The sequence below is a fragment of the Ambystoma mexicanum genome, chromosome 6q, assembly GCF_040938575.1.
Source record: "Ambystoma mexicanum isolate Mex_15411 chromosome 6q, UKY_AmexF1_1, whole genome shotgun sequence".
NCBI classification, from domain to species: domain Eukaryota; kingdom Metazoa; phylum Chordata; class Amphibia; order Caudata; family Ambystomatidae; genus Ambystoma; species Ambystoma mexicanum.
Window position 1 is genome coordinate 257,755,813 of NC_090937.1, and position 144,179 is coordinate 257,899,991.

Consider the following 144,179-nt stretch of genomic DNA (forward strand, 5'->3'; position numbering starts at 1 on the left):
TAGCCCCTAAACACTGGAACACCCTACCCATCCACATCAAAAAAGCATCTTCCTTCACGATCTTTAAGAAACAGTTAAAAACCTGGTTATTCAACCAATATTAGCACCCAAAGATAGGACCCCGTCCATCTTATACTGCTGTGAATATTTAGGCTATTGTATAATCTTGTGAATATTCTGTAATTTATATCATGTAATGGAACGAATGTAATGTTTGAATTTTACTAATTGCTAAGCTGTCTTATAACCACGCCGTGACACCTGAGGGTCTGGGCGTGTAACAAATAAAAATAAATAATAAATAAATAAAAAATAAAATAACATACTCTCATTGCAGGTTTAGTAATCGAACAGGAGTTGAATGCTATTGTAATGCAGCTTTGTCTATGTTGTTTAAGATGACTCCATTGATGCAAGAAATAGCTTCCACAGCAGACAGGCAGCGTTGTGTGGAACTTTCAACCCTTAAAAGATCTGTAGATGAAAATCCACACAGTTTACATTTGGTAATGTCAATAGGAAATGTAGTAGCTGTTGCAAGTGGAAATTAACCATTTTCTCAAAATATGCAGGATGATAGTCAAGATTATTAATGACTGTTTTTGATTAATTATCAAAGGAAACTGTTAATGTAGATAGGTATGTGATTCTATTTTTGAACAAAAGTTTTACGGGAGTAGAAAAAGAGGATGGTGCAACACTGGCACCATTCTTAAGATTGCAGTTGAGATTTTTGTTGTCGAGCAGGAGTTTACTAAGAAGATGCTGTTCCTTTTTGGAGCTTTTGTCTCCTTTTTACGCTTATGGCCAAAACCTCAAAGAGGCGACTGCCACTCCCATAAGAATCCAATAGAGGTGAATGTGGAGGGGAGTCCGCCCTTCCCACATCATTAGGATAATGACTAGATGGTACCGGAGAAGAGGCCAGATCAGCTACTGTAGTCTGGTCTGTGAACTTGTCCATGCTAAGCATGGTTTGCAGCCTTGTCACAGGCATGGTAGTTAGCGAAAAAGGTTTCGGATAGCCAGAGAGGTCCCAGGCTCAGGAGCTGATGAAAATGCAGAGAAGGGAAAAAAAACAATAGGTGCTTACCCAAGTTTAAAGCCAAAGCCCAGCAACACACTAAACACACACTCAGTGTGTGCTACAGAATACTCCTTTTCCAAGCCGCCAGCAGATGAATAAGAGGCAGGGCTGGATTCCTAAAGGTCTGCACTAGTTTTCAAAGTGTGTGAGACACCGCACTCCTCACTGTGGCTGGGACGACCCTGCGAGCCTTGCGACCGAGCTCACTAAATTCACTGAAACTCGCTGCTCTGTCGTAGTGAGATCCGAGGAAGGCACCCTACACCAAAGCCTCACTGCGTCAGGCTGCACCAACTAGAACGCCCACTTCCGACTCAGTGGCTCACATGATAGACTGTGTGTATCGGCTGTACCTATGGTGGCTGGCTGCACTTCACTAGGGATCACACACCATGCTAGATTGCCAAAGGGTTTAAATAATGCATACTTAATGTTGTTAGAAGCAAAGTTTCAAATTATATGTGTAATCATTTTTGTGAATATAAAAATGCAAGATAAAAGTTTGAAATGGAAAAATAGGCTAATAAGTGTTTTATGTAAAGTAGCATATGGATTGATACTATGATGTTTTTTTAAAACAGTTCTAAATAAATGTAGAGGTAATATTGCGAAGATTGTATAACTTAGAAGAGAAAATAGGATTCTGCTATCTTTTGCTTTATTGTGTAAAACACTGTGTATTTTAATACTAGGTTACATAAATGGTTCCATGTACATTATTTTGAGCGTGAGGTAGTGTAGAAGCTGATGAGTGTTTACATATGAAACAAGTAAACAGTAGGTTGTAGATACAACAATGTATAGTGCTATTAAAATACAAAATCAAAATAATTTACTGAACAAGTTAGTTTGTTAAATGTAGAAATATGTTCTATGTGCAGTGTGGAGTTTTTAGAAAAGTTGGCTAATCTATTCAGTCATTAAAACATGTATGTTCTTTAATTTTGTATGGTAGGTTTAAGATTATTGTGATTAGTTTCTAAGGTGTGTAGGTGGCCAGAAAAAGAACACACACCAAATTATAAATATAAAAGTTATGAAATATTAATGTAGATATCATTTGTATAAGTTAGAATACATTTTGGTGTAGTATAAAAAAAAGGTTTTTAACAATGTGTAGCAGTATTAGCACTAAACAAAATTATATAATCATTTTAGTTTAAACATGTTTGAAAATATGGCTTGTATAATGTGAAATGTCATTATGAACTTCTTCTGTATGTAGATGGCCAAATAAAGGACACACACAGATTGTATAAGAAGTATGGACATGACATTTGTTAGATTATTATTGAAGTTTTTGCTAAGTATTAATATCTTTATTCACAACAGTTTAGATTGTCTACTTATTATTTGTAATATAGGTATGACTATATTCTAAAAAGATGAATACTCAAAATAATGTTACAGTGTTGGCATGTCTTCATTTATTTATTTATAAAACTGAAGACATGTCTTAGTTTCCTGGTGAAGGCTGCATAAACAAATCTGCAAAATGTAGCATAAAGTAATGTTTGTATAGTTTCATAACATTTGTGCATTGTACTTAAATGCATTTATAAGTGTACAAACTATGGATGTTGAGGCAATTCTTTTTCGAACTTGCTGATGCAAAAACTAGTTTAGAACTGTTGAATAATTAAAATAGCAAAACAGGGATTTTTTTCTCCAATGAGAACATTTTTTCCTCTACAGAATAATAAATGAATGCAACCTGGTAATGGTTTTCTACTCGGAAAACAATCAGTATTCTTTTAGTATCAGTATGAGCAAAAAAAACATAAATAATTTTGTGACACTACATGAAAACTCTGGTGGTGATAGTGTCTGGTATAAATGGCATTTAACATTAATATGAAGTATTTTTTCATTTTTGTTTACAGATCAACGGGGTGATTTAGGCAATAAATGTGCGCTCGTTTACATATTCATGGAACACATTGCGCATGGCTTACCTGAGACCTGTGTTGAATCTGTGCGGGTCCAACACGTCACTGCGACACCACGAGCGCCTTGCGCGATACGGCCAGCAAAGGCGCACACCATCCAGCGCACACACCTAAAAAGGGGGTGGAACACATGGAATGGGGAACAACATGCAAAAATGTGGCCGTTAAGGGGGAAGCACTGCAGTAAAATCCTTGCAACGCCCACACGCGTGCTATCAACACGTATTCATGGAATCAAACAGGGCTCACCAGCGTGCAGCAAAAGACGCGCAAACCCGGAAACACGTACGCCACGCAAAAGCTGACGTAAGCACACCCGCGCACCAAAACCAATGCATAGAAGTGTGCACAAACAACAAACATGCGTATACATCTACGATGAATGTACCATTCCTCGCAGCAATGATTGTGGGACACCGCAGGAGGAGGAGGATAACCAGGCCCTGCATTTCTTTACCCAGGACCAGCCTTTTTGGGATGTCTGATCACCAGTTCTATGGCAGGTTACAAGTTTCCACCTCATATCATCCTAGCCCTGGTTACTGAGTGGGAGGAAGACCTGACATCACCCACCCTTTGCTCCCAAGCACTGAGCCCCTTGGAAAAGGTGCTCAATGTACTGCATTTTTTGTCCACTGGGTCATTTCAGCTGACAACTGCCATAGTTGGGGGTGTCTCACAGCCACGCAGTCCTGCTGCCTACACCAGGTGTTGGCAATCATGACTGCATGCCCCTCTGTCCGCGGGCACATATACATGCCCAGAACACCCGCAGAAAGGCAGGCCATGGTCCAGGACTTTTATGGGGGGCGCACACTTCCCCAAAGTGCTTGGCACCATTGACTGCACCCATGTGGCCATACGTCCACCTAGGGCCACTGAGCACATCTATCGCAATCGCAAGCACTGGCATTCCATCAACGTGCAGGTTGTATGTCATGCCAAGGGAATCATTACCTCTGTCTATGCCAACTATCCAGGGTCCACAAATGATAGTTTCATATTCAGAATGTCACCCCTAAACCGGGAACTGGAAGCTGGGAGGCATGGCAACACATGGCTCATTGGTGTGTACAAATGCCTGTGCACATGCATACATGTCACACACAGACAAATAGACAAACCCAACTAATGACAACCATTATGACCACTCCAGGGGACAGTGCCTACTCTCTCAGCAGCTACATGATAACGCCAATACGTAACTCCACCACACCACGCCAGGTAAGATACAGCGCAGCCCATATTGCAACCAGGGCCATAATGGAGCGCAGTTCGATTGTGCTGATTGGGTGGGGACTTTAGCGAAGTGCTCGGACTATAAAGACTTCAATGTCTGGGTCTTTGGCATTAAGCCTTACGGTAACATTGCTCAGTACCTGCTGAAATGACCATCTGCAGCTATACGATCCGAATTCCAACAGTTTAGATTTAATCTATGGGGTACGAGAGAGGTATTATCTAGACGGAAGCTGATCCCTCAGGAACAAAACTACTGCAGATATTGCATTGACGTTCAGCAAAAAGAAACTCTGCAACATCTGTTAAGTAGACTGTCCATCACTAATGTTGGTGAGAGAAAGATATTATAAGAATATTATCACCTTTCACACTCGTACTTCGAGTGACCACAAATGGCAAATTATGTTTTCAACCTCAAGAGAAAAAGTACAGATCGCCATTGTCCAATATTTAAGAATGGTTTTGCCTGTTGTGGCCGCCCCAAATACATTTTTGTATGGGGTCCCATTGGATTGTGAGAGGTGTTTGGTTATTCTATCTTTTGATATCCTGAATAAATGATCTGGAAGGTCTATGAAATGTAAAGTATTTTGTTTTCATTTGATGTTTTTGTCTTATTTGTGTATCTTTTGTACCCTGGGTATTTTAATCTTCTTGCTTTCTCTCTTGTTTTTCTCTTTTTCTCTTTTTGTGTATGTATTTGTATCATTGTGTATCCTTGTAAATATTTGAAAAGTTGTGTATCAACTAAATCAAATTAAATAAAAATAAAAAAATAATGGAGTGCACATTCGGTGTGCTAAAGTCTTGCTTCTGCTCCCTTGATCACTCCGGTGGACAGCTAGTATATGCACCACCAGTTGTGTGCAGGATCATTGTGGAGGGCGTTCCGGTGGACATGGTGGTGCCCCCAAATACCCAACCACATGCACACCCACTGCGCATGGGAGGGGAAATGGCACGTGGCGAGACTACCCTTACCCAGCTTGTGGCTCCATTTTTCACCTAAAATCCCACCCCTGCGGAGTGCACACAGGCCTGGCACATTCCAGGTGACAGTCGATGATGACAAAGGGACAATCAACTGTCACAACCTTAGCACCCTGAGAATGTGCCCTTGAACATGCTACATTGTGTGAATCCCTAGCTACTTAAACCAACACAATGTCGTGTGACCAAAAGGCACACATTCAAGATGCAGTATGCTACTAACCCCATGCAAAACAGCACATCCAAATACTGGTATGTCACCTAAACCCTCCCAAAACCCATGTCACCCGGCCAACACACCACACCATGGAAGTTAAAAAGTCACAAATAAATGCACAACACATGATACGACTGTCACAAAGTGCGCTCTGACTAATGTAAATAGGTCACAAACATTTCCCCGATACATAAAAATAAAACAACACACATCAACATCAATTTACCAGCATAGCATATCATAAACACAGGACCCAACAGTGAAAATGTCATACAGTGACCAATCTCAATAGCACAAGTGCCTCAATGTGACAAAGCCACCACATGGACCCCGTGCATCTTGAGTGGGTCTCTGCTAGCTAAAGGGGGCAGGGTAAAACATACAGCATGAAGGGTATCAATGATGGAGAAAGGTAAGATAATACATGAAGATGTAACATTAAAAAATACACATTTACCAATATCCAAAGCAAAATGCATGCTAAACATGCACTGGTCAAACAATCATGAATCCCCACAAGGGGTGTATACACAGGTTGGACTTCAGACTGGCCAAAGAGATTATGGAAGCCCAATGCCTCTGTGTAATTTACTGTCACACGCTGCCCTCCGTGCATGCCCATGGAAAGGGGAAGCAGGAGTGGCATATGTGTCTGGACCCCAAGTCACAAACATAAACACGAGACAAGCCTTTATGGGCTGAGCCACAAGACACAGTGGATGCCTATGGATGCCACACAAAGCAACACACTGTTACATGAATGCACAATAGACAAAAAAATTATACAAAATAAAATAAATGGCCATGGTGGACCAGGAGTGAGGGGGACCACCCAAGAGGGAGGAGGCACAGGGTGCACCTCAACACCCACATGCGTGGATGTTGAGAATTAAAAGAAAGAAAACTGTGCGAGCGTCATGTGGACCGCACTGCCTGCTGCTGGAGCTCCATCTGCCTTTCGGGGGGGAGAATGGAAATGGCCACCCTTTCCACGCCCTGAGCCATCATCTCACATGATGCCCCCTGTTGCTGTACTATGGCATACATGGAATTCTCCCACACAGTATTCCCGGGTGGCACACGGCCACCGCATTGCTGGACACCACACCTGTCGGGCCCAAGGATACCTGGCCCTTGCTGCGCTGGCACTGCCTGTGGCTGCAGGAGTGCATTCCTCCCTTGCTGAGCTGCCCCAGAAACAGGAGCAAATCGTGTGGAGCATGACCCTGCATCCGTAACCAGCACAGATGGATGTACCAACACTGACTGGCCCCGTGAGGGGTCTACCCCCCTGCAGGTGTGTCGGAAAGAACAGCATCCAAAGCAGAACCACTCACCTGTGACAGCAATGAGGGTTCCGCACCAGAGGCATAGGGCTCCTCAGAGGTGTACTCAGAGACACCCCTGGCCAGGATGTTCTGGAGCACCAATGGATTTTCATGGCCCACCACACCACAGCCTCCAATGGTGCCTGGTTGGGGCTCTGAATACGTCACCCCCTCCAACATCTTCTCCTACTCCACATCCTCCTCCACTGCATCTAGTGCCTCATCACCTGCAGAAAATCAAAAGAAGACATGTTAACAGCATAGGCCACACACATAGGTATCACAATGTGGATAGCCAACACATGAACCAGCCATGTCACACATGACACAAACTCAGGCAGGCAGTGTCAATGAAATGGAAGGGTAGCCTGAAAGAAGACATGGATGCATGTGAAATGGCAAAATAAGACATGTACTGCATGGTCATGGCACCTGCATCACACACAAGCTTGTGACTGGCATAGTCCTTCCACAAACATGACACATGCCAACACACAGATGGAATGTAGCATAGCCATGCCGAACTGTCAACCAGACCCAGATGGATGCTCAATAATACTGTCCATGAGTCATGTACAATGCATGTCATTTGACATTTCATTGAAATCACTATGATAAAACACACATGTGTCACAGGCTGCAACGACGCTAGGGTGTTGAAATACAGTGAAGGAAGGCACATGGATTCATCAATGGCAGGTCACTTTGACATCACACAAGTGAATAGGCATGTGGAAGGGGAGAACAGGGTTCAGAAGTGTGTGGGTGCAGTGCAGTACATGTGTACGGCCTCAACTATCATTGAGAACACAGAGGCAGTATTTTGAATGTCGTGGACTGATGGCAGTGTAATGGCAAGTGTAGTCATTTTGTGTAAAGTGTTGGTAGTAAATCCCACACCCAAGGGTGGGGGAAGGCTTGGAGGCAGTGCATGGGTCAAAATGGTTGCTCAGATGACCGTGTTGTAGCAGACAGTGTAGGCAGGTGTCCATTGCATTCTTTCAGTCATCTGGGACTACAGCTGGGGAGAGGAGGACAGTAAGCACAACACATGAGGAAGCATCAGAAGTGCCCCCAGACCCGGAGAAGCTACAACAGGAGTTGCACAGATGAGGACCCCACACTAATGTCCATGAGGGGCAACTGACCCTGAGTGAGCAGGAAAGGGATGATCAAACACCATGAGAAGGAAGCAAATACTAGAGATGGAGTAGAATGAATTGCTTGCCCAGGACCTATATGGACTTGCTGGGAATGCACAGGGTCCAGGAATGAACAATCATAGCCACTGTGAGCCTGTGCCATCTACACAGTCTGAGTGAGATACCCTGCGCCAAGGCTAAAGGAAGTTCCACACAGTCCAGGTCTGGCAGAGTTGCAGAGGGAAGAGTGCATAATCACAGAAATTTGGGTACACCCCATTGCAGTAGTTCACCATCAGATTTACCAGTCCCATGAAGACAGTGAGTTGTTGGTGGATGGAGAGGTAAGCAAGAATGCCTCTGAGGAGGAACAGCTTGCAGGGTGACCTCACAGAGACTCAGTCATGTGACTTTAGAAGGTGAGTGTTGAGTGGAAGATCATCACAGGCTATCGGCGACCATAGGTTGGAGCAAGAATCAGGCCAAGAGAGGCTGCACAGAGATTGTCATGGAAGGAGGGAGCAGGTGTGGTAATGAGGATTCCCTCTGTGTGCAGGACATGGTGTGTATGCAGTCTGCATGACAACAAGCACATATCAGTCCAACATCACATGAGTCACACATGGCAGGTATGTCAATGTAGCCTGAACTGTCAAACAATCATAACGCATCACCCAAGCAACATACACATGGTCTGGGCACACACGCATCACCACTCACCAGACATTGTCTCATAATTCGGCAGATCTCCCACGCCTTGGACCTGCTCCACTGCAATGAAATCACCAGCAATCTCCTCATGTGCAGTGAGTTCTTCGTCCTCTGGTGGTGTCCCACTGCCAGTTACCAGAGTAGAGGAGAAAATTGCAGCCAGCTTGTGTTTCGTTGAACATCGGAGGTCACTCCAATGCTTAACAACATCTTCTGCTGTGCGCATCTCATGTCCTATGGCACTGATATGGTCTGCAAGGCACTTCCAGTGGGCCCTACACTGAGCAGGCGTATATGGGATCCCTGCCCGCACCAGCATGTCACGGGCATGATCCCTCACATAGTCCACAAGTGTGTCCAGTTGCTCAACACAGAAACTCCTCTTCCTTGATGTTTGGGACTCCTGACCTGTGTCTGGGGTACCAGCATGTACTGCTGGAGCATGCTTCTTCCTCTCGCGAGGTGGTGTAGACCCTGAGTGGTTTGTGCTGCTCTGGTCAGTAGGGGCTGAAGTGCAGGTGGACTGGCCAATGGAATCAGGCAATGATGTGACAACCGACGGTCCGACTGCAGGTATTGGCAGCTGGGTGCTGTTGCCAGGACCCTGCGCCGCGCCTGCCTTGGTGTCAAGGGCCGGGACCAATCCAGTCCTGGCTGGGTGACCCAGAGCAGGAGTGGTGGTAGCTGAGCTGCCCCTGCAGCTTCCACACCCTGGCTGCTCGGGACAGCAGATTACACTGCTCCTCCAAATACACGTGTCCTGGTGACAGCAACTTGCGCCACACGTGGCTTGGTATTCTGGACATGGAAATCTGCCATTGAATCACCCTGTGCCTGTTCCAAGACCACTGCAGTCCAGGCTGGCTGGCCCTGAGACTGCATGGTGGTAGCCGCAGCTGCCCCTGCAGCTTCCACACCCTGGCTGCTTGGGACAGCAGATGGCACTGCTTGTCGGGTCTGACGGGTGCTGGGGATGTCAGCAGCAGCTGCATCACCCTGACCCGCTTGGGTGGGGGGCATGGCTATTCCTGAATGGGCCTGAACACCTTGCCCTCGTGGACCACCCTGGCCTTGTCCACCTTGGCCAACCGGTCAGCCTGACCACCTCGTCCACCTTGGCCACCTTGTCCAACCTGGCCAGCCTGGCCACCTCGCCCACCGCAGCCACCTATGGGAGGCCGCCCAGCTTTGCCTCCCTTACCACTTGTTGCCCTCCCAGTCATGGCACCGATGTAGTAGCACAATGGAAGGTGCAGATAACAATTGTCCTGGGCAATTGGAGTGAGGGGGCAGGGTAAATGATGAAAAACATACTACTGTGCTCCAGCAAGGCTGTATGTGACTACTGGGGAAAAAATAACGGGTCACGCAACGCTCAGGCACCCCAAAATCAAAAATAAACATGCACACGACCCCTCGGTAGCCCACGTATGATGAAAAAATGTCTTGCAGTACGGTGTGGCACCCAGAAACACATAAAATGCATACGTGTGGAACACATAGGCTACTATGACCTCAAAAACGGGGTATGCAATACACATGGGCAACCACAGTGGGAAAAAAGCATGCACGACTCACTGTCTGCCTGGAAAAATGAAGAAAAACACACGCGCGTGTTCGCGTAGGCTACTCCCCCGGCAAAACAAGAAGTACGTACTGCCACAGTAGTGAACAATTCACTTTTGAAACCACAAAAATATGAATCTCACGAGTAGGTCTCCACGAAAAGTATGCACATTGCACTGTTGTCCTATGCTGACCTTTAACCCGTATTGAACGGCAATGCCCAACGTCCAGCCCTTGTCACGTACTTTATGCGCTTAGGGCCTTTCCTCTGATTACACGCTAATGCGCTGTTTCTGCAAGTGCAGAGTCACTCTGCATCCGGCTGTCCACGCGAAAGCACACGGAAGACCGATGCTCCTGCCCACAAGGCCATTTACCTGCCTCCAACTGCCCCAAGCTGCCTCCTACGAGCCATCTGCTGCTGCCAGCCCACTCTGTGTGCCTGCTGCCCAAGTGGCCTGCATTTTGGTGCCTGCACTGAATCCATTGCCAGGGAACTTGTTGTTGTGACCACTTCTGCTGATCCTGAAGACTACCGACTGCCATACCACCGCTCCACAGCCCAGCCCCAGGACCACCTTGCCCACCCACTCCTGCCTTGCGGGTTGCAATGTCCGACTCACACCATCAGAGGCAAGTGGCACAAACCCCTGGCAGAGAGGCGGAGGGCTGTCAGCTTCTCTACTAGAGAAGTTGGCATCCGGGTGGAGCAAGTCCTGGGGCATTATGATGCCCTCTTCCCTGGACCATCACGACTCGACAAGGAAGGACGGAGTAAGATCTGGGCAGACATTGTGGGTGCCATCAAACCAGAGGGGGTGGCATCCCATGACTACCAACATGTCCATAAGCGATGGGAATACTTCAGGTCCAGGACCCTCAACAAGGCCCGGTGCCTACTCAAGGCTGGTGATGATCGAGCGAGGCGCCGCGGCCGGTCGACCAACAATGAGATGCGGGTCCTGGAGCGCATCGACCAAGCACTGTACCCCCAGGTCTTTGATTTGGTGCTCCGTCTGGAGTTGACTGATAAGTGTTCATGTGTTCTTGTCCACCATAGTGCATGTGTATCTTGACATGTGGCTGGAGTTTGCATCTTGGCCTCATGTCTGGCCTGCCTCATGTACAGATGCCTGTGTGCATGTCCCTGACAGTGCTGCATGTGAGTCCATTCAAGCGTGACCCACATCAATGGTATATGTGTTTCAATACGTGATTCGCACCGGCATGTAACGAAGTGCACATGTTTGCATACCTGTATCTGGACTGGGCATTTGAGAGGGGTGACACATGGTTGCTTATGTCACCATCATGGACATGCATGGTGTACATGTGCGTGTGTCTGAGTAGTGAGTGTGTGACTGGCCAACCCCATGGATGCATGACACACGAGCATCTCAATGCGTGATTGACCCATGTGGCCCGGTTGTCCCAAGTGCACTGTGACGGGAGGTTTACATGGCCTGATGCATGACTGTCAGGTTATATGTTTCGATGTGATGTCATGTACCATGATTCTGATGTGCCCACAGTGCCTTGTACATGGATGTGAATGTTTGTTGCACATGGATGTGAATGTTTGTGCATGTGTGTTGCTTGCACTGATCTCTGTGTTGGGGAGGGTGATAATGATTGTGCAGTTTGACAGTGCCACTCATGTGCATTTGCTTTGTGTCAAGTAGACATTTGTTTGGTACACTGATGCTTGTGTTCAATGCCTTCCTATCCACAGTGATGGCAGAGGAAGAGGGCGGAGTTGGCACTGTGGAGCAGGGATGCCTCCACCAGGTGGAGACGCTAGGCCCAGTCATCCTCCCTGGTACCAACATCTTCCGGGAGTGAGGAGACTGTTGCCGCGTCCGCAACAACGGCCGCAGCTGCTGAGGGAAGGCCCAAGAGGGTGAAGTTGGTCGTGGGCTCCTCAGCAGTGGGAGGGACAGGTGAGACCACACAGGGGCAATCCGATGCGGAAGACAGTGGGGAGTCATCCAAGTTGGTGGTGGATGAGGAGGAGGAGGAGGCCACATCAGCCCAGCACATGGGGCCTGGCGGGGGTGATGAGGTAGGTGTGACTGGTGCAGTCCAGGATCAGGGGCCGGAGGCAGTACAGGTCATCGTGGAGAGGCCTGTGACTGACCTTGTCCCTGACTCTCCGACTGCATCAGTATGTACCAGCGGGCATGCCTCAGGCCAGACCCATCCGCAGGTAGCGGATGCATCCACGGAAACAGATCTTCCACCACCTGCGGATGAAGCAATTCATGACAGGGTTGAGCCGATGCTAGCCAGTATTGGGAGGCGTACATGCGCCATTCGTGTTGATGTGCAGGCTTCCAATCAGGAGCTTGCACATCATCACAATGAGGTCTGTCGCCTCATGAACTGGCTAACTCAGATCATACTCACAAATTTCTTACGTGTGCTGTCTACTGCTGTGACCCCTTCCTCCACTATGTGCCAGTCGTCCTCCCTGCTATCTTCCGGCCCAGATACCACCAGAGCACCCTGTGTACCTGTCCCGACCACGGCAGCCAGTTTGGTGGAGACCACATCCCAGCCAAAGTCGGGAGTCGGAGGAGGATCAGCAGAGGTGGTCACCGCAGCAACAGGACCAATGGCAATGGAGGTAGTGCAGGGACAAAGCAGCAGTGCATGTGCACGACAGCCCCGGGGGTTGTCATCATCCTGAAGGCTGTCCCAGAGGTGCAGGCACAGTGCTTTTCGGCAGCGGCAGCAGGCTCGACCTGGGACGCGACAGCAATCTGGGCCCTCAATGGCAGGGGGGCCGGTATCAGCATCGGGCAGGAGGGAAATGTGGACCTTGACACAAGGATGCCTTCTGTGTTGCAGCAAATGGGCCAGCAAATTGGAGCAGAGCGGCATGGGGTACAGGGGGCATGACTCACCATCGCCAGGGCGGAGAACACTCTGCGTCGGGCGGAGAGGCGGGCTGAGTTCCTCGAGGAGTCTCACAGGGAGTTTGAGAGGAGCATGTTGGAGTCCCTGCGGGCTCTTGAGAGGAGAGCAGTTGCACGCCTCAGGGAAATAGATGCAGAGTTCGATGATGCTCTGGCCGAAACTCTTGAGGGGAAATGGTGAGTCGTAGGACTAGCCCGCTGCCTTTGTAAATAGTTCATTAGGGTTAGGTTTCCTTTTTATTTTTTTTAATTTGGAATTCATGGACTTTGCACCGCATCTTGTAAATAGTTATTTCTTCATGTGTTTCTTTTGGATTTGGATTTATGTTTTGGGATCATGGACCATGTAGCTTTGTATGTAGTTGGACCAAAACTTTTTCGGGATGTTTTTATTCACCATGGAGTCATTTTTTTTATTATTTCTGTTTGCAATTTGAGAGGCATCATTGGACATGAACCACTTTTTTGTGTTTTACATTTTTTTCCATCAAATAATATTTTTTTTTCCATTTAATTTTCATTTGTATTACATTCATGTTGATTTTACTGGTTGTCTTTTACGTTAATACATTTTCATACCTTGCAATCAATGTGGTGTCTGCTCTCAATGGTTTGGTGCATGTTTCACTCTTCCTTGGCTCGGTTACATGTCCTTGCTGTTGAGCTATGTTTTTCATGTGTGTGCAAAAAAATGGTCACAGGTGATGGGGAGGTTCCTTGTGGTGTGGCTGCCTGTGGGGTATGGTCACAGGTGATGGGGGTCACTTGTGGTGTGGGCTGCTTGTGGTGTATGTCACGGGTGATAGGGAGGTCCCTTGTGGTGTGGGCTGCCTGAAGGGTATGGTCACGGGTGATGGGGGATCCCTTGTGGTGTGGGCTGCCTGCGGGGTATGGTCACAGGTGATGGGGAGGTCCTTTGTGGTGTGGGATGGTTGCAGGGTATGGTCACAGGTGATGGGGGTCCCTTGTGGTGTGGGCTGCCTGCGGGGTATGATCACAGTGATGGGGGGTCCCTTGTGGTGTGAGCTGCTTGTGGAGTATGTTCACGGGTGATGGGAGGTCCCTTGTGATGTAGGATGCCTGCGGGGTAGGGTCATGAGTGATGGTGGGTCCCTTGTGGTGTGGGCTGCTTGCAGGTACGGTCACGGGTGGGCTGCCTGCAGGGTATGGTCACAGGTGATAGGGGTCCCTTGTGGTGTGGGCTGCCTGTGGGGTTTGGTCACGGGTGGGCTGCCTGTGGGGCATGGTCACAGGTGATGGGGGGTTCCTTGTGATGTGGGCTGCCTGCGGGGTATGGTCACGGGTGTTGTTGGGTCCCTTGTGGTGTGGACTGCCTGCGGGGTATGGTCATGGGTGATGGGGGGTCCCCTGTGGTTTGGGCTGCCTGCAGGGTATGGTCACGAGTGGTGGGGGGGTCCCTTGTGGTGTTGGCTGCCTGCGGGGTGTGTTCTCGGCTGATGGCAGCATGTGCAGCCCTTTCCACATGATTTGGCTGGAGCGAGCGGGGTACGCCATTCGGCAGGGTTATGTGCAGCCCTTTCCATGTGATTTGGCTGGCGCGAACGGGGTATGCAATTTTGCGTGGGTACGCAAGGCCTTTTCCACGTGATTTGGCAGGTGCAAGTGGGGTATGCGATTTTGCGGGGGTACGTATGGCCCTTTCCACGTGATTTGGCTGGCGTGAGCTAGGTGCATGATTTTGCAGGGGTATGCACGGACCTTTACAGGCGATTTAGCTGGCAGGTGCAGGGGTACATACAGGTTTTTCATGCGATTTCGATGGAGGGTGACCACAGATGTCATGGGCTTTGCACTGTATTGGCCATTTGACTGGCTTTTTCCTGCGCACGGGGCAGTGTTGGGGGCTCTACTGGCGCTGCTTGCTGTTCATTGCGCCACGGCTACTGATACGTCGGGAAATCCATGAATACGCGTGCCGTACAATTGCTGGTTTACGCCATGGCTGGCGCACGCGTGGCTACGGTATTAGTCAATGAATAGCATATAAACGCCTCTAGTAACCAGGGTTACAGGCAAGAAATGTCAATTTTGAGTTCTGAAACTGCACAAATACATTGCAATGGATATTACAATATATTTTTATAGTCTGTGTTCAATTTCATCTATTTTTGTAACATAAAATGTAGCCCTTAAAATGATGTTTTGGGGGACGGAAAGAGGGGGCTGGAATAGGGGAGGAAAACATATAACAAAGGGAATTCAAATAAAATCCAACATATATATACTTAGTACATATCTTTTTTGTTTATGTATTTTTATGAGGAAATGGGAGGGGAAATTAACACTATGAAAAAAACAAGCATGACAGGTAGCCTGATGTTGGGCCATTATCTGCAGCCATTGCTCAATTGTCATCATCGTCGTTGTCCCAGTGGACTTGCACCAGATGGTTGATCATTATCGATGTCCCTAGACTTTGAGACTGGATATTGGAAGGTCCACGGTGTAGAGTTTTGTTGCAAAAGGTGCACAGTACCTCCTCTGCCTCTTTTCTTGAGCAGTCTTCTTTTACTTTAAAGCACGTTATTTTCATACTAGTTTGCCTCTTCCTTGGTGGTGAAGGATTCAGAACTCAAATGATGACGTCATCATCACTGCTTCTATTCTCGTGGTCAGACATGTGCTCACTGCTCCTATTCTCATGGTCAGATATTTTGGTATGTCCAATCGGGGAGGAAAATATAAAACACACAAAATGACAACACAATAAACTAAAGAAAAAAATAGACAAGGCAAACAAATCACAAGACAAAGCAAAATAGGAGTAGAGGAAAATTGGGTGAAAAGTATGAAGAGTTTAAAGAGTAGAGTGTCAAAAGTGCTTGCAGTTGCTCAGAAACCCTTTCACTGGCAAGTACAAAAGCCAATGATTAATGTAAAGTGATTTTTTGGGGGTATGGTGATTATTTGCGGCTACAGACTGCCATGCCATCTTATTGGACAGACTTGTATGCACAGGTGTCCTCATACGGTGTGAGCATAGCTGCATCGATAGAGCGCAACGTGTAATTGGTTGGTACGATGATGCGTATAAAGCCCATATGCGGACTCAGAGTCTCAGCACGCATTGTGGTTGGCTGATGCATTACGCACGGGTTGCCTCAAACGGCATGAGTGTACTCACGTCGATATGTCATGGCATGTTATTAGATAGTTTTCTGACACGTATAGGAGTGACATGTAAGCGCAGAACCGCAGCGTGCATTATGATTGACTGAAGCATTATGTGCGAGTTGCATCGAACGACATGTGTGTATTTGTGTTAATATGTCTTGGCGTGTGAATGGATAGTTTGTTGATGCATATAGGATTGACTGCTACGATTCCTCGTCAGCACAGGATTTTTCGATGCTTTTCTCTATAGCGCCGCTGGCGTCGCATTGCTAATCTCTGTTTTGCTACACCCAAGATGGCCACTGTTTCACAGGGGGTTGGTCCAGAGGTTCGGGAGACTCAACGTGAAAGTATTTCCAGCACCAAACACAGGACTGCTTCACGTTGCTTCTGTTTACAGAGACTGCGCTCCTGTTACATCCAACGTGATCGCGAATCTCTCTTCACTCTCCCAGGAACTACGTGGCCCAGCATACCCACCAGATCCCGATCTCTTAGGTAAACATATTACCTTCTCCGTCACCCTCCAAACATTTGTTTACCCCTGCACGCATTCAAACTGCTTTCCCCTTTTTCTCAGCACTCGCATGGTCCAGGCAGTATCGAACTACAATAACTAACCAACCCTTCTTCCGAACGCGGATCCATTTCCCGAGTATTTCTTTCCCTTCTCTCTCTCCCTTTGGACTCCGAGCAAACTCATCTCAGATTCCGACTAGCCCTCCAGGGTAGAGTTTCCCACATTATTTTGCATTACCTGATTTCTTTTGTTTCTGTCCCCAAATCTAATTGTTGCTTCTTGTTCTAGCTAAAAGACTTCTAGCATCCTATGGACGACTTGACTGAGAACTACCTACTCTGGGAGACGTCCACGGGAGACAGTCCGCATCCGACTCTTCACCACCTCCATCTCTGGGTTTTCTTCCCCTTGAGGGTTTCCCCGGCATTTTCACACAGTGCTGACATTCTTCAGCACTGTGAGAGAGCGCTGGGTGAATCACGCTTATCTACTGATGGTGATTGTTGAAGAACAGGTAGGATTTCACTCTTTGTACCTGTGTGTAATTAGAGGAGGTGATTGATACGTATCTTTAGTAACGGGGTTAATACCTATAACATTGACAGGTAAGCACAGAACCGCAGCGTGCATTATGACTGGCTGAAGCATTACACGTGGGTTGCGTCGAACAGCAGAAACGTACTTGCGTCGATATGTCTTGTCATGTGATTGGATAGTTTGATGATAAGTATAGGAGTGACATTTAAGCACGGAACTGCAGCATGCGTTATGATTGGCTGATATGTTATGTGCGAAGATTCATAACTGTGTTGAAGGATGTCAATGTTGTATTGGCTAATTTTTTGCACACAGGTTAACCGCCTTTCCCCAGTGTTTGCTGTATGCAGCCGTGTACATATACTTGGTAGACACGGTTACAAAACTTTTTTTAAAAAATCTATATATCTACATCTATATGGATAGTTGTGTTATAAATATGTATTTTTAAATATAGTGACAGTGTAACACTTAAATAACTATCCATAAGCAGTACATGTACATGTAACTATTTTTATAAAAGTTCTTGTCAAATTGTATTTTATTTTACTTTGTAGATATAATACAGTGTTTTACTTATTTACATTTTTTGCATTTTTAATATTTAATTTAATATACTACATAATCAAGGAAAAAAACTTTAGTTGCAGGGAACTTGAGGTGAGCAATACATTGTAACAAAACATTGGAAATTCAAGGACACACTTTAGTTGTAGGGATGTTAAAGTGCAAATTTAATGCAACAAAACCCTGCAAATTCAGCTGAAGCCACCTTAACTTCATGCCCCCTGTTGCGCAGACAATCACTTCAATGATGACATCACAGAACACATCACGGAGGACATCGCTAATTACATGACAACAGTAACTGGCATTAAGCATGGGCTTCAGCCATGGTCAGTGTGCATGGCTAAATATATTTTAACAAATGAATGGGTACTAGTCATGGCCTTCAGTTATGGACAGTGGTCACAACCTTCACCCATGTGCACTTAATATTTTAAAACGCTAAAAAGCTATCAACCATAGATTTTGGCCTTTACCAGTGGATGCAGCTTTCAACAGTGTCCACTGTATATTATAGACACTGAAGAGGCACTAGCCATGGACCTTAGCACAATACTGGCCAGCGGTCACAATATTTGACTGTGTGCACTATATATTCTAACATATAAATGGGCCACTAGACATGGCCTTTGACCATCAGCAGTCTGTACATCTTTTGGCCATGTCCAGTGTACATTTTAAAATAAAAAAATTCTATAAGCGATGGCCTTCGGCCATGCCCACTTTGTATTATACAACACTAACCAGTCACTAGCTATGGCCTTCGACCATGCCTACTGTATATTATATACACTAACCAGCTGCAAGCCATGGATTTCAAAACAATACTAGACAGTGGCCACAGCCTTTGGCTGTGCCAACTGTATATTCTGACATATTAATGGACATTAGCTATGGCCTTTAGCCATGGCCACTGACTACAGCTTCCAATGTTGCTTACTGTATGTTTTAAAACAGTGACAGGCTACTAGGCATGGCTTCTAACCATGCACATTGGTATTTCTGAACACTAATCGACCACTAGCTATGGCCTTTGGTGCTGGCCAGTGACCCCAGCCTTTGTCATGGCTAAGTCTAGGGGCCTAAATCTTTATCAAGGTAATCAAAGTTTTCATGAGCTAACTTATAAATTATGTTATGTCTAATTCCATTATTGATGTAATCAGTAATATATAATGCAATCAGTGTTGTCAACGGTGATGGCATCAGTGATGTGATTTGTAATGTCATCACTGTTCATATAACATGTAATTAGTGATGTCATCAGTGATGCGCTCTCTGATGTCATCATTGTGGTCATAGTGGCGGCAACAGTGTACACTAAGTTACATTGCCTTTAGCTGAATTTCCAAGGTTTTGTTGCATTACGTTCCCACCTTAACGTCCCTGCAACTAAAGTTTTTTCCTTGAACATATCAATATATATATATAGAACAAACGTACAAAGTACGATGCAAATGCATTCCTCCACCATCACATGGCACTGATTAGCATGAAGACAGTCCTGGTAGCACAAATAATTCCTTTATTTATGGATCCCTCATCAGGGACATGGAAGCCAAATGACGTGTTTCGCAACAACCTTTTGCTTGTTCACATTCAATTCACAGCACAATGTGGAACAGAATTTTAAATATACAAACAAACTCTATGGTGGCAATGGCTAGAGAGACACAGTCCTTTCTCTATATTCATTTCAATGAAACATAGCCCACAACACATACAAACGCTGTCGGCCATATTGTTGTGTGTCTCAACCTTGCAAATAAGGTTAATGAATTAATTCGATCAAAAACAACATGCTTTCCCTAAATGCAAATGTAATATTAAGGTTGGATCTGTGAGAATGGTTTGCACAAATATTTCATTCTGTTTGCCAATGTGTTAACCAAAGTAAAGTGCCTAGCGCTTATAAATGAATAACAATTTCTAACCTTTCAGAATTGCCTAATGCTTAAATGCATGACAATTCATTTTTAAAATGCCACAATGGCAGACACACATAAAGTGCTTGGTGCTTGGAGTGTCATTACAACTCCAGAACTACTTGTCATATTTCCGCCAAAATAGCAGACACAAATAAAGTGCTTGAATGCTTTACGGATCGCTTATGGAGAGCAGATGAGGAAATGCAATGCAGAAAATGTATAATTGTCATTGAACAGATGTAAGACGGATCTATTGGAGCTCTTGCAGATCCCCAATTTAAAATCAATATAATTTAAATAATGCAAAGAATACATTTTCTTCTGAATATTTAGAAGGTGACTTTTCCTTGAATAATTAAAGTGATATGATACTAAGATAAAATCTCTCAAGAACATTAATAATGATTTCAGTTCTTGTATGTTTATAGTACCTTATGAATTTTTGTACTTTATGAAACTTTTGTTCCCGAGAAAGGGAGACTATCCCCTGAAATGCGGCGAGCTCTTTTACTACATGTAGAATATCAATTGAGAAATTCTTCATACGCTATGAATACATTGCTTGTTTATGGAATCGATATAGGTGTTAATTGATCCATGAGAAATACTGTTTGAACTGTAAACTGTAAATTGAATAATCACTATCTAACTATTGACTGACTATAATATCAGTACAAGAGGTGTGGAGGGGATGGGAGTGTACATCAATTGGGGACACTTTACTATTTCGTGATTGCATGCTAATGACTTTTAGTGCCAGAGTCGTACTATTCTCCCATGCACCTGTTTAACAATATTAAGAACCTTGACAATCCTCAACCACTCACTTTCAAAATAAGGTGTGCACACCATATCTCTTTTGTATCTCTAACAACCTTCCCAACCAAATTCAAATGCATATTACTGCAACAATGTGGCGAGCTCAACAACCAGTGCTTCAACTGACTGAGAACTGCTCCTGTTTAAGCCGTTCTCTTTCCCTTCTTTAAAGTATGCACCCTGTTATCTTATCTGTCTGCTGTGCACAAAAAAATCCACACTCCTCCTTATTTGAAGTCTGCGAGCAAAACAGAGGAATGCCAAATTCCTTCTCTCACAGCTGTCTGCAATCCAGCAGAAATGGCTTGCAGATTTTGCAATTACATCTAGTACTAAAAAAAAATGGTCTCTTTTAAACTCTTTCATTTTTTGCTTAAGTCATTATATTATAAAATACGTACATGCAAATAAACCAAGCTATGCCTGCAATGTTTGTTTGAAATTGCCTTCACTACTCAAAAATATGGCTCTGTTATTTGGAAGCCACGGACAAACTTAATTTCTTTCCTTTGAGTCTAACACGTAATGATGCACAACACACATCGCATTTAACATGAGTTAGTCTTCATTAACGTAACATATCAAATACCATCACAAAACATAACAAATACTTAAAGAAATATTTCCATAATTCACATTAACCTCTGTTAATTTCTTGTTGATAAAACCACCAACTTGACCGACACCAAAAAATGTTGCTCATTCTCTAAATCACACCTCTTTTAATTCTAAGTACAGTTTCCCTTTCTCCACAATATGTGGTAAAAAAATAAAAATCCACTTTCCAACATCATTATACACTTCTGGTGCTAATTCAAAATATATATATGTCACAAATAAACACCTAAAGAAATGTGCACTATAATTTCTACAATCGTCTTCCTTACTTTCTTTAGTAAGAGTATCTCATCCCCAGTTTACCCCATTTTGAAGTTTGTTGTACACCCTCCTTTGGCTCTTAGCCACATGAATCACTTAAATAATACTCTCTTATGGGGTTTGATGCGGTCCCTTCTTTTGTCCTTCAGATTAGGAAGAGAGGCAAGATGTCTCTCTTAAAACAAAGTCCTGTTACATTTTCTATGTACACATGCAATCTTCCCCTTTAGTTTTGGTCCCTGCACAATTCATACTTTACCACAATCTGCTATTTGCACTGTACTGCAGATCAGGGAAAAGACACATCACCAGGCAACTGCTTTTGATAGATGGGGTCAGACTGTATCGTCCCACTCACCTCTCATCTTGATTCTGCAGAACTCTCTGTGCCTTGCAGTGCCACATCAGAGAAGACTCCGGGATCCTGACGTTTTAATCTGCAAGTGATTTAAAGCGTTGCTTGGTGGAAATCGCAAGATGGTACCCAGGTTATTTCTTAGCCATAACTCAATAACGCCATTCATGAATAGACACACATTTGTGCAAAGAACAAAACCTTTTAATTCTTTACAACCATCCAGGAGGGTTTCTCATGCAACAAGATGTTTCAGTTGGCAAGGAACGTCTCAAAGTTCTTCTACGTCCAGCATACATTCATAGCAAGAAAACCATCACACATCAGTTCTGTTCTAATATGAATCTTACAATATGATTGGTCAGGTTTCTATGAGTAAAATGCATTGCCCTTTCTGATTGGACATAAATGCTTCCTGAAATACATCATTATTTCCTCTCCCAAATGAACTCAAACTCTGCTGATTAGCTTAAAACTTGTTGTTCCCAATTTCAAATGAATCATGGAATCTGTCTTGCAAGTTAGAGCTGGTTAGAAGCAGCTTTGGGATGATGCAGGCTGTCGCAAAACTCTGCCAAGGACATGAGGCCTGCTGTCGTGTTTCCATTGGCTACTTCGCCCATGTCTATTTCTTACTTTGCTGCCAAGTACATTTATATTAACAAAGCATTTGAGAAGCACTGTTAAAAACTGTTGCTGCCAAATTTGTGTTGAACTTGCATTGAGAAGACCCTCACTTTTGCTGCTTTCTCAACCCTGCCTGATTCATTTGAAATGCATGCTATGGTGTCCATTTTAAAAGGAATAGACACCTTTTGCTATTGTATTACAATGTCAGGGCTACATTCTGCATATATTTCAGCATTACATTTTGCGGATACATTATTTATGATATGTTTTTCTAGTGTCTGTTCAGTGTGGGTAACATTCTTCACATCTAAACAAAGTTTGGCCCAATATCTGTGAAACTTTGTAATAAATACATGTTTGCCTAGTGTCTTATACTGTGTCATAAGTGAGATGACATCACCTGCTTCTGTCATCCTTGGCTCACACGTGTTTATCCTCACTGTCTCTGCTTAGGATATGGATGATACAGTTGTTTAAGTGAATAACTCTTCACATATTTTCAATATTGGACGGCGGGTAGTCATTTTTCCTATACACCTCTTCAGGTTTATGGAAGGGAACACAGGTGCAGATGGAAAAGGAGAGCAGAAGACTTTGTAATGGGTACTGTATAGCATGTGATTTTGGAAGGGGTGAGCAGATGGAGGGGGAGAGTAGAGTGTCCACTTGAACAAACAGAGTGATGCTGGGCAAATCACTTTGTCAGGAAAAACATTTAAAAACAAGGAACATTTGTCACACTTGTGACAGCCATTAACTACTCCCACCCTAAGCTGCACCCCCATGCCCAGCCTAACCCAGACCCTCTCTCAATCTTGCCCCTGAAGCTGTTTTGCCTTAAATCTGACACTGAGTGCAATCCTTATAACATCCTGATCAGACCTTTAAATAGTCCTATCGGTAAATGTATTGCCCCTAGTCCTAACAGCCTGGATTTGAATCCAGGTTTTCTGCAGCTTTTAAAGCAGACTTGACTAAACCAATTGAAAGGTGTGAATGGATTTATCCAGATCTCGAAAGATAATTTTTGCTGGATCACAAATATACGAAATCTGGCTAAATGTGTTTAGGGTACTCCTACACTCACAGCAAATGGAAATTCTGCCCCCCCTGATCACAAATCATCATGAAATGTTCTGTCAGGGCAGGCTAGGCTTCCACACAGACACGCATACATAGTATTATGGTCACAGCCCCACTGGTAAGTACACATGAGAAGAAGATCTGAACCTGGGGCATACTTGTCATCCTATCCTTGACATGCTCAGTTAGGGCCTTGTCAGGGTAACAGTGAGGTGCAGATTCATTCACTAGGCACGTCAAGCAAGGTATCTGTGTGTCTGGGCATAGACTCATTCACTTACTAAAACCAACATGCATTGGCAAAGCCAGCAGCTTGGGCCTTTGAGTAAGCATGGGATATGGATTTGACAGGCACTGTCAGGTACCAGCTGACCATGAGATGGGAACAGATGGAAGTGAGTGAGTACCTTGGCATATGATAGCACTGCCTGGCAAATGTCTGGCAAATACCAATACACAAGCCAACACTGTTGGCTTTGTGATAGCTTGTATTAGACAGGACTCCACTGCAAGGAAACGATGCACATCATAGATATTGCTAATAAATGGAAAGGCTACAGACAAACATTGTAAGGAGAGTTGTTATTACACCAGGAGCTCATTTACAGAGTGATTTACGCCATTAAAACTCAAGCTCAAAATGATGCATACATGTAAGACAGGTGGGGTCTATACAGCACAAACTGTGGTGATACTCTGCAATAGAGCTTGCTCAAAGAGTTCCCATGAGGATATGTTTCCTCGGGGAGGGGCATGTCATTGGTGGGAATGCCATAGGGATTAACATGTCAATGGGTAGTCAATGAGTTTGTAAATGACCAAACACACTAATAGGCTGTGTGTCCCACCTCACCTCAGATCCCATCTCCATGCTATCTCTGTTCCAGTGCAAGAGTTCTGAATTAAACCTAACAGCCACACTAAAAAAGTATGTATGAAAGTGTCTGAATCAATCATAACCTCCAGCACTGCTTTGGTCAGCCTTCCAGGCAATTGTTTGCTAACCAGCCATGGTCTGACACTGATGTGAGCAGCCCTGTCCAAACTGCTAGACAACAAGGTCTAAAGATGCCTATGGTGGCTTGTGTTTCAGTTCAGAGTGCACATGGCCTAGCAATTGAGAATGAACTGATCTTTTGGTGGCAGAACCAAGACTAATTTGCTACTGGCCTGTCCCCTTCTGTAATTGCACAGACATACCAAAGGATAATGCCATGGAAGGCTGCCCAGAGCAATGACAGTGGTAGTGTTTTATTTAAAGCCTTGCATCTATCACTTTTTGATTTGACTCAACTCGCCCTATTAGAATATTTGTTTTCTTATTACCAACCTTATTTTTTTCACTTATACTAAACTGGAAATGCACCATAATATATGCCTTGAAAGCAATTTGTAATAACCCTCAGTCAGTTGATGTTCCTGCTGCAGAAATGTGTGTGCAAGCAACATCACCTGTCATTTATTATTTACTACAGTTAACGATTTTATTAAGAATGATGGGAATATCTGGTATATTGCCACAAATGTGATTTTAAGTTTCTGAAAATAACTTCTGTGTAACTGAGATGTTGGACATGTGGGTAAGATGAACAGTGCAGTTAAAAGTAAAAGCAACAGAGGATCCTGTTAGATAGCTGTAGACAGCCTGCTTGAGCAATTCTGCTACTTCCTTTGAGGTGTGAATGGCCCTCCATCTCCCTAGTCATTTGTGTTCTGATGGCTGTGGGGCATAAATCATTGTCCAGGTCAAGCAATATAATTCTGTCGGGGCCTTCTGCAGTGCAGCGCCTCAGAATGCCAATCAAACTGAAGTTGCTGCTGCATGTTTAGAATGCATGTGGCTGCTGCACTGTTTTGGTATATATAGCCATTTATGCACCACCCTGGGCATTACGGTTTCTCGCCTATAGGCAATGCTGTCTGATAGACTGTAGGAGTTTGAATGAGAGATTATGCATCTGTGAATGTTAACATGCTAAGCTATTTGAACTAATATATGGTGGTCACATTTGATATTATTATGTAATGTTTGTCCTCTAATCATGAAAAAATACACATGTTTGTAATTAATTACTGAATGGTATTTTTTGACACTGCAACAAATTCAAATTTATGTGGCATAGGAGAATTATGTTTTTGTGTTGCCATCCTAGAATAATGGCTGGCAATTCGGGCATTGCCCTATTGAACTATAGGTCAGTCAAAGCCCCCCCTTGCCTGACCCACTTCCACCTCCCACCCAGTGGTGTTTAACACTAGTGGCAAGGGCTCCTTTCTGGGGGGACCAAGAGGTGGCCCTGCGGGGGGTGGGGCTTGCCCCCATGGCTCCACTTCTGAAGCTTGGCCTGACTGGAATGAGGACTTATAATGGCAGCAGAGATATCCTAAGTCATAAAAAGGTTAGAACATCATGGGGAGTTGAAGCCCTGATTGTGAAAGCTAATGTGAGAATCAGAAGGAAGGCCTGGGACAGCAAGGATTCCAGAGAAGCATATGGAGAAGCCAGCGGGACAAGGAGGGACACAAGTACATCTGACCTGGGGTCCAGTCTGAAAGAAGGAAAAGACTGTGGGGGGAAATGGTTACAGCAAAGCCAGAAGGATCCCTCCCTTAGCGGTAAGAGGAGGCAGAAGGCTGAGGCCCAACGGAAAAACAAAGACAGTCACAATGAAGGACATGATTGATTTATTGATTTATTGATTTATTGATGATTGATTGCTTATTTATTATGCACATATATACAAGTGATTCAAAGCGCAACCATGCAAGGGAGGGGAAGGCATAGGGAAGACAAGACGGACGATCTTACTAGCAATGATACATTCAGATTATGCAGGCGAACAGAAAGGAAGTGCATGGGGGGGTAATTAAGGCCAAGTGCACACAGTCCCATCAGAACATAGGTTAAGTGCAGAGAGATACCACTCTCATTGTTAAACCGTATTCGTATAATACCGCTTTGTTATGAATATTGGCCTAAGTGTTCCACAGAAAACCGCGTCTGAAATGCTTCGATTTTCAATCAACTTCGCCGCTATTTTAAGAATCATCCGCCATTTTGATTTTCGACTCCTGCTTTGTGTTCTAAAATGGTGAACTGTGTTTTCAACTTGCAGCCGAGCCAACAACCTTTGAGTTTTGTTAATGTTTAGGCTGACCGAGGGCAGACTGTTTGTTCAATGCAAAGAAACCTTGTGACTCAAATGAACTGCAATCCAACTGCGCTCACAAGCCTCATCCTCATATAAACAAAGACACAATGTACAACAAACTCAGATTGTGTGCTTTTGCTGAACTGCATTGTAGCGATTCTTGAAACAAGGCTTACTGTGGATCAGAGAACCATCAGCACCATTGTAACTTCATGGACATGCAAACTTGTTTAATCTGTTGTACAATATTGTTATATTTGACATGTGAACTGGGCACAAACCCTAGCATGTAACTTGTTAGTTCGGAGAGGGGCTGGACAATGTTTGAAAAACGGTATAAAAGTGTCCGTGTTAAGATGTCCAGCGATCTCACCCCTCACTGCATCTGCTGGTACACACTGTGAGGTGCTGGTAGCCTGATAGCTATCTGTTCACTTTGAAACTGTACAGAATAAAAGATACTTGTATCTTTTCGACTCATGATTGGCGTATTTCATTTTGTGGTACTGTGCCTCGATATTTCTTTGGTCTTTCAGATGGCGCCTGAATAGGGACCCTCAAGATTGATGTCTCCTCGCTGAAAACAAGATGCGGCTATCGGACTGGGATCAGAGAGTGAGAAAAGGGGGCCCCTTTGTATGAGACGCGATGCCTCGACAGTACTGCATGATCCGATTCCTGAACGGTGAGCATGTGGTTCAAGAGGACATCTTGACGAGGGTCCCCATAGCGAGGAGGGCTCTTTGCCCAAATCGCCAACCACGAGGATCCTTTGTAATCCGATCGGACCTCCTTTGCATTTTGTAATCAGGTGAGTCATGCCCCGATTCCTAAGTATCCTGATATTTGGTTGGAAATGTGCACTCGCGAGTTCAAACAACTCCAGGTAACACTAGTGATCTGACATGCCTGGGAAATTGTCTGCCTGTTTCAGGGGTTTATTCCGCAGAGACAGACAACCTTTAGAATATGGCCGACCGGCGCCATCTGAGGGTTCACCGGCGTGTACTATGTACTGTAAGTACGGTCTTGGTAGTATAGTATTCAGCGATATTTGGCACAGACAAACTAGACATGCTTCCGATTTTCAGTGGCCAGTTCATAGTAGTTTTGAAATTGCCCATATAGAGTATTTAAAGTCTATATTGCTAAAGTAAAAGGCTAGGCCTGCAGCATTTGATGTAATTAAGAATTGGAGAAAGGAAGCTATGCAGCAACTTAACAGTAAAGAGAAACACGGACGTTGACATATGTCTAACTCTGAAAAGGCATTATTGTATGACCAACAGAAACATTCGGAATATATTAGAAGAATGGATAGGGCTTTTCAACTTGGGGTACAGAAAATATATCCGTCTCAGTATTTTCATGCCTCAGACTAATTAATCGATAAGCTTTTCAATGAGCGTAGGACTGTTGCCATTGCACCACCTCCTTATGTGACTCTCACTGTTGGTTTACCTCTTCCTGCTGATGCACCTCTCCCATTGTTATTCCTGTTCCTCCCGTTGTTGCTCCTCCTGCAGTTGTTGCTCCTCTTCCTGTTGTTGTGCCCCCTTCTGCATCTCCGTCCTTACCGACACTTGCTGTATCCCTAATTCCATCTTTACCGCCAGCGGTAGTGTCTCCACTACCTTTTGTACAAGATTTGTCTGAACTTTCTTTTCCAAGTGATTCTGCTCCATTTGTATTGATTGAAGGAGTGACTGGTGATCCAAAAGTTGTGACTCGTAGTACAGTATCAAAGGCTAGAAAAAGAGAATTGTATGCATGGGCTAAGAGATGTATAAAAAAAGGTGAAAAATCAGCTGCCTTAACTGCAATTTCTGACCAAGAAAGTATTCCTGAATAGAATATTTTGATAGAGGGGATGGGAATGCATTTGGCTGAAATGTGGAGTGATTTGACGGACATGGATGTCCCTCAAGTGTTGAGGCATTTGAATGTCTTAGCTTACTCAAGGGACACTGCAGAGAAAGTACATGCGCATGTTGAGAGGGTTTTTGAGTTTAAGCGGGAGTTAGATCGGTAACAGAATGATGATATGGATGGCGATAGATTGGATGCTTCGTATGTGCAGAAACAATTTCTTCCTTCTTGTAAACTAATGAGTGAAGAGACGCGCGTTTGCACAAGAGACACGCTTGGATGGATTTCAGATGTTTCAATTTCTCCCATTGAAGTATATGACATGTTTAGTCAGTATACTCCGGCAATGTAAAGGAAAGTGTTACAGGTAAAGGTAGAGTATCTGCAGGATGAGTGTATGAAGAAAAAGGTTTGTTGTCCCACAGATTTGATGGTCATTTATAGGAGAGTATTTTTGCCTGATACTGCTTTGACTACTTTGTCGCTAGATTTAGCTTTGCTGCTTAATGAACGTTCAGAATTGCCTACTTCTCAATTGCCGATGAGGGAAGTTCCTCCGACATTTGTTCCTAATGTAACAATTTCAGCTAATGTCGCAACAGGCGCAGCTGCCACTACTATTGCAGCTCATTATGTCTCACAGTTTGTTCATGTCCCATTTTCTAGACAGGAAGTGAATACCATTAGACAGACGATTCCAGATATTAGGAAAAATCCAACAGGATTTTATAAAGAAATTGAATCTGTCTTGCATTCGTCAGTTTTCACGCTGGGTGATATAGACTTGCCGTTCCCTGTGATCCTACCTGCTGATTTATGGAAACAGATTAGAACTGTAGATGATTTGTCAGGATTGGGTGACACATGGGTTAACTCGGTATGGATAGATGTAGAAAGGAACGCTGGTGAGAGACCGCCACAGATGATATTGACAGTGTTTTCGAATTTTAGCAGTCAGGATTGGAGTACTGAGTACTGAGACAGGAAAAAGGTTGTTTGTAGATTCATTTGTGCATGGATTGTTGCCTGATATCCAATCACAAATTATAACTTCTGAAAGCGCCTGGCAAGCACAATCGCAGTCTGAAGTATTGCGCATGGCTCAGTATTATGAAAATAGGGTCAATAATGAAAAGGAGAGGATAGAAAAGAAGACGGGAGACTTGAAGACAAAAGTATTGTTGCAACAAACAGTAAGAGGAACTAGAGGTGGGAATACACAGTTTAGAGGTCAGTTTGCACCACACAGTAATGAGCATATGGGTCCTCTACACATGGACCAATGTGCGTATTGCAGACAAGAAGGTCATTGGCGAGCGCAAAGCCCGATCCTTCAGCAGCGATCGAATAACACATATGGTACCATGGGTAGACAATCCAGAGGCCGTTCTGTGATGGGGGTCCTGGTAGAAGTCAGTTCACTAAGAATCAACAGTCATATCCACAGGATAGTCAGCAGCATAGTGCAAATAATGGGAACATTTTTGATAATACTTCGACTGTCTATCTTTCTGAGGATCTTGCATTTGATGATGTACTGTTCCGCTCGGACAGCCCGAAGCAGAGTCTGGAACCAGTACCTATTCCCATCGATCAGGAAGGGCCCTAATTTGAGATGAAGGTGTGGAATAGGAAGCATCTATTTTTGATAGACACAGGAGCAGAGAAGAGTTCCGTTGATCATTTGTGGGTTCCAGATATTCCGCTGTCAGGGCAGAACAACATTTGTGTAGGGTTCTCTGGTACGCCAGTGGTTAGTCCGGTTTCCCAGCCGGTACCAATTTCACTGGGGCCATTCATCGATTCATGTCAATTTTTTTACGACGAATTGTGGCAAACATTTGTTGGGGTTGAATCTGTTGAAAGAATTAAATGCAGTAATTTATTGTTCTCCGGATGGAGTGCATTTAACGACTTCACCTCAGCAAACTTTTGTTTCACAATTCTTGACTAGGCCTTTACCGAATGAAATGGATAAAGTTCCGACATGTTTAAGTGCGGTTGATGATAATGATGTTGGAATTTTACAAATTGAAACTGTTAAAATTGCGTTGAAACCAGGTGTTAAACTACCACATATTCCACAGTATAAGATTTCAGTTGACGGTGAGCAAGCTTTAAAGAGTATTATTTCTGACTTTGTACATCAAGGAGTGATTGAGGAAATTGCAGGAAGTTTGTGTAATCCCCTTACTTATACACCGATTCTACCGGTTTATAAGAAAGGGGATAATGCAATCCCTTTATGTTTTATTATTGATTTACCTGCTATCAATACGTTTATTGCCCCACCATTTCCAATTGTGCCTGATGTGACTACAATAGTAACAATGATTCCAGCTTCAGCTACTCATTTCAGTGTTGTGAATCTAAAGAATGCTTTTTTTAGTATTCCTGTACATGTTGACAGTAGATATTTGTTTGCGTTCACCATAGGAGGACGCTCGTTTACATTTACGCGTGTGCCAAAAGGGTACACTGAGGGTCCAAGCATTTACAGTAGAGCTTTGAAGGAACAGCTCAATAAACTTGAGTTGCCTTCCACTTGTACATTGTTGCAGTATGTCGACGATCTTCTTTTAGCTGCAGAGTCAGAAGTTGCTTGCAAGGTGGGTACTGTGTTGCTTATCCATCTAGCGGAGCATAGGCATAAGGCTTCATTGAAATTGTTTCAGTATTGTTGACAGGAGGTCGCCTACTTAGGCTATCTCCTCTCAAAGGAGGGGAGAAGACTGACACCTGAACAGATACAAACCATCTCTAGCATGTCTGTCCCAAATACACAGAAAGAGGTCAGAGCCTTGATAGGCATGGCTTCGTACTGTAGACAGTGGATCCCTTATTTCTCATTAGTGATAAAACCAATGTTGGCATTGACATAGAAGGGCATTTATTTTCCTTTACTGTGGAACTTGGATTGCCAGAAAGCTTTTGATCTGCTCAAGGCTGCGTTGTGTTCAGCGCCGGTTGTGGGTACACCAAATTATGAAAAGGCCTTTGTTTTGTATGTGCATGAATGTGATGGATGTGCTTTGGCTGTGTTAACACAGGAACATGGAGGGAAGAATAGACCATGTGGTTCTTTTTCTTCCACGCTTGACCCTGTTGCATGCGCTTTGCCGAGATGTTTGAGAGCTGTTGCTGCTGCCACTGCATCTGTAAAACAAAGTCAGAGTATGGTTCTGGGTCACTCCTTAACCGTGATGGTACCTCACTCTGTAGATGCTCTATCAAACACAACTATTGCCTTTTCCACAAGAAATTGCTTGCAGTGACAAGACGTCACATGACTGCCTATATACCACAGAGCAAGAAACTAAAGGCAGAATTGACTTAAGTGATACACCGTTAAAAGACCCACAAGAGGAGCTGTTTTGTGATGGCTCCTGCTTCAAACTTCCGGATGGTACATCCACTGCTGCTTACGCCATCACCACATTAAGCACTGTTATGGAAACCAAAAGAATTCTGCATAACTCTGCACAGGCCACAGAGATTATTGCATTGACTCGAGCTTGTGAACTTTCAGAAGGGCTTAAAGTGAATATATTTACAGATAGTCAGTATGCCTTTGGGGTGGTTCATAACTTTGGTAGATTATGGGCAGAGAGAGGTTTCTTGACCTCACAAGGAACTAAGATACAACATGGCACTTTGATAGTTCGGCTACTCTCAGCACTTCTGCTTTCCACTCAACTAGCAATAATGAAGTGCTCAGCACACCAGCAAGTAACAGATGATGTGGGGAGAGGAAACGCTTTTGCTGACAGAATAGCCAAACAGACTGCCACCGATTTGCATTCCGAAATGTATATAACGAAAGAAGTCACTAACACTTGTATAATAGACAAAGGAATTGATTGCATAAAAGACATTCAGGCTGATGCCACTCCAGAAGAGCTTAAGAAATGGGCTGAGGGTTAATCAAGTTTAGACGATGAAGGTTGTTGGTTAGATAATGCACAACAAAGGTGAATGCTACCCAATGCTTATGTCACCACTATGGTTATGATGGCTCATGGTCCAACTCATGTATGTGCTAAAAAGATTTGCAAATTGTTAAAACCTGTCTGGGTGAATGTAAATATTTCGAAAACTGCTGAGCATTTGGTCCAAAATTGCATGGTATGAATTACAACATAATGTGGGGAAGGGTACATCGACACCAACGGGTAGTTTTGGTCCCCCTATGTGCCTTTTGAGGTTATACATTTTGATTTCATTGAAATGGAATGTTGTCAGAAATATAAATATGTTCTGGTAGTTATTTGTGCTTTCAGCAAATGAATTGAAGCTTTTCCCCTAAAAAGATGCCACAGCAATGACGATGGCGAAAACCATGCTGAAGGAATATTTTCCTAGGTTTGGTTTGCCGAGGGCCATTTGGTCAGACAACGGTCCACATTTTATCGCTGCTGTTATCCTGCAAGTATGTGCGGGATCACAGATCGATAAACGGTTCCATTCGGCCAGTCACGCTCAGAGTGCCGGACTTGTAGAATGCCACAACGGTATATTGAAGAACAAATTGGCAAAAATGTGTGTAAGAAGCAATTTGAAATGGCCAGATGCCGTACCAACAGCTCTATTGTCCAAGTGGACAACCCCACAAACGAATACTGGGCTCTCTCCCTATGATATAATCATGGGGAGACCAGCCAATATGTGGAATATACCCAAGGCTAAGTGGTTAAACGATGTAGAGCATTTGCTCCTTTCTGAGTACTGTGACCAGTTAACTCAAAACTTGTATTTGATTTATCAACAGGTGTGAGAAGCCCTCCCAGTAAAATACGAGGGGCCAGGTCATTAACTCTGACCCGGCGACTGGGTGCTCACCAAGGCATTTGAAAGAGCATCCTGTCTCGCACCTCGCTGGAAAGGACCATTTCAAGTGCTTTTGGCCACACAGACCGATGTACGAGTAGAAGGAAAACGACACTGGATTCACGGAACTCACATCAAGAATATACCTTTTCCTCTGCCTCACAATGAAGGAGAAGAGAAGGAAATTGTTCACTCTGTTCCGCATAACAGGTCTATTCTAACCGACACTGAGGGTGTCACAGAAATCCTTCCTGAGCCTGTGGCTTCCTGAGCCTGTGGGGCCTGGGGAGACTGCCACTTTGCCTTCATGTTCTTCTTCTGATCTTTCTGCACCATTGGTCAATCTCGCTTCTGCTCCATCACTGCCATACCTGGAGTCATACCTCACTGGAAAGGACCATTTCAAGTGCTTTTGGCCACACAGACCGATGTACGAGTAGAAGGAAAACGACACTGGATTCACAGAACTCACATCAAGAATATACCTTTTCCTCTGCCTCACAATGAAGGAGAAGAGAAGGAAATTGTTCACTCTGTTCCGCATAACAGGTCTATTCTAACCGACACTGAGGGTGTCACGGAAATCTTTCCTGAGCCTGTGGCTTCCTGAGCCTGTGGGGCCTGGGGAGACTGCCACTTTGCCTTCATGTTCTTCTTCTGATCTATCTGCACCATTGGTCAATCTCGCTTCTGCTCCATCACTGCCATACCTGGAGTCTTGAGGTACGATCTGCATCCAAGGAATCAGACTTACAGGACAGCATCGGCAGTTCCCACAGGGAATCATCGTTAAGCCAATCCCTTGTCACTCTTCCAGTGGAAAGAAAATAAATAAGAGGCAGGGACCGGCAAAGTTACCTTCAAGCAGGATAGGCCACGTGGTCAAGAGCCACCGATGGATGAACTAAAAGAACCTAACGCAGAAGCTTCTAAACGGACTCTGAGAAACAATGTCCTTTCCTAAATCTACTTGTGCGGAACAAGCCGGTGATCTTGTGGCTGACAAAGAAACTGTTCATCAGAGATCATGATCCCTGAGTACCAATTGTTTTGTAATCACGGTACTGGTCTGCCTAACAATTATATTTGCACTTGAGTTTTGGTATATGGAAGGGGTGCATCTGCTTGAGACTTTGTTACCTACTGAATTTAGCTCCACTGTGTCTCCACCTTTCGTGCATCTGCACACTCTTCCTCCTCGGGACTCCCAACATAGACAGGGTTATCTTAATAACACTCTTTCAATGATCATGGATGCGGCCCATGCAATTCTAAACAGGACGAATTGCTAGGTGTGTTCACACTTGCCACAACACGGGGAAAAGGGGTTGGGTTGGTATATTCATCCTCTTCCTTTAACTACTGCATGCTACGCCTCACTACGGGCACTATTTTTTGGTCATTGGAATGACAGTATTTCTGGGAACTTCGATGGGACTAATTTGAATGAGTTTGAAAGGCATGTCCTGACATCTTTGGGATTTTCCCTTTTTGCAAATAGGAGCAAACTCAATGTTGCTTCTATCAGGCCTTCTGATAGACTCTCTAGATCTTTTCAATCATTGATTTCTTTCAAGATTGCTCCCGTTGGCAACCGGGATGTCATGCCTCCTTTCTATACTAATATCCAAGATTGGATCAGTAGAATGGGATGAAATTAACAAAATTTTAATATATTTCAAATTTTATTCAATAAACTCATCACAAGAAAACATTCATCTAAATATCATAAAAGTCAATAAAAACCATTTCATACCAACAATCATGGCCACATACAAAACTCATTCGAACATTCACACAATAAGAACACCCAAGGTGTATATCGATAGGCTTTGTAAATATGATTATACCAATTCTTTTCAATTAACACATTAAAGAATGACCCAGTCCCTAATATCAGGTGTCACACAATAAAACACATTAAACAATGACCCAGTCCCTAATATTAGGTGTCACCTGATATTAGGGACTGGGTCATTCTTTAATGTGTTAATTGAAAAGAATTGGTATAATCATATTTCCAAAGCATATCGATGTACTAAACACCTTAGGTGTTCTTATTGTGTGAATGTTCGAATAAGTTTTGTATGTGGCCATGATTGTTGGTATGAAATGGTTTTTTATTGACTTTTATGATATTTAGATGAATTTTTTCTTGTGATGAGTTTATTGAATAAAATTTGAAATTTATTAAAATGTAGTTAATGTCATCCCATTCTACTGATCCAATCTTGGATATTGGTATACTACACCTGAAGGATCAGGGACGTTAGTGCAGGTCTACCCCTTTATTTTTATTTTCTATACTATCAATCATAGCCCCTACTCTGTTTCCTTCTGTATACAAAGGAATGGTTCTCAGCCAATGGGTACATTTGAGGGTTGTACCAACATTGCAAATCTGACTAGTGAGGACAGGCCTTTGTATGTAGGAGATCCTGTTTACTTTGTTTGTGACAATGAAGCTTATCCTTGGTTACCTAGAGATTGGCAGGGTGCTTGTTATTTGGGTAGCTTGTTACCAGGGGTATATGTGGCTAGCATCTGTGAAGTCTCTAGAGCTCATCCAAGGTGGGATGAGAATGGCGATACTCCTTCACAAGTCATGGGTGATATAGCAAAATCCTTTGTGCCATTTTGGGGACAAATAATGAACTCTGAGGATATCAGAAGACTAGCAAGGGTCCTGGAGAAAACCATCAACAGAACCAATGATATTCTATACAACATGATGTTAGAGCAAAAGGCCATTAGATTAGTGGCCCTCCAAAATAGGGTGGTTTTAGACGTCATCCTAGCTGAGCGTGATGGGGTATGTACATTGGTGAGATCTGCATGCTGTGTTTTCGTACCTAACTCCTCCTCTACCACATCCAAGGCAATACAAAATCTGCATAGCTTGAGTACGGAATTACATGTCCCTGAGGCAAACTGGGATCTTAGTGTTTGGTTCTGGGACTTGTTACGTTCATGGTGTTGGAAGCCCTTTGCAGTACTAATGATAGTTCTTGGAGTTCTACAGTTTTGTTGCTGTTGTATACAATGACTTCCTGCCATATGTTTGATGTTAGGAGGATGTTGTGCACAAACTATAGGTACATTAGGACCCAAGGTACATGCACCCAAGAAAACTGCCAACGCTTTTGTAATGCAGGATATCACTATCAAGGAATTTATGGCGAATGATATTTCTGAAGAATGTGATTCAGGATGTACGGATATTGAGACGTGGAGTAAAGCAAATGTTTGAGTAATGCTCTTGGCTTAGGCCAAAACGAGGGTTTGTTAAACCGTATTCATATAATACCGCCTTGTTATAAATATGGACCTAAACCTATTTGCGTTCCAATGCTTCGATTTTCGATCAACTTTGCTGCTATTTTAAGAATCATCCACCATTTTGATTTTCGACTCCTGCTTTGTGTTCTAAAATGGTGAACTGTGTTTTCAACTTGCAGCCGAGCCAACGACCTTTGAGTTTTGTTAATTTTTAGGCTGACCGAGGGCAGAATGTTTGTTGAATGCAAAGAAACCTTGTGACTCGAATGAACTGCAATCCAAGTGTTGTCTGCGCTCACAAGCCTCATCCTCATATAAACAACGAGACAATGTAGAACAAACTCAGATTGTGTGCTTTTGCGGAACTGCATTGTAGTGATTCTTGAAACAAGGGTTACTGTGGATTAGAGAACCAACGGCACCATTGTAACTTCATGGACATGCAAACTTGTTTAATCCATTGTACAATATTGTAATATTCGACATGTGAACTGGGCACGAACCCTAGCATGTAACTTATTAGTTCGGAGAGGGGCTGGACAATGTTTGAAAAACTGTATAAAAGGGCCTGTGTTAAGATGTCCAGCACTCTCACCCCTCACTGCGTCTGTTGGTACACACTGCGAGGTGTTGGGAGCCAGATAGCTATCTGTTTGCTTTGAAACTGTACAGAATAAAATATACTTGTATATTTTCGACCCATGATTGGCGTATTTCATTTTGTGGTACTAAGTCTCGATATTTCTTTGGTCTTTCATCATGGGTCAAAACAAAAGTGCAGTAGTGCTGTGGCAAGTGCAAGACCCATGTGCAAGTATGGGAGACTGGCGAGAAGAGCTTGGGACCTTTGAGGCTCTGAAGCCACACCATGCAGCCAGTCAGCCAAACTGAGCAGAAGTAGAGGAGGCAGAGTTCGAGAACAGAAAGAGGTGGCTAGCAGGGTAGATGGAGAGAGAAGGAGGAGGTGAAGAGGAAAGTCTTGAGGAGTTTAAGAAACTTAAGAAGATCCGGCTCAAGACGGAGAGAGGCAGGGAGGCTATTCCAGAAGGAGGCACCTGCAGTGGACAGAGATCTTCCCCCAAGTCTCTGCTTGGAGAAGTGACTCACCTACAGAGAGTTGGAGGAAGATGAGTGGAGGGCTCGGGAAGGTGAGTATTTAGGATGAGAGAGTTGCAGATAGATTGGGCCCAGGAAGAAAGTGTTGTGGACAATGCAAAGGGTCTTGAACTAAATTCTTGCAGCCACGGGGAGCCAGTGAAAGGATTTCAGTGCCAGATAGATGCGGTCCCTGGGCTTGAGGCCAAGGATAAGTCTCACGGTACTGTTCTGTATGAGTTGAAGAGGGTGGAGGGTAGAAGAGCGCAGGTTGAGAAAGATGCTTTTGCAATAGTCCAGCCTAGAGAGTAACAGGGCTCTGGAGATGGTGAGCCTCTGAGGGAGGGTGAGAAAATATAGAATACCTCTGCGGAGGTGCAGTTCGTAGTGGGATTGTAATGGAAGGGTCAGCAGAAGGATTTTTGCGGAGAAGATGCACAAAGAACAGTGCGGAAAACTCCAGTGGTGAAGGAGAGGTTGCAAAGGTCATCCAAGGCTGGGGTGAGAGAGTTAATGTCATCCTTGATGGATTTGGAGGGGTGGGGGTCCACCTGTTATGAGAAGGCTTTCATAGACTGGACTTGTCTAGTGACCTCCTCAGGTGTGACAGGGGAGAGAGAAGAGAGAAGAAGGGGATGGGTCAGGGTGGCCAAGGGCGGCACAAGAGATGTTGGTGCTTGAGGTGGTGACGAAGAGAGAAAGAGAGGACATCCTGTGTTTTCGAGGTGAAGTGTGCTGCCAGGGCCGATCAGAGGGCTTGGGTGGGTTCAATAATGGAGGAGCCTGCGGTAAGGTTGGCTAGTTCCTTGCAGACTAAGTTTGGCCGTGTTATTGGATGCCGTGGAGATGCAGGCTTGAATAAAGACTCTTTTCTGAAAAAGAGATGTTGAGAGAACCCAAAGGGGAACGTCTGGGAGGCCCATAGGTGAGACCAGAAAGAACACCTGTGGATGGGAACCAATAAAGTACATGAGGGAGTAAACAAAACAAGGGCTTATTAGAGGGGAGAACAATGAAAAATCACAGAGAGGGGGATCTGACTGAGAACCCAACAGATGGGGCAAATCAACCTACTAGAAGGAAAGGGAGAGTAATACAAAACCCCAGAGAATTAAAAGCAACATAGACTTAGAAATGTGACAAAACAAGACATTAGTAGAATTGAGAAAAGAAGGAATAACTCTAGAAAAGGGGAACCAACAGAGAAACAAGACGAGGAGACACAACAAAATACCAGAAGAAAGGGGAAAAGAATAAAGAAATCAAGAGAAACATAGCTAAAAGGAACTCTGGAAGTGAGGACAAAACAAGTGGGGATAAAATGAGATGTTGGTAGAGACATTAGTAGATGATGTAAAGGAAAAGAGAACCCTAGATTTCAGACATGAAAATAGACAACCAGAGAGCAGGTAGGAGAGGGTAATCCCCATCTGGGAAGAAGGGAAGAGAACCATAGAAAAATAAGTAAAGAATTCCAGAGAGGGGAGATTACAAGACAATAACAATGAGGGCATAAATCGAGTAAAATAATGAGATTTAGAGGGAACAGGCAGAATGAAGGACAGAAAAAAGTAGCTAATAAAAGAAGGAGAGAATGGGAACAGAACAGATAACTATTTAGAGAGAAGGATAAACAAGATAAACCCACAGGTAGAAAACTAGGACAACACCATGGACGGGAAGAGAGATGAGAAACCCAGATAAGGGACACTTGCCTAGAGTCTACAAGGATGCAGACAATGATCAAAGTGGCCATATTGAAGAGACAGAAAGATCATGATGTAAAAGATCTCAGGGCTATATTAGAAGGGGGAATTGGATCCCTAAGAGGAAAAATAAGGACGGAAAAGATTTGCAAGCTTCCAATAACCAAGGAGTAAGCAACAAAGCAACGATACTCTTGAATTTATGATTCATCCAGATAATCTCAATAAAGAGAAGTTCAAACACAAGTATCTTGTCCAAGTAGTGTATACCGGTTTATGACACCCAACAGTAACCAACACCCAAAATGTAAAGGCAATGTAAGGAAGGTTAGAGACAGAGCAATGGTGGCCCAACCCATACATTTCAATAATGAGACACCAACAGCACATTCAAACATGTAATTTGCTAAGCAATTTGTGGGGGAGTTTCCGATACACAAAAACCCAACACAAGATTCAAACAAAATAAATTCAGAAAAGCAGCTCATCCTGTTTGTGATTACTATTATCATACAAAATAAATTGGCATTGGTTGTTAAGGCAATCAGAAGATATGCTATTTAGTTCAAAGATGTACAGTCTGCATCCTTCTTGTGCATTTTGATACATGGAACAACTCTATCCCGTTAGCAATTGAGTGCCCAGAACCCTTTGGCTTACAAAGTGTTGAGTATAACCTGAAATCCCCTACTGTACTGTCCTTCTGTTTTGGGATTTTTCTATTTATTATTTTATTTGTTTTTTTCAATTTGTATTGTCTTCAGACATTGAAACAAATGTACCAACACATAACTACAAATGCAAGGATGTGAGAGTGAAACCTGAATCCTCTGGTTTCTTTCCACTAGAGGCAAACACAAACACTCTCACCATTTCACAACCAATGCATAGATGGCCATCAACACTTCTCAAAGTGTCACATTGCGCTACTCTGCAGGACATTGGTTTCATTGCTGCTCTGAGTGTGTATGTTACTGTTTCTGTTTGCTCTGTTACAAAAGCAAAAAACAATACTTGGCTCTAGCAGCACCTTGTTCATGAGCAGTGTGGGTTGCACCTGGAGGTAATGGCACTAGTATGAACCAGTGATCACTTGCCGACTGAAAGCATATCATACCATAGCAAGGGGTGCTTTGTGTGTTGGTCAATATTTTAAATATTAATGACAGTACAGTATACCTCCCGTTCGCCATGTCACTGTATGCCCCATACATCAGATTCTGACAAGTCGTTCATGCCCCTTTATTGTGAATTATTACAGTTAATTACAGCATGGCAGAGGAGGTGGTGCATACCTTTTGTCTCTTGTCCCTTGTTAGCCTGAAACATTCCAGCCCATGCCCACACATTTGAATTCTCTTGCCTCTCCACCTCTGACTGCTTTTCCTGCAAAGCAGCGTATTCATTATCAACTTTATTCTGCCCTTCTGCCCCGACATCGGCTTTGCTGAAGTCCATTTAACATGCCCTTAGTGGTGGATGATTGTGGTCTAAGCACCAAATAATATGCCCCTCTCCTCTGACACCAGCTGCTATCAACACCTTCACATTAGTTTCCTATGAAAGTGATCATTATTTTTGCTTCCAATCCTCCACTCCTGCCCTCAAAGTCATTGCAGGTGCTGTGGTTGCTAGTGGCTGCCTGAGGTTTTCAATCACGTTTCTAATGGATATTTGGCAGCTGCTCTCAACCAACATCTGTGGTCAATGATGGTGGGCGAGAGGGTGACTGAATAAATAGGTGACTTGGGTCCAGATAATAGAGATTGGGCATGACTCATCAATTACAGAGCACACCAATGTTTCAGAGTGGATGTCCCTACATTACCTTATATCTATATGCATGCAATAAAACATTAAAAGTTGGTAAATTATAGGCTGCAGTGTTTCTTTTCTGAGTGTGTGCCCCTATTGTACTTTATTTCCATGTGCATAGAACACAACATTAAAGATTGATAAACACTGTATTGGATATTATCACAGGCTGTGCTTTCAGTCACACAGCAGAAGTAACATCAAAAGACAAGATGAGCACAGTTGGTCCATTTGGCAGATGTATGGCCACTTGATAGTAAATCATGCTGCTGAATGATGGTACCAAGACACAACACTTACATACTAGGGCAGTATATCTGAAACCATCAAACACAACGAAGCATTAGGGATTTTCCTATTCCTTTTTATTCAGTCCAGCATTATGCGCATGCAGTATTATTGTACTACTTATAACTTGTAAGACTGCACTTTGACCTCAGTCCCAGGACATCCATTTAGGGATTCCTGAACTCAGATCCTCAAAATACAAATGTATGTATGCAGCACTTCTACAATGATCGTATGAATGGGCTGTAATTGCACACCCTCTCTCACTAATGTTCAAATGTACAATAAACATATTAAATGTCCCACGGCCTACCTGAATAAAGGAGCAGCAGACAAAAAAGGAAGCACTCCAAAGACACGTGTCTCTGCTATCTGCAAATCAAGCACAGTGTGGAATGTTCAAAAATGTGGTTCTTGTGTCTCCAATAAAGATTGTGGGAGGTCGGGTGCAGAACCCTCCCTGCACCACGCAGCAGCAAGTCTGTGTATTTATATAAAGATTCAGGAAATAGGCATGCGTGAAGATGCCTGTCCTTCATTGGGGGAGTAGGCCCAAGTGCAATACCGCCCTTCATCACAACCAACAACAACAAACAGCTGCTAGCTGCTGTACTTGCGAGGGCCATAGACTAATTTGCAGCCCTGACAAAGAAAATGATCTGGACCAAGAACTTCTCATCTTTCCCCCACCTTATCCCATAGTGCGTGGCACAGAACAGAACTATACTGAACATCATACAGAAGTTACATATGGTGGACCAGAGTTTACAGTATGAGAAAAGTACACAAAGTTCCCCATCATACAATATCATAGAGTATATTAGGGCACAAATTAGCAGAATAATGTTAAAAAACAAGCATTGCTTGCTTCACCTCAACTACCCCAATCACATCTACTTGTTCCTGGCTTTGGCATTGCCCACCTTTGTGGTGGCAAGAGATGATGTAATTAGCACACAAGTTTGTCTTCAGACTAACAATGGCCATGTGGCAATTAATATCCCAGACACTATTCTGCTGTACCATCGGTGCTCTGGGTAACATACTATTTGCTGACTATGGAAGCAAGCAAGCAACTTCTACCAGACCTGCCCCAAGCCATGTAAACTCAGATGTGTTCATGCAGAGCCCAGAAGGTCGCTCAGGCTGCTGGAGCAAAATAGGTAGATGACTCCAAAGCACCGGGAAAGCCACATGCAATGAGTGCACCTCCAATGGTGGGAACAAGAGAGATCGCTTTTTGGCTCTGAAATTAGTAAGATTTGTCCAACCTCTAAGCTCCCTCCCTTTCTTCTTTAACTTACTCCAATGTGTAAAGTACACATTGCGTTTACTGGTATTTATTTTTTCAACATTTCCGTCTATATTGAGCCATATTTTTGTTCTGGTCATTTTAACTGCGTTTACCACATGCACTTTTTTTCTTTGTATAAAAATAAGCTGCAATTAGTAGTTTTACAAATGTATTGAAATAGAAAATATAGTTGTTCAATGCTCATAAATAGATGCTCAGAGAGCTGGTTTCCTGCAAATCTAGCCAAGATCCATGTTTGCATTAAAATCAAATGGCTGCTCCTGCTGTTGTTACTGTGAGCAATAATGCTCTAGCCAATTAAACACCTGCAAAGGGAAATGCATGCCTGTTTTTAACCTTTCCTTTGTGGTACTTTGCACAGACATTGGCCTACAAGGCATGACTGGCAACTTGGGGAGATGAGCAACTGATCTGCATTTGTACAAAATAAATACTGAAAGGAAACAGTGATTTCCATCGGTTGCTATGTGTAAAAGTTAACACAAATGGAAAACAGGGAACCTTGATTATGATACTTTAGTTTTCTTGGATTTGTACTGTACACGGTTGCCATTTGCATGGTCTCCATTGTGCGCGTGTTTGCTCCTTCTCTCTGTGCAGTGCAGTCTGTGCCATTATCTCTTTCTCTTTCTTCTGTAATGACAAAGCGAATCACTGCAAGGTCTAGATGTCAGGGGACAGCCAGAAGAAAAACAACGGGAAAGCGAAGAGCTACAATGCCATACTTGACTCTGGTTTTTTATGGCTGAGCTTGTCAACTCGGGTGTCCAGCTAAGAGGCAAGTCTATTGCCCCCTTTTTTTATGACATTCGGGGATCGGGGGGTACAAGTGTTTTTGTGTGGAAGTAAAACATATTTCTCATGTCTGATTTGCATACTTTTCAACAGGTCAAAAATATATATATATATTTTTTTTTTTTACAAAGGGCGTTTTTTTATAATCGCGATATTCTTTGAAGCTCTTGTCAACTCGGGTGTCCAGCTAAAAGGCAAGAGTTTTTGGCCCACTTTTTGTAGGAAATTGGGGGGGGGGGGGTAAAAGCTTTTTTTTGTGCGGAAGTAAAACATATTTCTCATGTCTGCTGTGCATACTTTTCAACAAGTCAAAAATATATATTTATTTTTAGAAAGGGTGTTTTTATGTAGTCGAAATATTCTTTCAAGCTAGCAATTCCCCAATCGAAAAGAAGCATTATTATGCTATGGACCCTTTCGGACTTGTTGGGTGTCCTGACCCACGTTTAAGCTACCCTGCTACAACATTTGGTGCTGTGGGCTTAGAAAATTCAAGATGGCAGAAAACCCACATGTGCGCCGAAATCCAGGAAAGCTGCGCAGTTTGTGCGCCCACCAAAATGGTTGCCTCACTTGCCACCCACCAGTGCGAGAATGAAAGGCCGGGTTGCCATGAGGGAAATGGGTTGCCAAAGGAAAAACAGTAGCGCCGGTTAGCTTCAAAGCGCTTTAAAACCACCATTGGACTACCCGCACAGTAGTCTGAAACCATTGGGAATGGCAATGCTGATTGCCAAATGCAACCTAGAATTGTGGGGAATTCATTTCTTAAATCCCAAAAATGGGTGCAGTACCAGTACTCACCACTATCCAAAAGCCGGCGTTTTAAAACCACTCTGTGTGTTTTTCTGAAGGCAAGCCAAATGCCTATTTCAAACCTTGCAACATGTGCAAAATATTTACTGAACACCAGCAGACATTGGCAGAATGGAGTTTTGTGTGCCTACAAAATCTGGGAAATGAAGAGCCCAAAAACAATGCTTATAACAAAAATGCTATGGAGTCAGCAGCTTAAGCCTAACTACAACTGGATTTAAAACCACCAAAATCGAAAATGTTAAATTAAATGAGTGACCTATGTTTGGTGTCACATGCCTTTGTAACTGTTGAAATGTCATAGTTTTGCGCTTAGAATCAGCATTCTAGCTGCATGTGTAAAATTACAAGTTATTTTAAAAGCAACAAAAAGTTAGCTGAAGGTCTGGCTTAAGGAACTTGATTTTGCCTAGCAACTACCCATCAGCAGTGAAACTTGAGTCACCACTGTGTTCCCAGGCCAACTTTCCTTTTGCTGCCCAGGCTAAGGATATGCCATCTATCTGATAATTGAATTTCCTGTGCTCTGCCAGAGAGTGAACAAAGCCCTCTCCACTCAGGCAAAGGTTTTTTATTACAGACGTCGTAAAAAGTGGCTTCCTCCTGGAGAAGCTGGGAGGAGCACTGCCTGTGAGAAGCAAGCTGGCTTGGCAGAAACTGGAAAGACTGGTTTCTGTACCATGTGACCTGAAAAGACACACCCCTGCAGCAAGGATATGGTTTTATAAAAAGGGGGATAATTCATAGAGCGGACATGTGAAAATTTTATAAATGATACCATAATTCTTGTGATTTTTCTGCCCACAGTTTAAGACGTGGTAGGAACCGGTGGTATGTTCAGGGGGGTTTTAGCGGAAAAGTGGATATTACTCTAAATGTGTGCATGTTAAAAATCTGAAACTTCATCAGTTAATGTCCCTACCCCCTGCACACATGTATGTAAAGTTGGGTCCATGTCGGAAATTGAAAAAGCAGTTAAAAAGTCAATTATGTACACTCTTTGAATGCAAGCTCCGAGAATGAGCAGATTTGGACATAGACATGGCTAAATTCAGCCACACCATGTATATGTAATTTTAAACAAATGTGTACCTGTGCAAATATGTTTTTAGGTCAGATATAGATTGTGTGTAAAGTTGACAGGGGTGGGTTCTCTGTATCATAAACAGACCTCATCCTGATGACACTTCATTTCATTCCCCCAATCAAGTAAGAAATGGAAGTTTGACCAATTAGAAGCTGAGAGAGAGGTAGGGTCAGTGATGCTAGAACACACCCACATTCTAAACACATAAAAGCAGACAGACAGGACAGATAGGACATTCATTTTTCATCTGCCGCTGGAAGCCCTGCCGGAAAAATCCATACTTACCTCCATCAAACTCCAGAAAGCCAAACTAGAGACTTCAATCTATCCAGAACTAAGAGACCAGACCAGAGGGAGAAAGCAGTGCTGTGCCCAGAGAGTGACCAGAGCCCAGTCTAAAACCCTGACCAGATCCATGGCGAGGCCCATTTCACCCAAGAATATAGTGTGAGTACCTAGCAAAACTCAGAACCAATCTCCTAGTTAAAATCATATAATTCAATCTATTTAACCTAAGTAGAACTGCCTCCTAGCTGTCACCTGTCATTCTAGCTGCAAAAATTTGTCACTTGTCATTTTGAAAAAGTGTGCGTTTAAAATTTACAAAACCAAAAACGACCTTTACTAAATTACTCATATCTCCGCAACCGTTTGGGCTAGAGACTTGCAATAACTTTCATTTGGAAGCTGAGATCCCAGGCTTTTCTAGGACCCCAAAACGGTAGAGATAGTCCTTGCGGTTCCTTTGTAATAGCGCTCGGCGCATCCGCGAATTTTACCGCGATTTGCAATTTCTTCACATGTAAAAACTGCTGCTGTTTGCTTTCCATTGGCCAGAAATTCGTTTGACCTGCTAACTATCCCTGCATCATTGCTAGTGTGAGCCTGGACTAATATTAACTAGATACCACTCACCCTGAACCTCTATAAGGGAATTAAAAGCAAATTTAGCATATTTCTCATTCATTGCCAGCACATATCCAAGCATTGCCTGTGTTTTCAAAACTCCTATCTGTTTTCTGTAAGCTTGCTGGGATTGAACTGAATTACAGTTGATTGCATTTCTGAGGACTGTGTGTTTTCCTTCCATTTCCTTGCATTGCATAAAGAGGGGGGGAGTGAATAGCCAGAGAAAAGTGATTACATTGTTTGGTTGAAATCATATTGCGTATTTTCTGTACTGCATTCATTGAATATTGCATCCACCTGAGCCTACATAAAGCATCCTCTACCACATTATACTTTTGTTCCTATTTACCAGTGTGCTACCTTATCCATTTCATGTCAACTCATTAGTGATTAAAGAAGTGTGCTAGTGCCAGATTCTCCGTTGTTAATATTTACCATATCAGATTAAGTGTGATATTCAATTATTAATTTATTATAAAGTGTCATATATATATCTATTGTTTAAATCATCAAATAAACCCTTTTAACTTGCAAAACAGAACTACTTCTTGGCTCAGTGGGGTCAGGGGGATTCCAAGAGAGGGGTGTTATACAAGGGTAGTCATCCAGAACGCATGAACTGGACCTAAAGATATATCAATAAGGGTTTTCATTCAGTATTATAGACTAGGCGTTGACTTAGCTGTAGTGTTGAATTGAATCCTCTTACAAAGTGGGGGCTCGAGCCGAGACGTTGGGTTAGATTTACCACTTGTGCAGCTTAATACAGTGTGCTAACTGACGGGATACATACATCCAGTCGGATCACCACGCTGCATTACGCTGTGAAGCATTCCTCAAAAGGGACACTCCAAGAAAAGTTCTGTTCTGCAAAACTAAAATACTAACTTCTGTAAGTCAGGACAGAGACCAATCTCTAGAATGACGACCTTGGTAGATATGAAAATAGCCAGAGAGCACTTCTTACACAAACTATTTGTGAGAGGTGAATGGACTCACCAGGACCAAACGGTCTGGTTGCAGGCCATCACACAACAGGTCACTGAAACAGGGTCAGATATATATAGAGATCAGGGTCCCTTACATGTGGCCCTGAGTGAACTATATATGGCTCCTAAAGCCAAAGAGGAACACAATAAGATTGCCAGGATAGCAGCATACCTGTACCTATACGTTGGAGACATGCAGGATAGATGTGCGGAAAGCCAAAATCTGGCAAATAGGCAACAGATGGCATTACAGAAGGCCCAATCTGATCTGGACTCTTCTGAGCAGAGGCTGCAGAGGAGCCAGGAGTCAGAAAATGACAGCAGACGGTACATCACTAAAATAAAGGAGGATATGGATGTGCTGCAAAAGGAAAAGTCAGAACAGGATACCAGATTTCTGGCCCTACAGAAGGAGCACCAAGACAGTTTGGACTCCTTACTGCAGAGCCAGAAAAAGCTGGAGCAACAATTAGACTTTAACAGGGCATGCACGGAGCAGGTAGCCACCCTGCAAAGTCATCTAGATAGAGTGAAGGTAGAGAGCAACAAGCTGATCTTGAAAGACCTGGATACCCAGGCAGAGTTTGATGAGGAGCGCCAAAAAGCTGGTGCCCTTCAACGGCAAAGGGACGACCTGGCGGCACAAATGCAGGCTCTTAGTCAGGAAAGAGACGTCTTAGGCCAGGAAGTCTGCCATTTAAAAAGGAAAATGGAAGAAAATCACCTGGCCCACCAGGGGCTGGGTGACCTCCAAAAAGAACACCAGAACTTGTTAGAGCACACCAGGAGGGTGGAGGATGCTCTAGCAAGAAAGGAGCAGGCCAATAGGGACACAGCTCAGGAGGTAACCCTCCTGCAGCAAAGACTGGCCCAGTTCTCCAGGACCAACCAGGAAGCACAGAGGGAAAATGAGGCCCTCTGTCAACACAATGATAGGCTCCAACAACAGGTAGCGATGCAGGAGAGACTGATAGAGTCCCGTAAGGCCTTAACTGAAGAACTGAAGGCACAAATGCAGGCTCTTGCATTGCAACAGGGAGCAGGGGCGGATAGAGATGAGGTTCGCTGGGAAAGGGAAACTCCGGAGCATAACCTCAGGAGCCCTAGTACCAGAGGCCCTCATACCTCTCAGTCCCTGGACTCTGCCACCCCCATGTTCCCTGGCGCACATGAGCACAGGGCCACAGGGATGGCAGATTACTATCCAGCTAAGAGTATGGGGCTCATAGGCCAGAACCACTCAGGAATGGAGGGGTGGGCATCCGGGTATGGGCACCCAAGTACAGTACAGTTCAATGGGGAACCCCAGGAGAGTAGGCCCATTAAGGGCATCCTGAAAACCTCTGCCCAGTTAGGTCAGTGGAGGGGGTACCCATCAAATCCTGGCAGCAAGGAGGAATCTGAAGACTCCTCTGAACTGCGCAGGACACAGGAGACCAGGTCCCCACATTCTGCCAGCCATTCCCAGGCTCGCAGAATCCGGGAAAACCTGGAAGAACAGACGGGAACCTCTGGGAGCAGTGCCTCTGAGTCCGAGGAAGAATGGACAAGGGTTACCCGAACCAAAAAGGCCAATAAGGCAAAAAGGGCCTTGCTTAAGGACCCCTTAAAGCAGATTAAGGCGATCAGGAGCGTCATCACGCCTTACCATAAGAACGCTAAGTATTCTGTTTGGGAGCACTTAGAGTTGTTTGAACAAATGATGGAGACTTTCCATTTGAAGGACAGCCAAAGCTGTATTCAATATGTAAAGTGGACATTCTCCCCGGAATACTCCAGTTTCTTTGCGGGGCTGGAGGACCAAAATCATTTAAGATGGTCCACATATAAGGCGGCCATCCTGAAACATTTTTCTGTTCACAGAAATCCTCAAGAGGCTCGCAAGGCGGCCTACAATTTGCAATGTGGGGAGGATCAGGCCCCACGAGAATTTGTGCAGGAGTTAAAGCGTGCTTTTGCGCAAACCACCAGAAGGGTGCGCACAGATAGTAGAGAGTTTGTCAATACATTTTTCCATGCCTTGCCCAAATATATAATGACCCAGCTCGTGAGAGATTTTCATGAGAAAAGATCTTTAGACTGGGTCATTGAACAGGCTACTCGCATCTATGAGGTGCAGAAGCCCATAGAAAATAAAAGCAATGCCCAGAAAAACCCCAAAGCCAACAGCACCCCTGCTGCTGCCAAGGTGGCAGAGGTAAAGGTCACCCCCGTTTTGGATTTGGAGATGGGGGGGCCTAAAAACCTACCTGCACCTAATAATGCTAGGCCCAGAAGGTCCTCGGGCCAGTCGCAGACAGGGAGCCAGGGAGGCAGCCCCACAAATGGGGTCCCTCGCTCTCCTGACTATGTAAGTCCTCGCTACAAAGGTAACAGACCCATCCTGGGTTATGTGTGGACTCCTCCAGCCCAAGGGGGGGGATCCAGCCAAGCACCTAACCCAGGGAACTTCCCTCCAAACTTCCCACAGGAGGGCAGAAATTTACCAAACCCTGGGCAGAACTTTTTCCCCAGATATCCACCCGACTTCCAACCCCAAAATCATCCATCCTTCTTTCCTCAATTCCCTGAGCCCAGACCACTGAATCCGGGAGAGGGGAGGCCAAGGGTGGAGGGGTACCAAAATCTTCCCAACCAGGGGTACTACCAGAGGAGGGACAGCTACCCTTCCCGGGATCAGCCCAGGGGAGAAAACAGGGCCCCGTATCAGCCTGAGCGGGTTTCCCAGTTAGAGCGCCAGGTTCAAAACATGGCGCGGGATATGGGTCATATACTGAGGGCACAGCAGAACCCTCAGATCAGCATGCCGGCGCAGAACGCACCCAACTCTGGACCTGGTGCTCCAGAACAATGACGGGGGCAGCACCCCGATAAATCACCGGTTCCCAGGGAGGAGGCACAAAGGGAAGGGGGGTGTAAAGCCTTGGAGGTAGCTTCCTTCCTCACTTGTAAACAGCCCCTGGAAACCCAGGAACCGGAAACAAAATCTCTTGCCCCTGAAAGTCTGCCTCCTAAGGAGCAGAGGGGGGGTAGGAGAAACAAAAGACCCAAACAGACTCAGTTTGGGGAGGAGGTACAGATCTTCCAACTTGAGGGAGAGGGATCCTCAGAGGATCCTGGGAAAAGGATCTTCTCCTTCAGAGAGGGGGGAACTCCTCCCAAAGAAAAATGGGTCCCTAGGGATGCAAATCCAGACTGGGGAGATGTGGAGACTGAGCTACCGCCGCCCACCATCTCATCCCAGAACCAACAGCAAGAAAATCCCCTGGTTCAAACCCATCCTGGCGACTGCCTCCAAAAAGGGGGGGGCGGCCCAGAAACGGAGCCAGGGGAACCCACAATGGCTCTGATCTCCAGTTGCAAATTTTTTCTTTCAGATTCCCAAGACTCTCCACAGAATTCTGCCCAAATCTCCTCGCTAGCGATGTCCAAAACCAGAAAATTAGCCCACCAGTTGTCCAAAAATGTACATTATCTGTGCCCCCTTGAGGAGAAGGAGGGAAGATATTATGCCCCGGTACAAGTACAGGGGCAGGGTACAATCTCGGCACTGGTGGACACTGGATCTCAAGCTACCCTTCTGTCCAGAAGGGCCTTTGACGAACTGAATGCAGGAAGGGGAGAGAATTACCAAATTCCTCTCACCTCTCTTCCTGGACAACTACAGAACTTTGACGGGAAGGAAATTCCCGTCGAGGGGACGGCAGATTTGGACATTAAAATTGGGCGACATAAGTTGAAACACCCGGTCATAGTTGTGACCCCAGAGGGCACCCCTTGTTTACTAGGGAATGACCTCCTGAGAAGGTTGTCACCCCTAATAGATTGCGTAAACAAGGTCCTCTGGACCCAGACTAGCCGACCAATAAAATTAAAACAGAGTGTCAACCATGTTAGTTTAAACGGCACCTGCCACATGGTTGAACAAAAATCTGACCAAGTAGAATTTCACTTCCAGAATAGCCAAATTCCAGACGTGACAGTAATAGCAGTAGGACAACAGACTGGTGATGGGGGGTCCTCTCTGTTTCTGAAAATCAACCTTCCTTCCAGTTTAAGGTGGTATTCCACGCTGGAAGGAAACACTCTGAAATTCTTTACTAATCCACAATCAGAAACTCCCACTCCTATAGTCCAGAAAGATGTGAAATCAGCTCAAAGCCTGGCTGATATTCAGCAAATTGAAGAGCAGTTGTTCATCCCTGTTCAGTTAAATGATGGGAAGGACTCTGTTCTCGCTCGAGTGTGTGTGAACAACGGTAAGAGCTTCATCAGCGAAGCCATGTTCCGCCAACTCCCAAAAGATCCAGCCATTCCCACCTTCAAACTGATAGACAAATGGGAAATGGACCTGGAAGCACCTGACTCCAAACATCTCCTGCCAAGCAGGTGTATGCTCAAAATCTCCATTGGCAACAAGAGCATAGTCCATAATTGTTGGGTCGTGCGAGACGTCACTGCCGCCTTTTACTTAGGCAGTGACATTCTCAATCGCTTTGCCATTAGTTTGGACCTAATAAACTTCAAAGCTTGGTCCCGATTAGCGGATAATCCCATGGGCTTTGATGATCCAGAAAAAGCATTTAGGTCAGCTCAATTGCTACCTTATGCAGTTGAAATTCAGGTTAAAGAGGAAGTCACCATCCCAGAAAGGACCCGACAATTCTCCCTGGAAGTGAAAGTTAAAAGGGGACAAGAGTTGAAAAACCCTGATGCTTACATACATCTAAATGCTTCTCTCCAACAGCAAGGGTTGGGGGTAAACCCGACTCCATTAGTCAACATAGAACATGACCCCATTCTAATAGAGGTGGATAACAGCGACTTAAAGAGTATTACTCTAGCCGCAGGCACCATTATTGGAATGGCGGTTGATGACCGACATTTCTCCATTGATCTTGTAAATGAACTGTTAGGACCCATCCCCAAGGACTGTTTTGACAGTGACAGTGATGACAACGCAACACCAGACAGGATTTTTACCCGGCATGGGGGGAACTTCCTGGTGTACACTTCCTGCCCCTATGGTAAGGAAGATGTGACCTGTGACTTCAGGAGGGATGAGGTGATTTTCCAGGTCCATGAGGGCTGCCTTTCCCACCTGAAGCCTCCGGTCCAAATCAGCACTCTGACCAGGGACTTCTCCACCCAGCTGGAGGAGGCCGCGGAGATAGCCAAACCAGAAGTCTTTCCAGGCTTCAGGCAGATGGTGGAAGAGAGAGTCAACCTAGCTGATGCCTGTGTGACTCTGGAACAAAAGCAAAAGTTGAAACAAGTTTTCTTGGATTTCCAAGATCTCTTTGCGGTAGACTCATATGACTGTGGTCGCACCGACATCCACACCACAACAATCCCCACGGACCCTGGCATGACTCCAGTGTTTGTGAAGCAATATCGCTTGCCTCTCGCATCAATGGAGTCCCTTACTGAAATAATTAAGAACCTTGAGTCCCGGGGAATAATCCGTCCAGTCCACAGCACCTTCAATAATCCGGTGCTGGGAATATTGAAGCCAAACGGCCAGTGGAGACTCTGCGCTGACCTCAGGGAGCTCAACAAACGGGTCCATACTTCCCGATGGCCTCTGCCCTACATTGACCAAGGGCTGGCCCAGATCCAGGGGTCACAGGTATTCACTGCAATAGACCTGACCAATGGATACTGGACCGTGCCTGTCAGCAGGGAGGACCAATACAAACTGGCTTTTACCTTTGGGGGCCAGCAGTACACATGGACCCGGACTCCCTTCGGATACCTTAACTCCGGTAATGAGTTCAATATTTTCCTACATAAGGCCATGCCCGACCTGGGTACGAGGGGTAACCTGGCTTATGTAGATGATGTCCTCATCAAAAGTTCATCTGTGGAGGAACACATAGCGGAGATCCGTTATGTTCTGACACAGTTGAGGGCCGCCGGAGCAAAACTTTCCTTTCAGAAAGCACAGTGGTGTAGAACCCGTGTTAATTTCTTGGGGCATGAGATTACTCCTCAGGGTCTCTGTCCCCAGGAAAAGAAAGTGGAAGCACTTCAGAAACTGAAAGACCCCACAACTCTGCGAGAACTAAGGAGCCTCCTTGGACTGACTAATTACAGCAGAAAGTTCATTGAGGGCTACGCAGAGATCACCAGACCCCTGATTCATCTCCTGAAGGGGGGGGTCAAGTGGGAATGGGGTCCAGAACAAGCCGAGGCAGTAAAACAACTCAAAAGAAGCCTCTCACAAGCTCCTTGCCTAGCTTACCCTGTCAGAAACAAGGAGTTCTTCCTGGAGACGGGGTTCTCTAATACGTGCTTGACGGCAGTATTATACCAAAAGCATGACAAGGTCAATAAAGTAATCTCCTATGCGAGCAAAACTTTATCCTCTGTGGAGGAAAAATTCAACGATTGTGAGAAGGCACTCCTGGCAACGGTGTGGGCATTGAAGAATTACCGCCCGTTTATCCAGGGGGAACACATCATAGTGGAGACTCCACACCAGCCTCTGCAATATCTCCAAAGTGACAGAATCCGGGCCGGAAATGTGAGTCATTCCCGAATTACTTCCTGGATTCTGTCAATGCAAGGCTTTCCTGTGGAGGTCAGATATGGCCAAAACAAGAAGAGTCCCCTCGCGCAAGGTCTGGCTGACTTGCATGATTGTGCCAGAGAAAACTGTCTCGAGGACGAAAGTCTAAAAATAAAGGACAACATGGAGGCATACCTTAATTCCCCCCACAAAGTCTTTGAAGAAGACAAGTGTGAGGGAATGCCCACTGTGTATGTGGATGGATGCTCTTACCATGTCGACAACAACGGGGAGAAAGAACTGGTGGCCGGCGTAGGGAATGCATGGGTGAATGAGTCCCCAGAACCCTCCGCTGGATACAAAATTGGTCCCCGAAGTAGTCAGGTGGCAGAATTGATGGCTGTGCATCAGGCCATCCTCACTGCTGTCCAGCATCAACTCCACGAACTGGTCATAATCACAGATTCGGATTATGTACGGAACGGGTTCGTGGAGCACCTGGTTAATTGGAAGACCAGAGGCATGGTATGTGCTAACAACGAACCCTTGAAACATGGGAAGTTGATCCAAAACATTGATGATCTGGTCACCTCGAATGGGATGACCATCTATTGGAAGAAGATCAAGGGTCATTCCAAAGTAGAGGGACCAGACAAAACTGGAAATGACTTAGCTGATCAGCTGGCCAAAACCGGGGCCATCCAAGGGGATCTAATTGAGATTGAGTCCCTGTTGGGGGAAATCCAGGTCACTGCTATCACTAGGTCCCAGACAAATGCTCACAACGACCTCTCAATTGCACAATGGAGTAAGGAGACCCCTGATGCTGATTTGATTACTGCTCAGAAGGGGGATCCAATAATTGGTAAATTTTACCAGCACCTTGAGGACCCTGAGAACTTTCCCCTGACGGATACCGATTACATTGGGAAAGAGGACCTAAGAGTGTTGATGAAATGTCCCAAAATGTTCCGGATCCAAGACGGTTTGTTGGTAAGGAAATCCAAAGCTGGCCACGATCAGTGGGTGGTTCCTACCTCATTCCGAAGCCTGATGTTAAGTCACGCCCATGATGCGGCCACCGCCGGTCATAGGGGGTTTCACACAACATTGGAAATCTTAAGAGAGGTTGCATACTGGCCACACATGGGGCAGGACCTCGACCAATACTTGAAGGGGTGTCTTGTGTGTGCACAATTTCAGCCATCATCCCTCACGCACCGGGCGCCTTTACAAAAGAGGGGAATGACACTGCCATGGTCAGATTTACAAATCGACTTCGTAGGCCCCGTGATTCGCTCGGCTAGGGGGAATAAGTACATGTTGACCGTCACATGCTTGTTTACCAAGTGGGTGGAATGTCTCCCAGCCCCAAATTGCAAGGCAGAAACTGCAGCTGCCTTGATGATTAACCACATCTTTTCCCGTTTTGGTCTACCTCAAAGGATTGAGTCAGACAGAGGTAGCCACTTCACCAGTGAGGTAATGACAAAGATGTGGGAGATACTGGGGGTCAAGAGAAAGCTGCATATTGCTTATAGACCAGCTTCTTCTGGGGCAGTAGAGAGATATAACCGGACAATTGTGAGCATATTAAAGAAGTTTGTGGCAGATTCTGGGCCAAGTTGGGATATCCGATTACCTCTGGTCCTAATGGCCATCAGATCTACCCCTTCATCTGCAACCAAAATGTCACCATTTGAGTTGATGACTGGGCGCAAGATGGTGCTTCCTCAGCATTTGCTCTATAGGACCCAAGAGCAGACACTGATAAATGCCTCCACTACTCATGAGTATGTAGAGAATTTAAGGAAACACCTTCAACATGCTTTTGCTTATGCTCAGCGGAATCTAGAAAGATCGGCTGATAGCATGAAGACCCATTATGACCTGAAAACTTCCAGGAAGGAATATCAGGTGGGAGACCGGGTCTATCTATACAACTTCCAAAGGAACCAGGCCAAGCAGCGCAAATTTTTGCCTACATGGAAGGGACCCTTTGAGATCGTCGATAAGATCTCCCCTGTGGCCTACAAGATCCGCATCCCCAAAGGCGGTTCGGCAGAGGGGGAAGACAAGTGGGTCCACATAAACCAGTTGAAATGTTGCCATCCCAGGCACACTCTGCAACAACTGGAGGAATCCTCTGGAATCCTAGCAGGCACTGTCTCAGACTAATTCAGTTCCAACCATAAAACATACCACATCTAGTCTCTAAAATATTGTGATTTGCATGAAACTGTCTCTTAGTTATACTGTTTTTTTTTTCTCAAAATAAGAATGTAATGTTTCGTTATGATAAAATGCATATGCTGCCCCACTACCTCAACAGTGGTGGAAAAACGTCTATGAGTAGATATTGCCGCTTTTGCTTTATCATCCTAGGAGAGATGAAACCATGAAGGATGACCAAGAAGAACGATCCGGAGACCGGGAGCAGAGACGCAACGGGCCCGGGGTACCGCCCAATCTTCCCATCAGGACCGGCGAGGAGAACCGATCGATCAGTACCGGATGGAGAAGAAAACGCTGAACTGTGTCATCTACAGAAGAGGAAGAAGATTATGCGGACAGACCGGTGCATGGGTCAAAACCCTTGTGCACGCGACTCCCCATCGACTCAAACTCAAAGTGCAGTCGCGTGGGGGGGACTTGTTGGGTGTCCTGACCCACGTTTAAGCTACCCTGCTACAACATTTGGTGCTGTGGGCTTAGAAAATTCAAGATGGCAGAAAACCCACATGTGCGCCGAAATCCAGGAAAGCTGCGCAGTTTGTGCGCCCACCAAAATGGTTGCCTCACTTGCCACCCACCAGTGCGAGAATGAAAGGCCGGGTTGCCATGAGGGAAATGGGTTGCCAAAGGAAAAACAGTAGCGCCGGTTAGCTTCAAAGCGCTTTAAAACCACCATTGGACTACCCGCACAGTAGTCTGAAACCATTGGGAATGGCAATGCTGATTGCCAAATGCAACCTAGAATTGTGGGGAATTCATTTCTTAAATCCCAAAAATGGGTGCAGTACCAGTACTCACCACTATCCAAAAGCCGGCGTTTTAAAACCACTCTGTGTGTTTTTCTGAAGGCAAGCCAAATGCCTATTTCAAACCTTGCAACATGTGCAAAATATTTACTGAACACCAGCAGACATTGGCAGAATGGAGTTTTGTGTGCCTACAAAATCTGGGAAATGAAGAGCCCAAAAACAATGCTTATAACAAAAATGCTATGGAGTCAGCAGCTTAAGCCTAACTACAACTGGATTTAAAACCACCAAAATCGAAAATGTTAAATTAAATGAGTGACCTATGTTTGGTGTCACATGCCTTTGTAACTGTTGAAATGTCATAGTTTTGCGCTTAGAATCAGCATTCTAGCTGCATGTGTAAAATTACAAGTTATTTTAAAAGCAACAAAAAGTTAGCTGAAGGTCTGGCTTAAGGAACTTGATTTTGCCTAGCAACTACCCATCAGCAGTGAAACTTGAGTCACCACTGTGTTCCCAGGCCAACCTTCCTTTTGCTGCCCAGGCTAAGGATATGCCATCTATCTGATAATTGAATTTCCTGTGCTCTGCCAGAGAGTGAACAAAGCCCTCTCCACTCAGGCAAAGGTTTTTTATTACAGACGTCGTAAAAAGTGGCTTCCTCCTGGAGAAGCTGGGAGGAGCACTGCCTGTGAGAAGCAAGCTGGCTTGGCAGAAACTGGAAAGACTGGTTTCTGTACCATGTGACCTGAAAAGACACACCCCTGCAGCAAGGATATGGTTTTATAAAAAGGGGGATAATTCATAGAGCGGACATGTGAAAATTTTATAAATGATACCATAATTCTTGTGATTTTTCTGCCCACAGTTTAAGACGTGGTAGGAACCGGTGGTATGTTCAGGGGGGTTTTAGCGGAAAAGTGGATATTACTCTAAATGTGTGCATGTTAAAAATCTGAAACTTCATCAGTTAATGTCCCTACCCCCTGCACACATGTATGTAAAGTTGGGTCCATGTCGGAAATTGAAAAAGCAGTTAAAAAGTCAATTATGTACACTCTTTGAATGCAAGCTCCGAGAATGAGCAGATTTGGACATAGACATGGCTAAATTCAGCCACACCATGTATATGTAATTTTAAACAAATGTGTACCTGTGCAAATATGTTTTTAGGTCAGATATAGATTGTGTGTAAAGTTGACAGGGGTGGGTTCTCTGTATCATAAACAGACCTCATCCTGATGACACTTCATTTCATTCCCCCAATCAAGTAAGAAATGGAAGTTTGACCAATTAGAAGCTGAGAGAGAGGTAGGGTCAGTGATGCTAGAACACACCCACATTCTAAACACATAAAAGCAGACAGACAGGACAGATAGGACATTCATTTTTCATCTGCCGCTGGAAGCCCTGCCGGAAAAATCCATACTTACCTCCATCAAACTCCAGAAAGCCAAACTAGAGACTTCAATCTATCCAGAACTAAGAGACCAGACCAGAGGGAGAAAGCAGTGCTGTGCCCAGAGAGTGACCAGAGCCCAGTCTAAAACCCTGACCAGATCCATGGCGAGGCCCATTTCACCCAAGAATATAGTGTGAGTACCTAGCAAAACTCAGAACCAATCTCCTAGTTAAAATCATATAATTCAATCTATTTAACCTAAGTAGAACTGCCTCCTAGCTGTCACCTGTCATTCTAGCTGCAAAAATTTGTCACTTGTCATTTTGAAAAAGTGTGCGTTTAAAATTTACAAAACCAAAAACGACCTTTACTAAATTACTCATATCTCCGCAACCGTTTGGGCTAGAGACTTGCAATAACTTTCATTTGGAAGCTGAGATCCCAGGCTTTTCTAGGACCCCAAAACGGTAGAGATAGTCCTTGCGGTTCCTTTGTAATAGCGCTCGGCGCATCCGCGAATTTTACCGCGATTTGCAATTTCTTCACATGTAAAAACTGCTGCTGTTTGCTTTCCATTGGCCAGAAATTCGTTTGACCTGCTAACTATCCCTGCATCATTGCTAGTGTGAGCCTGGACTAATATTAACTAGATACCACTCACCCTGAACCTCTATAAGGGAATTAAAAGCAAATTTAGCATATTTCTCATTCATTGCCAGCACATATCCAAGCATTGCCTGTGTTTTCAAAACTCCTATCTGTTTTCTGTAAGCTTGCTGGGATTGAACTGAATTACAGTTGATTGCATTTCTGAGGACTGTGTGTTTTCCTTCCATTTCCTTGCATTGCATAAAGAGGGGGGGAGTGAATAGCCAGAGAAAAGTGATTACATTGTTTGGTTGAAATCATATTGCGTATTTTCTGTACTGCATTCATTGAATATTGCATCCACCTGAGCCTACATAAAGCATCCTCTACCACATTATACTTTTGTTCCTATTTACCAGTGTGCTACCTTATCCATTTCATGTCAACTCATTAGTGATTAAAGAAGTGTGCTAGTGCCAGATTCTCCGTTGTTAATATTTACCATATCAGATTAAGTGTGATATTCAATTATTAATTTATTATAAAGTGTCATATATATATCTATTGTTTAAATCATCAAATAAACCCTTTTAACTTGCAAAACAGAACTACTTCTTGGCTCAGTGGGGTCAGGGGGATTCCAAGAGAGGGGTGTTATACAAGGGTAGTCATCCAGAACGCATGAACTGGACCTAAAGATATATCAATAAGGGTTTTCATTCAGTATTATAGACTAGGCGTTGACTTAGCTGTAGTGTTGAATTGAATCCTCTTACAACACAAGGCAGCACTGTACAGAGCCAGAGGTCTTCTTTGTGGAAGATGCCTCTCGTGCCACTGGTCTGGGTGTAACACCTGAGCAATGCAGAGGGCATAAAGGTTCAGACACATGCACACCTGGGGCTAGATTACAGAGTCTTTGCACTGGTGCAAGGGCACAGTTTCATGGTATTAGCACTAGGGCAAAGTTTACCCTATTTTTAAAAACACTGGCACATATCCGAAAACCATTTCACCACGACAAGTGCACGCTGACATGGTATGAGCACTGGTGCAAAAATAGCCCTAGTGCAAAAAAGATACATTTTTGATGCATTTTTGCACCAGGGCAACGTTTGCCCTAGTGCTAATACCATTCAATAGTACCACACGGGCACACTTTGCCAAGGTGCAAAAATGCAATAAAAATATATATTTTTTTGCACTAGGGCAATGTTTGCCTTGGTACGCATAACGTGCCAAAATGCACTTGTCATGGTGCAGCGGTTTTCAAATATGTCCTAATTGTTTTAAAAATAGGGCACACTTTGCCCTAGTGCTAATACTGTGCAGCTTTGCCCTTGCACAGGTGCAAGGTGTCTGTAATATGGCCCCTGTTGCTCACTATTTTGTTGTTTTAGCAGTGTTGACCTGACTTCAGGAAGTTAAATAGCCCACAACACTATCTGCTGCCCCGTGTCCATGCAAGGATGTGTACACTCCTAAAAGGGTTTTCTACTTGACCAAAGAAATGCAAATAATCAGAACTAAAATTTACTGCATTATAAAGCATATTCGATCGATGTATTTTTGAACCAGGGCCAACATTGCCTTGGTGCAAAAATGTTTGGAATGATTATGGGCCTGATTTTTTTTTTTTAAAGCGTTTTTACAATTGTGCAATCCCATTGAAAACGCTTTGTAAATCAGGCCCTGTGTTTTTCAAGTAGGGAAATGTTTGCCCTAGTGATAATTGCATGTCACTGTCACAATGTTTCTCAAATACCTCTCACAATGTGTGTTTCAGATTGCCCAAACAAAGGTTCCCTTGAATTTACACAATCCGTTATTTGGAGCACATGGGCGAGCTTAGGTTTTGATGAGGCAAATTAAAAGGCAATTTAAACCAGTATCTTAGTCAAACAGTATTACAGCATCGGATGCCACTTGTGCTATCTCCACACCGGGCACTAGAGATACTCACAGTTCTCGCCATTCTAAATCATCAAACGCAAAGGAGAGCCCCAGCCATTGGGCCAGTGAGTTAAGACGGGGCAGGGGCCTCGGGACACGATTCAATTAACCCTTCTGTTGTAAAACATGTTCAGTTGGCAAGCACTAAAGCCGGCGAAGAGCTGTCGAATCGTGGCCCGGGTGGCTCGCGCCATAAGTCTCCCAGAAGCACCCGTGATGAGGCCTAGCGGCTCGCTGTCACTGTCACTTCACGCGCCCGGTCCCTAAAGCTCTGCTCCTTGCTTCATTCGGCCTTATGTCTCCCAAAGGAGCCGCCTCATTTTAATATAAATAGAGCGCTTTATCATGCAATGACGAAGACGCATGGGAAGCACTACTCGGCCGCATTACAAGAGATGATGCCGACAGATTTGCTTCAAAGCAACACGGCAAGAATCGGGAACATGCGAAAGGTCAGGTACTACTGTCCAGGTCAGCAGGTCATGCTTTATATTCGGAGCCATAGAGAAGAAAAGGAGGCTCTGTTTAAAAGAGAAATTCATTTTATGAATGTGGAAAATAATGTGTCAAACGCAATGCAAAGAGTTATTCTTCAGAATAGTGCATGTCTTCCATTATAAAGGCATGTCATCTTCTGATCCCAGTTTACACATATTTGTAGTGGGGGAGGGGGCATTTTGCAACAGTGGGCCTCAATTTCTCGCCCATAAAGAGAGGTATGGTACTGATATCTGTACTGTTCTCTTTGTGAAATGAATTTACACCTGAGGTCGCATAGAAAAGTGACAGAGCTAAGAAGATGAGTTTAAGTATGCACAGAATAATTAGTGTGATGCAATTGCACATTAGCAGGGCCCGTGCATGTGCAAAAATGCATTTGCGCACTGAGATTTTTCTGTCATCCATCCATATTTGGTCTGTTTGAAGACCAGTCGAAAAACACCCACACTGATGAGGGGAAGCGAGCGACTTTCTTTTGTACCGTTTGTATCCCCCCCTTTTTTTTATACTAGTTGCATGTTTAGCAAATTATGCATGCACTTAATGCGACATTTTTGAACTGCGATGGAACGGTATACCCACTTCACCTGGCCCCAGCGTTCACATTTCAAAGGTTTGCCAGGAAGGTTTGAATGTCAGCTCAATAAAAAACGATCACCCGCTGACCTTTTTTGTCTAGATGTCTGGAGTGAAAAAGCAGACTCGTTTCATACATTCAACCCCCAATGATGGGGCCCTCTTTGAACATGACCAACTGTAAGTGGAAAGTGCAAAGTAGAACGCCTTTTTTCTTGTGGCTCGTGTGAGGGATTGCAACAACCAGGAGTGGGTTTTGTGTTCCTGTATAAACCCACTGATTAATCACCACCGCCTATCGAGCCAACGAAGTTCCAAAACTTCATATTTTTAACAATCCTGCACGGAAGAATTATTATTTTCCCAAATGTGGTTTGTTCATTGGTCTTGTGTTACTCCCGAGGCAACCAAATATGCCTGGCAGGTGCTGGAGCCGTTGGACCTATTGGTCCCATGTCTTGATCCTCGGCGTCTGAGGTGACGCACTTGCTCGTGTTCGTGTTGCTCAAAGCCTTGGGGTGTGGGCGTGTTCAATCATCTCGGCCTCCATGGGACTTAGGGCCTGATTCATGGAATGTTTTCCTATGGGATTGTGCCATTATAAAACACTTCCATGAATCAGGACCTTAGTGTCAATCCTGCAATGGTATTACTAGTGTCAGTGGCTAGGGCTGGACTAGGAACCAAAAGAAGCTCTGGAAATAATTCTCAAAGGGGCCCTATATTACACATTTTGAGCAAGCCCAATGGTTGTCCTACGACCATTAAATAAAAAATAAAAAATACATAGGAGGCCCAGGGTGCAGAACTCTCCAGCGTTCCATGTAGGCCAATCCAGCCCTGCGTATAAGAGTATAAACGTGCTTCTAAGGAAGTTCTTGACAGTTTAGTCGCCGTGCAAATAACAGATGATGATATTAGCGATTTAAGGTTAAGATTCATAGAGCGTTTTCCTAAGGGATTGTGCCATTATAAAACGCTTCTGCGAATCAGGCTGTTTTTCAATTAACTAAACTTTAAAGGATGAGAGGCTTTGCTGGACTACACCAGACGTCATCAGCGAGCGCTAAACTCACTGAGAGAGAATCTATACCAGGAAACACTGCCTAACCGATTAAAAAAAAAAACACACTAATACCCAGAAAATAAATGTCTAGCAACTACAATCCATTGCAAGAGAGGAAGTGAATACTACTCAAAACATGAACATTGGTGCAGCACTCCACTACAGGGCAACAACAAAACAAACCACACATAGCCCCACACAACAGCTATGACGGCTACCAACCAAAAAGCGCACCTACGCTCAGTGAACGGTGTAAACCAAACTGAGGATGCCAACAGCACATCCCAGCTCCCTTGCGCCTTTCCCACTCAGTCCTACTAACCCTCCCTACCCTCTTGCTTTTCAGATCCACCAGAGCGCCAGGGGACCGCTCCGGTGGTGATAGTGCGCAGTATACATATCCTTTAACATTTAGATGAACATACTTCAAAGTGAACAAGCATTTTTAAATGGGTACGCCGTTATGCAACAAGGCAATTCTATTTGTGGGGCCCGTGGAATTCTATGGAATTTTTCCCTGATTGCACTTTGCAACTACTATGTGACTCATATAACACATCATTTGAAACTGGAATACTTACAGATACTATGCAGCACACCTTGGTGAAGAAGAAGGATCATTCCCCATCCAGATGTGCAATTACAGCCCGATCAGCTTGATCAATACAGACTGCAAGCTTTTGGCTAACATACTTGCTACAAGAATAGAACCTATTGTGCCATCATTATTACATGAAAATCATGTGGTTTTTGTGACAGGAAGATCAGTGGCTGACAACATGACATGGCTACTCATGGCAATTCAGTATGGAAGTAAACAGGTGTGTCCTGAAGCAGTGGTTTCACTGGAAGCGGAGAAAGCTTTCCACCGTGTTGAATGGCCTTTCCTTTTTGGGTGCTTGGAGAGAATGGGATTTGGTCAGAACTTCAGACGGTGGGTAAGGCTTTTGTATATGGAACCCACCGTCAGTGTTCTCACAAATGGCTTGATTTCAGATCCATTCAAACTCAACAGGGTACCAGACAAGGATTCACACTCTCCCCAATATTATTCATTCTGGCGACGGAACCATTGGCGGTGATGCTGAGATCCGACAACAATATACACTCAGTCGAAGGGGATGTACAATTGAATAAGATCTGGCTTTATGCAGATGATTTACTGATCCACCTATGTGACCCTGACACTGTCATTACACATTTAATGAATGATATCCATGCCTTCTCTGAGGTGTCAGGATACAAGGGGAACTGGACGAAGTCCGAGATTCTTCCAATTAACAATACATGCATGAGGCATACATGCAGACAATTCAACTTTACCTAGTGCCCTGGAAGAATGAAGTATCTGGGTATCTGGATTGGCTCGGAGGTGGAGAAACTCCTGAAGATGAATTTTGACCAGATAATGCCAAAGCTCAAATCAGATCTGGACAGATGGCCACTCCTAAGGCTTCTCTGTGGGTAAAAAACAACTGCATTAAAATGAACTTGGCACCACAAGTTAATTATATGCCTTCGATGCTCCCCATCAAGGTGCACAAGAAAATCTACAAAGACATTGATTCGATCATGCAGAGGTTCATATGGGTTGGCAAACCCACGAGGATGGCTTTATGGAAAATGCAACTCCCTCTTAAACATGGAGGTATGAACCTGCCTAATTTCTTTGATCATCACCTTGCATTCATGGCTAGACACCTGTGCCGGTCTATAGGCACAGAGGAAGATCGAGTGGATGAGGTGGCACCCGAATGTAACAATGTTTCACAGCTAGATCCCAGCGCCTTATTGACAACGGCGACAAAGCCATATGGTAGGGTAAACCAGTTGACAGCCTTTATGCGTTAGTGATGGTGCAGCATGTCCAGATATGGGAAGTGATCCGTTTTTGTTCAAAGATGCATTGACAATCGAAAGGAAAGTTCTATTCTGGCCATCTTTATTTTTTTGGGAGGAATCAGATATATAAAAGATTTGGTTGAGGATGGGGATTGGATTCACTTTGCGTGATTGCACTGTAAGTTTGACCTGAAATAATGCTGTTACGCCGAGTACAGGAAACTGAGGGGTGTCATTGCTGCCAAGATTGGCCCTGCCCGCTTAGCATCACAGAATCCAACATGGTCTGCACTGGAGCTTTGCAAACAGGCTCTGCACCAAGCGGTCACTATGCATGGAATACTATGATCTTGCCGCAAAGGGGATCCAGAATAAGCCAACATCTGAGCTGGAGAGCTAGGTTTAGCAATTGATCAGGACTGTTGATTAAGATTCTGTGGCAATGTTCGATTGGTTAGCAGGGATTGATAGCTAAGAGCATCCCAGACCAAACTTCTCTTTAGAACCTTTAGGGGCTCCACCGTATGTTCAAGAGGTGTTTTATGGAGAGTGATAAATGTTGGAAATGCTAGCAAGCAAAAGGTACTTTGAGTCATTTAATCTGGACTTGTCAAAAAACAAATACATTTTGGGAAGGGGTCAGGGAGTGGCTGGGCTTGCTCTTAAACTGCACTATTGGAATTAATGCTTTAATTTTGGTGCTTGGTGATGTGTCCTCACTGGATGGAATTCAATTTTGTAAAAAAGTGTGGCTATTCCGGCCGTGCATGGTTGCAAAACAATGATTTTGAGTTCTTGGAAATCGCCTACTTCCTTCTGTATTGATGAATGGGTGGAAGAGTTGTTAACTGTATCCAGCTATGAGCGGGCAATTTATAAGCAATCAAGAGACACTGACACATTCCTAGATATATGGGGAGTTTCCTTGAAACTTATGGCTAATGTGTTCTTATGTAATCTGTGTTATTTGTTGTGCGCTTATTCTTGATGAACCCCTTCTTTTCTTCTTTCCCCCTTCTTTCAGTATCAATTGTTCACCATGATGTATGTACATTGAGTTTACAATTTTATGTCTGTTCATTTTTATCATCACAATGACTATGTTGTTTTTAATGATGTTAAGCACCTTTATTGAGTTCCATGATGTTGTCTTACAAAATAAAAACTTCTGATATGAAAAATAAGTTCAGAAACAAGGTAGTATTTATCACAAACGCCTGAGGCATTGCCCGTACCATGGGCAATAAAGTACTACTAAATAGGGGAATAATGACACCTAATAATCTTGTATAAAATGGTGATGATGGCATTTCGAATTCTTTCAAAATGTTAAGACTTTATACACAAAGCAAAAATGAAAGTGTGCAAAGGATGAATGCATCTATGAGAGAGAACTTTGCTGGCTGCAATATCTCTGGACTGGATCCTTGCTGACATATTTGATATCTCATCCTTCCAAAGTTGTCAAAACGAGTATCATGGAGTTGGGAGTTATCACATCTGTTATCACCGGGGTACATTTTAATTCATGAAGCGTGCAATATAAATGTGGTGAATTCAGTGCACTTTTACAAATAGTCATTAGAATATGGTACAAAAGTATCTTAAATGCACACATCTTAAAATCAAGTAAGAAGAGGTAACCACACACACCTCGAAGAACATTATTAACCGGATAAGCAAATATTGATGAGCAGGCACAGCAAAATGCACAGGGGAAGCCACATAGAAAGCACATTGGACAGGTTGACCGACTTGTGTTGGGTGGCACATGTGTGTATGGGTCAACAGTGTATCCCAATGAGAAAAGCCATAACAAAATGAATTTGATGTGCTCAATGCATCACACAAGAATGGGTCATTCACCACTACTCACAGCACCAAAGAGAACCAACCACACGACGACAAGCAGTGGCAAAGCCAATCCTTTTGGCTTTGTGTAGGCAGTTGCCAGGCACTGTCATAATTGTACTTCCTGACCTCAAGCTGGAAATAGTATGGTTACCAATGCATGTTATATCAGTGCCAGGCACATGCCAATGTAATACCTGTACACTGGCCAGAACTTTGGCTTTGTCAATGCTTGTTTTTAACAAGAGCGCTGTGCAAGGAACATATATACATCAAGTGGCTGTAGGTACACCTGGTTAGGACATTTTATTACACTGCTAACACATTTGGAGCTGCCAGCAAGCCATGAACTCCCAGCAGAATGCTGAGAACTAACAGGATAAAGTTTGAAGTTACTGCTTGAAAGAGCACTGTCAAAGAGATCCCACAAAGGTGTGTTTTGGGCATGGAGGGGCAGGTAGTGGGTGAGAATGGCCACAAGGATTAGCATGGCCATGGGCAGTCGCTGGGTAGGTAAGTAACCAAATACCCACAAGGTGGGGGTCACTCCTCACATGCCATCTCCCTCCCAGCTGTACTCCAACGCACTAGTTTCAGTGCCACCTAATAGCCAAAACTTAAAAGGAGTGCTGCCGAACCTTATTTACATATACGTCAACTCTGCACAACTCAAGTGCACTTTACAACTTTGTATTAAAGCATTTTTCCATCGATTTTTTTGCAATGATAAAAAGATCATCAAAGGCATTTTTTAAAAGCCCACCCCAAACAAAATGATCCCTTTACTCTATAAAAATATGCATTTGATGCATTTTTTTTTTCTTTGCAAAACATTTGAAGGGGAAAGTTTCAATGGAACATTTTCCGAGGGAAAGACTGCATACCTTTACATGGGGACAATCCAGGAGCAATCAGTGCTCTTAGTCAAACTGGAGACGTCTGTGCACGCTACAGTAACAGCCCATGCTCGTAAAGGCGAGCAAGAGCAGTCTAGCACTCTCTAGGCGTAACGCTGCAGTGAAGGGATTGCGTGTACACGGAAATGCCGTCATTGTGATGCTGCGCAGAACAGCATCTCCCCCCTTGTCAGTTTCGAGATGTTCTATTGGCCCTTGCTGCCTTACAACCCTTTGCATTCCGGCTCTTGTAGTTTTACTTTGCACATTAAATGTAGAGCACAAGTATTGCAATTCAAAGCGACGGAGAGCTAGAGAGCAAGGATCGGCTGATCATTTCAATCTGGATCAAATCTCAGAGACCAACACAAAATGAAGGAGACTCTATAACCATATTGAAGCGGTGAAACGCAAGCACGTGATTGTGGAAGTATTTCAGCCGGGATCATTTCCGCACCTCAGCAGCGATCACTGCACCTACTTTACATAGTAAGGAGAGAAGTATTCTAAAACAGGGGGGAGCATGGATAAGCATTCAGCAGAGCAGAAACGTCACCCACAGATCCAACATCCTTTTCAGAGCCGGCTTTAACAGCTGACAAATCATCTGGCATAGTAATCAAAAGTCGCAATGTGATACAAAGGGTTTGAAGAGGGGGGTCTTGATTGAAAATGTAATATTATAGCAGATAATACACTTAGCATTAGTCAAGACAGTACCACTGCCCTAATATTCACCGGAGACCCAGCCATCTGACAAACTATGTCTATGCCCCATTCAATAGTTCACTTGCGCTTGCAAGCAAGATCCTGAGATGCGCAAGGTCACTGTTTTCAAACAAATTCACTGCTCCTCTCATTACCCAAGTAGAATTTTGGAAACAGTTATTGTGGTGTTCTAAATAAAAGAAAAAGCAGTAGATTTAATCAAACATGACTTATATCACGTGAGATCTCATAATTGAAGTCTAGTAAAGAAGCATAGTTGAATTCTAAGTGATTTTAGGGAGAGCCTTGGATACTGTTGTTGCCGGAAGGCTGATTCTTCTTGGACAAGGTTCATCGCCTTTGAAAAAGAGCTTTGCTCGAAACACGTGTCAGGCTGTGGAATGGAATTAAAAATATAACTCAATTGTTATTGTATTATTGTTAATTGGCGCAGTTCACTGATTACACTTAACTCAACAAATATATTATATATGTATATGCAGGCCAGGCCTTGATCTTGGGAAATGTCAGTCTCCTTAGGATTTGCACTGTGCCCATAGAGCACATTCACTGATAGCATAAGCAGAAATCCTTTGTATATTATATATGTATATGCAGGCCAGGCCTTGATCTTGGGAAATGTCAGTCTCCTTAGGATTTGCACTGTGCCCATAGAGCACATTCACTGATAGCATAAGCAGAAATCCTTTGTATATTATATATGTATATGCAGGCCAGGCCTTGATCTTGGGAAATGTCAGTCTCCTTAGGATTTGCACTGTGCCCATAGAGCACATTCACTGATAGCATAAGCAGAAATCCTTTGTATATTATATATGTATATGCAGGCCAGGCCTTGATCTTGGGAAATGTCAGTCTCCTTAGGATTTACACTGTGCCCATAGAGCACATTCACTGATAGCATAAGCAGAACTCCTTTGTATATTATATATGTATATGCAGGCCAGGCCTTGATCTTGGGAAATGTCAGTCTCCTTAGGATTTGCACTGTGCCCATAGAGCACATTCACTGATAGCATAAGCAGAAATCCTTTGAATATTTAATATGTTGCTGGCTAGCCCTAGTCCCATGTTCATGCTCTGGTCAAAGTATGTGGTCCCTCACTGTTTGTTCGCCATATTGGTACGCACCATGGTATACTCGCTGTAATCAACAGCGGTACAGTGTCTAATATACGTTTTAACCTTGATGCACAGCCTGAAGTTAGCAAGAGTTCTGATGAGTCTGGCCTTGAACTTATACTGCCAGAGAACACAGATAAACACAACACTTCTTGATAACAAAAAGTGGGCTGCCATAATATTTTGATAAGGTTGCTATATTTCCAACAGACTCTGACATGCCAGTTTCTCTAAAGATAAATACATGTTGCGAGGCATGACCTAGCTTAGAGAGTCCCACCAGTCAACAAACATATGTTGGTTGCCATGCCCTAAAGACAATCCCTAGTAACTACTGTCTGCGCAAATGTCTACAGTTTGGTGATGCAATATATGCTGCCACCAGTGATGTCATCAACAATGTCATTTGTGATGTAAAAGGTGCTGTCATACGTGTTAGTCTGCATAGTGCATGATGTGGGTGCACTTTGCGATTGCCTAGCCTATCATAACTGCATTATTTGTATGGATTTTAGATGTTGTGTTTCAACATAACGTCCCCCAAAAGGTTTTTTGCAATGAATTTCAGAGGTTTTTTACAGCTAAATGTTTTTTGCAATGTTACTGAACTGAACATCACCTATAAAGCCCTCTTTTTCGAGAGGTACCATAACTATAATGTCCCTTTAATAGAGTTTGTTCACTGAATGTTAACCTTTTTTTTTAACTGAAGATGTTCCTTAATGATTCAGCACTGTACATACGTTATTAAAAATCCCTCTTTTTAAAAACATAAAATAACTCCAAAGTGCCCTTTAGGAAACATGTTTTGCAGTGCACATTGCAGTGTATGGCTTTCAGCAGCACATGTTTGTTGATCTAGATATGACTGCAATGCCAAGGGCTTCGTGGTGGGCCATTCCCATTGCCCCGTCAAGCCACCCAAGGTAGTCACTTCACCTCCATAATGGATCTGTAGGACACTGCAACCAGTGCCTGCCGCCACATTGGCCAGTTTATACCCTGCCTAGTCGCTTTGTTGTTGCCCCCAGAATGAGTCTGTGGGCCAGTGACCAGGCCCCTCCAAGTCACTCGAAGTAGCTGCAAAGTCTCTTTGTGGGACTATGGCCTTGGCCAGTGGACATATTGGCCTGGTAATGGTATTTGGCCATTCCCAAGGCCTGCTAAGACATTCAATCAGTCACTGGACCCGTGACCACATTGAAGCCATACTGTGTTCATGTGTGACACACAGTCACCCTATAGTTAAGGTACAACCAATGAGCCATTGGATTTGCCAACATTCTGTGTCTAATGACTTTTGACACATATGATGTATCTGCATGAAATGTTCCCAAAGATTTTCTCAGTCTGAACCCTGCATAACATGACCATTTCATATGGTTTAAAAGATAAAAGTGTGCAAACAGGTGTGTTTTTCAAAGGTTTTGCATTGGTTTTCACAAAGGATAAATTCTCCCAGCCTTAACCGCTGGATGGATTTTGAACAGACTTGTTTCAGAAGTGGCAGGCAGTTTGGGGGTGCATTACTTCATCTGTTTGGTGAATATCAGTCCAATAGTTCCTTTTAAAGTGAAGTGTGGGGTAACCTGTCACCCAGAATAATAGCTATACCTCCCAGGATGTATTGCTTCTTGCTCAGAGACACAGAAGTGGTTAGGGGGTGCAAAAGGGACAAGTCCATCAGGCCCCCACCTTGGAAAGGGCTCCACATGTCTGCCTGATTCAAACAACTCTGCGCCCATTTTTAACAAAACATAAATAACACATGTCAGGATATTTCATGGTGTGCAGCTCAGCTTTACACATGTTGCATGCCTGTTGTTGAAAAGTACATTCGGCTCTGATCAATTCATCCTGTAATTTTGTCTGTGTTCACTGTAGTGCACACAGTTTGTGCATACACTATGGAACAGCACCTGGATTATTCTCACCTTTCTGTGGAGAGTATATTGATCATGTGCAATAACCAAAGTTGAAAAGAATACTGATATATTTAAGTGCCATGAGGGTTCAGGAGATAGCTCAGTGTGTCAACACGCATTACAGAGAAGTCTTTTCTTGCGCCGGATACAGTACCAAATTGCAGTCAGGACGACTCAGTCTTTCCCATGTCTGAGGTTGATAAACCTGTGAATATGCATACTTTGTTGATAGTAGCACCTACTATACTACAAGACAATGTAGCTGCATCATACACCTCTATCAGTAAACACACAACTTGCATCAGTATGGTGAATGTCTACAGCTCGGTTCCTGCAGACGAGGGTTGTAAGAACTGGGCAGCTACCCCTCGTGATGCGCATTAGGTACTCTTCAGAGGAGGTGATTAGGCAGCCACATTCGAAACTCTGGAACCAAAGTATAGAGGCTCATCTCCCAGGTTTGACAGCAGATGATACAATGATCCTGGAGAAATCATCTTTGCTCACTGTATTGCACTGTGCTTAATTAAGTGAAAAGGTTTGCCTTCTCTCATACTAGTGGCATTGATTAGCCCATTGCTCGAGATGTCTTTTTATGTGGGCCATTTGATCGGTTGGGGGTCCTAGACAGAAGAATGTCACAGGCCTCTGCCGAACATATTTTTAGGTCTGCTTACTCAAAAGGGGTTTGCTTTTTTGTACAATTTCAAAGGTTCTTCTGCACATCATTAATAACAATCTGCAAGTATGTGAGTTAGGAGTATTTACAGGTTTACAATGCAATAGAAAAACCCATATGAGAAATGTTAAGTTCACATCAATTGTTATTCTGGCACATGCACACTTCCCTTGATGCAGAAATTGAATCTATAACCATCCTGCTTTTGTATAAAATGCCTCTACAAAGTTTGGTTTGTAAATAGTGCCATGCTGCGTTTTAAATTTGAGGACTTTCCAAGTTAGTTTTTATAAAACAGGATCTTATTTTAATTCATGAAAGTCAAACATTAACACATAATCATAGCTTGCTTTATGATAAAAACTGGGATACAATGTTGACCAGTGAAGAAACTGCAGATTAGGCTTACATTCCAGCATTACCTTTTAACCAACGAGGGTGATCCTGGGCAACTCATTCAATCTCATAGTCCTAACCTGTCGAAGTTGCCAGTGCCAGACATTTCCAAATTGTCAGCCCTTAAGAGTGAATTACTTCCCAGGTTACGGTCTTCGAAAACGCCTGAATTATGGTTTGACTGTTTATAATGTGGTTTTATATACATTAAGAGTGACCATTAACATACTGCACACTACAAAAAGTTGTGTTGCTTGGCTCACTAATAGTAACACTACTTAAAAACGATGCAACTGTCCAATTTCATTCTATGCTCAGATGTGAGCACCTTCCTAGTAGCTTGTAATCCATATCCATTGACTATGTTATGTTATGTATGTTATGTATGTCTGCCTTTCTCATGGATTGTAATTTGTCTACTGTATCCAAGCTTGAGTATTTTTACAATCTGGTTTACAAGGTTTGAGATGCACTCACTACCCCTTTTTAATTTAGATATGCACTGTTTTGATTATTCTTCATACTAAGAAAATCTTTATCCTTGTTAATGTCAAGACAAGTGAGACTTTCAACATACATATTCATATTTCCCCTTTCTCATGAAAAAAACGGGTTTATAAATAGTATAATACATATCCATTGTCTTTTTCTTTCCTCTTCTGAAGCTGTGTGGGTGTTTTGAGATGTTAACATTTTCTCACTGATGGTTCCCTTAATTCCTCAATGTAAAGGTAAGAGCTCTCTACAACGTGCTGACTCTTTTTTTGTTAACTTGCAGTTTGTGATATAGGACTTCTCCTAATATGGATCCATTCTATTTTACTTTTTTATGATTTTGTTTTCGACATCTATGTAGCTGCTAATTTCACAGCCCCCTGAAGAAGAAACCATACCAACCAGGTTTCCGAAACATATTGGGGTCTTGAAAATCACTGCAATTAAGAAAGGAATAATGTCCTCTTCCTGCAATAAGATGTTCCCAGTGTGTGGTTCCAAAAGTAAAGTATTGTTTGTGTGTGCTTTGAAACAAGCTTTTTTTAAGAATCAGTGATCAGTATATGTATGTGTTATGTTTTGAATTTATATCTTATAAAATGTGTGTTTTTTGAGGAAACATTCTAGAGGAAACATTAAGGAAATGTTTCGGCAGAACCATTACAACCAGCAGAACAATAAATCACATGGCAAAACATATATGGCTCTACAAAGCAAAAATCCTGAAAGCAAAAAAAAAAAGAAAAATACACGGCAAATGCATCACAAATGCAAACAATACACAGAAAAAGATGTTCAACATCAGCAATGAAATAAGAAACCAGACCTCATGCAATAACAGCCACAGTCCCTCATAGAAACTCTCTGAGGACCTGTCAGGCCACTTTAAAAACAAAGTCATGAACATATAACAAGTCATCAACACTGTGTCCAAGAACATAAGCAACAAGATCACCAATAACACAACCCCACAGGCAACCACAATATTGAACTACTTCACAACGATCTCGACAAAAGACTCCACTAAACTAGTGAAAGATAACAACAAAACCGGCTCAACTGCTGGCCATTGCCCACCAGACATCTACAAGAGCATGCTGAGCAAAGAGACCCCCTGCAGAATACTTCTGCAACCTCTTGAACCACTTGTTGGAAGCAGGACCCATATCTAAGAGCACCAACACTGCCTATATTAAACCACTTCTCAAAGAAGGAAGCACAGAGACCACAGGAAGCACTGACAACGCCACCAACGACCCGCCTATATCAAACATCCATTACCCAGCCAAAATGCTAGAAACATATGAATACGCACACATCCTGACACATCTGGAAACTAACCACCTACTGGACCAATTACAAGTCGGATTTAGGCCCATGTGAGGAGTTGACTCAACACAACTCTCTATATAGGACAACATAAATATGAACTTATACTCCAACATGACCTCTGCCCTGATACTATAAGACGTATCAGTGTCCATCAACATAGTCAACCATGCAACCCTCATCAAATCAATAAAAGAAGCAGGGATAATCAACACCACACTACAGTGGATGAAATCATTTCTGACAGAAAGAATGTAAACCACCTGCTTACCTCCCTTCAGTTCAAACTCACACACTCTAACCTGTGTGGTCCGTCAAATCATATCCACTACTCTTTAACATTTACATGGCCCCAGTCATAAAACTCTTCAAGGCTCATCAAGGCTCAAATGCTACTAATATGCAAATGATACTCAAATCATGTACAAAATCGATGCCAGTGAGGTCATAGTCCAAACCCTTGTCATTTGCCTCTCCCAAATCAACTGACGGATGAGCAAAAACAGCCTTAAACGCAACCCAGTGAAAACCAAAATCATGATCATGCTCAACAACCCTTCTATACAACTGCATATACTCATGCCTACTGAAATGCGAACCAGACCGGAAGCGTCAAAAGTAGATACAAATCTCAGAATGTTGATGGTCAAAGTCCTAACACTGGAACCTCAGGTCGAAGCAATAATAATGAAATACTTCTTCCACCTAAATGTATCAAGTGGATACCACCCTTTCTCACATTCCCGCACAGAACACTTGCCATCATTTCTGTTGTCATGTCAAGAATAAACTATACCAACAGTATCTACCTTTGAAGGCCTGACTACCTCACCTAAAACTGCAACAGATCCAGAACACAGTAGAACGACTCATCCTGAGACTCACAGTGGAGCAGAATTCCTGCAAGAGAAATATATCGATCTGCAGACCAAAAAGGACACTAAGGTCTTGCAATGACATACATCTTGAACCTAAACAATACTTGAAAATGAAATATAGTGGATACGCCTTTTCAAACATCTAAATGAAACTATGGAACTCCCTCCCTAAGAGAACATCCACAACCGAGAATCATGTGACCTTCAAGAAAGCACTAAAATCATGTCTCTTCCATTTATGACCTAACTTATCAAAACATAGCCCATTCGCTAAGAGAAGCACACACATTTAATACTGAAGTGTGGGCTCTGTATTCCCAGACCACGTGATCCAAGTGAGTTGAACTACCTGTTAAAGATAGAAACAACAACATTAACTATACCACAATGTATTTAAGCAAACAACCTGTGCAACAATTACTCAACCTCTTACCCTAGCACGAGAGCCACTCTTCTTCTCCACCATCCCTACTAAAACTCCCCATTCTCCTGTAAATACAGCAGAAACATTTTGGTTCATGGAAGGAGGATCTGTGCACAATCTCCCGAAAGGGGATATAAAGATGGCAAGAATAGATAATCAGCAAGCGAAGTGCAGGAAAGTACACTTGCAGTTCGGCAGAGGACACAGGTTGATGGAGCGTTGGAATTAACAAAGGAGCAACCATACACCATCACCTGGAAGAGGAGATAAAGAGCATGAGGAGAATACAGCGACAAGCAAAGCGCGTGAAAGTGCAGTTGCAGTTCAGCAGTTTGACAAGTGCACCATGCGTGAATCAGCGCAACTTATAACTCATTAAGTTGAGTTGATTCTCGGAATGCCCAAGTCTTGTTTTGTTTGGGTCAGGATCCCTTACATATGTTTTGATCATGTGCAAAGTGATCATGGTGAATGCTCTGGCGTGAGTGTGGGCTAAATTCAAAACTACATCCATATTGGCTGCACCATTGTGCTATATCGTTTTTACGATGTTATGGGAAAATAAGTGTTCTTGTGCGAGGAGGAACTACTTTCAGGAAGTCAAAATGATCATTGTTTTGTAGAGTAGCACAGCATTTTGGCCAAGGGAACATGAGCATTCTTATGCGGGATGGCTACACTTGTGCAGCTGGAATGCGTCTGGTTTCTTACAGTGGCATGACGTTTTCACTGGAATGATCTGCAAAGTTATCATGATGAGTGTTCTTATGTGGGGAGGGCCTACATTGGTGCAGCTTGGATGGACCCAGTGGGCAGCATAAAAAGGTGAGGGTTAAAGACTGAGAGTATATGCAGTTTGACCATTGGAGTGATTGGAATAGTGGCCAGAGCTTCCCCTTGAAGTCCTCTGGGTGTCTGATTCATGGGAACATCTCTGCAGAAGCCTTTCTATTTCAGGGATAGCCACTAGCCTAAGACTGGAAAGTTTACCTCTTTCAAATCTGCCCATCTGAGTGATTGTTGGGGTAGAGAAAGCTTTTCCCTTATGCCCCCCCCCCATGAGACTGATTGATGTCAAAATCTAGCATGCCATGGTTTAATAAATAGCTTGTGTCATGCTTTCAGTTTTATTGAGATTCTGCATTGTGTAGATTTCAATGTTATAAACCACATTCGGGTGAGGCCGGTTTAGCTTGCTTGAGCTTAAATTGAAATCTTTTTTTGTTTTTGGGAAAATTCTGATTTATGTCTGATGCCATCCTTAATGAGTCTCACCGGGGCAGTTTATAGGTTATACAAGTTTGAGTTACATTTACATTTACAGTTACATTTACTGTAGGCTGTGTTGGTCTGATGATTTGCAATCTGACAAGGGTGTGAACCCCTGGCTTTTTTGATTTGCATTTATTAATAACATGATGCAGGTAATTCGATCTCTAAATGAGAAATCTGCTGATCAGATTTCTCATTCATAAGCTCCATGCCAAAAGCATAGTGGTTGCCTGTGCCCGGCTGCATCCGTTTTCTGATTTGCAGGGCCCTCTCTACCAGTGGCACAGAGCAGGTTCAGAGGTCACTGGTGTCCATTTGACAGCTGCAGTGACAGCCAAGTCTCTGCAGCACAGGGCTGCATTTGGGATACACACAAAGTAAGGAAATAATGTTTGATTTTCTTTTATTTAAATCAATTTGACTACAAATGAAGTTAGCTTGTTTCTTGCCCCAGAATTGTGGGGTGAGATTATACACCAGGAAACGGTTAAACGGTTAAAGCCTCACCCTCTCCGATAACATCACCCCCTCTACACACACCCACACCACCCCCCAAAATGATGACAATAACCTCTTTGAGTTTTCCACCATAACCATTAAAGAGGTTGAAGAAATAATCTACTCTCTTAAACCGTCCAAATGCCAAGGCGACACTTGCCCAGCCCCTATCATTAAAGATGCTGCCAAACAACTTGCTCCCTTCATCACCTCCCTCATCAACGCATCTTTCACCTCCAACATAGTGCCCAACAACCTCAAGGACTCCTGGGTTCTTCCTTTACTTAAGAAGCCCACCCTTGACCCTAATGTCCCCACCAACTACAGACCCATAACGACTGTACCCTTCCTACTAAAAATCCTCGACAGAGCTGCCTATCTCCAGATACAGAACCACCTCGAGAAAAATAACTTACTAGGACTCAGACAATCAGGATTCCGCCCCAAACACGGCACTGAGACCGCCCTGATTGACCTTAAGACACAGATGGACAACATTAAAGACAATGGTAAACTAGCCCTCCTTCTCCTCCTTGACTTATCGGCCGCCTTCGACCTGGTCAACCACGACATCCTCTGCAAACATCTATCCTCAGCAGCCAAATTTTCAGATAACGCCAACGCATGGATCCATTCCTTCCTTAACAACAGATCCATGAGAGTCTTCGCACCCACAGCCTCTGCCATCCCAGCCCCAGTCACTTGCGGTGTCCCCCAGGGCTCCTGCGTCTCCCCCACTCTATACAATGTATTCACGAAACCCCTCTTTGACATACTGGACCGCTTGGGTGTCATCTACACCAACTACGCAGATGACACCCAAATACTGATCCCTTTAACAGGCGACTACTCCACTGACCTCACTGCTCTCAACAACATTTATTCCATTATCCAAGAATGGATGGCCAAGCATGGCCTATGCCTTAATGACGACAAGACCGAGCTTCTTCTCCTAGGTTCCCAACCCAGACTTAATAAACTCGACAAACTCTATCAAGCATTCACCATAGATGGCAATAACATCACCGTCTCTAACAGCGTCAAAACCCTAGGAATCTACCTCGACTCCTCCCTCACACTGACAAGACAGATCAATTCCATCTCATCAGCCACTGCTTACACTTGTAAACTTATCAATGCCAGCAGACCTTACCTCTCACCATCCAACTGCATCACCTTAGCCAGAGCGCTAGTCCTTTCCAAAGTTGACTACTGCAATGCGCTATACTTGGGAACCAGTCAGAAAAACATCAACAAACTACAAGTCATACAAAACAACGCCTTGCGAGCAGCCCTGAACATACCCAAACAAGAACACATCTCGGACGCCAGACGCACCTGCCATTGGCTATCCATACCACAAAGAATTGAATATAAAACCATCTCACTCACACACAAATGCCTAGCTAACCAAGCACCCAGATACCTATCCGACAACCTCAAGCACCACACCCCAGCGCGCCCTACCAGATCAGCTCAAACACACTGCTTAAATATCCCAAGATTTAAGCTCCAAAAAGCAGGTGGCTCCAGCTTCCCCGTGCTTGCCTCCAAACTTTGGAATTCACTTCCACTCGAGCTGAGATCAGAACCATCCTTTCACAGATTTAGACACAACACCAAAACCTGGCTTCTATCCAAAGAAACTGCCTAGCCCTACCGCACCAGCATGCACCAAGACTGTAAATTTGTAAATATGTAATCGATTTGTACATTTCTGCTGCATTATTCTTGTTGTATTCATTATTCTTGTTGTATTCATCGCAAGCGCCTGGATGCCCTAGGGCCAGGCGGCGCTATACAAATAATAAACTAAACTAAACTAAACTAATCAGGGATTGCCACTTAGTGAAAAGATCCAACATATTAACACATATCTTAACACTTGCTTATCTATATTAGAGCAATGGTGTATTAATTTTTGTTAGTTCTAAGCTGTCACCTATGACATGAACACAGAGAAGTGGGTATTGAACGCAAACCATTGCACTATAACAGGTGAGAGCTTCGCAGACATGCAGCTCACGGACAAATTAACCATTGTCCATTGAGGGGCTGTTTTCTTATTAACAACAGCTGAAGCATACATTGAACATTCTTGTCTGAGAAATGTAGTGATTTGGTGGGAATGCTGCAAAGTACAAACTCAATTCTCTGACTTGGCCGCTTTGAAATGCAAGTGAAAAGCTGCAGAGCAGAAGTGGCAGGCATCTAGCTCATCCTCAGACAAACAGGCCTGTCGCCTACTCAAAAGGCAATACCATATCTCCTCCTGCTCCAATCGCCATGGCTCTTCAACATCTACCTGCCCCCCCCCCCCGGTCCACCTGATCTTCACTTTCTCCCATCATTTCTAGTGTTAGACAGATAATACACAGCCCTCTTTCAAGCTGCCTTCCCCTACCTCCTCCTCCTCTTCCTCCCTCATACCTGACTGTCTGACTGCTATTCAGGCATGGTGCACTGCCAATGATCTTTGCCTGAATGCCAGTAAAACAGACCGCCTTCTCAACGGGACGCCTGCTTTTTGTTTCCCCCCTCTCTCTGGCCAGTCTCCCTGGGTCCTCTCCCCTGACCCACTTGTGAGGCATAAAACCTTGGGATCATCTTTGACCCCTCTCTCTCTCGTCGTATCATGGACCTTGCCAAGAAATCCAATTTCCAGTTTTTTTTTTTATGTTTTCATTTGTAAAGCACCTAAACCCTGAGGCACCAGGGTGCTGTTATGCAACAGTTACATGATACATAACCTTCACCACCAGTGTGTCATCTCACCATAGACATACAGAAAATGGCCAAAAATGCAGGTAATTGCGGCAACAAATCATTTTTCCAAATTGGGTCCAGAGGTGGACCGCTAGGCAAATAGCCAAGTTTTCAGGGCCTTGCGGAAGTTCCACTAGAAGTCCTCTGCTCTTAGTTCAGGGGGGAGGGAATTCCAGTGATTCATCACTACTGAAGGGAAGCTTACCCCACCTCCTTTAGCTCTTTTCAGTTATAGAAATGCCAGACGATGTGCATGGAAAAACCTTACCGGTCTGATAGACTTCGATCTTTCAATTTTCTTGGAAAGTAATTGCGGGACAGTGTTGCTCAGGCATCTGCGGGTAATAGAAAATGTTTTGAAAATAATCCTTTCTCGAAGAGGGAGCTAATATGCCTTTTTTCGGGCAGCTGAGGTGTGGTCTCTTTTGGGAATGTTTAGAGCTGCTCGGAGGGCATTATTTTGGATTATCTGTAATTTGTTGATGTTTCGTTTGGAAGTCCCAGCAAAGAGAACATTACAATAATCCCGTTGCACACCCGTGCTTGCTCTAGCAATAGTTGGGCAACTCTCTGGCGTCAGGAACTATCTCGCTGAGTTGATGAGCTTGGCGATGTAGGCTACCGAGGAGGCCACTGCACTAACTTGTTTGGTGAGCGATAGGGAGGCATCCAGATGAACACCCAGGGCCTCATTACGAGTTTGGAGGCAGCCATGGTGCTATTAGCACCATGGCTGCCTCCAAACCGAGCTCCATTACCGGGTTCCTTCAATGAGGAATAACTGTGTCATTCCAACAATGGAGGACCCGGTAATTCCTCCTTGAATGAACCATTCCCCATTCCCATTTGAGTCCCTATAGGGGTCAATGGGAATGGGTGGGAGGTAATAGCGGGCACAATACAAATGGCCCGTTATTACCTCCCTCTTCCCCTCGCGAGACCAGATGTCTGTTCCGAGTGCTGCAAAGGGAACCTCGTAATCAGCGCTCCCGTAATGAAGGGTGCCGGTCCCGTACTGGCACCCTTCATTACGGGACCACAAGGGTTGTAATGAGGCCCCCAATGTTTTTACCGCAGCTGAGACATGGATCTGGATTCCATCTATCCTGAATGAAGTATACTGGGGGCTGAATTTCTGCAACATAGTGGGCGAGCATACCAACAAGATCTCTGTCTTGTCATCGTTCAGACACAAAGGGTTTGTAGCCATCCAAGTCTGGATTATAGAGTTATTTTTATTAAGCATGAAGGAGTCTTCATCATAAAATTGTGAATATTAGTTCACGTCACATCTAGACAGGATTTTAAATGCTGCCTTGTTTCACTTCTAGACAGGATTGTGAATGTTAGCCAGTGACACATTTAGATAGAATTGTGAATATTAGCTTGCATCATATCTAGACAGGATTGTAAATGCTGGCTTTGGTCGCTTCTAGACAGGATTGCAAATATTAGCCTATAACACGTTTAGATAGAATTGGGAATGTTAGTCATGGACACATTTAAACAGAATTGTGAATACTAGCTCGCGTCACATCTAGACAACATTTCAAATGCTGCCTTGTGTCGCTTCTAGACAGTATTGTGAATGTTAGCCAGTTTCACATTTAGGAAGAATTGTGAATATTAGCTCGAGGTCAACACCTTAGACAGGATTGTAAATGCTGGCTTGCGTCACAGACAGGATTGTGAATGTTAGCAAGTGACACATTTAGATAGAATTGTGAATATTAGCTTGCGTCACATTTAGACAGAATTGTAAATGCTGCCTTGTGTCGTTTCTAGACAGGATTGCAAATGTTAGCCTGTATCACATTTAGATAGAATTCTGAATGTTAGCCAGTGCCACATTTAGATAGAATTGTGAATATTAGCTCGCGTCGCATCTAGACAGGATTGTAAATGCTGCCTTCCATCACTTCTAGACAGGATTGTGAATGTTAGCCAGTCCCACATTTAGGCAGAATTGCGAATATTAGCCATTGCCACATTTAGATAGAATTGTGAATTTTAGCCATTGCCACATTTAGATAGAATTGTCAATGTTAGCCATTGCCACATTTAGATGGAATTGTGAACATTAGCTTGCATCTCATCTAGAGAGGATTGTAAATGCTTGCTTGCATTGCTTCTAGGCAGGATTGTGAATGTTAGCCAGTGCCACATTTAGATAGAATTGTGAATATTAACCATTGCCACATCCAGATAGAATGGTGAATATTAGCTCACGTCACATATAGGCAGGACTGTAAATATTGTTGTGCGTCGCTTTGAGACAGGATTGAGACTGTTAGCAAGTACCGGATATAGATAGAAATGGAGAGATATTCAGACGACACATCTAGACAGAACTTGGAAATGAGCACATATCAGATCTAGATAACGAGTCCATTAACCAACCCACTAACAATCTCACCACTCTGCATACACCTCTCAAAGTCTAACCAAACACAACCACATCCCTAAAGCACAGCAAACCACACAAACTTCACTACACCGCAACAACAAATCAAACGGCACACGGCTTCGCACAACAGAACACAATGGCTACTGACTGGAAAGCACACCTAAGCTCAGCGAACGGTGCTAACGGAATTGAAGTTGTCAACAGCACATCACTGCTCTCTGTACTTTTCCTGTTCGGTCCCACTAACTCACCCCCAACCCTTTCCTTTTTCAGATCCGCCAGAGCACCAGGGCACCACTCCGGTGGTGATAGTGCATGGTGAAAATATCCCTCAACTTTAACATTAACAAAGAAGCCAGACAAAGGAAGGGGGATTTGGGTGTCATCGGCATAGTTTGTAAGATATACCAATGTCGTCCAGGAAGGCGAATAAGGGTTTGGTGAATATGTTGTAGAGAGAAGGGGAGATGCAGGAACCTTGAGGGATGCCACAAGGAACGGGGATAGATGCGGCACTCACAGTGTCTGAGAAAGATCTCATGGATCTGCCTCCTAGTAAATAGGCTGTCCATGTGGTGGCTTCATGGGAGAAGTTTGCTGAGAAGGTGAGGTGGTGACAGAGGGCCTCATTACACGGTAGGCGGTGGACCAAGGTGCTACTAGCACCTTGGTTCATGCCGGTAAAATACCGGCACTGCCTTGGAGGAAAGGGGAATTACCGCCATATTCCAAGGTTGGCGGGGCGGTAATCCCCCCCTTCCCCCATTGCCCTTCCCCATTCCCATTTTTGCTCCATAGGGCATAATGGGAATGGGGAAGGTGCTAATTACGGTACCGCAAATTGCGGTACCGTAATTAGCCCCCTGGTCCCTTTGCGGGTTGGTTTTTAACACCTGCTAAAAAGCAGGCGTTAAAGTACCAACCCGCAAAGGGACCTCATAATCAGGCGGTAAGGGTTAACGGTCACCGGTACCATTACCGGTGACTGTTAACCTTTACCGCCTTCCATGTAATGAGGCCCATAGGGTCTTATGGTCTACTAGGTTGAAAGTGGCCAAGAGATCAAGTAGGAGGAGGATGGCTGGTTTGCCCTCATCTCTGAAGGAATCAAGTTTGATATTTAAATCTAGTAGTGCTGATTTGGTACCATGGCCTATGTGGGAACCTGATTGTTGTATTCCTAGGATGTGATTCGATTCCAGATATTGTTGGATGTGGTTGTAGGCTGCTCTATTTAAGATCTTGAGCAGGAAGGGTACTGTTGTGATCGGGCCGTAGTTGTTTGGAGCTGCAGGATCAAGTGAGGGTTTTTCAGTAGGGGGAGGATACAGGATTCTTCAAGGCTAGCCGGGACCAGATTTTCTGAGAAAGAGGCGTTAATGAATTTAGTGATGAAAGTGACTAAGGTGTCACAGCAATCTTTGATGATGGTTGCTGAGCAGATGTCTCCTTTGCATCTAGAAGGTTTGAGGTTTCTTAGGATGGTGGCTGTTTCTAATTCTTAGATTTCTCTGAATTGGAACAGTGGTGCAAGGTGTATTTTAGCAATAGGAGGTGGGTTAGGGGAGCTGCTTAAGACTTGTTTGTTTGCAATTCTTTGCTGTAGCATGCATATTTTTGCGTATGTGGTGTACTGAATATTAGTACACCATGTTTCATCTTTGTTGACGGTGTTTGGGGCTGTGACAGGGTTGTCTATCTCTCGAAGATTCTAAATAACTCTTTTGAGTTGCAGCTCCTCAGGGGAATTTTACATTTCCTCACCTTCCCCCAGATGCTCAACGTCTCCAGATCCATGGTTCTCTCTAGGCTCGACTACTGCAACTGCCTCCTCCTCAACCTACCTCTTTCTTCCCTTTGCTCCCTTCAACTAATCCAGAATAGGACTGTAAGGCATATCCTTGGCCTCAAGCCTAGGGACTGCATCTTTCCAGATAAGAAATCTCTCCACTGGCTCCTGGTGACCGCAAGGATCAAATTCAAGACCCTTTGCATCATCCACAAGGCTGTCTGGGTCCTAGGTCCTCTTTACACCCAGCTTTCCCTTCCTAAATACCTCCCAGCCAGAGTCCTTCGGTCTTCAGGCTCCAACTCTCTGCAGATCAAGTGATTCTCCAAGCAGAGTATGGGAGGTAGATCCCTTTCCTTGGCTGGCTCCTCCCTCTGGAACACCCCCCCCCTCAGACTTGGGCCGGTTCTTCTTATGTTCTGGAAACTCTTCAACACTTTCCTTTTCTTCTCTTCCTCCCCTCACCCCCTCCTGTGCTACTGTGCTAACACTCCATTTGCCACTGCAACTGGGGCCTGGTTCCTTCAGAGTCCTATGGGGGCCGGACCACCACCTACCAGGCCCTCCAGCATCCCTTTTCAGCATTTGCCCTTGGTGCCCCTTTTTCCCGGACTAGCCCAACTGGTCCTCCCTGTACACCGCACTCATCCTCCCCTTCCCCCCTCTCCCCTGGCACTTGCCACCTTGACCCACCCAGCTCTTGCCCGGCACCCTATCCTTGGGGGCACCCTACTCCTGAACTTCTCCCTCACCCCCTCCCCTTGCACTTACCACCTTTTCATGCACTTGCACGGTAGGATTGTCACAAGGCCAATATAACCATGTTTGTTGTTTTACTTTTTGATTCCCATGCCCCCCTCCCTCTCCTCCCATCTTGTCTTGGGGCACCTGGAAACACCTGTGTATAGGCAAATGTCCAATAAATAAATGCAAATAAATATGGCCTAATGAATACCCAAAATAGAGAGATAGGTTCAAAGGTTTTAATGTTAAGTATCGCAAGCGATACACGTTTTTAATGACAGTACACTTAACTGTGCCACACTAAAGGCATCCGTCCGTCTCCTGCTTTGGTCATCCCGCCTCCCTAACCCAGTTGTCTCTGTAGCCCAGCTTAAATACTACTGACAGTTAACACCTACCATATAATAGTCTGACTAAGGCCTGAGTAGGGCCTAATTCCCTTAGCCTTTTCTATATCTCTCCTTCTGGGATTTTTCTTGGTGATATCCTGTCCTGAAACTTCCCCAGGAATAAGATTTGGATACATTTGTTTAATGCTCTGGTGCAATCCCTTTGTTCAGTTCCAGTTGCCCTGTTCGTTCAAACACTCTTGTTGTTCTTCTTCATGTTCTTTCTTTCCAGTCCTTCTCTTCTCTCTCTCCCCAATTCGTCTTCCTCCCTCTTCTTTGAACTTCACCTCCTCCCATTCCCTGTCCCTCAGATGGTCACATAAACCCCTCAATTCTCTCAACGCTTTCCTCCTCCTGCCCCTCCACTCTCTCTACGCTGAACTCCTCACTATCCAGCAAACATGCATGGCCTTCTGGAATGGGGATTTCTGTAAGAGGAGAAACAGAATTCTCGGCAAAATGGTGAAGAAAAGGCATCTGTTGATAGACAGTGGTACCAGGTACAATAAAATGGCACAAACAAGGGGACAGAGACTGGGGCACTTCCAACTCAGTCACACTGCCTCTTGGACAGGATTTGCTCTGATGAAAACCTTGGCAAACCCTGGCAAGCCCCTTGCCACAGGCTGAGAAAGGTCCCTATTCCCCTGGTGGACTCAAGCCCGTTCCGCTGAAAAACTTGTGTATAGGTGCGTTATAAATGCCATATCATATCCACAATCATACAGGTTTTCCCAAACAGCCACGTTGTCTGATGCCAGGTCATGCGTTTCCCTATACATTTTAAGTCTTGCATTAAAAAAGGGATAAGCACAACTACAAGTCTCAAAAACCCAAAGCACTGGATAGCTAGCCATCCCTTATATGGGACAGCTTGAGAGAGCTGCTGTTCTGACATTTATGAAGTCTGGCTTCAAATAATGCAACCTCTCATTCTGAGCGTATTCATTTGAACAAATAAAAATAAATAAAAATGAAATGGCGAGCCAAAAGGCACTCACAAGAGGCTAAGTAAATCAGAGCACCATTTTAATTGTGCATTGGTATATTTTGTTCCATAAGAGCATCTATATGTAATGGATGGCCTGGCAGGATGGCCAACCGTCGGACGCCTTGTATGTTTGTCCATTTGCCTGAAAGGGCACTTGGAAGATTTGTAATATTTATCAAGTAAAACAATCACACAAGAACTTAAATAAACCCAAACCGAAATGACAATTAATACACAAGGTACCTAGCAGCAGGGGTGGGGGAGGGGGGCAATGTGGACTCTGAAAGGGGAAAGGTCAATCAGAGGAGGAACCGATCTGGTGTCCAAATGTTGTGACGAATAATACCTGGGGATGCATGTTATGCTATTGGGGTGTATACCCTGCATCACTGCCATTTTCATGGTCTCCAGGTGCTAAAAAGAATTAAAGGGCAAAAAGCAGAGTACACGTGCGTACACTGTGAGGACACTGCCGTATGCCCTGCGCTTTTGTAATCCGCTGTTCATAGTGAACAAACGCTACCTGGCATGCTCCCACGCCAGGCAGCATTTAGTTTTAATTGTGAGTGCCGCTTTCATTCATCTATATATGATTACAATCTACATTGACTACAACATACACCAATACCCTTAGTAATATTGGTTTGCTTTTGATGTGAGTTCAAGCTGGTATGTTCCAGCAAAACCCTTCACCCAGAAGTGGGCCCGACCAGTTTCACCGTCCAGACTAGCTCACATTTCCAGAATTGCAGTAGTGTTGCTACTGCTGCATTATATTAGATGGCAGGCCTTCTAGCAGCTCCATCAGCTAAACAATCTGGTTAATATCAGCCTAGCTGGGCTTTCACAAGATACCCCGAGAGGCATTCTCCACATCCTCTGGTGTGCCATCTACATGTTGGTCTGCATAGCCACGGCAACTGGGTCTGCACTCTGCACACTGCGACACAACTCAGGCACCTCCAGTGCACATTTCCTGCTCCAGGCACTACTCTGCCGCCACCATGACAATTGACACTATCGACCAGCACAACTCAACCACACAGTCTCCTTCAGTGAAGCCCAGTAGCAATGAAACAAACAGATTAACTTTGGATAAACAAAAGGACACCAGGCATGTGCATAGCATATCCCAGTTGTCTCTATTTCATCTCCAACCTATAAAGACCTGTGGGTTCTAAAGCCCAGCCTCTTCTTTTCTGCTACCTGTTTCAGTTAAGTAAGTGCTTGAACTTACTGTGTTTCTTGCATTAATTGGGTTTTCTTTATACAGTCGCTGTGGGGCACCACAGTCCCAGACTGCGGCAGGTGTAATAGTCCCTCGAAGACCTCCTGAACTGAGAACAGCAAGCACTTGCTCAGTGTGCTCCCACAGGATGTGGCCCAATGTGGCCATGTGCTTTGTGGCAGTCTACCCTTGTGGTGTGGACAACCCAGTGCAGGGGTGGGTCCAGATCATGGGCCTTTAGACCATGGTGCAGACGGGACTCCTGTATTTTCTTTGTGTGCAACCCCTGTGCTCACGGAACAAAGGGAAGATGGTTCTGGAAGTCTGTTCTCAAGGTCCTTGTGCTTTCAGAGCAGAACTGTGATGATACTTTGTGTCAGCCCTAGCCTCCACATCCGTCACTGTGTATTGCAGTTTGTTTGCTGTGTTATTTGGTATATATTAGGTCTCCCTTTCAGTATGTAGGAGGAAGCCATCATTTATAGTCCAAGTGGGGGCCCCTCTAATATCTCCATTGAGATGTTCTGACATTTAACTAACTAAAATTCTTTATTGTTGGGGACAGCCCAATCCCTGTCCTCTGCCATGGCTTATATCCTTTCTTCTTCCTCTGGGAATCCTGGAAAAAGTGGTAAATCTTTGTATGGAAAAGGCCTTTCATCTGCTGAAGTTGATGAGCAATGCTTGTCAGCGGAAGTGTCGGAACCCCAGGAATCACAGGTATAGACAATAGTCCAGGTTCACATTGGCAAGACGGTTTCTCAATGCATGGCCTTGCAGGTTGCCAAGCAGAATAGACCTCTGTGTGTACTTCAGAAAAATAAAGTTAATTTGTGAACACCATCACTTTCTCATGAAGGGCCTTTAATCAAGGTAGCAAGTCTGACTAGAGAAAGAGGGATGTAGGTCTGTTCTCCTCCTTGGGGAGGGAGGCATATTGTAACACTGATTCATCATATCTGGTCTTTGTTTAGAAGAATAAATGGGTGTGGGACACGCATAACCTGCTCAAGTAGCATTTATGGCCACCAAGGGAATTATACATAGTCTGGGTAATCACATGTTTTATCCACATGATGTTACCCACCCCAGATCCAGGGAGTAAATGTCCAAATCACATATGGCTACATATTTAATCAATACATTGTGAAAGCCTTTGGAAACAGAAGAGGAGAACATACTTAGGGATGAATGTCCATTCAACTTTGGCTAGGGCCATGGTAACACCTGAATTAGACCCTCAGTTGGTAGCTTTTATGATCAAGTCTGGGAAGGATCTCAAGAGGGGACTGGACAGGGCAATAAAGTTGTGCCAGGAGAAGGTCCTTCATCTCAGAGCGTATGACAAAAATGTTGATTTGTCCGAAGAGGCATTGGAGAAGGGGCTGATGGATGATACCTTGCCTCTGTTTTTTTGTTTTTTATTAACAATTTATGTATTTTACAACACTCAGCAAAAACAATATACGGTCAAACATGTCTTAATATTCTCCCCACCCTCCAAAAAAAAAAGAATGCATAGCTAGAGCTAATACATGTCCAGAAATCTACCCCATACCTTCTAAAACAATCAACGATAAATCAATCTTCCCATGTCAGCCAATGTCAACATTGCAAACATCCAAGCATTCACTTCTGGAGACAATCTTGATTTCCATCCTCGTAATATCAGTTTTCTTTGCCACTAAGGAACCCCTAACTAGCCATTTTCGTTGAGGACTGCATAGATTATATAATAATTTGTCATCACCAAAAATGAATGTATTAAAATAGTAATCTAAGTCAGCCCCAACACATTGACACTTAGATAGTGGTTGCAGAGGGTAGTATGCATCCCGGGCAATGCAAATGTGGTGCAGGCTGCAGAGTGTAGTAGGGGTGTCATGTTGGCCTAAGACCACAAACTGGCTGCTTTAGTGCACAAAGCCGGGTTCAGATCCTGGCTCCAAGCTATTTGGAGACAAGTTTGTTAAAGATATATTTAACAATGTGGGGATGTACACATCCTTAGAAAAGGTTCAAGCATCCTTAAAAAGGTTGTTTAGCAGATTTCTATTTGGATGGGCTAGGAAAGCTTGAGGTCAGTTCCCTGGCCATTCATTTTACGGAACCCAGCTGCATAATCAACTCCAGACCCATTTGGCAGAAACACTGCATTCCATCACTTTTGGCGGCGTAATTTCACTTCCATTAAAAAAAAGCATTTTAATGACAAAGATTCAAAAGAAGTGAGTTTTCCAGACAGACAGTTTCTTTCCAAGGAAACATTGGAGGCAGGTTGTCTAGGTCCTTCCCTCCATGGTTAAGCATAGCCTAGAAAATATGGGTTCCTAAAACCATACAAGACATTTGCCTATATGCTGCCCTCTTCCAGTCATCCACTCCACTTCTGATTGTTTTTTTTATGGGACTGCACAAAGTTGGTTCATCATGGAGTTCTGCAATTGATGGAAAGGGAGCTACCATTCAAATTACAATGGGTACACCAAGGTTTGTACACAATATATTTTTGGCAAGAAAGGATTTGGACAGTGTCCTGTCAGTTATCACGCTCAGGGAATTCAGCAGTCTTCTTGAATACAATCAGTTCAAAATGGAGGGTATTCATCTACTGAGGAAGCACTGTTTGCAAGGGAATGGATGCCCAGATTGGACTTCAGAATGCATAGCTGACCATTCCAATGCACTGCCTCCACCAGAATTCAATTCAGTTTGTGTGCAGCAGCAGGAAATTAAAATGTGCTTGTCTACTCTTCAGTCTATCATCTACCTCATTGGTGTTTCAAGAGGATCATGAAACCTTTGGTAGAGGCGTTCAGGGTGGAGGGAATTTGCTTGATAATATGTCTGGACAAAATTCTGTTGATGTCACAGTCCAAACGGGGGGTCCCATATCTCCACATCACAGTGGCCATATTACAACATCTGAGTTTTGTAAATAAATGGACATAATCTCAGCCCACATCTTGTCAGGATATAGTATGTCGGCAGTTCTACAAAAATATGATTCTGGAATCATTGCAACTATCCTTCTTCAAGAAGTAATCAAGAAGGAGATCAGATCAGTTCTTGCGGCCCGAAGGATTTCCCAGAGAACTTTGGCACAGATTGCAGGTGTCTTTTCCACATTGGGTCCTCGTCATTATCTGGAATTGCTGAGTTTGAAGACTATTCACCTCAGGAGGGGTCTCAGCGGCACAGATGAGAGTTGTCTTTCTGAAGAGGTTATGGTAAAACTCCAGTGGTGGTTGAATCACATGCAGGCCTGAAACAACAAAGTGATCTTTGCGCCATCCCCAGATCTGGTCACAGAGTCTGTTGCTACTCTGTTGGGTTGTGGAGCAAGGTGCTGGGATGTCACACCGGGGGAGAAATGTACTCCCCAGCAGAAGAAACTTCATATATTTTTGGTTGGCTCCTTTGACCTATAGAATGTTGTACCTCATCCTCTTCCAATGTTTCCGCACATCTTCATGATTAAAAAAAAACAGCCACACAACCTTGTTTTGCAGGAAGCACTCCATTTAATTGTGAGGAAGATTTCAGATTTTCTTGGCTTCATCGTCTTCTATTGTTAGGGAATCCTGGGCCCCTGAAACTTCCAAAGGCTTTCAATCAACTTTGGGTGCTTGGGTTCACTGGTATGTGGGGTGGTAACTGGGTCCAGTTGCAGCAGCTCCAGTAAAGGTGGGACGTTTCTAGTCTCCATTTTAGATCAAGATAAAGCTGTTTGAACTCTGAATCTGTACAGAACAGCTATTTCAGTGGGTCATGAGTCTTTGGATGGCACAGCCATCAGTTCTGATCCATTGGCTGTTACCTTCGCATAGGGGTTAAGGTGCTGAAACCACTGGTTCCTAAGTACCTGGCCCGGTGGGATGTTACCATGGTATTTAATTTGAATGTGCTGTGGCCATCAAATAATATGTTGTATTTAAAACAGTTGTCTTCAAAATTGACCATGTTCCCATACCTTATTTCTTTTCCGGTGTTAATGCTCTAAATGTGAACAATGGGCCATTCTTTCCCTTGGAGGATTTGTTTCAATATCACCAGACGTCCAAAATGTGTGTTTAGGACAGTTAAATAGCCTATTTGTACTGAACAAGAAAATACATGTCTAGGGAAAAGTTTAAACATACATGAAAAAGCCGAATTCAATATATGATGTCCTAATAATGCCCAGCTACTCATTTCTTTTAGGATACCTTATTGCCCAATGTCTTCTCCTGCTTTCAGTAGGTGAGTTTGCAGGCGAGTCATGTCTCTTTTTGGTATTGAGGTTTGCCAATGTGGTGCCCACTCTGCCAGGGGAGTCATGGCCACTAAAGCCTTCTTCGCTGAGGGTTACCTTCAATATATTGTGGGATCAGCACTCTGTGTGTGTTTTACTCTAAACCCATCCTGCATGCTTCAGAGAGGATTGTGGATGTGCTCTGAAAGTGCAACATTGCAGTTTCTTTGTTTTGACCTAAGATGCAGATTTTCTTTGTTAGCTGTGCATAAAAATCACAATTTCATTGAAGACGCACAGGTATAGATTTTTCCGTCCTGGGTTCCCCTCCCTCATTTGATCTATTTTGTATTTCCCCATATCTAATGAATTCTGAAAGCTTTATGAAAGTCAACGAAGGTTTGTGTGAGCTGTTTGGAGGACTTAAGGACCACTGGTGGAAGGACCTGGTTCAGGTACAGTTTCTGGCTTCACGTTCCGTTTAGTCGATAGACTTTCGAAAACTACAAAGAAGTGGAGGATCTTCTGACCTCACAGGGTTTCATAGGGTTGGAACTAATGCTAAACACCAGGGGATGTGATATACGCATTCAAGATGTTATTTTCTATATTGTATTATTTTATACAAAGTTTGCCTGTTCATTTCTTTGCTAATGGCCGTTTCAGCAAATACGATTGTATGCAATCTACACAGCTCGATGTCTTTGAAAGAATTACGATGTTTATACACAGTTAGCCAAGACTATCAGTATTGTAACGTTTGCTGGCCGGGGTTGGAGTACAGAAATGGTGCCTGGGCACTTTCACTCCATTCTCCACCTCCATCAGTTACCATCATTGGTAACAGAGATAATGATTGTTGGCACAGCCGCACGATTAAGGAAACGAAACCCAGACTACAGGGAGTTTGATATAGCTGGCTGTGATATCACCACACTCCCCAAAGTTAAGACGCTGGGCATGGTGATTGACCAGAAACCTGGCATGAAAGCCCATGAAAGTAAACTGCTAATGTCCGCATCTAACTACCTAAAACGTCTTGCACAGCTGAGGCCTTTACTGACTTGCGTATATTGTCCCACTATTGTCCAGGCGATTATGGGCCAACCTGCCTTATGGCTCTAGCCTGTTACCAGGGGCCAGCAAGAGGGAAATTATGCACCTCCAGATCATCCAAACAATGCTGTTAGGTTTGTAGAAGGCCTGAGTTGGAACGATCAAATTCCAGAGGCCAGGAGAGCATTTCACTGGCTACCCATAGCCAGCAAATTCTCACTCCTTACCCTTTGTATTACGCATAAATGCCTGTGCGGAACCAGCCCAGGCTATCTGTCCAATCGCCTATCTTTGCTGCTGACACGAAGGATCCTGAGGTCAAATAACTTGGGCCTCCTACTGGTCTCCAGGGCCAAGCTTGATACTGTGGCTCAGGGTTAATTCACATATGCCGCCCCCACAAGTTGCAATGCACTATGCGCCAACCTGAGATTGTGCCGGTCTCTGTCTAAGTTTAAAAACGGACTAAAAACCATTTTGTTCGGGTGACCACTGGCTTAATACTGGATAGGGTGCTATACCCCTGAACCTTTTGTTCTATGTTGTGTATGTCATGTCCGCACTAGGATAGCTCAGGGGCAACGTGCTCGCCTTAGAAACAAGATGATATGGAACACCACAGGTTCGATGCCCAGGTCCACGCTTAGAAACCTCTGGGTATTATATTACGAGCGTTATAAATAACCTGTTATATCATATTATGCCTACTGGCCTGTGTTTAAGCGATTCAAATACACTTTTATTTTTAAAGTAATATTAATTCCACTACCAACACTTTTTTAAATTACTGCCGGACTCGTAATGAAGTCCATTGTTTTGTAATATATTGCCCTGCCTTTTCTTTCAGACTGGAATGGAAGAAAAAGAAGCCTACGAATTTGCTGTGACTGGTTGTGCAGTGTTTACTAAAGTGAGTGGGACGGTTCTATTTACATTACGATTTAGAGTTTCCAGCAGGGCCTGCATCTCATTTTGTAAGACATCGATAACATGGACCATTGATCAATAAAGCCCAGAGAGCATCATTGAACATGCAGGCGCAGAGCGGCCGGTTGCTGGAAGGGGCACCTGACTTGCCAGTCAGTAGCTTCACACGCTGCCCCCATTCCAGATGTTCCTAATCCCCGAATTCCCAGAGTACTAGGCCTCATTAACTATCAAAGAAATGCAAAACCACTGGGCCAGCGATCGGTGGAGACTCAGCAACTGCTGCCCTGGCAAAGCAGGCATCGCAATGAGCAGCTGGAGCCCGTGCAGTGTTGCAATGCAGCTCATGCATAAGCAGAAAACACAAGGTGCACAATAAGAGCTTTATCAAACCAATGATCCACGTGCACGTGTTTTTCATCCAGTCAGTGATGGTTTTGTTGGTCGCCTCGCGGCTTACCTTAACTGCATTTTTTTATATTATTCTAGAGCATAGTATCAGCAGATGTTTTAAAAATCATTTTGAGCAAAGCACCTTTACGATTTTAGAATGGTGTAATCACGTGACAGATGGAAACAAGAATGGCTCTTAAAGAAGCAACACTGTCTGTTAATGATAATTGCGGCAAGAACCGCCTGAAAAGGTGACTAATAGCATCACGCTACATTTACTAGATTTTGAACCAGTACATGTTATCATAGTGCATTGTTCGGCATAGAGCATGCAGATAATGGTAGTGTTTACATGGTCTACAGGGTCCAAAGAACCCATAACTAGTAGAAATAGACCGAAAAAAACACATGTGCGAAATGCAAACAAATTGAAAAATAAATGTAACCTTTACGTTCAAAGGACTTCAATAAGCACTTATTCGTTTAGTAACATCCTTAATACTGATATAAAGCAGGGAAGAACTGATGACTCCCGTTTAAGGGGAAGGGGGCTATGCGAATGGTGACAGTGGACATTGCCAGCTGGTGATTTTTTTAATTGGAGGGGCATAAATGTTTCACACATATATGTAGGAGTGAGCAAGCTTAGCGAGGGACCTCAAACCAACCCTACGGTGCTCAGGGGCAGGGTTTCTCCCTGAGAGAATTCTTTAAATAATATGGTTAAAATCGCGCATTTTACAGCACACTTTCGGTGTACACTTTCGGTGAAAAATTGGCTAAAAAGCCACTAAGAGTGCAATCGCGTTTGAAGTGTAACGCATGAAAAAGTCCAAAAGACGCAAGTCACCAACAGTGCACAGGAGCAGTTTCCAGTGCATTTTCATGAATCAGTTCGCCGCAATATACTCCAGAAGAAACATTCTCTTTTACATTGGCTGTATCCTTGCATTTCCACGCGGACTACTCCAATATATGTTAGCATTCCAAAATAAGAACATATTCAGCATTATTTTAAAAATAATGGCTAATACCATGAAGGGGACCAACTGTATTACGACTTTGCATACTACAGGGTCCCCTGAAATCAAATTTAAATGTCCATAAGGAGGAGCAGGCAAATATAGAGTAACTATGGGTTAACATGCATTTACTCCACCCCACCACCAGAAAATGCCAGTATTACCAGCACTTGAAATATGCCAGGAGTTCCGGCATTTTAAGTGCTGGTAACAGTATTACTATTTTGGTGGTATCCCGCCGGATTTACCAGAGGGATACCATCAAAATGGTAATGAGGTCCTCTGCCAACTGGGAATGTAAACACCACCTGAAAATATGCTTTGCAGGCATAGTTTACCAATGGTTTCTTATGGACTCTGCTGGTCTTGGCCAGGTGCAAAACCGAGGAGAATTGCATAGGAGTCCCTATATTGTACACCTGCATGTAATTCTCATGCAGGCTTACAACTAAACAGACGGATGAGATGGAGGAATGCATGGCAGTCTCATCCCTGCTGCAAAATGATGGGTGTGTTACACAGAGTCCTTAAAGCATTGCACCTCACTTTAACAGTTCCATTTCACACCATGCTTCATGTGAAATGGGGCTGACTGTTTGCTTTGCACATAATGCCAGCAATGATGATATAGGAAAACATGTCCATGCTGGTACTGCCAATATATGCCATTATCTCCACTTAAGAGTATACTCCTGTAGGCTTTGCAAGTAAAAATGCCATGCCGCTATAGGAAAACATGTCCAGACTGGCTGCACAAATGTAGAGCAATCGAGCTATGTAATACCAATTATCATGTTTCTTTACACTTGACATCCAGTAAAACATACCATGCCACAGTGGGAAAGAATAGCCAGATTAGTTGCACTACAGTGGGCTACTCTAGCCATGTAATAACACTTATCATGCTTGCATTGCCATTGGTGCAGATTAATAAATACCTTGCCACAGTAAGCAAATACTGCCAGACGTGCTGCACCCGAAATTGACAAGCTAGTCTCATAATCATTCTTGTAATACTTTGTTTTTACCATTAATAGGTAGTAATAAATAGCATGCCACAACAAGAAAATATAGCCAGACTGGCAGCACCAAACTAGGACAGTCTAGCGAAGCAGTAAGACTTATAATGTTTGCTGCATCATTGATGCCCAGTAAACAATACCATGCAACGGTAACAATGAGACTGGCTGCCAAACCCCTATGCCCAAAATCGGTGGCCCCATGGCCCGGCAAAAATTCTAGCACACACATTCACACAGCGTCTCATTGCTCACTTACATGTGCACGCATACACCATAGACCCACTCATTCATATGCACACCCATACACCATGCACTCGATTATTCACATTTGCATCCATACTCCATACACTCTCTTATTCACAGATGCATACATGTACACAATTGTACTTGTTTTCTTACCTTCAGCACAGTCAACACTATGTTCCACACACCACCAGCAATAAAGGCCCTCTGGATCTCGGGTAGCACAAAACAGGAAGTGAAGAGAGCTCCCTGGTTTATGCACATGAGTGGAAACTCAGTGCACTCACTGATGAATGTCACAGGCTGTTTGAATGTGTGGAGAGGCACTGGGGGGAGGGGGCCCTATTATACATTAAGATGTGCAACTCCCCAGCCTATACCCAAAAGAGCAAGTCAAGACTGGGAAGCAAACCACTCCCAACCACTAATGTCTCGTTGGGCATGCACACAGGGGAATCCAAACATTTAAAGTCAGCCACAAGCAGCTGAGGGAACACCCCCTTTTTCACTAGGTTGGTTAGGCTTGCCCAGAATGGGTGGCTGGTTGGTGCCCCATAGCCCATTACTTTAAAAAAAAACCTTTTTTATTTATTGTGCTGTTTGTTGATGAAAACCTTATACACAACATGATATACATAGGAAAACATTCTAAAACCACATTACTGCAAACTATTACAGTACACATCAAATAAAATCATATAGACAAATACACCTTACAAAAAAAGTTATGTATCAATTCATCATCAATTCATAATCATTAAACAGCATCACATTAAAGAATCACTTTCAATGACGTTCTATGTAAAATAAGCAGCATCACTGTATACCAGGGGATGTGTTGCATAGATAGCCGCCCAGAATTGATCGGAGACAATCATATTTAACTTACTCACCAGATCATTATAGCCCCTATAATAAAAACAAATTAAATGTGGGCACATGGTGAGTAAGTGTCTCGCTGTTTCAACTTCATGTTCACAATGGCGACATATCCTATTTTCATACAGAATAGTTCTCCATCCCCCATGTTAAATTGTATTTGCATCACCAATGCTCTAACATACCTGCAGGTAAAATCCTAGCACCATTAAAAGTTAGCAGATCCTAGTCAGATCTAAAATTAAATCAGTGTTCTGCCAAATAAGAATAGTGTGATGTGGAGAGAAATATAGGTATACTTAATTTCAATTTCACTGAAATTAAGTTACTATACTTCCATCATACTCACTGGATATTCAGATGAAAGGAACATCTGCTGGGATGCATCCATCTCTCATATTTGATAGCATTTGGTTTCAGCATCACCCAGGTATCCCTTTGGAAACTTCAAGCGAGACTTTCACACCTTACCCACTTGTGGAGAATTCATGTTCTAAAGGTTGGGCTGAGCATATACCAACTTCTTGGAGACTGTCTGTCAGGGGCTGAATAGGCAAGGGAAGATAATTGTGGGCAATTTGTTCCCCATGAGCAGGTTAGTCAGTATACTTCCCTCTGAAAGAAATGCAGAAGAGAGCTCCATCTCTAAATTGCTGTTGGTTGATAGAACTCCAATCTCCTTTAAGTCCTGAGGCAATATCCCTGCCATTGATGTTGCTTTGAATACCAAAAGAAGTATTGGTGCCTTTTTCAAGTCACTGATTCCCCTTCAAACTATTGATCAAGCCGGGCAGAATGCTTTAGGCACCTTATAACCATTTGCCCTTCAATGCATCCTATGTTAATCCCACCCACCCAGAGAGCCAGTCTAGCTGTCTTGTTCGAAGCTGTCCCCAGCCGATTGAGCATCTAGGAGAAGCCAGATACATTGATATGTCTGGAACGAATCTTCAGCTATTGCTAGATTTTAGATGTCTGTCAATAATATCAAGCTACAGTACCCAAATTCTGCCAAGCCTGCAAAACTCCTCATTTATAAATAAACACTGCAGTGCTCAAAACTCAACAAGCCAACTCACCACCTTCGGGCCAATGCTTGAACAAGCAAGTACTGAAGGGCCAAGAAGACATGCTTGATGCTGTTGAGCTTTCTAGCAGAGTTGCGGTTAGTGACCTGATCATGAACTAGGTACCCGTTCCAATGCATTCCAGGTGCCCTTTGCTTCTGTTGACAGGTAATACCCCATGCTGCCTTAACCAAAATATTTATAAAGCAACACTTTGGTGCTTCTTCCTTTTTGATCATTTTACCTATTTGTTTCCTTCTGCAATCAAATTCCACAGTGTGCATATATAGTAGAAGAAGCCATTTGAGCCACGTCACAAATGCCACAGCCCCCAACAGGAAGCTAATACAAGAAGCTCACCTCCAGTTCAGAATCACATGAGAAAAACATTGATGCTATGTAAATGAGCCCAAATGCAATCCTTTTGCTCCAGAGAATGTTCTTAGTCTCACAGGGAGTGCTAATTTATATATAGGCTCATTAAGTCAAAACAGAACGTTTTCTAAGCTACAGACAACTGCATTCCTGGTTTCACCCTCATTAAGGTTCATTAGTGTAGTATAGTCTGACAGCCTTGTGGTTGGAGCAATTGGGCATGTTTAGCAAAACACAAGCAACATTATTGCTGGTTTTACAAAAGGCTTCCAAATACCTTGTACCTGAAATGTGAACGTATAATAAATCATTTGAGCAAGCCCCACATGCCACAGCACCACCCAGTAGCCATGATAAGAAGTTCAACTACAGTTCAGAACCACATGACCAAAGCATTGTGGTTATGAGAATTAGCCCAAATGTCTTAGGCCCTCATTACGACCCTGGCGGAAATCGTGGTGCAAAATGCACCATGGAGCACGGCGGAAAGCTGCCGATAGCGCCATGGGGGTTGGCGGATTTACCGCCCCATTCCGACCTTGGCGGGGCGGTAAATCCCCATTCCCCATTTTACCCTTCCCCATTCCCATTTTTGCCCCATAGGGTATAATGGGAGTGGGGAAGGCGTTAATTACGCCACCGTAAAATACGGTGGCGTAATTAACAACAAGGTCCCGTAGCGCCATGGATTTCTCCGCCCGGAAAAACCAGGCGGAAAACGCTCCATGGCGCTACGGGAACTCGTAGTAGGGCGGACGGGTCCGCCGCGAATACCGCTGGCGTAGACCCACTCCGCCAGGGTCGTAATGAGGGCCTTAGTCTTTTAGGGCAGTGCTATTTTATACATAGCTTACATTGCTTCATCTATATACTATATTATACTTTACTATACTATACTATTCTATACTTTACTATACTGCACTGATGATTCCTAATACGGTTCAAACCAGGTATGCAGTGTTCTGCAGTCATGACAAATGTTTGTCTTGGTTTGACAAAGCAATGTGATTGTGTTCACTGAAAGGCAACTTCATAATGAACTAGCGGTACCACCCAGTGTTGCACGGGTCTGTAGTTGACACGCACTTGGGGTTCTGCTATAGCCTTGTGTATGTTTTATTGTGTTGCCTGTGCAAGGTGAATGGGTGGGGTTGGACAAATTTGACTATTTCCAGTACACCCCAGACTGGTATGCCAACCTCTGGCCACAACTTCAGCCCACCAACTGTTATGGGGCTGGAGCCAACCCCCAACATACAAACAAACTTTCCCAAATACATATATATTACACGGCCTGCAGTAGCAGATGTGTAGTTGCGGTTAAGTTGCTCAACCCATAGGAAGAGCACTTTTTGGGAGGCTTATAACTTTGTCCCCCTAAAAGAACCCTCACAAAACTTTACAAAAGAAGTATATGTCCCATCAGATTGATTCTGCGAAGTTTGGTGAGGTATTGTGGAGGGGAGGCAAAGTTATAGGCGGGGGACCCAAAATTATTGTTTTTTCCCATAGATGCAATGGAAAAAAAGATTGTTCACGCCTGCAGCCCAAACTGCTGGATGGATTTCAATCAAATTTGCAACAGGTATGTTGGCTTCATCCCAAAAGCATGCTTTTGTATATTTGGTGTACATCCGTCCAGTAGTTGTTTTTAAACTGCCAATAAGTAGGTCATGGAAAATATGTGATTTCTGGATTTGGCCTCCGATTGGCCCAGAGGGTGGCGTGAGGTCCCTGGACAACGGACACACCCGCTGATTGGAGGGTGAAAAGTGTGAGGTGCATCAGAATTTTGGAAACAGTCGCCAGGTTGGATTCGCGGACATTGCCCGTAGTCCGTGACGATCACGGTAAAAACAGGAACGCTTGCAGCCACCCATCTTATTTCGGACGAAACCCAAGTGCACCATCTGCTGACATGAACATGGAAAGATATCCCCTCAATCAGCCATACAGGCCCAATACTGTGACCGTTCTTTCAGGTATAGGGGAGACAATGGAGATTGTGAATGGGAACACCATGATGGACAGTCTTGATTAAAGCATCAAGAAGCCACGATGCTGACATCACTAGTGACACCACAACATAGCTGCGTTAGTCATGAGGCACACTCACAGTCCTGCATCACATTACACAGATACAAACTTGCATACCCGAAGAACTTGATTCTATAGGTAGAGGACAGATACATATAAATACTGTCAAAGCTTTTATTATTTTTATCATTAGCCAAATGCAGTAACGCAGAAACGCAAGGCAACAAGAGAACCTTAGCAAGCTTGGAGATGCATAACAAATAATTTGATGGGACTAGAGGAGTATATATGGAGCCTGGTAGGACCATGTGTGACTAATTTATAGGTTACCTTGCATAACACAAGCATGTAGAAATTATATTATAAGTCTAAGGAAAATTACAGAAGGCTTCAAGCCACAGAGCCTGAGATGAGAAGAGCTGATTCATGCTGCATGGAGAGCAAAGCAGGGTCACAGCCAAGGTCAGAGATACACAGCCATATTCCGAACTTTAGACAACAGCTGTAGAAAAATTGAATACATCCTCATAAATGAAAGCTCAAGAGTTCTATTTTGTGATCTCCAAGCACATGATACAGCTGAGCCAGACAATGGGCATTCAAACGTTGTGAGAAAGCAGAGCCAATCCTAGCAAGCCAGATGAAGAAGGCAACAAGTGTTGCAAGGTAGGAGCACACTCTCTTAGGTAAGGGTTTTATATTACTAGTTACAATACAGACACATAATTGTTCAGATCACCTTGAAGAGGTGCACAGAAGGCAGAGAACCGAATCGAGTCCCAGGCCTGGGGAGATCAGCCCTAACCAATCAAAGCATAGAAAACCAGGGGTGGATGGCAAGGTGCAAGAACCAATGGTAAACCCATTACTCTGCAACAATGTAATCAATAGTTTCTTTGGGACCGGTCACGCCAACCACCTGAAATGCAAGAACCAGTAGAATAACCTTAATAGGGTACTTCCATACGTGCTACCACTAACAATATCCAATTATGTGTGGTGATAGGTTTTTAGGGTAAGGAGCCAGGAATTATGCTATTTGTTAACAAAAACGCAATGCACACCATGGATTACTGAGGAGTACTGGAGAATCTCGATTGTCTTGCATGATCCCTGTTCGTTTTTGAAATAAACCACAGTTCTAACCTGCCACTGGCTGAGTCCTCCATTTATTCTGGGGAAGGGAGTTGGGCCTTTGAGAGTTAGGCAGACCCCCAGATGACCTCCCGTATACCTGGGAAAACTACCACAACAATATAATTATCCATTATTCCATTAGCATAGCACACAATGCTAATGGAAATGTTGGAGAATCTTATTGAGTCTAACTACTTACTGAGAAATGTAAAGTAAATGGAGTCTATAAGATTATTTTCTTTTTCTATTTTTTAACTGTGAGAGGTGGTTCCTAAAGGTACCTTTTTTGGGTGTTTTTTGATTTTAGATTTTTTGCAGGGGAGGCCAGAAAGTAAGGTGAGGAGGAAAATGAGGGAAGAGGCACCAAACAGAAATATGGAGGGGATGGTAGACAGCAGAATATGTTGCATGTGTGTTACATCTAAGGTAGGATGCAGTGTTTCTCATGCTCCTTGATTACAGCTTCAAAGGCACTTAAACATTGCTTGCCTGTGCAGAGTTTTGTGTTGCAGTATATACAGAGTACCGTTGTCTTTGAAAGATATGGATCCTATTTTATCGCAAGGTAGCTGGGTGGATTTTGTGTCCCACAGAAGTAGGCTGTGTGGTTACAGTATTGGGTGAGGAAGATAAGGTAGAGAAAGACAGCCTACTACTTCCTAAGAAAGGAACAACCTTTCTGAGAGCATTGCGGTGGTTGGATTTGGTGTGGCTGCACATGAAGGTGGTCCCGTAGGAGTACTATCCATGTAGTCCACGACTGAGTACGTTGCACTCAGTGTATTTAGCTTTGGCAACTTTAGCCTTTGGTGCATTCCCAATAGTGGTAAAGAACTGCCACACCCATGATTCTCTCTGGGTGCTAGACGTAGGCACTTCCTCTACCTCATCTTCTTGATCCTCTTCTTTCGAATGACTGCATTTTTTTTTTGTTGTGTAGGTCCTCCAGCTGGTGGTGGTGGTTGCTCTTGGGGATGAGGGATGGTAATAGCTGATGCCATTTTTAAGATACATAGCAGTTTTGCTAATATTCCTCCAATTATGTCTTGTGTGCTAGATTGTTAATGGATAACGATTAACATTGTAATTCATGGAATAAATGTGCGCCGAAAAAAGGGGAGCGCAAACGTGAAAATTGCAGCGCACACGTGCCAAAGCCGCGCACACAGCCGTTCATCGATTCATGGAATGCGCTGCGCTAGTAAAACTTGGGATGTGCGCCAAATCTGTGGTTGGCGCACGCGGGCGCACACGTCTCTAAACAGCGTGCGCTACATGCACAGGGAAAACACACACCGTGTAGCACACACAAGAAAAGTGGGCGGAACACAGGACGTAACACGCGAAATGGGGAACAACCTGTGAAAATGTGGGCGTTACGGGGGAAGTACAGGAGATAAATGCTTGCAACACCCACACGCGCGCTAACAAAATGTATTCATGGAATCGAACAGGGGAAAGCTGTGCGCCAAAAAAGACGCGCTAATCCGGAAACACATACGCCAGCAGGAAGCAGGCATAAAAGTGCGCGCAAACATCAAACAAGCTCAGATGCTACGATGAATATACCGTTCCTCGCAGCAGTGGTCGTGGGAAACCGCAGGAGGAGGAGGATAGCCAGGCCCGCATATTTTTACCCAGGACCAGCTTTTTTGGGATGCCTGATGACCAGGTGTATGGGAGGTACAGGTTTCCACCACACATAATCCTAGAACTGGTCAGGGAGTGGGAGGATGACCTCACATCACCCACCCTGTGCTCCCAACCACTGAGCCCCTTGGAAAAGGTGCTCAATGTACTGCACTTCTTGGCTACTGGGTCATTTCAGGGGACAAGTGCCATAGTGGGGGGTGTGTCACAGGCCACGCAGTCATGCTGCCTACACCAGGTGTTGGCCATCATGACTGCACGCCCCTCAGTCCGCAGGCACATATACATGCCCAGAACATGCCCAGAACACCTGCAGAAAGGCAGGCTGTTGTCCAGGACTTTTATGGAGTGGCACACTTCCCCAAAGTGCTAGGTGCCATTGATTGTACCCATGTGGCTCTACGTCCTCCCAGGGCCAATGAGCATATCTATCGAAACTGCAAGCACTGGCATTCCATCAACGTGCAGGTTGTATGTGATGCGAAGGGAATCATCACCTCAGTATATGCCAACTATCCGCCAACTATCCAGGGTCCAGCCATGATAGTTTCATATTCAGAATGTCACCCCTAAACCGGCACCTGGAAGCTGGGCGGCATGGCGACATATGGCTAAGTGGTGAGTATAAATGCCTCTGCACATGCATGCATGTCAGAGAATGAGAAATGTGAAAACCCCACTAATGACAACCATTATCACCTCCCCAGGGGACAGTGCCTACCCTCTGAGCACCTACATGATGACGCCAATTCGGAACCCCACCACACCACCGGAGGTAAGATACAACACAGCCCATATTGCAACCCGGGGCCTAGTGGAGCGCACATTTGGAGTGCTCAAGTCACACTTTCGCTCCCTTGACCGCTCTGGTGGGCAGCTGCTATATGCGCCCCCAGTAGTGTGCAGGATCATAGTGGCAGCATGTGTCCTGCACAACGTTGCAACCCGGCGGGGCGTGGCTGTGGACATGGTGGTGCCCCCACATCCCCAACCACATGCACGGCCGCTGCGCATGGGAGGTGAAAGGGCACGTGGTGAGACAGCCCGTACCCAGCTTGTGGCAAATTACTTCACCTAAAATCCCACCCCTGCGGAGTGCACACAGGCCTGGCGCTTACCAGCTCACAATCAATGATGATCACAAAAGGGACAGTCAACTGTCACAACCATACCAGCCTGAGATTGTTCACCTGAAAGTGCTACATTGTGTGCATCCCTAGCTACGCACAGTCACCCAATGCTGTCTCAGAAAAAGGCACACATTCATGCAGCATGAAGGACTACCCCCTTGAAAAATACCACATAAAAATAGTGGCATGTCACCCAACCCCTCCTCATCTTACCTACCCAACACACCATGGCATGGCATGCAATGTGAAAGCAACCAAATGAATGCACAACACATGACACAAGTGTCACAAAGTGCACTGTCCCAAATTGAAACAGGCCCCAGGCAATTTGCTCTCAATAATGAATACAAAAACAACACACATGAACAAATACTTACCAGCAAGAGAAAACATCAGTACATGATCAAACAGTGGCAATATATGAGAATACAAAATTAAAGTAGTGCAAGTGTCACAACCTGACTAAGGCAGCACATCGACCCCTTCCAACTGCAGAGTGTTGATGGTAGGCAAATGTTTCAGTGTACTTCATACAACATGAACTGCATCTGCAAAGTAGAGTAAGACATGAAGAAGGTACATGTACATAAGGAAAAAGTCATGGACGTAGAACCATACATAAATCCACCTTGCCGTGGAGATTTCAACAAAAATACCCACAGTTTTGACTACAGACTGTCCACACAACTTATGGGAGCCCAATGTCACTGTGTAAGTTACTGTCACTTGGTCAAACCCTTTGCGAGCCCATGGAAAGGGGAAGCAGGAGGGGTGTGTGTGTCAGGAACCCAAGTTTCTAACCCAAAGACAGGACAAGCCTGCATGTGCCCAGCTGGAATACACATTGGATGCCTACTGGAGCCACACAAAGCAACACACTGTAAAAAAATATGTATAAAAAAAAGAAAAATCAAAAATGGCCATGTGTGGACTGGGGGAGGCCACCCAGGAGGGACGAGGTACAGGGTGCACCCCAATACCCACATGCGTGGATGTTGAGAAAAAAAAAACCTTCATGGGCTCATGGCCTGACCAGCTACGCTACAGTGGGAGAACTGCTGTCGCTGTCATCACCCTCTGCTGGTGCATTAGAAGGTGGGCGTGATATGGGAGGCAGACCACCCAAAGCCCTGGCATGCTCCTCCATGGCAGCAAGCATGCAGGTATGAAAGGTTTGGTTCTGCAGGATGCTGGTTCGGAGATCCCCATGCTGCACCTCACGGGTAGCACGAATTTCTCCCTGCATGGCCTCGCGTGATGCCCGGATCTCCTGACGGGTTGCCTGGAGCTCAGCTGAGAGTGTGCATGTCAGCTGCTCCAGCTGCTGTTCTGCCCTTGTACTCCGGCACACCTCAAGTTCACACAGAGTATCTCTGAGGGAGCTGTGTTCCAACCTCAGGGCTTCCCTGTGGTCCTGTGACTCTACAGATATGGCTGTGCACAGAGTCTCCAGTCCAGCCCGTCGCTCCCTGTCGGAGGCCAATATGTCCTCCCTGTGTGAGTGGCAAATGGACTCTGTTCCCTACTGCTGGAGCTCCATCTGCCTTTCAGGGGGGAGAATGGAAGTGGCCACCCTATCCATTGACTGAGCCATCATTTCACACGATTCTCCCTGTTGTGCTGCTATAGTGTAGTTTGAGTTCTCCCACACAGTATTGCCTGGTGGAGCACGGCCACCGCGTTGGCGGGCACCACACCTGTTAAGGGCAATGTGATGTGCACCTTGCTGTGCTGGCACTGCCTAAGGCTGCAGGACTGCATTCCTCCTTTGATCTGCTGGCCCAGGAACATGAGCAAATATTGTGGAGTGTGACCCTGCATCTGTAACCGCCACAGGCAGACTTTCCAACACTGAAATCCCCATAGAGGGGTCTACTCCCAGTGCAGGTGGGTTGGACAGAACAATATCCCTGCCAGAAACACTCACCTGCGACAGGACATATGTCTCAATATCCGATTCAGCACCTGATTCATAGAGGTCTCCGGAGGTGTGCACAGAGACACCCGTGGACAGTATGGTCTGTAGGAGGATTGGGTTTTCCCTCACCACCACCCCACGTCCTCAACTGGTGCCCAGTTGTGGCTGTGAGTACTCCTGGCTCTGCGCCATCTCCTCCTCCTCAACAGCATCAAGTGCCTCATCACCAGCAAAAACATGAAAGATAACTAATGAAAACAGGCAACAGCACCATAGCACACACATAGGCATGACGAGGCAGGCATCCAGTACATAAATGACACATGTCACACATGACAATAACTCTGTCATGCATGCACTGTCAATGATTTGGAACGGGAGGCAAAAAGCAGACACTGATGACTCAAAGATGGAAAACCAACACATGTGCTGCATGCTGAAAAGCACTGGCATCACACATTATCCTGTGAGTGGCATGGACAATCCACATACATGACACATGCCAGCACACAGATGGCACGTAGCATAGCCATGGCAGATTTGACAAGGACACCCAGATGGTAGCAAATCACTACGGTCACCCATCCATGTGAGATGGACATCATGAAATTAAGCATGGATAAAAGTCTGACAAAACACGCATGTGCCACACGTTGCAACAAAGCCAGTGTTCACTGATGCAGTGATGGCAGGCACATTGATACATCAATGGTTGCTCACTTCAACATGACCGAATACAATTGTCATGTACAACATTCAAACAGGACCCACAAATGATTGTGCAGGCCATGTGAAGGTGCACATTTCTCAATCAGCCTGATTGTTCAAATCATTCCCATAATAAGTTGAGAAATGTGGGCCATTGTGGGGTGTAATCTATGACTGCAGTATGTCAAATTTGTGGCAGTAGGCCACGAAAATGTGTGGTAAAAATGCGAACTATTTCATCAATCAGGCAGAAGGAACAAGAAAACAGTATGAACAATGTTGTGGAAAGAGGACAGTTGAAGGGCAAGTGCAGTAATCATGTGCAAATTGTCAACTGCGGTCAGAAGGGATACTGTGAAACGGAAAAGGCCGGGGAATGGTTTGAAGGGACCACATGTGTGAGCCATAGCAGTCATGACTACACAGCTTCACCTGGCACTCAATCAGAACATATCACCCAAGCAACATACACATGGATTGCACACACATGCATGGTTATTCACCGGGCATTGCTTCAAGATCTGGTAGGTCTCCCACGCCTTGCATCTGATCCTCTGTGATAATGCTCCAGCGATAGACTCATGTTCAATGAGTTGTTCCTCTATATGGTGGAGACCAACCGCCAGTCACCAGAGTAGAGGCATGATTGGAAGCCAGCTTGGTCTTTGCTCTGCGCTTCAGGTCATTCCAACGCTTAGAGCAATCATCAGCTGTGCGCTTCAAAAATCCAAGGGAACTAATGAGTTTGATGGTCTGCCAGTGGGCCTTACGTTGAGCAGTCATAGTCTTGCACCCTGCAGTCACCACCATTTCGCGGCCATGGGCCAACACGTAGCCCACAAGTGCATCTAGTTCTGCATCATTGAAACTAGGCTTCCTTGATGTGCCAGAGTGGGTAGCTGTGTCTGGGGTCCCAGCCTGTACCGCAAGAGCACCCTTCTTCCTCTTGGAAGGTGGTGCGGACCCTGAGTGGCTTACGCCGCTCTGGTTGATAGGGGCAGAATCGCGGGTGGACTGGGCACTGGAAGTAGCCAAAGACACGATGACCAAAGGTCTCACTGCAGGCATTGGCTGCTGGGCGATGTTGGCAGGACCAACCTCGGTGTGATGGACTTGGACCAACACTGTCCCGGCTGGGAGACTCGGAGCTGGGGTGGATTGAGCTGCAGCTGCCCCTGCAGCCTCCTCATCCTGGCTACTTGAGGCAGCAGATGACATTTCTGTCCCAGATCCACGTGGCCTGGTGACAGCAACTTTGACCACCACACGTGGCTTCGACTTGGTGACACGGAAGTCAGCCTGGGAGTCATCCTGTGCTGGTTTGGTTGGCAATATGGGCCGGGTTAACAAGGCCTGAGCTGGGATGGTGTCAGCTACATCTCTCCGACCCATTGGGGGGGGGATAGGTGTCCCTGATTGGTCCTCCACACACTGGCCTCTTTGGCCACCCTGCACATCCTGGCCACGTCCTCTACCGCGCCCACCTCTTTGAGGTCGGCCACCTTTGCCTCCCTTACTGCTTGGTCGCCTCCCAACCATGACACTGATGTTGTTGTGTGAATGAGAGGTGCAGTAAACAATTGTCCTGGGCAATTGGAGTGAAAGGGGTAGGTTACTAGATGGAATACGTACCCTAGTGTTCTAGCAAGGCTGTCTGTGACCCCTGGGGGAAGATGACGGGTCACGCAACGCACAGGCAACTCAAAAACAAAATTTAACGTGCACACGACCCCTGGTAGACCACGTGCGTGGAATAAAGAACCTGCACTACGCTGTGGCACCCAGAAACACAAAAATAAGCATGCGGGTAGTACACGCAGCCTACAATGACCTTTGAATGGGTATGCAACACACAGGGGCAACCACAGTTGAAAAATACGTGTGCAACTCACCATCTGCCTGGAAAAAGAACATGAAAAAGACGCAGGTGTGCGCGTTAGCAACACCCCCGCCAAAAGAAGAATTGAACGCTGTCTGAGTATACAGGGAGTACGAACTGGAACTGTTGTGAAGTAATCGCGTGTGAACCGACAAGAAGTACAAGAATCACCCGCTCGCTCTCCACAAAAAGCACGTACAAGAAAATGGTGTCCTACGTGTACCTTTTAACCCAGCCCACACGTGCAACGTCACTTACGCGCATACGCGCTAAGGGCCTTTCCTTCAAATACACGCAGTGACACCCGGACGTGCAGTTTTTGCACGTGTACAATCAACATGCACCCATGTTGAGGGAAACGCCCTTTGGCGTCACGTCACAGACGCGCTTATGCACTAAGGGCCTTTCCTCGAATTACACGCAGACGTGCAGTTTTTTCACGTGCCAAATGACTCCGTATAATGCTGGCCATGCAACAACACATGGAAGACCACGCACCTGCTCAGAAGGCCATTTTCCTGCCCCCCAGAGCCCTGAGCACGCTCCCACCTGCCATCTGCTGCTGCCTGCCTGCTGCCCACGTGCCCTGCTGTTTGGTGCCTGCACGTCAGCCATCTGCAGGGGTGCAGTTGCTGTGACCACCCCTGCTGGAACAGAAGACTCCCTACTAGTATTCCATCGCTCCACAGCCCAGCCCCGAAACCCAGTTGCCCACCCACAGTTGCCTCTGGGGTTGCCATGTCGGACACAAGGCAATCTGGAACCACTGGCAACCCCCAGCCAGAGTGGCAGAGGGCTACCAGCTTCAGTGCCAATGAAGTTGGTATCCTGGTGGAGCAAGTCCTGGGGCAGTATGATGCCCTCTTTGGAAGTTTGCGCGCCGACAATGAAGGACGGAAGAGGATCTGGATGGACATTGTGGCTGCCATCAATGTGGAGGGGGTGGCAGTCCGCGACATTCAACACGTCCGGCAGCGCTGGGAGGACTTCAGGTCCAGGACCCTCAACAAGGCCCGGCGCCTCTTGAAGGCAGCGGATGCTGAAGGGTGCCGGGTCCGCCTAAACAACAACCAGATGAGGGTCATGGAACGTATACGCCCAGCGCTCCACCTCCAGGTCCTTGAGAGGCAGACCCGTCTGGAGTCGAGCAGTAAGTGTACATGCGTACTGATTGGACACTGTGCATGTTGAGGTGTGGCAGGAGTGTGCAGGTTGCACATATGTCTTTGTAGGGCCATGTATGGATGTGTATGTACAGGGACATGAGCCTGCCGCATGTGAGTCCTCTCATGTGTGAGACGCATCGATGGTGTATGTGTTGGTAAGCATGCTGGCCAAATGCAGGTGTGTGTGCACACATTTTTTAATTTCTGTGTATGTACTGTGGCATGATTGTGGTGTCACACATGGAAGCTGCTTGGACCTGCATGTATCTGCACTATGTACATTTGCATGTGTGTGTATTTGACAAGTGTGCAACTGTGATACACCATGGATGCATGTGACACTGTCATGTAGGAGGCTGATTGCCTTTGTGACATGGATGGCGATGTTATCATTGTGACAGGTGGTGGAGATGTACAGATGCATGTATGTCTGGTGGCGTGTGTGCATGTGTTCTGCACTCCCCGTGTTGCATGTGATGTCAGGCTCACCTTCGGCTGCTCATGTTGTTGTTTGTGTATGGATGGTGCTGCCTGGTGCAACATTCCTATTGATTTGCTCATGTGTGTGAGTTGAAATGACATGTGTGTTGGGGAGTGTGATGCCATGTCTGAAGTTTGACACTGCCACTCATGTACAACTGTCATGTGTGTATCATACCATTGTACAGTGCCCTGATGCCTGTGTTCTATCTCTCCCTGTCTGCAGCGTCAACTGATGAAGAGGGCGGAGACGGTGCTGTGGAGCAAAGTGGCAGGGATCGCATCACCAGCCGGAGACGCAAGGCCCGGCTCCCCTCCCATGTTGTCATCTCATCAGGAAGTGAGGAGTCTGGTGCCGCGTCCGTGGTCGCAGCTGCCAGGGTAGGTCCAAGAGGCGGAAGTCGGAGGTGGACTCCTCGGCAGCAGAAGGGGCAGCTGAGACCCCACAGGGTCCAATGGAGGAAGATGGCATGGAGTCATCCAGGTTGGTGGGGGGTTTGGTTGAGGAGGAGGCCGTGGAAGGGACACACACGGGGTCTGGAGGGGGGATTCCACTGGTGCTAGTGGTGCAGTCCAGGAGCAGGGACAGGAGGCAGCACAGGCCGCCGCGGAGGTGCTTGTGTGTAATCCTGTCCCCGATCCTATGACTGCATCATCCCACATCAGCAGGGATGCCTACGTCCAGACCCGTTCTCAGGGAGGGGATGAGCGTACAACAACTGGCCTTCCTCTCCCTGCAGACGTTGCAATCTGGGACGGTGTTGAGCCTGTCCTGGCTGGGATGGCGTTGTGTCAACAGGGCATGCAAGATGACCTGCAGTGTTTTCGTGAAGTCTCTGCACGTCATCTTGGATGCCTCTTTGACCACGTCGACCTACTAGGATGGGTCACCAGTGCTGGATTCCTCCGTGTGCTGGACCTTCTACCGACCCCCTCCTCACCTGAACCCCCTATGCGCCAGTTGTCCTCCGTGCCATCTTCCGGCCCATGTATCACCTGGGTACCCTGTGGAGCTGCCCCTGACCCAGCGGCCAGGCTGGTGGAGGACACATCCCTGGCACAGTCGGGAGTCGGAGGTCCAGCAGGGGTGGCCACACCAACAACTGCACCCCAGCAGGAGGAGGACGTGCAGGCATTAAGAGGCAGGGCACAGGCACAGCAGCAGCAGGCTCAAGGTGGGAGAGATGATGGTTCTGGGCCATCAACATCAGAGGGGCAGGCATTGGCCGGAGGGCCGGAGGACCTTGGATTGGGAGTGTCTTCCGTGTGGCAGTGTTTGGGCCAGCAAATAGATGCGGAGCGGCGGCGGGTGGAAGAGGCACAGCTCACTATGGTCAGGGCGGAGAACTCCATGCGCAGGGCGCTGAGGCGGGCTGAGTGCCTTGAGGCCATTCGCAGGGAGTTGGAGGTGGACATGGCTACATCCCTGCAAAACCTCGGGGCCATGGAGCAGGCCCGCCTCCCGGATATGGAACAGGAGTTCGATGATGCCCTGGCCCGGGAAATCAACAAGTGAGCCATAGGACTTGCACGCCGCCATTGTGTATAGTTAATTAGTGTTAGGTTTCCTTTCTGTTTTTATTTATTTTGGGGTGCTTGCACAATGCCCCATCTTTTTGTATATAGTTGTTCATTAAGTAGGGTTTGTTGTAGGTTTCCTTTCAATCGTTGGGCTCATGGACCCTGGATTTGTACTTTGTATATAGTTCTACACTGGGTTTCACTTTTTCTTTTTTCTTTTCATGGATCAATGGTTTTGTCTTATTTTTTCACTTTGGATTTGTTTTGACGGACAGACACTTTGGACCCATGTGCTTTTGGATTGACTTGGATTCTGCTTTGACACATTTTTATTTTATATTTTGGACATGCAGCTTTTTCTTTATTATTTCCATTATTGTGTGTTTCATTTCATTCCCTTGCTTTTGTGTTTAATACATTTTTATTTCATACTTCAATGTGTGGTATTCTCTCTTTGGTTTCATGCATGTCACGATGTGTGTTTTCTCAATCACTTTCACCCATTGTGTGTGTGTGTGAGGGACATGTGTTGATGTGCATACTTGCCATTTGGGATGTATCATGCGATGGGGATTTCAATGTGGGGTGGATGTAATACTTGGTTGAGTGTTTGGACTGGGATGGCATGGTTTGTGATTTGGGTAGCCATATGGCCCATGATTGTGGATCGTGATGACGTGTTGGGGGGACATGAGTTGGGGCCTGCTGGCAGGTGCCTGTCACTGCTGGGTGGGTAGGGGTGCAGGGGGACATGAGTCAGGGCCTGTTGGCAGGTGCCTGTCACTGCTGGGTGGGTGGGGATGCAGGGGGCATGAGTCAGGGCCTGCTGGCAGGTGCCTGTCACTGCTGGGTGGGTGAGTGGGTGGGGGGACATGAGTCAGGGCCTGCTGGCAGGTGCCTATCACTGCTGGGTGGTTGGGGGTGCAGGGGGAAATGAGTAGGGGCCTGCTGGCAGGTGCCTGTCACTGCTGGGTGGGTGAGTGGGTGGGGGGACATGAGTTGGGGTCTGCTGTCAGGTGACTGTCACTGCTGGGTAGGTGGGGGTGCATGGGACATGAGTCAGGGCCTGCTGGCAGGTGCCTGTCAGTGCTGGGTGGGTGGGGGTGCAGGGGGACATGAGTCGTGGCCTGTTGGCAGGTGCCTGTCACTGCTGGGTGGGTGGGGGTGCAGGGGGACATGTGTCGGTGCTCACTTGTGCATGGTGATATGTGGGCTGGCTGGGCGGCATGACCAGGGGGGATGGGCTGCCTGCGGGGCATGACCAGGGGTGCAGGGCAGTCCCCTGTGTTGTGGGCTGCCTGCAGGGCCTGGGGAGGGGGGAGAGGGCACACCTGGGAGGACACACACTGCCAATTCGCGTTGGGGCACCCCAGGAATACACATACCCCGCTCGCCCAGCAAAATCACGTGTGAAACTCCCCGCACACCCCTCAGAATACACGTACCCCGCTCGCCCAAGGCCTATCACGTGTACAACTTCATGCGCACCCCCAAAATACACGTACCCCACTCGCACAAGGCCTATCACATGTGCAACACCCCGCGCACCCCTAAAATACACATACCCTGCTCGCCCATAGCCTATCGCATGTACAACTTCCCGCGCACCCCCAAAATACACGTACCCTGCTCGCACAAGGCCTATCGCATGTGCAACACCCTGCGCACCCCCAACATACACGTACCCCGCTCTCCCAAGGCCTATCGCGTGTACAACTACCTGCGCGCCCCCAAAATACATGTACCCTGCTCACCCAAGGCCTATCGCGTGTAAAACTTCCCACGCACCCCCAAAATACATGTACCCCGCCCGCACAAGGCCTATCGCATGTAAGACTTCCCGCGCACCCCCAGAATACACGTACCCCGCTCGCACAAGGCCTATCGCGTGTAAAACTTCCCACGCACACCCAAGATACACGTACCCCGCTCGCACAAGACCTATTGCATGTGAAACTCCCCGTGCAGCCCTCAAATACACTGTATGGACCCTGTGAACTGGTGCAGGGTTAGTGTGGTCCTTTGCGCTGCATTGGGCATTTCAATGCCTTATCCTTGCGCAGGGGGCGTTCTTGGGGGCGGAACTGGCGCTGCGGAATGTTCTCTGCGTCAGCGCTCAAAATGGCTTTGATATTCCATGAATACGCGGTGCGCCAGAATGCTGTTTAGCGCACACGGCTGGCGCACGCTGGCGCACACTACCTCTCTGCGCTGCTCGCGTGCGCTGCCTCTGCGCTGGAATCTACGAATTACCCTGATAGTTGTATGAGCTTTGCAAGGGTAAGTGTTGAGCTTCAAAGTTCCTAGATCAGCAAAAAATGCAATTCCAAACCGTTTGTGAAGCATGCACCGGTTTGCAAAGTGCAGATGCATTTGTGAACATGTTATCACACCGCACGTGCACAGAAGGTCACATGACACTATCCTGAAATTCTGCGATGACGTCAGATGTTCGCAGACATTGACAAACACAAAAACAGTGGAAAAAGTTGCAAAAAGTGTACAGAAGTATTCAACATGATGCTGGAAGGTGGGGAATCGCAGAGTTATATGGTTAAACTTTGTAAATTGGACACAAATGTTGCTGAAATTAGCGTGCACTGGTATAAATCCATGAAATTCACTGAAAACCTTTGTTAAAGTGACGTTATGGTTAAGTCACACTAATAAAAACCTATGAAATTCACTGAAAAAACGTTGTTAAAGGGACTTTATGCTTACAAGTAAAACCCAAAAACCTCCAGAACGTCGCCAGTTATGGTAAGGTAAGCAACCATAACTCGTGCCACCACTGTGCACTGCTAAGACTAACACCTGGACATGAAAGATGATATCACATCACAAATGTCATAGAGACAAAGAAAAGGGCAAAGAGCACTTTGGAGACCTAGAAAGTGGTCGTTTGCAACAGTTAGCAATCTCGGAAGCAGGCATTTTTTCTACAGGTCAAAACCAGGTAGCTTAGTCTTCATCTGAATGCTGTGTATGGACATTTTTCAACACTAAAGAGAGCCTTTCTAATGCACAATACCCGTATGTGATTTCTCCCCAGTTAAATCGTGGAACAAATGTGTACTTACTGATTTGGACATCTTAAATGTTCAAACACCTCCACTCAAAACAAAATATGGCTGTTACAAAATTCAAAAAACAACAGAACTCAGCATGAAGGGAACCAGTAACACGGGGATGAAAAGAAACAACGCCTGCAACCTGAGGATGATGTTCCAACTATCATTGCCTAGGAGGCTTAAGAGGGATCACAGTCTGCTGCAGGGCATCTTTTTATGCTGCACAGGATAAAAAAAGAAAATATAAACACAGGGGGCTCAACGCATATGCCTCTCTAGGATTCATCGATTTCTAAAAAACATCAATTGCAAAATTCAGGAAACAATGCATTCTAGTTCTACCCTTACACCGAAGATACTACACCATATAAATTGCACAAAGTAGGCCTAAAGCTGAACAACATGCCTCAAATAAATAGGACACACTGTTATTTATCGACACAAAGCTGGAATTACATTTCTTATCGCATTCTAATGTACCCCCTCTTTCATTTACAAAATATATTTTTGTCATAAAAAAGCAATGTAATGTGTGCAGGGCTACCAAAAATAAAACTTTCAAAATACATAATTTCATTTAATTTTCAGTGTTTGGTAAAGCACCAAACATGTATAAAAAGACACTTGAGACTGAAAATCAAGACAAGCGGTACAAATCGGATGCAAATGAATGAGATAATAAAATCAACAGGCTAGAAGATCTGCTTTGAGACGTGAGCAGAATTGAGGATAAGAGGTTGAGGAAACAAGGGGTAGAGGGAGTGCATTACAATGCTTAGGAGCCAGGAGGGAAAGAAGGGAAAACGAGTTTTACCTTAGGGAGGGCAAGGAACTGATAGTAGAAATAGAGACTTAGAGCGAAATGAGTGAGTAGGGCAATGATAAAACGAGATCAACACAGAGAGATGGGGCGGGCAGGCCAGATAAACAAGGCAGAAAAAATTGAAAAGCAAGCCTGATTCAAATGAAAGCCATTGGAGTGAAGAGAGTGCGGGGTAGAGGAAGTTACCAGAGAATAGAGAAACAAAGAAGATGTGTAAATGAGTTGAGATAGAGTGGGGAGGAGACAAGTGGGTAGCAGAAAGACCAAGAAGAAGACAAAACAACAGAACAGACAGGAAATAATAAGAGAAATGAGGGTTCTAGTTGCACGAAAGGAAAGGCGGGTCTGTGCCGCCTGAATATGAACAATATGGAATCAGCAGCAGCGAGAGATGAAATAAAAGCTAGAGGAGAACGTAAGAGAAGAGTCAAAAATCACACCAAGGTGCCGTGCAGATGAGGAAATAGTGAGAAAAGCAGGATGAAAGGAAATAGGAGGCAGGGCAGGAATTAGTGGGAAAGAAGAGGACCTCCGTCTTCAGTGGTTGAGATGGAGATAATGGAACGCCATCCAAGACCGCTGATAATATATCCGCAATCACCATGATGCTGCATTGCATTGCCATAATAATCCATTATACGGTAACCTAGTGTTCCCAGATTATGGCAGGAATGTGCAAAGGTTCAAGAATTGAAAAGTCTTCCCTATCCCCGCTGTCACCCTCCATGTACACCCCTCTTCCTTTTTGGTCCCTTCATATGCCCCTCACTCTATATATCCCTCCTGACCTTCTCCTATTCTACTAGCTCAACCTTCTCTTTCCTTTGACACATTCTTTTTACATTCTTGTGATGTTCCCATGAATTCCACAGGATTCCCACGGTAAAACAAAAATGCTCAGACTTAAAACTGGATCTCCAGCCCTCCCCAAAGTGGCAATCTAAATATTTGTTCCTCCTTTGACATCTGTACCCCTACCTTGATGTGAAACCACCCTCTTCTCTCCTCCAAATATCATTTTGAACCCTTTTGTTTTTCACCTTCCCGCTGGATTACCATGGAAATTCATTGCTTCAAAGCGTAACGTTTTATCAGAAGGTGGGCGTAAACCCATTTTTTTTTTAGGTTGGCAAGCTTCCTCAAGTGTTTGGCTACCAGGATTTTACTCAGGTTGTCATGTTCTTAGTGCAGACGCTTACCCACAAGCACTTGTCTCGTAATGAGATTTGGTTCTCAAACTAATTATATATTCTTTTTTTTATACTGAAAAGTGCAAGTTATGACATAATCACTGTGCATATATTACTGTGGCCATGGTTAGTGTCTCTAGCTCTGTGCAATTTACTGTATCCCACCTTCACTACATCCATCCAACCTCCCTTAACCCTCACTACCCCAACCACCCACTATGCTATCGTCCTCTTTATTCTCTCCCACCTTACCTAACCCTGACTACCACCACCTACTTACTCTACTTACATATTTTGTATCACCATTGTATCCCTACCATGTCTTTCCCCAGCCATACACTTTACCCACACCCTAACTACCCTTATCCAGCCTACCTCCACCCTTTTGAACACTACCTACCCACTTTACTGCTACAGAATCTATTCATGCTTCTGCACCGTTCTCCTATTATCTCTTATACTGTATATATCTCAAAATAAAATGTACAAGGACTACTGAATACACAAATATATATGCAAATACGTTTTATTTAATTAAAAAAATAATGAATAGCCGCAGCTATCTAACAAGCAATGTGATTGGGCAAGCTGCAGGCACAAATAATCGCAGCAATGACTGGAGGGTTTAACCGTGGCTAGGAAAGTGCAAATCACTGTGCACCATGCATAGTCGCGGCTATCCCCAGGTGCTCGGGTAATCGCAGCTATATACAGGCCAATGGTACACTGTGTATTTTAGAAGATTGCAAAGTCATGCATCACAGTAACAATGAGTGTTATTGGGGGAATGGGAGAGGACAGGGGAGACGAGGAGGCCATTATGGGTGTGGTAGAGCTGGCAGAGATGTTGGGGACACTTTGTGAGGGATTGGGAGTTCAAGAATGCATTCTCTTTTCCCACTGTTTTCCCAGACAGCCTCAGCTATAAAACAAATAACTGCATTGAGTATTGTTATCCCCGCTTGTATACATCATGCAGCCAGGTGTACTTAAGCACGTTAACGTATCGCATCAGTTGATTGACTGATGCAGTGGACACAACTATGTGATTAGCCGTTAGTATTAAGCCATACATTTCTGCACAATAATCATATTATTATAATCACCTCTACCCTTATCTCATTGGAACTTGTAAAGGCTGGCAATGTCTGTTTTCTAGTTAGCAAAAAATGCACATGAATTTGAAGCTACAAGAGGGTGTTTGTAGCCATGGGTTTAATAGCCATGGCTATAAAACCATGGTTTAAAAAAAAAGGTTTCTTTGTGTTTCAGTGTTTACAATTGGTTGGTGTTACTGTTGTCATTATGTACTTGCCTGTTATAGGTTGCAGTGAAAATATGTCGGGCAATTTATTTTGTGCTATTGATTATGGAAAGTATAAAAGCCACCATTGTGTACACTTTTCTCATTCTGTTTGTAGAACTCACAGTGTGCGCATGCTGAGTGTGTGGCTGATGTGAAAGTAAGTGTCAGTAAATATTTACATACTAGGGGGAGGGTCCACCACCCTGTCACTTTTGGTGCCCAAACCTCCGAGGGGCTGGCATCGCTCGCTTACCCCCTGGCGACTGTTGCGCGTTGAACCCATTAGCTTGGTCGATTGTAGGGATACTATACCATTGGCTCACTTCGTTCAAGCCCCCCCTTTGGGGAATTGGAAAGTTGGACAGTATACCAGCAAAGTTTGAGAAATGTGGGACAGAATGACAGCAGACCCTTATCTTTAGGGCATACAATGACCCCAATTCAAAGCGTCACAGTACCAACACTTATCACTTACACAAGTTCATCACACAACTTCATCAGTTTATGTCAGTTAATGAACTTGAAACACCTTAGGAATTGTAGATTTGGACAGTATACCATCAAAGTTGGATGCATGTGGAACGGAATGCCACCAGACTCATATGTAACGTTACACAAAATCATCACCTATGCACAACTTTATCAGTAAATGAACTCCAATGAATGGACTTCAACTGCCTTACAAATTTCAGTTTGGACAGTATGCCATTAAAGTGGGCGAAATGTGGAATGGAATGACACCAGACCCATGTCTGTAGGATATATAATGACCCCAAATTAAAGCGTTGCAAAAAAACAAAAAGACATTACACAAAATCGTCACTTATACACAACTTCATCAGTGAATAAACTTCAAACGCCTTAGGAATTGCAGATTTGGACAGCATACCATTAAAGTGGGCTAAATGTGGAGCGGAATGACACCAGAACCATGTCTTCTGTAGGACATATGATGACTCCAATTTCAAACAGTACTAAAATCATTACATAAAAAAGTTATATAAAATCTTCACTTATGATTTTATATTATAGGCTAGATTTAATGGTTTATTTGCAATGTTGTGTGTGTCAGCTATATTAACCACTGCTATCAGATGGCACAGATGGCATATATTGCCACTATTTTCCACCTGCTCACATCGAGTGTCAGTTAATTGTACCATAAAAGTGTTTAGAAATGGCATTCTTCTTAACTTCATTATACATAAGATCAATGAAACCCCGCTCAATACCTGACTCCACGGTCTGAGGCCAACCATAAATGTATGTACAAAAAGGAGAACAGGTAAAAAACCTTTAGTCCATATAGTTGTTCATCTGTCTGAATGAAGATGATTAGTAATGATCCCTACCTATTAGTCCTGAAATAATGGACTTGGTGTATCACATAGATTTATACATTAAATTATTTTAATTTGTATATTCAACATTGATAAAACATAGTTAAGACAACTTATTTAAAACACACTGGGCCTCATTACGACCCTGGCGGAACGGGTTAAACGGCGCCGTAAAAGGCTGCGGAGCCGTTCAACCCGTTCCGCCACATTACGAGGTCCCCTCGCGGGACACGTTAAGCACGCCTGGGAAAACCAGGCGTGCATACCGGGTCCCGCGAGGGGAAGAGGGAGCAAACAACGGGCCATCTCGTTATGGCCCGTTGTTTACTCCCTCTCCCATTCCCATTCAGCCCTATAGGGGCTGAATGGGAATGGGGATGAACCGTGTCCGTGTCCTCGAGTGAGGAATTACCGGGCCATCCGAACTCGGAATGGTCCGGTAAATCCTCATTCCGAGGACACGGACACGGATGCGGTTTTGCCGGCAGCCATGCCGCAAATAGCGGCATGGCTACCGGCATACCTCGTAATGAGGCCCACTGTGTAACCCAAGATCATGACCCACATGGTGGGTATAACACCAATCTCATGGGATGAAATATACAACAACAATTATAACATCAATACAATTTTTACAGACACATGACAATTAACATCCACTATACATTAAACAAGTGCCATATAACAACATATCCCGACATGTTTCAGTTCTTCATGCTTGCAAATGCTAGAACTTTCTTCAGGGGAGAGAACCTTTTAGTATATGTTTTCACCACCATGTGATCCTGAGTCACAGTTTAAGGTGATCCAACAAGGGCGTCACCTAAAAAGGATAATAACCAACATCAACAAATCAGACAGTAAACCGTAAGATTATCATAATCAACACTAGACCTTCTGGACACTACAAATGCTGTCCAAAAAAGGCTCTGAGGCAGGTCTAAAATTAGACCCTCCGTTCAAACAACCAAATACTATACCTCTATAAATGAAAGTATGTAGGGCTAAGGACACTGTTACATCAAATAGCATGAAACATCTTGAATCAAGTTTCTTTCGCTAAGTGGGTACTCCAAATCACCCTCCTGGTTCCATAACCTGCACAACAAATTAAACACAAGCATAAAATCTAATGATTACCACAGCACACACCTTAACAGCCAAGAGTTGCCATCATCACGTGCTCCCACTATAGCACCCTATGTTTATATAAATACAAAATAATATCAGTGTGAGCACATACTACCACCAACTACCACCAAAAAATGATATCACCCAAAGTGTGTACCATCACCTTATAAAATATTACCTCTAGTCTTCACAATGGAGCCAATCTCAAGATTTCAAAATTTCACCATAAACACTCTATAATGCCAAGAGAGCTCACGGCGTTTGCCTCAATGCTAAAGGAAGGATAGAGATGGAAAGGAAATGTATAAACAAATCCGACTCCCTATCAAAGAAGTCAGAACAGACATTGCCGAATTATTATTTAAACCAAAAACAAGCCTCTTACCTTATTTTACATTTAAACACCTTACTCGAAGAGTGTGGGCTTAACTCCAGAAGGCGCCATACACTCGTGTCTCAATCTAGACGTGTTAATCAAGACCGGTGTTCACCGCGGATCTCACTACAAGTGGCGCCGCCTTTACACGTACGCGTGTTACACATCAACAACACTGACAATAGACTAATGAAACAAAAGGACACAAATCCTAAAGGCACTTTGACGTGCACCGTACAAAGCATGTATTCGCGGCTTGCACCAGAAACAAAAAACGGACAGTCGCTGAAGAATAACCTACCCGGTTTAATTCACAAAAACTCCCACGCTCCATATCAGCGAAGCTGCAGAAGACCAAACACAGGTCCCAATCATAAGTCGCCCGGGAAAAAAATAATAACCAAAAAATAAATAACGAAATGCCAAAAAATGGAAGTGACACCAAAAAATGGTTGTAATCACATGGTGGTGAAAAGTAACAAACATTTGTGTATAACAGTAATTTGCACCCCCAATATTCCTCCCTGCCTCAATGCAGCATATTTATATTACAAAAGATGAATAATTAAGAAAAACAATTTGGAGAAAATACACATGTCATCAAAACATGATTGACTCAGATAATAAATCCAGAACTTGATACCTTATTCCTAAGGAACTAGCATATTAGAATTCAACCAAAACAAGTGTAGTTGCATTAAAACCAGCCATGTTAGTATGCTAACAATGACACATCAATCACTACACCTATCACAAGTGCACATGATGCCACTCCACCTCCTCATTGAGCCCTCTAATGTGGCTCTGACAGTTAAATATCATCTTTTGTTCAAAGGTGGAGAGTCTCCTGTCAATCTCTTGTTTATTCGATATATAGATTTTTTTAAAGAATAACCCATCTCAAGTCTTCATGTGTATGTTTCTTCTCTATAAAATGTTTCACCATGGGAGCTGCAATAACTTTATTTTTAATGCAACTTCGATGTTCCGTCATTCGGATCTTACATCTTCTATTGGTTTTCCGAATATATTGTAACTTACAAGGACATGTGATCAAATAAACAACATTTTCAGAATTACAATTGGTCATTTCATTAAGAACCCAAACTCTCGAGGAATTCAACTGGATTTGTTTGGTCTCTGTTGTATATTTACACATCAAGCATTTACCACAAGGGAAATGCCCTTTCACTGTAGAAAAACCCCACAAGGTTGTTTGTCTCAGTACCGGCATCTGCTTAACAGTTATATCATTTCTAATAAGCATGTTCCTTATATTTTTACTTTTCTTAAAGGCTATGAGCGGAGGAGGAGTGGATCCATCTCTGTAGACTTTATTCCATGCTTTTTTGATAATTCTCTTTATCTTATATGACAAATTTGTAAAAGTGTTAACAAACACAATACTGTTTTTTTTGTCTTTCCTTTCTTTCTCTTCCAACAAGGCCTCGCGATTGTTATTAAACGCTCTCTTGGAAGATAGTTTAACTAACTTAGCTGGATAGCCCCTATTGAGGAGTTTATCAGAGAGCTTGGAAACACTGTCACTGAAATCCTCTTTCCTGCTGCTATTCCTTTTCAATCTCAGGAATTGACCAAACGGGAGGTTGGCTTTAATGTGGTTTGCATGATGACTATGAAAATGCATTTTTATCAGTCCCTTTACTGTAAGGTTTTACTTTCAAAACTCCACTATGGTGGAAAATGGTGATATCCAAGAAATATATTTCATCTTCATTTATTTCTCGTGTAAATTTTAAAAAAGGATCACGTAAATTAAGCCAATCCACAAAACAATCAGCCTCCTCTTTGGTCCCTTTTCACAGTACAAAAATATCATCTATATAGCGATACCACTTCAATAAGTTGGATTTAAATGGATTTCCGCTAGTATAGACAAACATTTTTTCAAAGTATTCAACATACAGGTTGGCTAAATTGGGTGCCATAGCGGCACCCATAGCCGTACCTTCTGTCTGTTGGTAAAACATACCCTGGAATTGAAAGACATTTTTTGTAAGTGCAAACTCTGCGCACCATAATATAAAACTGTTGCTGACTGCATGTCCATCTTCTCTGCTCATCAGAATTTCTTCAATGACAGCTAAAGTAGCTCTCTGTGGAATCACGGTGTACAGGGATTCGATATCAAGACTAATCAGCAAAGTTTCACCACTAATAAAAGGTAGATTCTCTATCTTGTTGATCGCGTCTGTGGTGTCCCTAAGATAACTGTCCATCTTTAGGACAAATGGTCTAAGATAAAAATCCACAAATTTAGAGAGTGGTTCAAGAATAGAACTCACTCCCGACACAATAGGTCGTCCAGGGGTGTTAACGAGACTTTTGAGAATTTTAGGCAGAATATAAAATACTGGCACTCTGCCTTGATCACGGATAAGATAATCATATTCTTGTTTGCTAATCATTTCCATTTCAAACTTTCTTGCCACTTTCGATTAATAATACCCACAAGGTCTTTAGAGGGATCATTAGGAATACGACAATAGCTCCTTTCATCGCTCAACAATCTCAAACATTCTTTCACATAATCGGAGCAGTTGAGGAGCACAATTGCTCCCCCTTTATCAGCCTGCCTCACAATGATGTCATGATCTTTGGCTAGCTTAGATAACACTGTGCGTTGTGTGGTACTGAAATTGGAATGATTAGGGATGCCATGTTGTTCCAATGTATACAGATCAGCCAGTACTTGTTTCTCAAAGACAAGGGACTCAGCCGTGTAGCTAGAGGCCGGAGCATTAAAATTAGATTTATTCCTTAAGCCAGTAAGGTTAGAATTGGTGTAATCATTCTCTGACTCAAAGAATTCATTCAGATGTAATTTATGCATAAAGGCCTGAAATTCAGACCTAAATGTCACAACTAGCCTGCCGTGGAGACTATACCTAAGATGGAGACTGAAAAGGAGGTAGAAGGAGGACTCCTTCCCTGGACTCGCTGTGCGCATTCTAGTCTTTTGACTTTATATTCCCGGAAGTTGCTAACGCACTCGCGTTGCAACTTCCAGTACTTTGGAAAGTGTTTCCCAGCGCTCGCGTGTAATTTTCCTTTTTTCCTCCTGCCCGCTTTCCGAACGGCTTCCCCTTTCCGTTTCTGCCGTTCTCGGATGGCTGTTCCTCTGTATGCTGTCTACTGCTTACCTTCTTGGTACCTGGCACTCTTCTGCAACCTAGCCCCTCCGGACTCCCTGCATCCTGATGCTGCTCTCTTGAGTATTTATTTGGAGCTATTGTGTACTTTGCCTACTCCTTCAGTTTCTCAGTGCATTCTGGGATCAGTAGTCCCAGCACGATATCACAACCTACCAGGGTTTTTTCAGCAAGGCTTTTTCCCTGGTCTGGGGTGGGCTCCCTGGGGTCCCCACTGCCAGGCAAATTGCATCTCAGGCAAAGTGGCCTCTGGTGGAGCTTATACCCATCGCACCAAACCAGGGGTAAGGACGCACAAGAAGCCCAGCGACTTTTGGAGACAGAGAAGAAAGGAGATACCAACGGATGAATCGTGGGACTCTGATTCAGACGGTACCTCGGCCATAAAGACTTCAGGTGAGGAGGGGGTTGGTGGAGATAACAAGGATCAGACTGAATCTGAGAGATTGCAACGCCCAGAGATAATGGCCTCCCTAGAACAATACCAAGAAATGGTAAATGCCATCCAGGCCCTGACGGCTGAAGTACAGTCCCTAAGAGCTGACAATACAGCATTACAGCAACAGGTTCAACAGTTGGGACAACAGGCACCTCAACGGGATGATAACAGAGGAGAACTACCTCCTCTTCCCTTGTCGTGTGGGAAATATGATGGGGACCCAAAGAAATTAAAATAATTCTTGGATGCCTGCACAATCCAATTCACCTTTCGCCCCAGAACCTACGAGTTAGACAAAACTAAAGTTGGGTTCTTAATATCCAATCTGACAGGCAACGCTCTGGCATGGGCTACGCCTTTTGTTACTACTTCAGATCCGGTTCTCATTGATTACGGCCTATTCACACAACGACTAAAAGAAAGGTTCGAGAGACCGGAGGTCTTGTATTCCGCCTTTGAAAATCTACTCGACATACAACAAGGGTCATCGGATGTCCAAACGTACCTTGTGAGATTTCAAAGGATAGCTGCAGAAGCAGGATGGCCCAAAACTGCCCAACAGACTATATTCCGAAGAGGACTCCACGAAGACATTAAGGACGAACTGGCGAGAGTTGCCAGACCTAATTCTTTCCAAGACCTGGTCTCCTTAGTCTTACAAGTAGAGTTCCATATGGCAGAAAGGAAGGCAGAAAGAAGAAGACCACGCAATTTTGTATCAGGACCAAACCCCTCTTCGATACCTGAAAAGAGATCCACGGAAGAACCTATGCAAATTGGAACCACACGAGGACCTCTATCTACTGGCGAACGCAAGAGAAGAAGGGATCTCGGCTTGTGTATGTATTGTGGGTCAAACAGCCATCTATTAAGAGATTGCCCTGAAGTACCCCCCAGAAGACAGGGAAACGAAGGACCCCAACCTTAAACAGGGAAAGGGAAGGGGTGAACACCATAAATCCCTGTCACTTAGCACAGCCTTCGGCTTTGGACTGTTGCAGTCTTATGGTGATCAAGATACTAATAGAATGGGAACCGACAGGGTCCGTGGAGTGCATAGCCATGTTAGACTGTGGGGCGGCTGGCAACTTTGTGGACGACAAGTGGGCCAAGGAACATCTCTTACCTAGACGACCGGAGATCAGATCTATACCGGTGGAAGGAGTCGATGGTACCCCACTAACATCAGGCCCCATTAGTCACGAAACACAGGAGTTGAAGATAAAGATGGCTAATCATCAGGAATACCTCTCATTCGATCTGATCAGGGTGGCACATTTTCCGGTAATACTGGGAATTCCCTGGTTGAGAAAGCACAATCCCCACATTTATTGGAGTTTGAACACAGTAGACTTCAAATCACAGTACTGCGATCAACATTGCTTATCTACAGAAATCACCGCGGTCATTCAAGCAACACTGCATCCTTCCTTCAGTGTCAACATGATACCAGCTCCATATCAGGAATTCATAGATGTATTCACAGACACACAGCCCCGTCTTCTACCACCACATCGCAGAGAAGATTGCAAGATCGATCTGAAACCGGAAGCAGTTGTGCCTTTCGGGAGAATGTTTCCGTTGTCACTACCTGAAAAGGAAGCTCTGAAAGAGTACCTTGCCACCAACCTAGAGAACAGCCTTATTAGAGAGTCATCTTCCTCAGCAGGGGCTTCTCTCTTTTTTATTCCCAAAAAAGGAACAACAGAACTACGTCCCTGTATAGATTACAGAGGTCTGAATAGTCTTACGGTGCGAGATAGATACCCTATGCCATTGATGAAGGACATCATTGAAGCCGTCCAGGGTGCCCGGGTCTTCACCAAGCTACATTTGAGAGGAGCTTATCACCTTTCAAGACTCCGCGAAGGGGATGAGTGGAAGACGGCTTTCCGGACACCTCTAGGACATTACGAATATAGAGTAATGCCTTTTGGACTGGTCAATGCACCGGCACAATTCCAACGATTCATGGACAATGGCCCTCATTACGACCCTGGCGGATTTCGCGGTGCTAAATGCACCGCGAAGCACGGCGGAAAGCCGTCGATAGCGCCATGGGGGTTGGCGGATTTACCACCCCATGCCGACCTTGGCGGAGCGGTAAATCCCCAATCCCCATTTTACCCTTCCCCATTCCCATTCTTGCCCCATAGGGTATAATGGGAGTGGGGAAGGAGTTAATTACGCCGCCGTAAAGTACGGCGGCGTAATTAACAACGAGGTCCCTTAGCGCCATGGTTTTCTCCGCCCGGCAAAACCAGGCGGAGAAAACCTCCATGGCGCTAAGGGAACTCGTAGTACGGCGGACGGGTCCGCCGCGATTAGCGCTGGCGGAAACCCACTCCGCCAGGGTCCTAATGAGGGCCAATGTGTTTTCAGATATGCTCTACTCCTCAGTGGTCGTTTACCTAGATGACATTCTTGTCTTTTCTGCTACTCTGGCTGAACATCGTGTCTTGGTAACAGAAGTCTTACAACGTTTAAGGAGAAACAGTCTACTAGCTAAACCCGAAAAATGCATATTTGAGGCATCCACAGTACCATATTTGGGTTTTATATTATCTGCAGATAACATACAGATGGATCCAGCCAAGACGGATGCCATTACAAATTGGCCTGTACCCTCTAATGTCAAAGGAATCCAACGATTCTTAGGACTAGCGAACTTCTATAGAAAGTTTATCCCCAATTTCTCTGAGATTATTCTTCCTATCACCCATCTTCTGAAAAAGGGGGTGAAATTCCTCTGGGATTCCGACACTGAACAAGCCTGCCAAACTTTGAAAAGAGCCTTTGTAACAGCTCCGATCCTCAGACAACCTGATCAAACACGCCCGTTCATAGTGGAAACTGATGCTTCCCTCGGTGCTATCGGGGCAGCATTACTACAGAAGGAGGAAGACGACTTAGAACATCCTGTCTCTTATTTTTCACGCACGTTGACCACTAGTGAACGCAACTATTCCGTGTTAGAAAAAGAACTCCTGGCCATCCGACAAGCGTGTGAGGAATGGAGACATCTGCTACAAGGCTCTGTAGACCCGTTTTTGGTCCGTACAGATCATAAAAACCTTAAAGTCCTTCAAAAGATGGAATGCCGCAACTCACGACATGCCAGGTGGGCGTATTTCTTCTCACAATTTGACTTTGTGATCACCTATCTCCCAGGAAAGGACAACACTCTGGCAGATGCCCTTTCTCGGAGTATGGGTGAAGATTCGGGAGATCTACCAGAACAGGAACTCATGTTAGCAGGAAAGACATTCATCGCCACCATAAACACATTTTTGCGACGGGTAAAGGCGGAACAACAGAACAATAGGAGCTCAGAAATGGATTTGAAAGGGAAGGGCAACTTTCTCTTTAGAAAGGAAGCTTTATATGTACCAACCCGAGAACTCCAAGTACAAGCAATGTCCTGGTGCCATGATATTCCCTCTGCTGGACACAAGGGCCAAAGAGCCACACTAGAGTTAACATCCCGTCAATTTTGGTGGCCTTCCCTGGCTAAGGATGTGAAGGAGTATGTAAAGGCCTGCCCTGTGTGTGCTCAAAACAAGTACGATTACCACAAACCCCTAGGTCTTCTACAACAAGAAAAACAGCCCGAAGGACCTTGGCAACAGATATCCACGGATTTCATAGTGGAGCTGCCGGAATCCTGTGGACACACCGCCATAATGGTCACAATCGATTCCTTTAGCAAGCTGGCTCACTTTTCTCCTCTTAAAGGACTCCCTACTGCCAGCACGACTGCAGAAGTCTTTCTGAAGGACATAGTCAGGCTTCATGGGATTCCCACCAATATAGTCTCAGATAGAGGCGCTCAATTCACGTCCAAATTCTGGACAGTTCTGTGCAGAACATTAGGAATCAGGAGATCTCTTTCCTCAGGGTTCCACCCGGAAAGCAATGGGCAAACTGAACGTTTGAACGCCACTCTCGAACAGTACATACTGTGTTTTTGTAACCAAGAACAAGACGACTGGTTCCATCTTCTGCCCATGGCCGAGTTCTCTTATAACAACACAAGACATACCTCCCTAGGTATGAGTCCTTTCAAGTGCACCTATGGTTATGACCCAAAGCATATACCTCTCTCTGGTATCCCTCCTACAAACACACCTTCAGTGGATCATCTACTGGATACCATACAGAGGATGCACCGAGTATCAGAATCCAATCTCGCAAAAGCTCGACAAGACTGTAAAAGATGGGCAGATCAAAAGAGAAGCCCAAATCCTCAGTGGGAAGTAGGAAGGCAGGTGTGGTTATCCACAAAGTATTTACCCAGATGGGTTCATCCAGGAAAGTTTGCACCCAGGTATCTTGGGCCCTTTCGTATCTCAGCCAAGATCAATCCTGTGGCTTATAGACTGGACCTTCCCCCGATTCTCAAAAGAATTCATCCTGTCTTTCATACCTCACTCCTTAAACCATATATTGAGGACCCTCATTCCCGAAAGACAAAAAGATCCCCTCAAAAGACCACAAAGACCACTGAGGAATATGAAGTTTCCGACATCATGGATTCCAGATACAAAAGAGGTGTACTGCAACACCTGGTTTTTTGGAAGGGATACCCAAAGTCAGAATGCACATGGGAACCTGTTAAGAACATTTCTGCTCCTCGTCTACTACGGAGATTCCATCGCCTTCATCCCGGAAAACCAGGGGGTGGAGGCCTGAGAAGGGGTCAAACTGTCACAACTCGCCTGCCGTGGAGACTATACCTAAGATGGAGACTGAAAAAGAGGTAGAAGAAGGACTCCTTCCCTGGACTCGCTGTGCGCATTCTCGTCTTTTGACTTTATATTCCCGGAAGTTGCTAACGCACTCGCGTTGCAACTTCCAGTACTTTGGAAAGTGTTTCCCAGCGCTCGCATGTAATTTTCCTTTTTTCCTCCTGCCCGCTTTCCGAACGGCTTCCCCTTTCCGTTTCTGCCGTTCTCGGACGGCTGTTCCTCTGTATGCTGTCTACTGCTTACCTTCTTGGTACTTGCTACTCTTCTGCAACCTAGCCCCTCCGGACTCCCTGCATCCTGCTGCTGCTCTCTTGAGTATTTATTTGGAGCTATTGTGTACTTTGCCTACTCCTTCAGTTTCTCAGTGCATTCTGGGATCAGTAGTCCCAGCAAGATATCACAACCTACCAGGGTTTTTTCGGCAAGGCTTTTTCCCTGGTCTGGGGTGGGCTCCCCGGGGTCCCCACTGCCAGGCAAATTGCATCTCAGGCAAAGTGGCCTCTAGTGGAGCTCATACCCATCGCACCAAACCAGGGGTAAGGACGCACAAGAAGCCCAGCGACTTTTGGAGACAGAGAAGAAAGGAGATTTCAACGGATGAATCCTGGGACTCTGATTCAGACGGTACCTCGGCCATAAAGACTTCAGGTGAGGAGGGGGTTGGTGGAGATAACAAGGATCAGACTGAATCTGAGAGATTGCAACGCCCAGAGATAATGGCCTCCCTAGAACAATACCAAGAAATGGTAAATGCCATCCAGGCCCTGACGGCTGAAGTACAGTCCCTAAGAGCTGACAATACAGCATTACAGCAACAGGTTCAACAGTTGGGACAACAGGCACCTCAACGGGATGATAACAGAGGAGAACTACCTCCTCTTCCCTTGTCGTGTGGGAAATATGATGGGGACCCAAAGAAATTAAAATAATTCTTGGATGCCTGCACAATCCAATTCACCTTTCGCCCCAGAACCTACGAGTTAGACAAAACTAAAGTTGGGTTCTTAATATCCAATCTGACAGGCAACGCTCTGGCATGGGCTACGCCTTTTGTTACTACTTCAGATCCGGTTCTCATTGATTACGGCCTATTCACACAACGACTAAAAGAAAGGTTCGAGAGACCGGAGGTCTTGTATTCCGCCTTTGAAAATCTACTCGACATACAACAAGGGTCATCGGATGTCCAAACGTACCTTGTGAGATTTCAAAGGATAGCTGCAGAAGCAGGATGGCCCAAAACTGCCCAACAGACTATATTCCGAAGAGGACTCCACGAAGACATTAAGGACGAACTGGCGAGAGTTGCCAGACCTAATTCTTTCCAAGACCTGGTCTCCTTAGTCTTACAAGTAGAGTTCCATATGGCAGAAAGGAAGGCAGAAAGAAGAAGACCACGCAATTTTGTATCAGGACCAAACCCCTCTTCGATACCTGAAAAGAGATCCACGGAAGAACCTATGCAAATTGGAACCACACGAGGACCTCTATCTACTGGCGAACGCAAGAGAAGAAGGGATCTCGGCTTGTGTATGTATTGTGGGTCAAACAGCCATCTATTAAGAGATTGCCCTGAAGTACCCCCCAGAAGACAGGGAAACGAAGGACCCCAACCTTAAACAGGGAAAGGGAAGGGGTGAACACCATAAATCCCTGTCACTTAGCACAGCCTTCGGCTTTGGACTGTTGCAGTCTTATGGTGATCAAGATACTAATAGAATGGGAACCGACAGGGTCCGTGGAGTGCATAGCCATGTTAGACTGTGGGGCGGCTGGCAACTTTGTGGACGACAAGTGGGCCAAGGAACATCTCTTACCTAGACGACCGGAGATCAGATCTATACCGGTGGAAGGAGTCGATGGTACCCCACTAACATCAGGCCCCATTAGTCACGAAACACAGGAGTTGAAGATAAAGATGGCTAATCATCAGGAATACCTCTCATTCGATCTGATCAGGGTGGCACATTTTCCGGTAATACTGGGAATTCCCTGGTTGAGAAAGCACAATCCCCACATTTATTGGAGTTTGAACACAGTAGACTTCAAATCACAGTACTGCGATCAACATTGCTTATCTACAGAAATCACCGCGGTCATTCAAGCAACACTGCATCCTTCCTTCAGTGTCAACATGATACCAGCTCCATATCAGGAATTCATAGATGTATTCACAGACACACAGCCCCGTCTTCTACCACCACATCGCAGAGAAGATTGCAAGATCGATCTGAAACCGGAAGCAGTTGTGCCTTTCGGGAGAATGTTTCCGTTGTCACTACCTGAAAAGGAAGCTCTGAAAGAGTACCTTGCCACCAACCTAGAGAACAGCCTTATTAGAGAGTCATCTTCCTCAGCAGGGGCTTCTCTCTTTTTTATTCCCAAAAAAGGAACAACAGAACTACGTCCCTGTATAGATTACAGAGGTCTGAATAGTCTTACGGTGCGAGATAGATACCCTATGCCATTGATGAAGGACATCATTGAAGCCGTCCAGGGTGCCCGGGTCTTCACCAAGCTACATTTGAGAGGAGCTTATCACCTTAAAGACTCCGCGAAGGGGATGAGTGGAAGACGGCTTTCCGGACACCTCTAGGACATTACGAATATAGAGTAATGCCTTTTGGACTGGTCAATGCACCGGCACAATTCCAACGATTCATGGACAATGTGTTTTCAGATATGCTCTACTCCTCAGTGGTCGTTTACCTAGATGACATTCTTGTCTTTTCTGCTACTCTGGCTGAACATCGTGTCTTGGTAACAGAAGTCTTACAACGTTTAAGGAGAAACAGTCTACTAGCTAAACCCGAAAAATGCATATTTGAGGCATCCACAGTACCATATTTGGGTTTTATATTATCTGCAGATAACATACAGATGGATCCAGCCAAGACGGATGCCATTACAAATTGGCCTGTACCCTCTAATGTCAAAGGAATCCAACGATTCTTAGGACTAGCGAACTTCTATAGAAAGTTTATCCCCAATTTCTCTGAGATTATTCTTCCTATCACCCATCTTCTGAAAAAGGGGGTGAAATTCCTCTGGGATTCCGACACTGAACAAGCCTGCCAAACTTTGAAAAGCGCCTTTGTAACAGCTCCGATCCTCAGACAACCTGATCAAACACGCCCGTTCATAGTGGAAACTGATGCTTCCCTCGGTGCTATCGGGGCAGCATTACTACAGAAGGAGGAAGACGACTTAGAACATCCTGTCTCTTATTTTTCACGCACGTTGACCACTAGTGAACGCAACTATTCCGTGTTAGAAAAAGAACTCCTGGCCATCCGACAAGCGTGTGAGGAATGGAGACATCTGCTACAAGGCTCTGTAGACCCGTTTTTGGTCCGTACAGATCATAAAAACCTTAAAGTCCTTCAAAAGATGGAATGCCGCAACTCACGACATGCCAGGTGGGCGTATTTCTTCTCACAATTTGACTTTGTGATCACCTATCTCCCAGGAAAGGACAACACTCTGGCAGATGCCCTTTCTCGGAGTATGGGTGAAGATTCGGGAGATCTACCAGAACAGGAACTCATGTTAGCAGGAAAGACATTCATCGCCACCATAAACACATTTTTGCGACGGGTAAAGGCGGAACAACAGAACAATAGGAGCTCAGAAATGGATTTGAAAGGGAAGGGCAACTTTCTCTTTAGAAAGGAAGCTTTATATGTACCAACCCGAGAACTCCAAGTACAAGCAATGTCCTGGTGCCATGATATTCCCTCTGCTGGACACAAGGGCCAAAGAGCCACACTAGAGTTAACATCCCGTCAATTTTGGTGGCCTTCCCTGGCTAAGGATGTGAAGGAGTATGTAAAGGCCTGCCCTGTGTGTGCTCAAAACAAGTACGATTACCACAAACCCCTAGGTCTTCTACAACAAGAAAAACAGCCCGAAGGACCTTGGCAACAGATATCCACGGATTTCATAGTGGAGCTGCCGGAATCCTGTGGACACACCGCCATAATGGTCACAATCGATTCCTTTAGCAAGCTGGCTCACTTTTCTCCTCTTAAAGGACTCCCTACTGCCAGCACGACTGCAGAAGTCTTTCTGAAGGACATAGTCAGGCTTCATGGGATTCCCACCAATATAGTCTCAGATAGAGGCGCTCAATTCACGTCCAAATTCTGGACAGTTCTGTGCAGAACATTAGGAATCAGGAGATCTCTTTCCTCAGGGTTCCACCCGGAAAGCAATGGGCAAACTGAACGTTTGAACGCCACTCTCGAACAGTACATACTGTGTTTTTGTAACCAAGAACAAGACGACTGGTTCCATCTTCTGCCCATGGCCGAGTTCTCTTATAACAACACAAGACATACCTCCCTAGGTATGAGTCCTTTCAAGTGCACCTATGGTTATGACCCAAAGCATATACCTCTCTCTGGTATCCCTCCTACAAACACACCTTCAGTGGATCATCTACTGGATACCATACAGAGGATGCACCGAGTATCAGAATCCAATCTCGCAAAAGCTCGACAAGACTGTAAAAGATGGGCAGATCAAAAGAGAAGCCCAAATCCTCAGTGGGAAGTAGGAAGGCAGGTGTGGTTATCCACAAAGTATTTACCCAGATGGGTTCATCCAGGAAAGTTTGCACCCAGGTATCTTGGGCCCTTTCGTATCTCAGCCAAGATCAATCCTGTGGCTTATAGACTGGACCTTCCCCCGATTCTCAAAAGAATTCATCCTGTCTTTCATACCTCACTCCTTAAACCATATATTGAGGACCCTCATTCCCGAAAGACAAAAAGATCCCCTCAAAAGACCACAAAGACCACTGAGGAATATGAAGTTTCCGACATCATGGATTCCAGATACAAAAGAGGTGTACTGCAACACCTGGTTTTTTGGAAGGGATACCCAAAGTCAGAATGCACATGGGAACCTGTTAAGAACATTTCTGCTCCTCGTCTACTACGGAGATTCCATCGCCTTCATCCCGGAAAACCAGGGGGTGGAGGCCTGAGAAGGGGTCAAACTGTCACAACTCGCCTGCCGTGGAGACTATACCTAAGATGGAGACTGAAAAAGAGGTAGAAGAAGGTCTCCTTCCCTGGACTCGCTGTGCGCATTCTAGTCTTTTGACTTTATATTCCCGTAAGTTGCTAACGCACTCGCGTTGCAACTTCCAGTACTTTGGAAAGTGTTTCCCAGCGCTCGCATGTAATTTTCCTTTTTTCCTCCTGCCCGCTTTCCGAACGGCTTCCCCTTTCCGTTTCTGCCGTTCTCGGACGGCTGTTCCTCTGTATGCTGTCTACTGCTTACCTTCTTGGTACTTGCTACTCTTCTGCAACCTAGCCCCTCCGGACTCCCTGCATCCTGCTGCTGCTCTCTTGAGTATTTATTTGGAGCTATTGTGTACTTTGCCTACTCCTTCAGTTTCTCAGTGCATTCTGGGATCAGTAGTCCCAGCAAGATATCACAACCTACCAGGGTTTTTTCGGCAAGGCTTTTTCCCTGGTCTGGGGTGGGCTCCCCGGGGTCCCCACTGCCAGGCAAATTGCATCTCAGGCAAAGTGGCCTCTAGTGGAGCTCATACCCATCGCACCAAACCAGGGGTAAGGACGCACAAGAAGCCCAGCGACTTTTGGAGACAGAGAAGAAAGGAGATTTCAACGGATGAATCCTGGGACTCTGATTCAGACGGTACCTCAGCCATAAAGACGTCAGGTGAGGAGGGGGTTGGTGGAGATAACAAGGATCAGACTGAATCTGAGACTAATTTCAAAAGGGTCATGATACTTGGAACAAAGTTAAGACCCATATTCAATACTTTTTCTTCATTCTGACTGATGGAATAGTTAGAAAGATTCACGACCACTGATTACTGGCTCTGCTGCGTGTTTGTATTTGATTGCCCCAGTCTCCACGACCGGGTCCTTGTCCTAAAAAAGGATGTCCTTGTCTCTGGTTAGGATAACGTTGTCCTCTACCCCTACCAGATATTGGTTGGTTGACTGAGTTACCTGAGCCAGTACTACCATCATCACTGGAGCTGTACGAAAATGTACCCTTTTCTTATTTGAATTAGTAGGTCCTTGAGAGTTGTTGCCAAATTCATAGCCATCACCTATATAAGGAAACATTTTTTCATGGCTATAATTCTGCAAATCTTTTTTCATTCTTTTTACACGCTCCAGAGTTGTCTTATTCTTGAAGTCTACAAGTTCTTTCAGGTGTTGTTCCGATTTAGTTTTAATGGTTTCCAAATCTAAATCTTTTTTTACTGTTGCTTGCATATTAGTAATATCAATTACTATTTGTTTGGAAACTTCTGAGGCTGTATCTATAATCAGAACCAACCAGTCTCGACCGCATTTGTTGGCGATATAGCTCCATTTTATTTTGAATTCCTGATTGTCAAGAAACAATCTGGGCTCATTTCTAACAATGAGTCCTTGAGGTACAGCTTGATTTTTTTAATATTCCAACATAATGGCGCCATGTTATTCGGTACGAATCAGACGTTTCCTAAGTTGTGAAAGCTCGTCCCATTTATCACTATTTTTACCCAATACGCCATCATTATTCTCTGATAAGATGGAAAGGGAATCCAACAATTTTTTTACATGTTCCTCACTATATGCTAGGCATTTCTCTGAGATATCTGCCATATCTGACCCGTGCTGGACTTCACAACAAACTTACAAAATTTAGCAATGCAGTATAGGGAACCAAGCAATTATAGATCGTCGAGACTACCACGAGCCTCACAATACATCAGTATACATAAGATCAATGAAACCCCGCTCAATACCTAACTCCATGGTCCGAGGCCAACCATAAATGTATGTACAAAAAGGAGAACAGGTAAAAAACATTTAGTCCATATAGTTGTTCATCTGTCTGAATGAAGATGATTAGTAATGACCCCTACCTATTAGTCCTGAAATAATGGACTTGGTGTATCACATACATTTATACATCAAATTATTTTAATTTGTATATTCAACATTGATAAAACATAGTTAAGACAACTTATTTAAAACACACTGTGTAACCCAAGATTATGACCCACATGGTGGGTATAACACCAATCTCATGGGATGAAATATACCACAACAATTATAACATCAATACAATTTTTACAGACACATGACAATTAACATCCACTATACATTAAACAAAGTGCCATATAACAACATGTAGTGCCAACATAGTACACCTGCTCTCACCAAGCTTCACTTACCAATATTGTAGAAATGTTTAGCAATTGCTTTGCCTTACCCATAAATAAGGTCAAAATGGTGGGGCTACTAATTCTCCTATCCATTTTTGTAACTTCCACTAAAATGCTGCTAAAAAAATACATGTATAAAACAACAGCATTCATATTGAACGATTTCCCTTTTTCTACGCAGGTTACTTAAGCAATAAGAAAAGCAACAGAAGAAAAGTCTAGGCCATATTTATTAAAGAAACCTTTCATTTAAAGTTCTTTTTTTACAGATAGAACATGAATCATAAAATTAATTAAAAAACAGAGTCAAAAACCCAATGAACAGCCCACAACTAATGTAAGAAGAAAGGCTGAAAAAAAAGATTCAGCAGACACATGTTGTGTCCATTAATGCAAGTCAAAAACTCAATCATACCAGTCACACCATCAAAAACGTATTCCCAATCAAAAATAAAATTGCACAAACAAACACATAATTCACAATGTAAGACTTCATGAGAATCTATTTTGGTCCAGAATTCAGGGTTCCCAAACAATTTCTAGGGCCATATAGTTAACCAGTCCCACCCGGTTTCGACGCATAGATGTTCCAAAACATCTTCATCAGGGGAATAAACACAGTGCTGTCGGAAAATTGTCCAAGCAAGTGGATGGGCAAAGGAGGGGACAGGCAGAGGTCCACCAGCAGCCGCCTTCAAGCGTTATCCCAAGGTAGCCGGGCCCACATACACATGGAGGGTTGTCAATACAGCGTACCTGAGCAGAGCAGGGTCAAAGTGTCCCGGGCAGTGTATTAGAAAGCTTGAAAAACAATTGCGGGAAAGCAAAGGTGGAGGAGAAAGTTATTTTCACATGGGAGTCAGCATCAGTGGGGTGCTTACCGCAGCCTGTGCCTTACAAGTGGTGTTAGTCCTGTCGGAGGGGATTGGCTCCAAAGTGTAATGCAATTAAAGCCTTTGTTGTACAATCCAGAGGAATAAGCCCTGCGTTAGGTAATGCCCCTGAGGCCCATAGTTACAGGCCTGAGTGTAGTTTTCCCTTCTCCCTTTCCATGGTGGCCATTAATTACAGCAAAAAAAAGAAAACAAAGAAGATGGCCACCATGGAACAGGGAGAAGGGACTACAGAAGCCCCGTCTCCCTTTCCATGGTAGCCGGAAAATTGAGGGAAGTGACAGAGACTGGATCGACTGGTGCCTTGTCAGGCTGGTAAGGACCCGGTGAGGGCCAATAAGATGCCTTTTTGCAAACTGATTGACCCTCGCTGGGTACTCATTTTCAATACGAATTAGAACATTAAAAAAAACGCTCTCAGTGGAGTTTGTCTAAGTGTTGTATGAGGATGAATGTCCCCAAGCTCTGCGCAAAGGCATTGAGGCAGGTTCACGGTGTGTCCGTTTATTGCAGACCATTCACTACACCTTTTATTATCTCTTTTTGGGAATGGTGCTCCTTCACCATGAAGTATCTCCAGCTGTCGGATGTCCTGGGAGAAAAATGGAGCAAAAGTTGAAAAAGATTTGAGAATTAGCACTATGCAACTGAAAATAAAGAATGTTTTAAAAGCGTCTGTACCGCTTTGCACTGTACCTTCCCTCTTTATATCCAACCCATCCTACCCCTTCCTTCTAACCTCACCCACTGTACCCTAGTGTCAGTTCACTCACCCACCGTACTTCCAGTCTCTGTACTTTCACCCGCCCTACTGTACCCTGTGTACACTGTGTACTCGTATTCACTCCCTGTATCCCCACCCACTCTACTCCCACCCATTTACCTTATCTATTTCTTAGACAGTGTATGTGTTTTTTAAACCACCTTGGATTTTTCACAATGACCCAATGATTATTATATGTGAAGACAACAACAGTTTAGTATGCACACTTGGTGTATTGAACATAGTGCATATGATGCACTACATATGAGTGTCCAAAAAATCTAACATATGTGTATAACTGTAACTCATTTTATTTCATTCATATAAAGGGGGCCTGGTAGGCCTTGATCTTCAAGGAGAACAATCACATATATCAAAAAGCAATGATCAAGGACTTTATGTCACACTCTGCTGTTTCAATTGATTGACATAAGATATTCTGATCATTTAACCAAAAATATAATTTTTATTCATGTTAAAACAATCATTAAAACAATTCTCATAGCCACATTTGCCCTACCACATTAAGACATCAAGACATGTTTTTGTAACCCACATTAACAATTCATTTGATTAATCAGACACAAAACAAAGATTACAATCTTGTGACATATCATCCACATAGGTCCAACATCTATATGTTGTAGCTACAACCACAGACCTGGTTAGTTTCAGAGCTCATTTGAAGTTGTGTTTTTCATATATATGAACTGGCCCTTATTTGCAGTGTCGTTTTACATTCATCAAAAGACGACACAGTGTGTTTCGGCCGTCTCCAGAGCCATTAGTGATGTTCTAATCGTTTGCAGCCTTCATTAGGACGTGACCAGTTATTCAAAATACCATAGTGTGTATTCTGTGTCTGTGGAAAAGCAAAAATGTATGTGCATTTTAAAACAGAGTGGAAGCCAGTGTGACATGTTAATTCAAAAAAGGACGACTGAATGCATCATAGAGATATTAAAAATGTCACTATGTGCACAGCTGATCATCCTATGTTGGTAGCAGCCAGGATCGAAGTGGGGGCCAAATATCCCATTTTGTTAGTAGGGGAATTACGTTAGTCACCCGTGCCTATAAATCAATATAGGAATGTATGTCAGTACGAAAAAGCACTCCACTACAGGTAGTGTCTTGAGATCACCAATTTTAGACAATTATGACTCACCTGCAATGTGCAGGTCCTTATCCCAAGCGAGCTGACTTTTTCAGTTGGGAAATGATGTGGTTCAACCACACTTGTACATTAATATAGGACAGTGTGTCAGTGTGGAACGACATCCACTGGAGGTAGTGTCTCAAGATAACAAACATTTTAACAACATTTTTTAAAAACATACTAGCAACCTGCAAGACTCACCTGCTATATGCATGCCCTTTATCCCCAGTAGTTGGTGTCTAATTCTCTGGAGATTGGTTGCTTCAAAGCCCCCGGCTGTTTCGCCACGTGTGTATACTTACCCTTTTTAACTTTAGATCAGGACTGTCCATGTTGTACCGACTAACCTACAGTTCAAAATACATTCCGTAAATTAGATTTAAACTTCATTTTAAACCCAATATTACATTATAATCATAACTGCAAGCAGGAACATTGTCACGCGTTGGGGCAACCCGATGCAACGAAGAGTGGAGGTGAAAGTTTGGCCTTGACTCAAGCAGTGTTGCTAAGTAACCACTGCCAACAAAAGACAAGGCGGCCAGCATGGATAACGAAGCGGCAATCTTGGGAGGGACCGTATTCTAATAGTGCGTCCCTTTCGGGTATATGTCATAGACCCGACAAGATATCCCTGTTATTCTAGACCTGGACAGATATAGTGTAAACTAAGGGTAACTGGACTTATTTTTGTGTGCTGGACTTATTTTTGTGTCGAGTAATGTTTCAGCCCGCCCCATCTTTGAATCAACCAATCTCCCGTGAATTAGAGATGAACTACTGAGGATAAAAGACCTGCATCAAGTAGGTGAGTTGTGCAGGTTGCAAGTGTGTTTTAAAAAACTGTTGTTATCTTAAGACACTACCTCCAGTGGAGTGTTATTCCACAATGACACACTGTCCTATATTAATTTACAGGCCTGGTTCAACCACATAATTTCCCAACTGGTTAAGTTGGCTTACTTGCGATAAGGACTGAAGGCAAGTCGCTTTTTTACGCACACTCCAGCATAAAGACAACCCTCTAGGGAAATAGGCCAGGAGACAACAAGGATAACAAAGGTTCACTTGTACAGAATACAAAACATCAGCAAAGGATTGCTGCTCAAGAGCACTCTGGTTAATCTGAGGACAAGCAGAAGCCTAAAAAGCCATGTGGTGTCATCATATACAGTAAAAATGGGTGCTAGTGATTGGTAGTACCATATAGATGGTCTGCTCAATAGGGGATGCCAGGCTACAATTTGCTAGTTCTGTTGCCGTCGATCAGGAACCACGTGGGTCAGCTGGTCTCATCTCAGTCTTATGTGAAGGTCAGCTTGCTTGTATAATACAATGTTACAGCTAAACTAATACGCTAAGCATGCAACTGGGTGGCACGGAAAATGGTGCCAGGGGAAAGGGAGGATACAATATAGTCAAGCTGACCCAAACATTCAGGGCTTCATTGATACCGCACTTTCCGCACTCAAGGTCTCCACCCTTGGTTTGATGTTTAATATATCCCTCCGTGTACCTCGTGTTACAAAGGCTGTGTTTTATGTTGGAAGAGATATAGTCGCGAATGATTGGATCTTTTGTGGACATGTGATTTGTGTTAGGATAGGAGGGTTGTTTGCTTATCATGGAATGCAGAGGTTTGGGGGTCGAAACAGTGGTGTGGGCCTAGCATTTGTGCTCGCTGGGTGGAGGTTAGAGGCTTATTGGCAGTTTAGTGGAGATGAATGGACGCTGCGCAGAGCCTGGTGTTGTCTCACGCTCTTGCAGGGCGCATTCCTCTAAAAGATACTAAATGTTTGCAACAGTGGAGGGACAAGGGGGAAGTGAACCTCTGTGAGAACTGGCTGTGTGGAATCATTCTGCCTTAATGAGGGTGGGCCGAGTGAAATGGGTTAATGGAGCTTGGCGGTGCATCGCGATCATACAAGTCTCTGCTTCATTGCCTATTGAAAAAAGGGGATTCATTCTATGTGTTTTCTAGTGCCCCACATCTACTGTTGGCGCTACATTACTTCTACATTGTGTTTAATGGTGCGGTTTACTCCCCCCTTATACACTACATTACTTCATATGGGGTTTGCCTCACCTGAAAGCGCCTAGGGGGTGGGATATACGCATTTCCATCCCAACAGGACCTGCACATTACAGGTGAGTTATAATGCTGTAAAATTGGTGATATCGAGATATTACTTGTAGTGGAGTGCCTTGTCGTACTGACATATTTTCCTATATTGATGTCTAGGCCCGGGTGACCTACGTAATTCTCCTACTAACAAAGTGGGCTATTCGGTCCCCACTTCGATCCTGGCAACTACCAAGGTAGGATGCTCAGCTGTGCACATAATGACCTTTTTAATATCTCTATGATGCAAACAGTTTTACTTTTATTTACTCATAAAATCAGCATAAAAAAACTTGTATTTAAAAACCAACATGGTCTTACTAAACATTTGATACAGTCCTGCTGTGTAAAAATTCTGCCACACGTTCCATCCCTACCTAAGGGACTGCTTCAGACAGAGCAATGCCAGTGCTTCAGATTCATTCAAAACCTTCCAACCATCCCATTTGTGGTTGTATATCCTCACCCAGCTCCGTTGAGGAAAACGACAGCTGGCAGGAACAGTCCAGTGAAGAGTGAAGAGAAGGTGAACATGAAGATAAAGACAAAAGAGCTCTCAAGAAAAGAAAGACTGAGTAAAATCAGAAGGAAAATGGAGACAACGTTGACCCAGACAGTCTCATTCATCCCTGGTCATCAGAATGTGAGCCACCAATGAAAATAGTGGCGTGCCTGATGAGGAGGTTGAGAACACCACTGGCCAAAAAAGTCAGAAACAAACTATGGAAGTAGTGTCCCAGACCACATCTGCCAGAAGGAATTGCTGAAACACCTGAAAAAGACAAAAAGAATGCTCTCCTGCATGGGCAAGTATACTAAACACATCAAGAAATGTCTTGATGCATCTTGGAAATCATACCAAGATAAATTACTGGATGTGTTGGGACCAATTACAAAGATGCTCCACCTGGCTGATAAAGTAAATGAGAAAAGGGGGGAGCATAGATCCTACATTTCTGGCATAATAGGCCCGAAAGCCCAACAGTTCAATCACAACAGAAAGTAAAAGGGCCTTCATAGTACAAACTATTACTATTTCGAGCAACCTAGCAACATCGAAGGCTGCAGCAGCCAAGGGCAAAGTATTTGGCAAATTGTTTATCCAAGAAAACCACAACAAACTGATGTTTATATTTATTCATTCTTTCAACTTTGTCCGTCCCCTATTTAAGAAAAAAGAAAAATAATTTGTCATTTGTTCTGTTTTATTTGATTTTTATATAAATAACTAGCTTAAAAATCTTTGACTACTTATCCTGCTGACATCCTTCAGCATATGCATAAAATAAACACCAGGAATATGTCTAATTTCCATTGGACATTATCACTTTCTTGGTGAATTTGCGAATCACTTGCTCAAACCTTACAAGTAACCTGCTCAGCACAAAGAGAAAAAAGCAATGAAAGAAAGTCATGAAGATGCCCACGGGTATGCTAAATATTCACCTTAACTCCATGGAAGAATCAGTGTGCCCAGAAAACTGGCACTGACAGCTGGCAGTGTTTCTGTGTCAAGTCACATCAGAGTAAGAAGGACAATAACATAGTCCAGTGGGTTTCCTATTGTAAGCTATTGCAGATGGAAGATTACAATAAACTATCCCAAAGCACTTAATCCAGTCCCATTATGACTTTATAGAGGAACCCTGTTCAATGGCTAACTTACATCAAAATGTACAATCCCGTGGCCTACAATCTGCACACAGATATCTGTTGTAGAAAAGCATGCCTGCGTCACTCTCTTCCACTTGTATTGCTTCCTCTGTTCCAGCCACCTCTACCCAACATCTTCCTATCCTACCTACACCCAATCTACATGAC